Below are 144,179 nucleotides of genomic sequence, written 5' to 3' on the forward strand. Positions count from 1 at the left end.
TAAAGCCAAGCTGCTTGATTATGACTGATATAAGTCTCCAAGCAGAGCTTCATATTGGATTTAGTCTTTGTGGGATTTGATCTGTGTGTTGAGATCCAGCTCTTTAGGAATTTCATTGATGCTGGAATTCCAGGCTTTTCAAACTGAGCCCTGGTGTGGTAAAGCTAATGCTGACACTTGTACGCAGACAAGCAGTAGAGTAGTGTGTATAAAGCTTGGTCGGGGGAGGCTGGGTATCTCTCTGTCCTCCTCTTTGACATGACCAGTCTTTGTGAGGGGGAAAAAAAAAGCCCTTCCCTTGAAGGCCATATCCCTCCTCTCATAGTTCATGCTGCTTTAAGGGCACTGACTGGGCTGAGCGCTACCTCCCTAAAATACACCCTCCCCCTCGTTGTCCTAATCGGAGGGGTGGATCTATGTGTTTTGTTGCTTGTCAAAAACAATCACTCTTCGGGCCATTACAGTTGCTGCACGTCCTCCTTTAATTGGTGTAACGCACGGAGGAATGAAAGCGAGGGCGGCCCACAAAAGCCGGCTAGTGAATGAGAACCGACTCGCACTGAACTGCTCTTCAGGGCAAAAAAAGTTCAGAGTTGGCAGCTAACAAGGAGTTGTAGGGGGGTCTTTCATTCAGCGATATCACTGGCGAAACTGTCAGCAACCAACCTTAAAAATGTTTTTGCATCATGTTGGATAAAAGTTAACATTTTGTTTCTGTCATGTGTAATTAATAAAAAAAAGATAATGTTTCTGTCATGTGTAATTAATAAAAAAAGATAAATATTGCATGGCTATATCTAAATAGAGCTCTTAAAGGTGCACTATAAGTGATTTTTTCTTCTTTAAAAAAAGTTTGACAAATAAATGAATAGTATTTTATATATATATATTTTATATAAATATATACAGTGCCCTCCACAAATATTGGCACCCTTAGTAAATATGAGCAAAGGTGGCTGTGAAAAAAAATCTGCATTGTTTATCTTTTTGATCTTTCATTCAAAAAAATTCACAAAATTCTAACCTATTATTGAAGGAAAAGAATTGAAAATGGGGGGAAAAGCTCATTATGAAATAAATGTTTTTCTCCAATACATGTTTGCCACAATTATTGGCATCCCTAGAAATTCTTCTGAGTAAAATATCTCTGAAGTATATTCCCATTCACATTTTTTAGCACACCAGAGTGATCATGAACATGAAATTGTGCAGCCGTGACTTCCTGTTCCACAGGAGTACAAATATGTGTAAACACAAAGGCCAAATCCCCTTTATCATTCATCACAGTGAGAAAAAACAAATAATATAGTTCTGATGTGCAGCAAAAGATCGTTGAGCTTCACAAAATAGAAAATGGGAATAAGAAAAAAGCTAACGCATTGAAAATCCCCATTTCCACTATCAGGGAAATAATTAAGAAGTTTCAATCAACTAAAGATGTTCCAAATCTGCCTGGAAGAGGACGTGTGTCTAAATCGTCCTAATGCGTGGTGAGGAGGAAAGTTTGAGTGGCCAAAGACTCTTCAAGGATCACAGCTGAAGAATTGCAGAAATTAGTTGAGTCTTGAGTCTCAGAAAGCCTAAAAAAAATTATCAAACAACACCTACATCCCCACAAGTTGTTTGGGAGGGTTTCAATAAAAATCCTTCTTTGCACATCCAAAAACAAACTCCAGCATATTCAGTTGTCAGACAAGACTGAAACTTCAAGTGGGACCGGCTTCTGTGGTCAGATGAAACTAAAAAAAAAAGAGCTTTTTGGCAGCAAACCCACCAGATGGGTTTGGCGCACACATGGATTAAAAGTACCCCATGCCTACAGTTAAATATGCTGCTGGATCTTTAATGTCGTGGGCCTATTTTTCTGCTGGAGGTCCTGGACATCTTGTTCAGATACATGGCATGATGGATTCTATCAAATAGATAAAAATCAAAACCTGACCACTTCTGCTAGAAATCCAATAATGGGCAGTGGTTGGATCGTCCATCAGGACAATGAGCCAAAACAAACATCAAACACAAAAATGTCTCACTGAGTACAAAATGAAGCTTCTGCCATGGCCATCCCAGTTCCCTGACCTGAAACCTAAAGTAGGGTGACCATATGCACCATTCTCCCAGGACGTGTCCTGTCCAGGATTTCTAAATTGCCAAAAATGGCCCTTGCCTCTTTAATTGTGAAAGTGGTCATATCGATGTGCCCCCAGAACACTATTTACAAAAAGTAGGTCTGTGTGAGGTCTGTGCAAGCCACTGTTCTTATTGACATTCTTCATGCAATGCATTAAAATGTTGTCGTATTTGCAATGCTTTGACCTTTCTCTGTAGATCCAGCCTTCTTGCAAGCCACGATCGGTCGATTATGTATAATGCATGCTATTAGTCAACTCATCAGGCATTATAGAAGAAGACTCAGAGCTGTTATCTTGGGAAAAGGACATTGCAATAATTGGGTGCCAATAATTGTGGCCAACATGAACTGGAGAAAAACATTTATTTCATAATGAGCTTTTCCACCCATTTTCAATTATTTTCCTTCAATGAAAGGTTAGAATTTTATGAATTTTTTGAATGAAAGATCAAAAAGATAAACAATGCAGATTTATTTTCACAGCCGCCTTTGCTCATATTTACTAAGGGTGCCAATATTTGTGGAGGACACTGTATGTACTTATATTTATTTTAAAGGGATAGTTCACCCAAAAATGAAAATTTGATGTTTATCTGCTTACCCCCAGTGCATCCAAGATGCAGTTAAAAATCATAATTTGCATTCGACTGAAGAAAAAAAGTCACCTACATCTTGGATGCACTGGGGGTAAGCAGATAAACATCAAATTTTCATTTTTGGGTGAACTATCCCTTTAAATCATGCAGATGAGATATCGGTAGCCTAATAAAAGTGGCTTTATAATACATGAAGCAGGTCTCCTAATGGAGGCAGCCATTTTGAGATCAATACAACTCGCTTTATTAATCTCCATTATTGGACACTTTTTTATTATTGCAGATAGTACAATTACAATAAGGCAATACAAAATTATTGGACACTTTCATTTATAAAAAAAAATAAAAAATAATTGCTGACTTTTGCTTTTTGGTGCATCCAGGCCTGTAGGTATCAATATAAGTCCAAGACAACACAATGCAAATTATAAGTCTTAGACGCAACAAAAAACAACTGAGTGAACCTTTAAAACATTCTGTTAAAATGTCAATGCTGTTTAAGTCCACTTAGTAAGCACTCTAAACTGTTGTAACTAACTATTTTTCCCCACAGAAAGCTCACTCAACCGCCCCCTTCTTCTTCTTCGCTCGGCCTGTGCTGGAGGTTGTCAGTAGAGTTTTATATCCAGTTCGCTGGAGCTGAAAGAAGTCAGCATCGTGTCTTGTTATGAAACAAGACGTTCTTGCCTCCCGCTCCGGGTGAACGATTCCTGGGGTGACTTGCGTGGAGCGATGGCCTCGCCATGGCGCTCCACAGAGGCGACCAACAGTGAGGAAGTCAATGCGCCATTGTGTATCGAGCTCGTCGGCTACATGTTTGGTAATTATCCCGCCTGTTTGTTGGAGACTTGGATCTGTGAGCCAAGCGGGCCAACAGAGCACAACACCATCAACAAAGATTAACTTCTTCTGACATGTCTAGTTGAGGGAGACAACATCAAAACGTCATTGATTAGTGCTGCCAATCAGTTCTGCAACAGCAATTTAGTACATTTTTGGTAGTAAAACAGCAAAATCCACAATCTTTTCATGGGGTGCATAACAAAATCACAAATACTATGTGCTATTTGAGAAGTTATATTATTTAGAGAAAGTTTAGACATTAATTATTGAGTGGATGTTTCAACAATCTCAGAAAAAATATAGAAAATCCACCAACAAATAAGAATACTCTTCTTTAGAAATAAGTCTCTCAAATAAATCACCTATACAAAACTTGTTATATACACACACACACACAACAAAAATTTTAGGTTAAGTGTTTTACAAATAGCTCTAGTATTATGATCATTAATCATTGTGCTTTTTTTCAGCTAACATGGCATAAACCATGTCATCTAATGTTAGACTGAATATATATAGTAACCCATAAACACTCACAGGATACTTCATTACACCTGCTCAACTGTTTGTTACCACAAATATCTAATCAGCCAATCACATGGCAGCAACTCATTGCATTTCGGCTGATATACTGTCGAGATGATCTGCTGATATTCAAAATGTGAAGTTCAAGAAAGGTGATTTAAGTGACTTTGAACATGGCATGGTTGTTTGAGCCAGACAAGCTGGTCTGAGTATTTCAGAAACTGCTGATCTACTGGGTTTTTTTCCGCACAACCATCTCTGGGGTTTACAGAGAATGGTCCGAAAAGGAGAAAATATCCAGTGAGTGGCAGTTCTGTGAGCGAAAATGCCTTTTTGATCCCAGAGATGAGAGGAGAATGGTCAGTTTGAGGTGATGTAAAGGCAACAGTAACTCAAATAACCACTCGTTACAACCGAGATCTGCAGAAGAGCATCTCTGAATGCACAACAAGCAGATGGGCTACAGCAGCAGAAGACACACCGGTTGCCACTACTGTCATCTAAGAACAGGAAACTGAGGCTACTTTTGCATGGGTTCACCAAAATTAGACAATAGAAGATTGTAAAAACATTGCCTGATTAGTCTTGGTTTGTGCTATGATATGGTCAGAATTAACAACATGAAAGCATGGATCCATCCTGCCTGGTATCTTGTATTAATGGTGTTTAAACACTACAACCTTTTGCTGACCATGTCCATACCTTTCTTACTACAGTGTACCAATCTTCTGATGCAGGATAACGCACCATGTCACAAAGCTCAAATCATCTCAAACTGGTTTCTTGAACATGGCAATGAGTTCACGATACTCAAGTGGCCTCAACAGTCACCAGATCTCAATCCAATAGAGCACCTTATTTGGGATGTTGTGGAATGGGAGATGTGCATTCATGTGCAGTGTAGCCGAAAAATCTGCAGCAACTGTGTGATGCTGTCATGTCAAGACCAAAATCTCTGAAGAATGTTTCCAGCACCTTGTTGAATCTATGCTATGAAGATTTAAGGCAGTTCTGAAGGCAACCTTTACTAGCAAGTTGTATAAAGTGGCCGGCGAGCTATGTTACCCTTTTAATAGTAGCATTTACTTTGTTTCTAACTCGACAATTCTGGTCATTTATGGTCATTAGCTGGTCCAAACTGATCTAGATGATGGATCAGCTTGGACTGTCAGCGGTAGGGTTGTAACGGTATGAGATTTCCACGGTATGATAACCGTCTGAGTAAATATCATGGTTTCACGGTATCACGGTATACGGTATTAAAGAATTAATTTTTTTATTTATATCATCAATTAAAATGACCAATAAATTTATTAAAATGTTTGTTTTCTCTATTCAGATTTCAGTAATCAAAAACAACCAAACATTTAATAAATGATTATGGATTAGAACATGAACAACTTGTATTAATAATTAAAATTCAGAAATTCTGCCTTGACTAATTCTTCTGGCTTTTTTTTTTTAATACAAATATTATCAAAACGATGAAAATGAAATTAACTTTTTTTTTATTATTTTGAGAAGTACATTCTATTTAACAATCATAATAAATTTCAGTCAATTTCTTCGAGTTAAAAAGCGGTCTTTTATTTTGACGGGATGTTGTGAAGAGCTTTGAGTTTCAGTGTATTTGACAATGTTTTTTTCTCAAATAAAATGATGAAATGCTCATTAAGCGCTATCTCAGAGCAACCTTGGATATGTTTGTGTTCATGTCCTCTGATAACGAGACGGCAAACACTAAAAATCAAATAAGAGCGTCGCACATACTTGAGTAGGCTATGTAGTACAGGAAACGGCGCAGCTCATTCACGCGGACTGACACGCAAAACAAACAGATTTATACAGCCGTCTTTTTGCGCTATAAAATTCACAGACCCCGCCTAGACCATGTCACGATTTTATTTATTGTACAGCTCTGCTTTCGTTTTATTATTCCAACAAATCGCGCGTTTTTACCTGACATCGCTGCGTTATACTGTAACTGTACATTCCATTTTCATGACTGGATTCCGGGATTCCCTCTCCATCACGCATATCGACCTAAGCTATAAACGGAACATAGGCTACCTGCATCTACACGGATGGTGTTCTCGAATATAGGTGAACATGTTCGATGCGTTTCCTCCTTTTGCAGGTAGGCCTACTTTGCCCCCACGTTGTTTTTGGATATCTACACTCGAGGACAGCCCCGCGTTTGTTTTTCTATATCTACAGTATTCCCATAATGCAAATTGTAACTTATTTTTCAACGGGGCATAGAGATTAGAGATAGCAACTTCTGTCTCTGACATTGCTGTATGTGTGGAGCAAGTTTAGAGTGTAGTGAAGAAGAAAGTTGTTGTCTATGCGCAAGTGAAATTCTGCGTCTTATTTATTTATTTATTTATTTATTTATTTATTTTTACAATACCGTAAATAAGCAAATGTACACGATATGATAATCGTACGTGTTCATACCGTCATACCGGTATATCGTTACAACCCTAGTCAGCGGTTGGGGTTGAGATTGACCTGGAAGAACATTGATGAACCATGTTCCACCTTGACTGCCAGGCTGATATGAGTTTATTATTATTACACTATAAAAACAACCCAAGTTGGGTTGAAAATGGACAAACCCAGCGATTGGGTTGTTTTAACCCAACTGTTGGGTTAAATGTTTGCCCAACCTGCTGGGTAGTTTTATTTAACTCAACTATTGTTTGAAAATGACTATGGCTGACTTAAAATGAATCTAAAATGAAATTAAAATGTTCATTTATTAAACATATTAATAAATGTTAATTTTCCAGATATTTTGGGTTCATTTTAAGTAAGCAATACTGTCATTTTTAAACAATAGTTAAGTAAAACTACCCAGCAGGTTGGGCAAACATTTAACCCAACTGCTGGGTTTGTCCATTTTCAACCCAACTTGGGTTGTTTTTAACCCAGCATTTTTTAGAGTGTACAGCAGGGACATAGACCTAAATCTAATACCAATTTTGTTACTTTTTTTTTTTTAGTTTTAAAAAATGCTATATGGGGTTTAGGTTATTTTTTAGTTCTGCAGCAAACACAAATTCTATACATGCAAGACCAGCCCATATGACCCACTTGGAAAAAAACAGTGAATTATAACTATTCAAAAGTCTGTCATACAGAAATTATGTTAAATATTGTTGTGATAAATTTATGTTTGAGAGGGTTGAGAGTCATGACATCACTACAAACAACAACAATATTAAAAAAAAACTATAAAGTTTTATCACATATCCATTTCAGAGCCTATCAAAATTATTTTCCCACTTCATACTTTAAATAAAACAACTGTGCATTTCTTTTAAATGTCCAAATCTTAATAGTGTTTTTTATAGTTATTTTATAGGACCATTTATAGCATGCGAATTAGTGAGGTCCTGATATTCACGTTTAACGAGAAAGTTAGTTGTAATTAATTAGGCTGCAGGACTCTCTAAGCTATTTAGAAGCATATGTTCATTGAACATTGAGAGCGCGTTTCTCCTGTCCAAGGGCTATTCTCCTGTCCAGCTCTTCTCAGCTCACATTGCCTCTCAGAGGGCAGAATAGCCCAAGCCTTGATCCTCGTCAGTTGTCATCCCCAGTTCGGGCCACTTTGGCCGCTGCTAGTGGGGAAGTCAGGCCTAATCCCTGGAAGGAATCAGGGCAAAAGAAAAGCAACAATAACCAAGTCAACCGTAAAAAATGAAAGCGAAATCTCTATTATCAGCCCCAACATTTCCCAGCGATGCAGTGAAATCGGGCTGGTTTGTCATTCGAGTCAGACACCGGGGGGAGAATCTGGGGTCGCATTGGGTTCGTAGACTCACACGACGTTTAGAGAGCAATATTTCGGCGAAAGGGGGCCTCGCATTTGCAAAATCCCCCTCACATCCCGCCATAAGCATTAAATGCAGTCTGACTTTATGTTGTATAGGCAACGCAAAACAAGAAAAGAGGCACAGTTCTCGCATAAAAGAACGCGGTTTTGGGGGATTAGGGACGGCCCAAAGGATGGAGAATAACTTCTGCATAACTTTACAGCTCCTCTCTCTCCAGGTTTAGAGCTCACAGTCTTTAGTTAACCCTTAACTGGTCTCTGTATAGTCAGTCTCACGAATTAAGCCAATGTAAAGTTATTAAAGCGTGATTACCATGCAGATATACGGCATATAATGAGACCAAACCTATTTTTTTTTTTTTTTTTTTTTAGCCTGCATAAAATATTTAGCCTATATTTTATCAAGACAAATAATAATAAAAAAATAATCAATTGCCAACATCATTGCCATCAAATCCCCATTTAGGCCTAGCTGTGTAGCTGTATAGGCTAATCTAAAAGTTTTATTTGGATGCCAAATTTTTTAAACGCCTTAATTGGAATAACAAAATAATGAATCTCGGGTTAATGTCATCACGATCGCATCCCTCTGTGCAGGCACCATTTCCTTCACACATGATTGTGAGGATCAGATGACCCATGAAATCAATGTCTCTTGTAGTTTCTTAAAAAAAAAACTGCTTTTCGTTTTAAAAATTCATTAGGATAATCTTGAGCCACACACTTTTATCATTTTCAAAATTTAAGCCAAGTTATCCAGGCTCATCCCTTTGCTTAAGAGCTCTCCAGTCGATGAAGATGCTTCACTTAGGCAGCCTAATTAGTGATTTTTGTCCTCGCTCAATTGCCTCTGTCTCCGTTGTGCATTCAAATGAAGTCCTTAATGCACATTGTAGGCCTACTTGTATAAAAACCTGATTAGTTTCCTACTGATCAATAATCCGTATTTATTTCAGGGCATGTGAGGATTAAAAAAATAGATGTAACCTAGTTATTTTCACTGCAAACGTCCTTGGTATCACTATGATTTTGTGCTTGCAAACCGCTAAAATCAGCTGACTTGGGTGACTTGGATCATCCAATTTAAGGCTATCACAATAACAATGCTGCAGTAGTGGAGAGCTAATGCCACAATCCACGACATGAAACCTGCGAATTTACCCTCAGACATCAGCGCACGCAGTAGAATAGCCCTTAATGCGAGGCATTCTGAGTCCCCCATTTCCATCAGGCTCTCATGACTGCAGAATTGCCGCGGACTGCAAGTTATCAAGAGGCACTAATTTCACATTAAAGACCATTGACTGCAGTGGCTTGATTCGAGGGTTTGCGACAATTAACACAATCAGAATCGGAGCCCAGATCGTTTACCTTGACTCCGTAATTATTTTTTTGGCCGCGCGCGCTAACACATTGGCAAAATTGCACGCGGTGTCAAAAACCGAGAAGAGAGAGGATGCAGCGCGCGTTCTTATAAACCCACTGTCTCCAAACACACAGAGAGTAAAATAATGACACAAAAAAGAATACAGTTAGGGTGCTTAATTCAGATTTGTTGTTTTATCATGCGGACCTTTTAAAATTGATTCCTACACTCAAAAAAAAAAAAAAAAAAAAAAAAAAAAAAAAAAAAATGCTGGGTTAAAAACAACCCAAGTTGGGTTGTAAACAGACAAACCCAACGGTTGGGTTAAATGGTTGCCCGCCACGTGCTGAGCAGTTTTATTTAACCCAACTTAAAAATTACTTTATGGCTAGCTTAAAATTATTTCAAAATAGGTTGGAAATTAAAAATTAGACTCATAATTACTAGAGGCAACAATAATAATCAAAAGGTGGACATTTATTAATAAGCAATTTAATATATGTTTATTGTTTAGCCTAATTATTATTCATCAAAGTTATTAATACACTCTAAAAAATGCTGGTTTAAGAACAACCCAAGTTGGGTTAAATATGGACAAACCCAGTGGTTGGGTTAAATGTTTGCCCAATGTGCTGGGTAGTTTTATTTAACTCAACTATTGTTTAAAAATGACTATATGGCTGGCTTAAAATTAGCCCAAAATATGTTGGAAATTAAAAATCAGACACATAATTACTAGAGGCCACAATAATAATCAAAAGATGAACATTTATTAATAAGCAATTTAATAAATGTGTATTATTGAATTATTATTAATTAAACATATTAATAAATGTTATTTTCCAACCTATTTTGGGTTCATTTTAAGTGATCAATAAAGTAATTTTTAAACATTAGTTGAGTTAAATAAAACTACCCAGCAGGTTGGGTTTAAAATTCAACCCAACAGCTGGGTCAAAACAACCCAATCGCTGGGTTTGTCCATTTTTAACCCAACTTGGGTTGTTTTTAACCCAGCATTTTTTTTAGTGTACATTTTCATTTATTAAACATATTAATAAATGTTCCAACATATTTTGGGTTCATTGTAAGCAAGCAATACAGTACTTTTTAAACAATAGTTGAGTTAAAGGGTTAGTTCACCCAAAAATAAAAAAAAATTCTGTATTTATACTTACCCTCATGCCATTCCACACCCGTAAGACCTTTGTTAATCTTCGGATCGCAAATTAAGATATTTTTGTTGAAATCCGATGGCTCCGTGAGGCCTGCATAGAGAGCAATGACATTTCCTCTCTCAAGATCCATTAATGTACTAAAAACATATTTAAATAAGTGCATGTGAGTACAGTGGTTCAATATTAATATTATGTGAGGGTGAGTAATAAATGACATTATTTTCATTTTTGGGTGAACTAACCCTTTAAATAAAATTACCCAGCACGTTGCGGGCAAACATTTAACCCAACCACTGGGTTTGTCCATTTTCAACCCAACTTGGGTTGTTTTTAACCCAGTATTTTTTAGTGTATTAGTGGGTAATAATTAAAATAATGTGTGTATGACCAAAAACCAACGAAAAGTCCCAAATTGCGCCATATATTTTCCTAACTACTGAGAATTCAGTATAAGAATCCAAATAAGCTAAATACAGTAAATAAAAAGTAAAAATGTATATTTCATAAAACAAATGGGCATCACACATGTAGGCCTATGTCATGTTAATGGAAGAGGTATCACTGAACTAAATTTATTCAGCTCTTTCTGTAACAGGCTACTTGATTCAACTGTGAAATGGGAATCTAAATTAAAGCAAATAGTTTATTTTAAATAATAAACTGTACAGACACAAAACAACGGAAAATTGCTGAAACTCTACTTCTTTCAATTTCACCTGTCATTTAAAATCCCGTCCATCGCGAGATTACCCTAGTCATGTGACCAATACGTAGAAAGGGAAGAAAACAGGAAGCTGTGCGGAGTCTGGCAAAGCAACAGCGTTCTGTATTTGGAGTCAAAAAAGATATGGATTTGTTAACGAAATGTACATTTGTGGTATCATGCTTATTTGCAGGATGGATGATTACATTAATTACCGGTGCGAATTGTTTGGTTTACCCATCGGAAACGAGTGTCGATGGTGCAATAAAGCTTCCATCAGCAGTCATTCCTGTATCACAGGCAAGCCGTTTGGGATTCTTCTCCTCTCTTAGTCTTTCATCTACGTTTCCAGAAGACTTGGAAGTGAACGAGTATTGTATTGAACTGCTTCATATCTACGGTCAACGCTACGTGACTTACGCGAACTGTCTGGTGTCTTATGCACGACCTGTCAAAATCTGTCAGAACTGTTATACTTACTTCTACAATCTAAATGAAATCTATAACAATATATCATCTGACAAAGTAAGTGCTCATTGCAAGTTTTATTTCCTCTAATTGTCCTTCTATAACACTAAATGTGCCTTATAAATGGTTTGAAGGTTGTTTGACAGGATTCCTACCCGCTGGTCACATGCACTCATGTCTCGTGATTGTGTGTGTTCAGTGTGTTTCAACAAGCCTGACTCACATTGATTCCGGATTTTTTTGTTAACGTGCTTATTTTAAGTTATTTTAAAATAATTCAAGTCCATTTGAATAGTTACACATCATTATCATCTTCTTATTGCACCTTTTAAACTGAACAAGATGCCAGTACATATATTTTGATTAACACATATGCTGGTTTGTGGATATTTTTGTCATTGTACACACACTGTTATTATAAAATCAGTTATGGCCTGCAGATGTAGAAGTTAATGCTTAATAACTTATGTGATTATGTGTTTTTCTCATAGCTGGGCCCTGGAAATGTCAGTTGCCATGACAGTCTGATGCGTTCTGATAGGTTAATGTTGCTCTATACCCTCTACAACAAAATAGAGGAGATCTGGACATCAGCAGAATGCGAGCGTAAGTAACATAACCTGAAACATTGTAGGTTCAACTGAAACAGGCTTTTGGTTGGATCCTGCCCTTTACGCATGTTTCTTTCATTTTCAATGTTTAACTAAATTATATACTTATCACCACTTGCAATGTTAAAAAAAATAATTTTTGATTAATGTTATGATTTGTTTGTATTTAATTTTATTTATTAAAATTTTTAAAATTCAAATATTTTTCCCTCATTAGAATGTCTGACTGGAGATCCAGCGGCTCTCTCCAATGGTACTGTGAACTTCATGGCCACTCTTAATCAGTCACTCACCTGCTTTGAGCAATATCAGGTAATATCAAATGATGCACTTATATCGACATAAGCTCAGTTAAAACAAATCCTTGAGTTTGAGAGTATCCTGTTCTCTAAACAGACAAACCACTCAGAACTGTGCAAAGACTGCAAAGCCTCATACAAAAGGTTGAACGAGCTCTATGGTAGAATGGAGAAAAACCAAACACTCTGCATTGATATAGAAGACGCAGTAAGTACGCACTAATATACACAAACACAAAAACAGTCCAGAAGCTATTAGTAAATGAAGTTTTACAATGTGGAAGTTTGGGAGAAATGTGAAACGGCACCCTCTATAGCCCAACATCTGTACAACTAAAGTCTGGAATACACTACACTGTGTAGGCTACCCATTTTTGCCCCAGTTAGCAGTCTGGACAAATCAACGCTAATTGAGTCTGCACATATTGGGAAGTCAGAGTTGATGATTCCATCCAGTTGGAAGATATTGAACATGTTTGATATTTTGAGCTGATTTTAGAACACATGAAGACGTCAGATGCAAAAGCTTCTAAGTGCCGTCTGGAATTTTCTTCTAAAATGAGCATATTTATCAAGCTCATATGTTTGTTTTCAATTACTCACTTTAATGGCAATGAAAAAGACCTATTAATTGCCATTAAAGTGGAATTACTGAACCTAAACATACGAGCTTGATAAAAATGCTTAAGTTAGAAGAAAATTTCAGACGGCACTTAGAGTCTTTTGCATTTGAAGTCTTCACATGTGTTTTCATTTTTCAAGCCTCTCCTAGCAATGAAGTGAATGTTTCTGTAGCTGTGTGCCAATTCCTAGGCTGCATCCTTCGAAGTCTGCGAAGGTCGAACCGAGCGTTGTTAATTGGGATGGTCTAGCCTATGGAGGATTGCTCTTGTTGCCTAGCTACAGTGACAGCTGCCATTGATGAGTGCAAGTAACTTTTGTACTGTACTTTTTTGAAAGTTATATTAAACTGTCTGAAAACAAAACAGGGTTTACAACCTGACAAAAGGCCTGTACACACCAGGATGAATATCGCGCACGATTATCGCCGACGTTTAACGCCTTGTGACTAAACAAAGGGCGTCAATGTGAGTGTGCACACCAACGTGAAAAACGCGAGGCGTAAAAGCGTCATTTTTTAAAATGCCTCAGGTTCGTTTTTTTGGTTTGACGCTCCGCATTAAAAACTGGCAGTCCAATGTTCACATGCCTGGAGATGCTGAAGTTACAGTAAAACATGACTTGGTGGCGCTCAAGCACAAAACGGTGCTGCGAGCACACAGTGATACCAAGACATACCAAGATATATATAATGTGGCATTTTATATCTGCATTTTTATCTTCTTTAACTTTTTATCAATATCATAAATATGTCTATTTGCACTAACGTTAAGCACAAGCGCCACATGCTGTCAGGGAGTGAATTTGCACGTCCACTCTGTGCATCGCCAGTGAAAATCGCTTGGGTATGAACACAAAAAACGTCTCAAAAAAATGATAAACGCGTGCAATATTCGTCCCAGTGTGTACAGGCCTTAAATCTCTTCACCTTGGTCCATTTATGTACATAATAAAGAGTATAAACCAGAGGACTTCAACCCTGCTCCTGGGGACCCACTGACCTGCAGAGTTTAGCTCCAACCCTAATCAAACCGAAATCCAAAAACCAGTCAGTATCTGGTGTGACCACCATTTGCCTCACACAGTGCAACACATCTCCTTCACATAGAGTTGATCAGGTTGTTGATTGTGGCCTGTGGAATGTTGAATGTCCACTCCTCTTCAATGGCTGTGCGAAGTTGCTGGATATTGGCAGGAACTGGAACGCGCTGTTGTATACGCCGATCCAGAGCATCCCAAACATGCTCAATGGTTGACATGTCCGGTGAGTATGCTGGCCATGCAAGAACTGGGATGTTTTTCAGCTTCCAGGAATTGTGTACAGATCTTTGCAACACGGGGCCGTGCATTATCATGCTGCAACATGAGGTGATGGCCATGGATGAAAAAAAACTTGCGACATCTGTGGCATTGTACTGTGTGATAAAACTGCACATTTTAGAGTGGCTTTTTATTGTGGCCAGCCTAAGGCACACCTGTGCAATAATCATGCTGTCTAATCAGCATCTTGATATGCCACATCTGTGAGGTGGATGGATTATCTCGGCAAAGGAGAAGTGCTCACTAACACAGATTTAGACAGATTTGTGAACAATATTTGAGAGAAATAGGCCTTTTATGCACATAGAAAAAGTCTTAGATCTTTGAGTTCAGCTCATGAAAAATGGGGGCAAAAACAAAAGTGTTGCGTTTATAATTTTGTTCAGTGTAGTTAGTAAGTTGTTAAGTTTAGGTATTAGGTAGGATTTAATAGCCAATAAATAGGATGCATTTGTAGGTTGCATTCAAAGGAGCCTTCGAATTGGGACAGCCTTTATCGCGCCGCTGTGACGCATTTGGCCTATGAATGCAGCTTTCGAAGGATGCAGCCTCTGAATTGGGGCGCAGCTTGTGGGAGTTTTTGTTGTGTTTGGGACACCTTGAAAGTTTGGTAGTGTATGATGCCAAGTTTTCCTATGTAATAATTTACAAAGTCGGCAAATGTATAATACCTAGTGTTTTAAAATATGTTCAGATTTTAAAAGTCATGTAGAGTATTACAGCCTTCATAAACAGTAGCATTTCACTAGCAACTCCAAGGTCATAGGTTTGATTCCCATAAAAATGCATAATAAAATTCATTGTATTTTGCTCTGGATAAAATAGTCCAACGCTATCTCATGACCAATTCGTATGTATTTTACGAGGTGTCTAATTCGTACGACCTCATTCGTATGAATTCATATGATTTATCTAAACCCTAGTGACGGGTAGGTTTAGGGGTAGTTCATTTGTACGAATTCATACGAATTCAACTCGTAAAATATGTACGAGTTAGCAAAAAACATACGAATTCATACGAGTGAGGTTGTACATACGAATTGCCGTGAGATACGTTTGAATAGTCTGCCAAATTCAGTAATGTAATATAACACACTGATCCAACAAAGTAAAAAAAAATATATATATTTTTTTGGGGGACATTGTGATGCAGCCTTAATGGTAGCAGAAACAGATTGGAGCTATTAGAAATTGTGAAACCAATTACCTCACTTATTTCTCAGGTGAGTGTTTGTTTGTTTGCTTGGTTTTTATTGTATTTATGTGTTATTTGTATTTTTGTAATTGAGTTTTTGCCTCAGATGCTGACACGGAATTAAATAAAATTATACTATTACTACAATTTCTCAGATGAACATGACACGGCGGTTGTGGAGTAAAAACTATGGTTGCTCGGTCCCTCGGGAAGAGACGGTGGCTGTCATCGCAGTGTCCAGCTTCATGCTCTTCCTCCCCATCATCTTCTACTTAAGCAGCTTCCTGCACTCGGAACAAAAGAAACGCAAGCTCATACACCGTGAGTAACTTGCCTAGTCGTGCAAATTGTCTCTGCAGAACGTTCAAGGAAAAGGACAGAGGTGTTCGACAGTTTTACAGTCAATTACTTTCAGACAGTATTTGCCTCAGACATAGATCACTACTTGTAGCATCTTGTAGCACACAAACTGTGTTCTTAATGTTCTGAGCAATCTCCTGCATCTCCTGCCAGTCTGGTTTAATCTATTCCTTCATCTTGATCCACAGCCAAAAGAGCCAAGTCCAGCAGCAGCCTAATGAATATCCAAGACAAATTCAGCTGAGTGGAGATGAGGCAAGGAAGAGAGGGCACACATCTTTGGTTCACCTCTGCTGATAAACCAACAGACACTTTTAGCATGGATGGATGGGGTTCATGTCTTCTGATCATTCTCTTATTCTATTTAAGAAGGTTTTTTGTTTTGTTTTGCACTATTTGTCATTTGCACTACTAATTTAAATACGGCGCTTGTTTTTTTGTTTTTTTTTCTTGTTAAAAAAGATCATTTCTGCTTTTTTTCAGAGAGGATCAGTGAGCATTTCAATAATTACAAAGGATGTTGGTATTAAACTATTGTATTTAAGGTATGAAAGAGATGTGATCCCGAGAAGAGGGAGCTCTTTATCTTTTACATGATACTTATTATGCTGCATTTTTACTGCACTAAGAGAGAATGTTACATTTTATACTCTCTATTTTCCTAGGTAGTAACGAATGCGCACAAACACACACACACACACACACACACACACACACATATTACATGGCGATGGTACCACTTCTAGAAGCACTCCATGTGCATTAGAGAATGGTCTTGTAACAAATACTTTATTCAGGGTCAAAGGTGTATGCAGTGAGTAGAGGAGAAAAGTAAAGGATGGAAGAGGCAACATGAAGCCTTTTAGCTGGTCCATGTGCTTGTTTGATTTGCTTTTTATTTTACAATGAAGTTGCCATAGTCTTTACCTCATTGCATGGTTAGATACTGTCATTGAAATGTTTGATGAACACAGGAAACTAATTAATCTAAAGAGTTAGGCATGGAATAAGAAAGTTGAATTGATAATGATATTGATTTATTTCCTCAGCTCACATGTTGCCCATTGCTGAGAGCGTTATATGATGTAAAGTGAAAGCTATAAGAAAACCCCTTGCATACTTTTGCAGTTGAGAAATAGTTTTCAATCCACTGGTTTCCTCATACCTCTATTAAAATATGTTAATTGTGCTTAACTCCTAAAGCCTTCCTTGGTGGGATTGACAGGCTCGTTGTTTTCATGGTTACGTAGACTTTCCTTGGATTACAAAGCGCCTGTTTCCCCAGTCATTAGCAGCTAATCTAAATGTAGGATAAAGTTACTTGGCCGAATAATCGTAACAACACATCCGTTTAAGCTGCATTGGCTTTTTGGTCTTATGGAGCCGAGCCATTGCCTATCACACTGCCCGTTAAGCGCATTTTGCTTGATTTGTCCAATCATATGATCGTACAGGAAGATGTGGGGAAAAATAGCCTTTTCATACGCGCTCATGAGTGCAATGTCTAACAAGAATGACAGCTTTCATCCCTGCAATGCCATTATCCGTTAAGCATTGGTGAAAGTCATTATTCCTGACCTGACTGCCAAATGTAGCAACCCAGGCGAATTTTATGGCCACGTGTTCGACGAACTGACGCAAAAGCTGAAATACCTTTTGAGATGTGTGACCCTAGAGAGAATGGTGGACAATACAAGATTATCCCTCATCACGTTTTGCCCCCATAAGAATCAGAGCAGTGACTTTGGACCTTAAGCAATGAGCCTGTTAAGAAATAACCTTAAGCCTGAAACTCAGCAGGGGGGTTGAAATCTAACAAACACTGAATGTTGCTGCTGCGTTTTGTTTAAAAGTTGCCATTAGGATTTTGGATGACCTGTCATTATAAATGAAATCATTCTTGTCTGTTGATGATTGCTTTGTTTGTGCTCGTAAGAAGAATTTGTATACTAACAAAATGTCTTATATTTTCACCTTTTTGTAAAGCTGTCATTTTATTTTATTAATAAAAAGACATCATTCTAAATGTTTATTGTATATTTATTGTTCATATGTATAATTTACATAGCACAGCAATGTATGTAGTAATGTGAATCGAGTTCCTTATCACCCCTCTGGCTTGTTTCCAAGCACCATAATCTACTCCAAGGAGCTTTAATTGGAATTGACTAAGAAAATAATTCTTTGTTAATTCATTTGTGTGTGTGTGTGTGTGTGTGTGTGTGTGTGTGTGTGCATTTTTGAGACATATCAGGACACAAATTTGTATAATGACATGGGTATGACAAAGGTATTACAAGGTGAGGGTGACTTTACCCCATGTCCCCATTTTTCAAAAGGCTTATAAATCATACAGAATGAGTTTTTTTTTTGAGAAAGTAAAAATGTGCACAGTTTCCTGTGATGGGTAGGTTTAGGTGTAGGGCGATCGAAAATACAGTTTGTACAGTATAAAAACCATCACACCTATGGAATGTCCCCACAATTCACAAAAACAAACCTGTGTGTGTAAAATGTAATATGTAAAATGTTGATTCCATGTCTGTCACCCTCTGCATTTTAATTATTAAAATGTTTTTGAAAGAAATATGACATTGACAGTGGTAAGTCATCATAATGTGTTATTTTGTTTCTTGTTTGTTAAAATGAGTACAAATTAGATAAAATACTGCAAAACAACATTTAATTACATATAGGCCTACTGTAGGTCAAGTTTTATGTTGGACAAATAATCATCTGATGTTTTAGAACAAGAAAAAACATGCATGATTTCATCAACTAGCTGATAAAACCATTGTATAATAGTAATATCTACACAACTATTAGTACATAATAATTATATCTGGGATATAAGTGAAATATTGTGAATTTATCACAAATTAGGTTCACTTATCAAATTTGTGTCTCTGTCTGATTTGTATCTCTGGTTCCTTCATCTATATAAATCTGCTCTGTCTTCCATCACACATATAGAATTCTTATTTTGTTGAACTTGCAAACCTAACTGCCTGAAGAGCTCTCATGATTCTCATTTGCTCTGACATGCACTGTGAGCTGTAAGGTCTTATATAGACAGGTGTGTGGCTTTCCTAATCAAGTCCAATCAGTATAATCAAACACAGCTGGACTCAAATGAAGGTGTTGAGCCATCTCAAGGATGATCAGAAGAAATGGACAGCACCTGAGTTAAATATATGAGTGTCACAGCAAAGGGTCTGAATACTTAGGACCATGTGATATTTCCGTTTTTCTTTTTTAATAAATCTGCACAAATTTCTCAAAAATTCTGTGTTTTTCTGTCAATATGGGGTGCTGTGTGTACATTAATGAGGAAAAAAAATTAACTTAAATGATTTTAGCAAATGGCTGCAATATAACAAAGAGTGAAAAATTTAAGGGGGTCTGAATACTTTCCGTACCCACTGTAGCTAAAGCTGAATATGGTGCTTTGTTGAAGAAATATACCTGTATAATTAGAGACCTCTCACTTAAGAGCCAGCGTGTGTTACTGAATGAAAGGGGCCATTATGACCTCATAAGGGTCAAAGTCTGAAGATCATGGGATTATGGTATTATGATAGATTATATAGAATCACTTCATCACAGTGGTCATTTAGCACCGCCGATGGCTGCAGAGCTCTCCATTCTAGCCTCCGTTTGCCACTGATCATTCTTAAATGCTTCACCCCATTACAAAGGTCATATGAGAGGTCAGCTGGAGGAGACATCGCAGATGCTGATTGGTGTGTCAGAAACCTAAGGTGGATGACTTCTGTTCCCTGTAGCTTCTTTTAATAAGACAATGGGATCACAGTCGGCAAGGCTTACACAGACCCAGGGGGTCTGGCAGAATAAGAGCTTTTGAATAAGGGGCTATGGCATAAGGGCAGAAACATCTGACCCTGTTGGGCACCCTTGCCCACTCATCTCTGAGTACAGTGCATCACCCATCAGCTGGATAAGACGGCTATAAAGCCTCTTGAGGAAAATAATAGACAAGATTTCAGGGAGGCAATAGGTGGCCACTGTGGTGCATTCAAGGCTATTTCTAAAATGGGTAAGGCATCTGAATTGCTCAGTATAACGTAACAGAAAGCACAGAATAAAATAAATCATTTGTTCCACTTATAAGCCTATATATTCATATTCATGATGTTACGCACTGAACTCAAGATGCTAATATTTTTTTGCTAATGATTGTTTGCTCCTTAAATTTCGTATTCTTACTAAGCAATGTTACTTATATATTATCTTAAAACTTCTAAGAATCTACGAAAGAAAACTGCATTAAAATTAACAAAATATTCAGCAACAAGACGAGCCCTGCAAAAATATCACAGTAATATTAAACATTTCCACCCTGGCGAACTGTCTGATAGTAGCGACGCCACGTCTGATTGCTGAACGCCTAATAAATGTTTAGGGTCAATCTTTTACTTTTGGTTTCAAACGATTAGCCAACAAATGCATTGGGACCATGAACACAAATATTAAATATTATGAACATGATATTTATTTTACAATTACTACTAGTAATTGTAAAATAACTAAATATCTATTAATCCTAACAGTAAAAGTTTTGAAATAACCATGACCTTCATTGAGGCTATGTAATATATTTGGGCACGAAACAAAACTAATTCCTTAATTTCCATGCAACTTGTCATGGTTGATTTTTATAGAGATTTATGGCCTTATAGTGCATAACCTCCATGTAATAATGTGTAAATTAAGATGAGGGTTGTGACCTACACAATTACTCCCTGCATATTTAACTCCGTCTGATTAATGCAGGACGGTAAGAGCATCTCTCAAGTCTGAAGTAAGCAGTCTCATCACTGTAGCTCTTATTTGTTATTTTGTGCTGCCATCATCATTCAGGTCAATGGGATTGAAGAGGAAATGGCAAAGGTTATTGAGGAGGGTTTGAGCATGATCACTTCCTTTCGTTTTTACTCTGTCACACATATCAACACAGGCACACTTGATGTCTTTTGAAAATTATGTGGAATTTATTAACAGCTGAACCATATTTAAACCATAATGATTCTATCTACATAATATAGAGATGAATCATAAATCAGATTGTATTACTCTGGTGCCATCTATCGATGGAATGTGATTTTATTGAATTATAGATTGACACGAGATATGTTTTCTTCATGCCATCACTGCTGGAAAACACACACACACACACACACACACACACACACACACACACACACACACACACACACACACACACACACACACACACACACACACACACACACACACACACACACACATTAGGCCAGACTACGTCGGTTTGCTGGTTTTTAGGCTGGTCAGTTTATTGGTTTTGGCTGGTCACTCTCGGAGACCAGCATCTATTCTAAACTAGCAGAATGCCTTAAACCAGAAAACACTGCTAACTATCTTGGATTGATTTAAGATATGGTCAGACTAGCTGATTGGTTAGTCACAATAGTATCAAATGAAGAAAATGAATCACATTCCGAAGGAAAAGTTCTAAATCCATCAGGTATATCAATGACGTATTTGATGGATTTGCCATAAGAGGGCGACATTGTATCAGTAGCCGCGTTTCCACTATTGTGCCTGGCCAAAAGCGAGCGTGCTATTGCGTACCTGGTCCAGTCGCGTTTCCATTGTCACTCCCGGGGCTTGGTCGTGCCTCTCTTCGGTGCCTACGGGTTTTGGGCCCGTCGAATAGCTTGGTACAAAGCGGGCCAACTGGCTTGAGGTGTGAACAAAGGCGGAATTTATCTGAGGCAGGAGACGGTTCAGCACCGATGCTCATTTCCCATGTTTCCATATCAGGCTACTAGCTAACCTCAATATTTAAGACATAATAAGCAATTTTCAGTTTAAAACACACTTCCAGACACCAGCGAGTGTTTGAAATAATAAATAAATAAATTACTTTAAAAAAAAAGCTGAGGCCGGAAAGCATGGCGCTGGAAACATGTATTGCTTTTTTATTAGCAGACAGTTATGATGCTGAAGATTTCTTATTTTTCAAGAAAAATGCGACTCGCAAACGTCGGAAAGCCAGGTAAATAAAAAGTGTATTCTATATATTTGCTGATGTTGCTTCATTTAGTAAAGTAATTAATTATGCGCCTTTAATAATGCGCCATTTATTACAGCTTGCAACTGTTTGTTATATTCATTCTGTTTTCCAGCCTGTTGAAAATCCATCTCAATCTGGTAATGTTTCAAACCTGGTCGCTCTCCATTTGCTGGCTGACTTTCTACAATGTTCTAAAAAGCAGCTTGACTGCTGGTTGAGGATCACCAGCTAATGATGACCAGCAACCAAAAAGCTAATTAAAAAACTGATTAAAATTATTATTGATATTATTTATATCTCAACAGAATGAAGCTGAAAACTGAACAAAGTGATAATCTGCAAAGGTAAGATGAGCCACACAGAATTTGAATGAAAGAAAGTTGACGTCAAGACATCTTTATAATGAAATGTTAGATAAATGCTCTAACATTATTCTTTTTCAGAGAGAAAGAAAGAGAAGTATTCAATACCGTGCTGCAAAGCTTGACAATCAGCGAGTTTAAGAGTCACTTCCAGCTGACGCCAACTCAAACTGAGGTACATAAGTTAAAACTGTTCTTACTTCTTTTGCTAATCTCATTTGTATTTTGTAAACAAATTATTCTTTTCTTTTTGTGTTCGTAGGAGTTGGTACGGCTGCTGGCACCCTGTAAATGGACTGCCATTAGGCAAGAGGGATGGACAGTGTGGCATGCGGTGCTTGCTGCTCTATGGGCTCTTTCTACCCAAGAGTCGTATCACAGTGTGGCAAACCGCTTCCACATCACAGAATCACTCATTCGTGATCAGCTGGATGAATTCTGCACCCTTATTACCAGCAGTTTGACTAATGAAATTCACTGGCCTCAGGGGGAGGAAGCAGAAATGTCTGTGCTGGGGTTCTTTTCTACCGTAGGGTTACCAGATACTCTCTGTGTAGTAGGAACGGGTTCCATTCCTATTGAGAAGCCTACCGATGTGCCAGATCCAGAGGTATACAGAGATGCGGAGGGGTTGTATTATATAAAACTCATGGCTTTTTGCAACCACAAGGGTCGTTTTACCTATGTGACTGCAGAGCACCCTAGAAACTGGCATAACTCAAGAGTACTGTTGGCTACAGAGATTGGCAAGGCATTGCAGGAAGACCCCGTGGCTCTCCTACATGGCAAGCACATCATAGGTGATTCCACCTTCCCACTTTCAGAGCACTTCCTGACCCCGTTCCCTGATTACGGAACAGTCGGACAGAAAAAAGTAAGTTATAACAAGAAAGTGCAGTCATCTCTTGCAGTGGTGCAAGGCTCAATCCATACCCTGAGATCTCGTTTTCAAAGGCTCCGGTGTCTGCAGAACAATTCCAGTTGTCAAACTAGCATAGCTGTGAAGGCCTGCTGTATTTTATACAACACGTTCCTAGAAACGTATAATGTGCCAGTGGACTGCGTGGTAGATGACATATCCCAAAAACCTTTCCATGAACTACCATATGGACACTCTGGAAGCCTTGGTGGAATATCTAAAAGACAAGACATTGCAGCCTTACTTGGGCGAACCACTAAAAAAAGAAAATGTATGTTCAATTAGAAAATGATTTTCAGTTTTGCATATGATAATGGATGCAATAGGGTATGTTGAAATGTCTTACTTTAAATCGTAAGGTAAACAAGTCAAAAATCACAGTAATTTTTTGTTATATGCACTACTGTGTTGGAGCGATATGTCAAAATCGTTATATTTAATAAAAAAAATGTTTGTCTAATAAAACCGTATTCTTTTTTTAAGGGTCTAAAGTTTTTATCTGAAAATCATTCTTACATTATATAATGTATTTCGATTAAAGTTTTTAATAATAATAAAATGTTAAATAAAACAATCTGAGGTCCTTGGCTGAGAGTCTGTGTGAGGGGTCCTGTAAAGATTAAAAACCCTGATTTAAAGTTTTTATTGGCTTTCAAATTACAAAACGAAAGCGTGCTAAAACCTGGAAAAAATCTAAAAATGCAAACATACTACTACTATAACGCGCATGCGTAGAACACGTACACTACTAAAAAAGGACCGCAAGCAGCGAAGCGCATATAACATGCCACAATGTCTATGTTCATGTTGAGCGAAAAATACATTATGCTACCAACAGCTTCGAAGTACTGTAACATAAAATGCGTTTTTAAAAATACCCACCGAATTTAACATGATCGACTTAGGCGGGCAAAGTCTTAATAAAAATAATACGAACATCAGGGGACTTTTATTTTGAAAAAACAGGAGGAAGTGCGTGGATCTATGTTCCTCCCGCATATGTGTCTAGTCCTACTGTGGAGCGACTGATACGGCGGCAAGGAGGCAGCAAAAATCGGGGTTTAGTGCCGCTGCGAAATGGCGGGACAGCAGTTTCAGTACGACGACAGTGGCAACACTTTTTTCTATTTTCTCACGTCCTTTGTGGGACTAATAGTCATCCCAGCCACCTATTACCTCTGGCCCCGGGATCAGAATGCTGGTAAGGCCCCATATGCTAATGCACTACCAGCTAACCAGTTACCTGTCGCTTGCTGATCAGCCCTGATAACCAGATTGCATCCTCTGCGAGGAATGTTTGTTGACATTGTAGTATTTAATAAAACGAATGCCGAGGGTAAATCCAGGAATGACACCAAGGGCTCGCTAGATTGTTAATGTGTGGTTTTAGCAGCTGACCCGTACTCAAATCAAATAGACTAGGTTGTATATCTCCAGTATTTTTTTGAAGTGTCAGTAATGGATCATAATCCAGCAGATGCTTATAAATAAGGCTTTTCAGGTTTAATATCTATTTGAGCTTTGCTACCATCACACGTTAAATGTAGTGGTCATCTTTTTAATAGGCTTGTTTTCGTATGTCCTCGTTTGTTTACGTTGGTAAACACGTTGCTTAAAGATCAACTAATCTGATCTTATAATATAATGTAATGCATTTTTTATTCTTTCTTTTCCATCTGCATGGCAGTGCCACTCCCACAAATTTTCCAGCATGTGTTGTGAAATGTTTTTTTGTGATTTGTACTCTTTCATGAACTGCATACTTATCTTTTTTACATTTACATGGTGTTTACATGATTAACAGATAGATATGCTTTTAAGTAATTCACAACAATAAATACCGCTGTAATAATTGCAGACAATGGGATGTAGTTTCTGCAGGCTACATGGAAGACAATATAGAAATATAATGAGAGTTAAAAGTAACAAATAGAAATAAGATTAAATGCTTAAAGCGTTAGTTCACCCAAAAATGAATTCTGTCATTAATTACTCACCCTCACGTCATTCCAGACCCGTAAGACCTTCGTTCATCTTCAGAACACAAATTAAGATATTTTTGATGAAATCCGATGGCTCAGTGAGGCCTCCATTGCCAGCAAGATAATTAACGCTTTCAATGCCTAGAAAGCTACTAAAAACATATTTAAAACAGTTCATGTGAATACAATGGTTCAACAATAATGTTATGAAGCGACGAGAATACTTTTTGTGTGCCAAAAAAAAAGACTTTATTCAACAATATCTAGTGATGGGCGATTATAAAACACTGCTTCATGAAGCTTTACAAATATTTTGTTTCGATCAGTGGTTCAGAGCGCATATCAAACTGCCAAGTCACATGAACCATTGAAATTTTGAAACACTTATGATGTAACGAAGCCTCTTTTACGGAAATCACGTGACTTTCACGCTCCGAACCACTGATTTGAAGCAAAGCTTCATAAAGCAGTGTTTTGAAATCGCCTTTCACTCGATATTGTTGAATAGTCTTTTTTTTTTTTTTTTGGCACACAAAATGTATTCTCGTTGCTTCATAACATTAAGGTTGAACCACTGTGGTCACATGAACTGTTTTAAATATGTTTTAGTACCTTTCTAGGCCTTTGAAAGTGTAAATTAACTTGGTGTCAATGAAGGTCTCATTGAGCTATCGGTGAGACCGAAGGTGAACAAAGGTCTTACGGGTGTGGAATGACATGAGGATGAATAATTAATGACAGAATTTACATTTTTGGGTGAACTAACCTCTTTAAAGCGAAATACAAAAATGTAAATATATGCATTTGCATTTAAGAGTATAAACAGCTGTATAAACAGTGCAAGTGTTCAGCTGTGCAAACAAGTATGCAGTGTGTAAGTAACATTCTTTTTTTAATTGAATAAAAGTTCGTTAGTTTTGTAGTTTTTGCAGCGCATTAATGCTCAGTGATTTACTACCAGGCTGGAAACACTACAGCTTAATTATTTTTTTGTGCGCATGATATAAAACCCTAGATATTACTAAAGATGGGTTTATTGCACAAAAATCATTGTTTCTTGTTCATTTCTGTTATATAACAATAGCATTTTGCCACACTTTCAGGCAGCTTTTGTAATCTGGCTCTCAATGTAAGATGGACACAAAGGGTCACATTCAGATAAAAATATCAAATGCCATAAGTTTGCAATACAGCCCACTAACTAAAAAGTACCATAGTACTAACCATGCTTTTTGGGAGTATTAATACATTGTTTCTTGCACTTTTACTATAAATACTGTGATATATGAATATGGTAAGCATTCAGTACCATGAAATATATCAACGTACCATAGCATTATTATCAGTGTACAATGACAGAGTACTGTTTTGGTATGGGCTATATGTTTGTTTGCATGGTGAGTGAGAATTATATTGCACAGTTGTTTTTTTTCCTCATTATTGTCTATGTAAATTAATTCACAGAGCAGTTGCGGTTGAAGAGTTTACGTAGAGTTCATGGAAGATGTCTGTGGTATCGCCTTCGGCTTATGAAATCACAGCAGAGCGTCATTCCAACACTAAAGTAAGTGATTATGTTTGTGTGTAATTGGTGTGTTTCATGGAGTTTAGCTCATTTTGCTTGTCGTTTTGTAAGCATTTAATTTTTAACATGCATAGATTTTTATAATTGCAGTTGCTGCTTGTATATACTGTGCTTTGGGGAACATTTGCATTTGGACAACAGCATCTGTTTACGAATTATTACATTTGCCTTTATGCATGTTAAGTATATTAAAGAATATAGAAACCTATTATATATTAACATATTGGCCTGGTTTCACAGACAGGGCTTGGGTTAAGCCAGGATTAGGCCTATGTTTAATTAGGGCATTTAAGTAGCTTTTATAAACGTGCCTTAGAAAAAACACATTACTGGTGTGAATCATGAGACAAAACGTATGTCACTGATATATTTAAGATATGTCACGGCAAGTTGCTTTCAGATAAAACAGCTTAAACATGCATTTTAGTCTGGGAATACTTGGTTTAAGCCTTGTCTGTGAAACCTGGGGATTATATATTAAGTGCTTGGTATTCTGAAAACATTATTTTTTTATTATGAATCACCGAGAGGAAAGTGGTTATTTCATGGCTGTATAACTTTTTTGTAAGTATTAGTTTATTGATGAATGCTTGTTCAGGGGTCTTGTAGCAGATATCACACTATTTGATTTGATTTCTGAATTTTCAGACAGCAGTCGAGATCCATTTGATTATGATGGTCGAATTCAAATTTACTCATCTTGCATATTGCTGTGGCACCTCACACAGTGATCAAAATAGAAGAAATTATTAATTCTTCAGCAAAATAAGGACCTCAGTCACTTGCCAAAACTCTGCACCAACTATTTAAAGCACAAAGCTTGCATCAGATGCGTGGAGTTTTCAGACACATCCCGTCTTTCATGGTTTATTTCCGCTCTTTTGGCTATTTAGTCAACATTACATATACAGCTACTGTCTGTTTAATTGTAAATTGTGGTTACAAACTGAAATTCACTTCTGATTTTTCATTTTAGAAAAGCAGCCCTGTTGTTTGGGTGGGCAGTATTTCTTTTCCTGGCCTATAAGGTGTCTAAATTAGATCGAGAGTACCAGGAGTATAACCCCTATGAGGTCCTCAACTTGGACGCAGTAAGGACGACATTCTTGCTTTCTCTCTTGTTAATCTTCTTGTTTGTCATTTTAATCTCTAAACTGCTTCTTCTCAAGATTAATAGATCCATTATGTTTCTGTTTAGGGGGCATCTGTTGCTGAGATTAAGAAGCAGTACAGAGTTCTGTCTCTAAAACACCATCCTGATAAAGGTGGAGATGAGGCCATGTTCATGAAGCTTGCTAAAGCTTACTCAGCGTAAGACTGCTGCCGCCACACGTTTTATTCATAGTTGCCTTTTAAATTTAATGTCATGTTATTTATGGCTCCTTCAACTCATTTTTCTGTGTGAGTCTGTGTTTGTATTGCAGTGTGTTGTTATAGGTGCAGCACAACATAATTCATAAAAACTATTCATAAAAATGTCATCCACTGTGCCAGAATTAATCTTCTTGAAATACCCATGCTGCACCTTTCTATTACTTGTCAATATGGCACAGTATGGAATCATCAGGGTTTTTGAAATTGTTTTCCACCCTCATACTTTCTCACAGTTTGACTAATGAGGAATCACGGAAAAACTGGGAGACATATGGCAACCCTGATGGCCCAAGAGGTGACAATTTCTTTCATTTGTTAACTTGGTGATTGATCATTTAGTGGTTTACCTGTGCTGGAAAAAAAAACAAAACAAACAGACATCTAATTTTTATCTCTATTTAATTTCACTCTCGATCAGTGACGAGTTTTGGAATTGCTCTTCCTGCATGGATCGTTGACCAGAAAAATTCCATGCTGGTAAGTTCACCTACTATTTTTTTATTTTTATTTATTTATTTATTTTTTTGACCACGTTTTCCCCCAGTTTCACAGATAAGGTTTAAGCCTTAAAATGCATGTTTAAGCTGTATTAACTGAAAGCAACTTTTTGCATCTCTTAAAAATGTCAGTGCCATTGTTTTGTCTCGAGATGCACACCAGTAATGTTTTTTTTTTCTAGTGTACATTTATAAAAGCTGCTTAAATGTCCTAATTGAACTAAGGCCTAATCAAGGCTTAATCTAAGCCCTGTCTGTGAAACCAGGCCATTAAGTGTCAACTAAAAATTAGTTAAATGCTTCAAGAGTGCAATATCTGGCAAAACCTGTTTGCTTGTGCCTTTTACAGGTGCTGCTGGTCTATGGGTTGGCATTTATGGTCATCCTTCCTGTGGTTGTGGTAAGCTAGTCTTCTTGTGGCGATCAATAACTTAGACTTTATATTTAATAGAAAACATGTACACTACACTACTGTTCAAAAGTTAGAATGTGTTTGAAAGAAGTCTCTTATGCTCACCAGGGCTGCATGTATTTGATCAAAAATACAGTAGAAATAGTGATATTGTGAAATATTATTACAATTTTACCCTCTGGTGCTCTTCACATGTCTGTCAAAAACATTTTTTTTATTTCAATGAAATGAATGTACTATATTTTAGTTCAATAATGTTTTTTATTTAATATTTTGTATTTTTAGGGGATTTTTTTTTTGTATTAAATTATATTTACGTTGTAGTTATAATACATTTATTCACTTTTTGAGCATGGACCTGAAAATGAAGTTTCCAACTTAAAGGTGCCATAGAATGCTTTATCACAAGATGTAATATAAGTCAATGTCCCCTGAATATGTCTGTGAAGTTCCAGCTCAAAATACTCCATAGATTTTTTTTAATTGATTTTTTAAGTGCCTATTTTGGGGCATCATTATAAATTCGCTGATTCAGGCTGCGACCCCTTTAAATTCTCATGCTCCCCGCCCCGGAACTCGCGACTCTATAATACATTGCATAAACAAAGTTCACACAGCTAATATAACCTTCAAAATGGATCTTTACAAAGTGTTCGTCATGTAGCATACCCGATTATGTAAGTATAGTATTTATTTGGATGTTTACATTTGATTCTGAATGAGTTTGAGGCTGTGATCCGTGGCTAATGGGCTAATGCTACACTGTTGGAGAGATTTATAAAAAGAATGAAGTTGTGTTTATGAATTATACAGACTGCAAGTGTTTAATAATGAAAATAGCGACATGGCTCTGATCTCAGTGAATACAGTAAGAAACGATGGTAACTTTAACCAACATTAACAGTACATTAGCAGCATGCTAACAAAACATTTAGAAAGACAATTCACAAATATCACTAAAAATATCATGATATCATGGATCATGTCAGTTATTATCGCTCCATCTGCCATTTTTCGCTGTTGTCCTTGCTTGCTTACCTAGTCTGATGATTCAGCTGTGCACAGATCCAGACGTTAATACTGCCTGCCCTTTTCTAATGCCTTGAACATGGGCTGGCATATGCAAATATTGGGGGCATACATATTAATGATCCTGACTGTTACGCAACAGTCGGTGTTATGTTGAGATTCGCCTGTTCTTTGGAGGTCTTTTAAACAAATGAGATTTATATAAGAAGGAGGAAACAATGGAGTTTGAGACTCACTGTATGTCATTTCCATGTACTTAACTCTTGTTATTCAACTATGCCAAGATAAATTCAATTTTCAATTCTATGGCACCTTTAAACTGTCATAAATTGTTTAAACTTTTCGAATCATGACTATGATTTTTTTGTCTGTGTGTGTGTTCACATAGCAAGTGCCAAAACCTTTACCAAGTTTTGTACTATTCCGATGAAGTAAAAAAAAAAAAAAATGAAATGTAATTTTGGGGTCAAAAAATGGCCGAAGAGCACCAGAGAGTTAAAATAAGTGTTTTCTTTTTTAATATATTTTAAAATTTCGTTTATTCCTGTGATGACAAAGCTGAATTTTCAGCAGCCATCACTCCAGTCTTCAGTGTCACATGATCTTTTAAAACTCATTCTAATATCTAATTTAGTGCTCAAAAAACATTTCTTATTATTATCAATGTTGAAAATATTGTAAATGCCTTTTACTGAATAAAATATATCACTGACCCCTGGCCTAAACTTTTAAACAGTAGTGTTGGATCTTGTACAAGCATTCTGGAGACTGTAGTATAAAAACCATTTAATTGGTTTCCATTGATTCATATACTGATAAACCCTATAATAATGTGTGCGTTTGTGTTTAGGGCACATGGTGGTACCGTTCCATTCGGTACAGTGGTGATCAGATCCTGATCAACACAACACAGCTTTTTATGCACTTTATGTACAAAACGCCTACAATGAACATGAAACGTAAGTGCACACCTAGAAGGATGCAAGATCACCATTCAGAAAACTTCTTTTGTGAATTTGTTAGGGTAGTCAGACTGAGTTTCTCCTCTGTTTGACAGGATTGGTGATGGTTTTGACTGCAGCATTTGAGTTTGATCCTCGTAGTAACAAAGAGGCCATTATAAGACCAACAGACAACATAGAAGTTCCCCAGGTAAAATGTTTAAACATATATATATATATATATATATATAAATATGCATTTTGTGCCAAAGATTTAAAAGTGCTTAAAGAAGTGGCTTGTGGATAATGATTCATTTCTTATCCTAAATATAATGCTGGGTGCGTATTCCTTTTTGCAGTTGATTCGGGAGCTGGGGAACATTAATGTTAAGAAGAAGGAGCCTCCGTTCTGCTATCCCTACAGCCTGAAGGCTCGAGTCTTATTACTTACACACCTTGCCAGGATGGATGTTTCTGAGAACATAGAGGAGGGTAAGCATTCGCACACACCTCTCAACAATGTCACCTCAACATTTATGCCTGTAAGATAATACCACAACAACTACCTGTCTAATACAATTCATTACATTTATGCATTTGGCAGACGGTTGTATCCAAAAGCATTCAAGCTATACATTGCAAGTATGTGTGCTCCTTGGGAATCAAACCCATGACCTTGTCGTTGCTTATGCTATGCTCTGCTAGTTGAGCTACCTGAACTATATTCATGTTGAATTTGCAAATAATTTAGGGTTATTAATGTGAATTAATTGGCAGTTTTGTATCTTTTGCAGATCAAAGGTTTGTGGTGAAGAAGTGCCCTGCTTTACTACAGGAAATGATCAATGTTGGCTGTCAACTCACTATGATGGCAACAAGTAGAGGAGGTAACTTGAAAACAATGTTTTCAAATATTGACCAACTAAGGCTTAAAGGGTTAGTTCACCACAAAAATTAAATTTCTGTCATTAATTACTCACCCTCATGTTGTTCCATATCCATAAGACCTTGTTCATGGAACACAAATTAAGATATTTTTAATGAAAATCCGCAAGTTTTTAAAAAAAATGTTCCCCCCATAGATAGAAACGTGATTACCACATTCAAGGTCCTGAAAAGTATTCACCGTAAGACTGCATGGCTGCAGTGGTTCAACCTTAATGTTATGAAGTGACGAGAATACTACTTTATGTTGTAAACATAGATCAGCGCTTCCGTGTTCTACGTCAGAACGCCAATTCATTATTGGCCGGCACCTGCGTCAGCATCACATGCAGGTGTTGTGCTGCTCACGTCGTTCTGACGTAGAGCATGGAAGCGCTGAACTGTTTACAACATAAACAGCGTAGGAGAATGACTTTGGAGAGACAAAATTGTTGAATAAAGTCATTATTTTTGTTTTGTTTTTGCACACAAAACGTATTCTCGTCGCTTTATAACATTAAGGTTGAACCACTGCAGTCATGTGGACTCTTTTAACGATGTCTTTACTACTTTTCTAGACCTTGAATGTGGTAATTATGTTGCTTTCTAATGGGGATAAAAAACCTCTGATTTCATCAAAAATATCTTACTTTGTGTTTTGAAGATGAACAAAGGTTTTACAGGTGTGGAACAACATGAGGGTGGGTAATTAACAGAAATTTCAATTTTCAGTGAACTAACCCTTTAATTTTTCTGTTAATATATATACGTTATGGTTTCAAAAGTTTGGCTTCAGTATGATTTTGGATTTATTTTATTCAGCAAGAATACATTAAATTGATTAAAAATGACAGTAAAGACTAAATTATATATATAATTATATATATAAAAAAAACTATTTCAAATAAATGCCATTGTTTTGAACTTTCTATCCAAGAGCCCTAAAGAAAGGTATAATGGATTTAACAAAAATATCAAGCAGCACAACTGTTTTCAACATTACTTGAAATGCTGCTGAAAATTCAGCTTCGCCATCACAGGAATAAATTACATTTTAAAATGTAATAAAACAGAAAATAGTTATACTACAACATAGCAGTTTTTACTGTATTTTAATCAAAAAAGTGCAGCCTTGGTGAGCATAAGAGGCTTTTTTAAAAAACATTAAAAAGTCTTTCCAACCCCAAACTTTTGAGCACTAGTGTATGTATAATGTATCATACAACATTAAAATGTTTTTTTTTTTTTTTTTTGCTGGTCGATTTTATAGGCCTTCGGGCTCCCAGGCTGACGTCCATAGAGAACTGCATGAAGCTGTCTCAGATGGTGGTTCAAGGACTGCAGGAGGCAAAGTCTCCTCTGCTGCAGCTGCCCCATTTTGAAGAGGAGCACCTCCGATACTGCATCTCTAAAAAGGTACATCTTTCTCAAAAGGTGTTAAGGCATTCTTAATAAGTTTAACACAAACCACATGTTGCCATGCAAAAACTATGGTTTGAAAATATCTAAATATGGTTCCCCTCTCTCATTTTCAGTATAAGGTGCGGTCGTTGGAGGATCTGGTCAGTCTGAAGGACTCTGACAGGAGAAACATGCTGAGATTCCTTGGGGAAGAGAAGTATGATGAGGTCATGGCGGTCCTCGGGAGCTTCCCCTATATCAACATGGAAACCAAACTTCAAGGTGAGTTTAAGCAGCATTTGTATACTCATGCGTTCAATAAAAAACATTACATGTGATTTAAATGCTTTAACTCTGTTTCGTCATCCACAGTGTTGGATGATGAAGATAGCAATAACATCACAGCAGGATCCATTGTCACAGTTACAGTTACCCTGACAAGGAAGAGAATGTCTGTGAGTAGAACATTTAGGAGAATATCTCATAAGTCATCCAGATGTTTATTTGAATGTGTATAGTATAGTATCTTATTTGTGTGAAAGGTATGTATTATACTAGTTGACTATGAAACCTTGCAGTTGCAGCAGGCATCCACAAGAGGTCAATGCTGAGCTTGTTTTTTTGTTTTCATTTCAGCAAGACTATCATATCTGTTACCAAAAACATCATTATTTGAATCCTTTATGCACAACAACATTGTACTATTTGTATTTGTGTTTAGGAGATGTTCGAGAAAGAGGACAATGCGCATCTACCTACTACTGCTGAGGAAGCTAATTCAGAGGAGGTAGTAATGCTTTTAAGCTACACATTAATCAAACACAATATTATAATTATTTAAAAATGCATATTTACATCTTGTCTAAATGTCTGAAATTTTTAAAAATTATTATTTTGTAATTTGCAGCAAGTTGATGCCAAAAACAAAACAAAAGGTTGGCACAATAAGAATAAAGGAGCTAAAAAAGCTGCCAAGTCCAAAAAGAAGAAATTGACTAAGAAGAAACCAGTCCCCCAACAGCAAGCAAAGGGAGACAAGGCCAAACAGGCCAATGGCAACGTGGCAGGAAATGTAAGGAACCCAGAACCCTGTATAGTGGCACATTTTTACATTTTTTGGCTTTTGATGAAAATAACCTTCAGTTTTAGTCAACATACACTACCATTCAAAAGATTGAGGTCACTAAGTTTTATAAATAAATGAATACTTTTATTAATCATGAAACTGATGCATAAAAGTGACAGTAAAATTTGACTATTTGAAATAAATGCTGTTCTTTTAAAATTTCCATTCATCAAAGAATCCTGAAAAACTGATTTCATCACTTTTAATAATACGAAATGTTTCTTGAGCAGCAAATCAGCATATTAGAATGATTTCTGAAGGATCATGTGACTCAAGACTTGGAGTAATGGCTGCTGAAAATTCAGCTTTGCAATCACAGGAATAAATTATATTTTAAAATGTGTTAGAATAAAAAAAACTGTTCTATTTTAATATTTCACAATATAACTGTTTTTATTGTATTTTGTTTATCAAATAAGTGCAGCCTTGGTGAGCATAAGAGACTTCTTTCAAAAACATAATAAAATCATGCCAGCCCCAAACTTTTGAATGGTAGTGTATATACATGTCAATTGATTCATTTTAGTTTTACTATGATGCACGTTTTCTGTAATATTATTGACAGAAACAACAAATCTTTAATCCCATTGCATACGCTCATGTTTTCGTTCACAGGAAGTTGCTGCGTCAAAAGAGGAAGAGGACGATCTCTCTGATAAAGGCAGTGAATCAGATGAAGCAGAGGGAAATAAGGACTCGCCCAGCGAGAGAGATGAGGAGAGCGACAAGCAGAGTGACAATGAGTTGGACGAGATTGGCGGAGATGATGAGGAGGTGCGTGTCATATCCCTTTTCTGATGGTAGTTATTGCAGTGCAGCTTTCCATAACCAGCACGTGTTTTCCGTAGGAATGGGAGGCCCTACAACAGAGCATTCAGCGTCGTGAAAGGGCACTATTGGAGACCAAGTCTAAGGTCACACACCCTGTCTACAGCCTGTTCTTCCCTGAGGAGAAACAGGAGTGGTGGTGGCTCTACATCGCAGATAGGAAGGAGCAGACATTGGTGTCTATGCCCAATCATGTGTGCACACTCAAAGACACAGAGGAGGTGAGGCCACAGCCACTTGTTTGTGCTCTGTCACACCTTTTTTTTTTGTTGAGGAAAGTTGAAAGAGGTAAAAGAAAGGGTGAAATTGTGTTGCTCATTGTTTGGACAGTCATGAAGTTTTAGTGTATCCAGGTTTTCTGGGCCTAGAAGTGTTGTGAATTCTTTAAGTCATGGAAATTTGTAGAAAAAAATGAGCTCAGCTAGATTTTCCACTTGGGTAATAGTTGTGTGAAGTAAAATGTGCTCATTGTGATATTGTAGTATATCATCAATCATAGTGATATTTGATTTGTGAACAGGGTTATAAGGATAATTTATACACTATTATTTATATATATATATATATATATATCCTTATACACATATATATTATATATATTAATTATACCTTTTTTTTTTTATTTGCAATTTTTATTTTTAGTGCTTCTACTCTAACTTAATTTAAACTTATCTAATATATCTTTTTAATTTTATTTCAGATTTATTTTAATTAACCAAAATGTTTTTAAAGGTTTTAATTTTAGGTGACGATGTTTTTGAGTGAAGTGAATGGTTTAAAATGGTTAATTAGCGAATCAGTCTGAATCATAATGTTTTTTAAAAAATACTTTTCCATTTAATCATAAAATTCACTGGTCAAGGAAAGTCATTAGTGAAAGTGGAAACCCAAAAATCTCTTTATTGTTCTAATTGGTTGATAATCGTGACTGTAGGTTGTGTCATTCTGGGACTGTGCACTTCCATTTGGAGTGAAGATTTTTGGTCAATTAATTAGTGGGTTTTTTTTTTTTTTTTTTTGCAATTCTTACAATAGGAAAACAATGGCATTTATAACTGGAATACAAAATGGCAAAAACAAATCACTAAAATTAATTGCAAAATGGTGTGCTGCCCTTATAATATAATAAAATGGAAGAGTAATAGAATGAGTGAGTGTTTTACTGTGTGTGTGTGTGTGTGTGTGTGTGTGTGTGTGTGTGAGAGACTGGCTGAATGGTGCTAGCTGCAGAGTCTCCTGCACAGCAGTTTTCCCCATAGCCTGTTGCCAGGCAACCTCCATACTGCAGTCTCCGTCTGGTTATAGGACAGCCAGATGCCTGTCATAATTCTGTCTGACATAGTGAGTGCTTCCTCTCTGTGAGGAGCATGAGGATGCAAGGATGTAAACAAAAGTGTCATAAATCACCGTGTATCTCCCAATTACTCCTCCATATTATATTTTGCTGAGTTGTGTAAAGTGACCAATGATTATGTAAACTTCCTGTTTGCCTTAGGTTGAACTGAAATTCCCCGCTCCATCCAAAACCGGAAACTATCAATATTCTGTGATTCTAAAATCAGATTCATTCATGGGATTAGATAAAGTCAAGCCACTCAAGGTCAGTTTTTTTTTTTTTTGTTGTTGTTTTTTTTTCTTCTTTGGAAATGCTCTGTTGTATTTGTTAAATTATTTTTGTTAAATATGTTAAAATATTTTATGCAAAAATACACATCCTACTGTGGGATCTGTAAAATTTAAATTTGATTGATTTATTTTTTAAAAATAAGCCTCTTATACACACTAAAACTGCATTTATTTGATCAATAATACAGTGATATTGCAAAATATGATTACAATTTAATATAAATGCATTAATATTTAATTGAAATGTAATAATTAATATAAATATTAAATAATTTAATGTTTTCTATTTTAAATGTAATTTAATTGTATGATGGCAAAGCTGAATTTTCCACTCCGGTTTATCAATATATAAAGAATCTTTGTGGTCCTAATTTTGTTTCATTTTAGCTGGAGGTTCACGAGGCGAAGGCCATGTTGGATAACCACCCTCAGTGGGATATCCCAGAAACCGAGGAAGAGGAGGATGACCCAGAGGACAGTGATGGCATTGAGGAGTCTGAGGAAGATGAAGAAGACAACGACTAAACCAGTCATTTCATGCAAACTTGAGCACAGTTCATACACCCATGTGCCCACTCACACACACACACACACACACACATGCTCCCACACACCCACATAGCCTCAGACCATTGCCGTCTTCTGGAGGCAAACAGGAGACAAGGACGTTGACGCCCCATCTTCCTGTTTAAAATGCTCATGAATCACAAATGTGTCTGAACCGTTTATTTCACCAATCAAAATAAGACTGTTGGTTATCTTTCCCTGCGTTCATCCAGTCTTTATCGGTGGGCTGTCACATTGGTTATTTGTGGGGGTCCAGCTGTGTTTCAGATTCCTCTCCACTTGACGAAAAAGATGTCTGACCAACCAATGCGTCAGAAAAAATAAAAACCAGATTACCGCTGAAAAATCACACACCTCATGACTGTCATTTTTCAATGTCACCGTTTCTGCTTCAAGGGTGTTTTCTACCTTATCATTTTGTAGTTTTATGTAGTTTATTAGATATCAAATTTACCAGGTGTTTCCACTTCTACGAGGCTGTGTGAAATGTAATCTGGAGTGAGCACAAGGACGTGGTACGCTCAGGGCTTGAGCCGGAATTATGGGGGAAGGGGTTTTGCATCTCAAAAGTGTCATGAAGTGTGGAAATTCAGTACATTTATAAATCTCACCTATCTTCCAGCTTCTCGTCACAAGCGCAGGTTATCTCATCCTCACGAAAATGACTGCAGACATTCCACAGCCAGGTCTACTGTTAAGTCCTGATTTAACTGTTAATGTTGCTTCACTTACAACTATTTCTCCGCTGTGTCACAAATAAGCAGGTAGATGTCAGACTGATTTCTTGCCACATGGCCTAAGGTTTTTTTTTTTTTGTTTTTTTTTTTTTGAAAATTGAAATGTGAATTTTTGCCCTTTTATGTTTATCCCACTGACTTTTTGAACTGGAAACAGAAAATTCCTCACTGTTGCTGACTTCAGTTGTTACAAAGAGCCCATGTTTCTAGCATGAATGTACACAAGTACAGGCCTTTTCCCGTCAATCTGTTGGACATCATGCAGCGAAAGACCGTTAGGTGGAATTTAAACCAAAAAATTATCAAATGACTTCATGATTTTTGGTTTCCCATGGATCTGTATGCCTCAATTATAGGTAGTTTAGATTGATTTTTTTTATTTATATATAATTTTTACATTCCACTCTCATCTAATATAAATGCCTTATTCAATGTATAGAATTTTTAGTGGCCACAAATATTGCAAATGGTTTGTGATGCAAAAATATTAATATGAGTGATGGGGAAAAATTGAGGGTCAGTGATTTTCTGCAAGTTTTTCTTGTTTTGTTTTTGTGCGTGGAGGGATGCGACAGGGCTTAAAATAAAGGGTAGATTTCGCTTCTCTTTTTCTTTTTTTTTTTGGGATATGATTATTTTCGTTCCATTTAAATGTTATTTTGCACCAGTGGAAGGTCTGACAGCGTATTGGAAGTGCTGATTTTAGTGGTTGTGAAAATACTAGTCTGGTCCGTTTATTTATCAGTCAATGGGAGAGTTTATGCTGACTGATATGAAATTATTTGTAGAAATGCGTATGAAATGGTAATCTCTCCATTTATTGTTAATTTTCTTTCTTTTTTCTTTTTTTTTTTAAATGGTGAATTTATGACAGGAAATTGGATTTTCTTGTTTGTTCCCAATAGCTAATGTATGTATTTTATAGTTATATTTGGAAAATTGCAAAAATCAGTAGAAAATTATTTTACTTATCTCCCCTTGCATTTATTAGCATAAACACAGTGTGATCTTTCTTGACATAGGGAAAGTGTCATATTCTGGCTGCATGCAACTCACACATTCATAACCAATTTTATAAAATGATAAAGGTTTTACAGATAAATAGACATTTTAGTATTATTATAGCTCCAAAAAGATTGTAGCCTCAGAATTCATACTGTGACTGAAGCGCACAGATTATGAAAAAATAATGTCTCCACATACACACAGAGAAACTCACCGGCCAGAAAAAGGGGTGAATTGCCTAGTAAACAGTATCTGCCACTTTTGTTTACAAGAAAACTGTCATTGTAAATGGAAAATATATATTATTTGTATTTAAATAATTTCAAATAAAATAACTTTTTAAATGATTTTCTTTTTGATTACCCATGATTGAACAGCTTTGGGATGTTTTTTTCCCCTAAATCTGCATCATTCTTTGATGAATATGTGCTTTTATAGACTTGCTAGAACTTAGTAGACTGAGCTTTATTCATCTGAAGGTACTCTGAGGCCCTTTGAATTTTTTATGACATTTTCATAAACATTTTGAAGAAATATTGTACTTTAAAATGCTACAAATCCTGCGTTTTCTATATTGAGGGTCCTTGGTAGAGCTGAGAGTGGGGGTTCCAGGTCTGTAAAGTCTATACATCAGCATCCCGTTTATTTTCAAACACCCATTTTCTGCAACTTCTATATGAAACTCAGTCTACGCACACTGTCAAATTTTGAAATTTGGACTTTGAATTGAATCATTTACATTAAACGAGAACCAAATGCTCTTAAATGTCCCAACTTTTGTTGAATATTGAAAGCAGCATCTCAAAGTGTACCTTTTTTTTTATCCTGAGACTAAATAGGCTATGTTCCTGAATAATTTATATTCATCGACATTTTTATAAATATTTTTGCCGCTAAAAAGAATTTAATGTTTTAAATAAGTCACGTGTTAAGCTTAAAGTCAGAACTCCACGCGCTGACATGTCAACATTACAAAAAAATAATGTGGACAATAACTATATTCGCTCTTGAATAGATAGACCGTTACTATATTCGCTTCATGCTTTTGATATTTAAACTGATTTTCGTGATAATATAGGCTTTATGCTCATAAATGTGCCGTATTTTCCTCATTTTTCCACGTAACAGGCTATAACTGCCATGCTTTATAAGTGTATTTCAATCAGTTTTCGTCCCACTGACCTTGTGTGGCTTCCCGAACAGGTTGCGATACATATTCAATACCCAAATCCAACATATGAAAATCTTTCTCTTTTTTTCCCCCTTTCTGATTTTGAATAGCCTTGAGTAAATGACCACAAAAGAACAGTGACATTTTCAAAATATAAAATAAATAAATAATTAAATAAATAAAGACGTAGCCAATAATCTGCATGAAACAATAAATTAAACATAAGAAATTTGTGCAAGACTTTTTTTTTTTTTTTTTTTTTAATTATCTCAACAATCATCTTAACCAAATCATTTGAGTCCCTAAACACTGATTCATTTAATTAATTTTAAATACTACATTAGCTACCTGTACAGCTGAATGCGGGCAGAAAGGGTTGACGGCTGGTCGCTAAATTATGATTTAGCTTACAGTAATTCGAAAAGAAATTGCATTTAACTTATCAAATATATATATGTTGTATTTATGTTGGCCTATTTAAAAAAAAAACCCGAAACGGATAAATATAGGCTATAATTGACAGTTGTTGATGCAACACATTTTAATAAAATGACACTCAGTCTGCTGTATTTTCTTACTTATGAGTCTTTTGACGATATAAAAACAACTGTCATCAAATCTAAAGTTCAGAAACGTCGAGCATTGCTTTATTAGCGAAAATAACCGGATCGGAAACACTGTTTAAAATAGCTCGCAATCCTCCACGGAATTTCACAAACAGGCTTCATCTGGGTTCAAGTGGGTTTGTTCCAAAACCCAAGAACCGAAGAGAGATTTCCAGCTCCCCACACACACACACACACACACACATACACATGCAGTATTTATGCAATAGGTTTTGGGATACAGTCGGATATCCTGTGTGGGTGTTTTACTCTACATCGTTTTGCATACCTAGGCGAAATATATAAACGTTTCACCATACGCCCCCGTGCCTTGCCATTTAATTAGATCCCCGGGGTGCGGATCTGTTTGGCACCGTGTCTGCGTGCAAGCGAAACCGGCTGGGTTTTTTGCTCCCGGAGCCCTGGCCGCGGTCCTCGCGCGAATTCACTTCTGCACCGGCGGCGCGGGAAGAAAATCGAGCCCGCAGTCCAGCTGCTGCTGTTGGGGTAAAGTGTTCTGCAAGACTCGGACAGACGACAATCTAAGCGTTGCAGCCGCCGACAAGCAGAGGTAAATCATTTCGGCTTTTTCCAAGCGGATCTTTGCTCTTGTCAGTGTCATTCGAGACGCCAAGTTCATCGATGCAAATATGAAATGGTCACTGCAATGTCGTCTGACTGGTGATTAATTAACATTATAGACTGTAATTTTTGCAATAACTTACTGTTCATTACATATCTGTCTGTTAATAAGAGGATATTGAGGTAAGATTGCACGTATTGATGATATCACTGAGGTTGGTTGGCGTACAAACAGATTGTTCAAATGACGAATTTTTGCAACTTTGAATCTGCAGCATATCAAATTTATTTATTTATTTTCTTCTAGTAATACTAAGAAATATCGGCCTATTATAAAATACGTATTATATTTTACCTGAAGATTTGTTTTAATTACACCCACAGGAAAGAGAAGTCAAAGATGAGATGTCTTCAAGGTCTCAAATGTTTATCCTACAGCATTGAGATTAAATAGAGAAAAATGCTTAAGTCTCATGCTTTTCAGATTTTCTGAAGAGAAGAAATCTCACATGTGTCACCCTAAGTTTCAGAAGAGATCTCAGAACTGGCAAGATACTGCAATTAAAAGCCAGACATTCAAAGATTTCTCATCAAATTATATGTAAATTCTATGTCAACAAATGGTTATTTGTGTCTATTTTTATTTCTCCTAAAGATTTTTTGGGAAACATCTGAGGCGAAGTTGATACTTTAATGAAACATTACTGAGATCTCCGTTATCTAAGTCTCCTGATTTATGAAGAAGCAACCTCTGAGTAATAAACATTTCCTCTAGGTAGGGTTGTTTATGTGTTGTACTCCGCTGGGACAACCTATCTGCCCCACCTGTGCTGGCTCTTGTTTTGCTGGCAATTTCCCTTAAGTACTAAAGGCCTGCATTTCAGCCTAGTGAGATTTGTGAATAAGAAAGCTGATTATGGTTTGTTTTATTGCATTCAGGTACATTTTGCAGACAAAAATGGTTTGGTGTTTTGTCAGAGCCATTTGTGGACTTGATTTCTAACAGTCATCATTTTGGGATGATTATTAATCCCCCAGTAATGTTTTTTTTTAAAGAAAAAAAAAGCAACTTAAGGGATTAAACATGCCTCAAATGTCTCCTGTGAAGGTTTCTTTCCCCCTTGACACTGACACACACATACACAATGCATGGGTGTGTGTATTAACAGACCCTCAGGCACTGTGTCAGAGTGAATAAGTGGATACACACATTCTTTATTATTGAACCAAATAAGCCACTAGAGATGGACTGTGTGAAAGTGTGTTTGGTTACAAGGTTAGGAAAACACGCTGGCGTCACAGAGCACTTCAGGGTCATGCAAAAACAGCCCTGCCCTTTTATAGTTTATGGCATGTTCTATGTGAGGAAATACCACTGCATGACAGATAAATAATTTTCTGTTGACCTTGTGTTGAAGCATCAGAGATATCAGCAGGATGTTGTAGAGCGCCGCACATGGTACTCTAAAATTCACCCTTGTTCCTGGTCTGAAAATGGACCTGAAATAAGACTTGATTGTGGAGTAATTGGCCCAAAAGTGGCTAATCTTTTTTTTTGTGTGCCATAGACAGAGAGCCTTTCCAAGTGCTGATATGAGCTCGGCAATTTTCTGAAGTGATTCTTGAGAGTATGATTACGCTTGAGATTTAGCTGGGTGAAATTTCAGAACCTGAAGGTGATTTAGTTGATCCTCACCATGATCTCCCCTATTATTTACAAGACCTTCCCCACATCACTTGACCATTCACTATTACCATTGTTAGACCTTTCCTTGTTTCTGATTGCGCTATTTTTCCCATCTATCTTTTTTGCTTTTGTCCCATGGCTCCACCTCCTAGTTTTAACTGAGATTTTCAAGTATGTCTCCTAAACACAGTAAAGCTGAAGGAAGGTGTATTTGAATATTTCTCACTGAATGTCGTCCAGAATGAAATTCAGTCTTCTTGTTTTGATGACTCAGCCTAAGTCAGAGCTCCGCTCTCGTCACAGTCAGAAGGAAGAATTATTTGAGTTTTTGGGTTTTGTTGGGTGTGTTAAGGGTGTTAAAAGCTCTCACTATGTAGAATTTTTTTTCATTTCAAATGGTTTTGCATTTTGAATGCGTTTTTTGAGGTTCATTCAGTATGTTATGTGTGTTGAGATTACACAACCGTTCAAAAGTTCGGGGTCAGTTTTAATGTTTTTGAAAGAAGTCTCTTATGCTCACCAAGGCTGCATTTATTTGATCAAAAATACAGTAAAAACTGTAATATTGTGAAATATTATTACAATTTAGAATAACTGTTTTCTGTTTTAAAATACTTTACAATGTAATTTATTCCTGAAATGGCAAGTCTCCAGTCTTTAGTGTCACATGATCCTTCAGAAATCATGCTAATATGCTGTTTTGGTACTTTCATAAAACATTTCTTATTATTATCACAGCTGAAAACGGTTGTGCTGCTTAATATTTTTGTGAAACTGTGATACATTTTTTTTTTCCAGGATTCTTCAAAAGAAGTTCAAAAGAACAGCATTTATTTGAAATAGTTTTCATTGTCATTTTTGGTCAGTTAATGCATCCTTGCTATGGCCGATATTAGAATTCAATTCTATTTTGTCGAAATAAATAAAAAATAAAACATAAAAAATTGATCATGTAAATATTCAGGAATTTAAGCATCACCACATGATAATTTACAGTATGAAAAATGCATATTAATTTTGAGGTTTGATAAATATTACATTAAACAGTGCTAATATTAAACTATAGTGTTTTTAAAGATGAACATTAAGTGAGCATTAGATTGTGGCAGAGGTAATCTAAATAGGGGACTTAAGGCAAATTAATTAAAAAAAAAGTAAAATATCGGCCAATATTGTGTATCCCAACACGTTAACCTGTCAACATGTCAACCTTACGTGACCCCTCAATGTTTTTTTTAGGCCACTGGTTTGTCTAAAGTTTTAAACATTTGATTATCATGATTTTAAACATATTTCACATTATTTTACAAGTAAAAAAATTACTGAGTGCACCTTAGCGTTTTAACATTCCAGAATGATAATTGTGTTTGTGTAGCGAATGTGAATTAAGTCAGTCTGTATTTGTCCTGGACACGAGTGAATATTAATGTTTAAATTCTGAATGTGTCTGTGTCTCTGATTCCGTCTTTTGCTGCTGAAGTAATTTCTCAAGGGGAGACTAAGCCTCTCTCAGCCTACAGAGCACAAGGGCAAATACGAATAAATATGATAAAATATGGATGAATGCTAATAAAGCAGTGGCCAAGTGTGGCCCTCACTAAAAGGATTATCTGGAAGGGCAGACATTATTACAGGGTCAGCTGCCGGTCTGCCGTGAGAGCAAAGCATGCAAACTTCTGCATCCAGATTACTCATCTCGGTTTTATTTCTTATATAATAACTAAAAGGGGATGAGAGTTCAGGTTTGATTTTTTTTTTTTTTTTTTTGTGGTAGTGAAACCTAGCTCTCTTTTAAACTGATTTGTTGTGCTGAAGGCGAGGGAAGTATCAAATGTAATCCAGCTGTTAGGGTGTGATATGACTGGGTCTCATTACTCTCATTAAACTGAGTGGTTTATTATTAGTGATTAATTCAACCCCCTGGTAAACTGACTTACATCGCCCATCGGTCACTCTTTACAACCCTTTGTTACACTCGTTTTTTCCCTGGTAAGCTCACTCACAGAATATTCAAAGACCAGTGACCACATTGATTTGGTTGTTAAATTAAAATGAGTAATGGAGTTGCCAAAAAAAAAAAATCAAACAAATTGTAGGACTATTTTTCTCTGCACTCCATACACTGTTATGCACAATTTAAACATCCAACGACTTCAAACATGTAACATAGTGTAATACTCCATAAAATGTTGCAATCCTTGCCTGAATACCTTACAAATCTAGCAGTGATTTGACTTTTTCCATTTAGATGCACACTCTAATATCAAATGTTTCCTTTAGCAGGAAATCTAGACTTATGAAAGTATAATCAAAACCGTATGAGTTGGCAATGGAAAAGGGTTCATGATTCATTAAATTAACCCAATACCTTTGTTGAGGATTATGTTCGCGAATACATGTATCGAAAAAGCCACAAAGGCTACCAACCAGTAAAATATGAATTCATGAAAACTATAGGTTGGTTCACCTTGTGGTTCATTGTTGGACAGAATAACAGATTTCCTCTTATGACTGTAAAGAGATGACTCAAAGGATGCTTGGAATAGAAATGAAAAGACAGGAAGAGGGAGGGAGAGAAAGGGACTTTTAAATTTTTTTTTTTTTTTTGGTCTTGTGTGGTAAAAGTCATCTATTCTCCTCCAGTCTGGTTTTCCTAACAATAGCTTTACTGTTTGGCACAGTTGTCTAATTTGCATTTAATTTTTATAATGATTACTTTTATGTTCATCAGTAGAAGTCATTGTGATTTTTTTTTTTTTTAAAGCCAAATTCAACATCTGATTTTCATGATGCACATTTTGTTTTGACGCTGAGAGGGTTGGAAATGGTTTATTTGTGGTTATAAAGAACTGGAATCTGAGGACTGAAAGTAGTTTTTTAAGAAAAAAGTAATTCTATTGGTGATGCTTAAATTGATTGTCCTCCAAAAAATGAAAATTCTTTAATCATTTGCTCACCCTCATGTCATTACAAACCTGTATTTCTTTCTGCCGTCTGCTAAACACAAAAGAACATGTTTTGTAATAATGTTGGTATCCAAATATTTTTGGTTCCCATTGCCTTCTATTGTATTTAATGACCAAACAATAGAAGCCAATGGGAACTGAAGCTGTTTGTATACCAACATTCTTCAAAATATATCCTTTTACGTTACACAGAAGAAAGTCATAGAGAATTGGATTTTTTGGGTAAACTATACCTTTAAGTCAGGTTGGGTAGCAGGTACTTTAGGGGATGCATTCCTCTTTAGTTTCAGCGTCCTCCCTGTTAAATGGCCTTTGTTGCAGTTATCAATGTTTCTGAGAGAACTTAAAAATATGATCTTGAGATATAGGACTGACTTAGTGTGGTAAGTGATTTCATTCCACTGGGAAATGTAACTTTGCAGTGGAGAACCTCATGTAGATTACATGTGTAGTTTGTTCAATTTGAAATCCACAGTTTCCTGTAGTGGTGTGGGAGTGTATCCTGGTAAACCTTACATTGTGAGGACCAGATGCCCCCACAAAGATAGTAATACCAGAAATTTTTGACCTTGTGGGGAGTTTTTTTTTTTTTGGTCCCCATGTGGAAAACAGCCTATCATACTAAATTATGTTTTTTTTTTTTTTTAATGTAAAAATGCAGAAAGTTTTCTGTGAGGGTTGTGTTTAGGAAACCCAACATCTGTGTGTGTGTGATGTCCTGACCACTTTGGGTCATCTTTACTTTAAAGATGTATTGCATCACCACTCGGCAGAATAACAAGCATGCCCACCCAGTGAGTGGGTCAGAAATTGCTGCCAAGACATTTTCCTTTGCCAAAAAAAGTGCTTGGTCTGATTTTTTTTTTTTTATTGCACTGACAAAGATGCCTGGGAACCTCTAATGCAATGACTCCTTCAATAACCTGATTTCAGGTCAATGAAAACATTCCTTACACTTCAAAAGGTACTTGTACATGCTTTTATGTGTGTAACTAGAATTACAGTTTAAGTAATTAAGAGCTGCTGGAATTTGTTACCCAAGTCCAAGTGTGCCTCGGACATGGACTTTTGCTAGCCACTGTTTACATCTATTCAGGTCACTATCCAACTTTTTTCTTTTGATGTATCTCTTGAAGCTTGATGTTGCCCAGAATGTTTTTGGATCACATTGATTCAAATGCTTTTCTGTTGTGTGCATTTTCTTCCAAGCTAATGAGGTCTGTTTACTCCCTGAGCAAAACTGAAGAAGCACAACACTATATTCGCACCAAAAGCAAAGCGCAAAGGCACTTCTTTTAATGCAAAAAAAAAAAAAAAAAAAAAAAATCAATATATAACACACCCACCAAAAATCTCCTACATGTATAAATGCACATTAAACACTTTTACATTTTGTAAAGAATTACTTTTCATGATATCATTAGCTTTTGCTCTGCTTATTTTTTTCTTTTACCATATTTCTTTTTTTATTATTATTAAAATGACTTTTCATTGTACTCAGAGACAAGATTGCTCCACTGACAGATGTCTATCCAGACAAACCATATGCAGACACTTGTTAAGAAAAAATAGTTAAAGAATTAAAATTTCCTGATAATTTACTCACAAACATTTCATCCAAGATGTTCATGTCTTTCTTTCTTCAGTCAAAAAGAAATTAAGGTTTTTGATGAAAACATTCCAGATTTTTCTCCGTATAGTGGACTTCAATGGGGTTCAGTGGGTTGAAGGTCCAAATTGCAGTTTCGGTGCAGCTTCAAAGGGCTCTACATGATCCGAGACGAGGAATAAGGGTCTTATCTTGCGAAACGATTGGTCATTTTCTAAAAAAAAAAAAATTATATACTCTTTAACCAGAAATGCTCGTCTTGCACCGCAGAAATGTCATGTGTGACGGAGGCGGAAGTAGCGTGGGAGGGTGAAAAAATCCATCTCATTTTCTCCTCCAATTTCAAAATCGTCAGAGATTTTTTTTTGTAAAGGGCGTTTGGCTTAATCTTTGCACATTTGCTTTGTAGACACTGGATTGGTACATCCACCTATGTCATGCTTTGTAACATGATTATGTCATGCGTGGCAGATTGCAGAGCAGTGCAAGACAAGCATTTGTGGTTAAAAAGTATACAATTTTTTTAAAGAAAATTACCATTTCGCTAGATAAGACCCTTATTGGGATTGTCTGGGATTGTGTAGAGCCCTTTGAAGCTGCACTGAAACTGCAATTTGGACCTTCAACCCATTGAACCCCACTGGAGTCCACTATATGGAGAAAAATCCTGGAATATTTTCCTCAAAAACCTTAATTTTTCAACATCTTGAATGACATGGGGGTGAGAAAATTATCAGGAAATTTTCATTCAGAAGTGAACTAATCCTTTAAATAAAATAACATATTATTTAGATTTCAAATCTTCAAAGATTTGTAAATATAGACCTTTAAATTCCCAGTGTTAATATAATCAGTTTTATAATTAATGAGAATGAGATTCCAATGGCGTAGCCTGCTTTTTCCACTCTTCTCCTCAGAGAATGATGGAAGCCATTTAAAATATATTGGTCATTTTTCTTTACATTAGATGTTAGGCTACTTGTTACCTTAAAGGAAACAGTATAGATGTAGCTAAAAATGATTTCATGCACACTAGTCTAATGTTCTCAATTATGTATGTTTGTGTCTCCCAGTGTAATGTTTTGGTCGATGCGCGAGTCGCTGTGGGAATGAGACTGCGTGGCAGGGATTTGGAGGATTCCGCTGTCTCCTGGATACCAAGCGTCCTGGGTGTGCAGAGCGTCAGGCTCCGCCTTCGCCTTGATCGCCGTGACGACAGGGGGAGGGGCTTTTGGCAACTGGTTGACCTGGGAGAGGAAGCGCAGAGTGGGCAGCGGATACATGATAGGACACCTCCTACTTGTTCACAAAGTAAGACATTAATTCATTATAACTACAGTTCAAAGGCAGAATCCACAAACATATATAATCCATGCTTGATCCTGAATTGCCAAGCTGCTGTTTAAAATGATAAGAACTTTGTGGATGGCTAGGAGTTATATTAGCGTTTTAGTAGTTATTCTCCCTTATGATGCTGTTTACTCGCATCCTGTTCTTGATTGGAAAAAGGTCAGTTCTATATTGTATAAAATGCTATGCATACAGAGACCAGTTTGTATAATACCTTCATTAATAGGGATTTAGATGGTTCTCCAGCTGGTGAAAAGGACCACAAATATATGATTGGGTACAAGAGGGAAAAAGAATGAAAGACAGATAGAATGGAAGAGTGAGAAGATCCTCTGTTCATTACATTGGACCCTGGGATTCTGCGCTGCTTGGCTCCAAAAAGATTAATGGAGATTAATGTGTCATTCTTAATTATTGCAGTCCCTGTTCTCACGCTGTGTGAAGAAAGACAGATGTTCCTCCGCTTTTTATTATGTTTTTTGCTTTTTTTTGGGGTGAAATAGTATATAGTACTGTACTTGTCTAACACATACACTAATTTTTGGTGGTATTTATTTTTTAGATTTTGATCACATGGTCTTCAGTATCAGGTTTCCCTTGTCTGTTGCTATGGCAACTTGCCATGTATGAAGTAAATAACTTATTGCTGTTGTTTGTAAGGGGAAACACATCAATTTATTTTCTTTCTTTCTTCACAAAACCCCTCCTCTGTGCTGGGCGTTGGCTGGAGGACTTGACAAACAATGCTTGATTATGCTTCTTTTGTAATTTTGATTTGAGTTAGTAGGGGGGTGTGTGTGTGTGTGTGTGTGTGTGCACGTTTTTGTGACACATCAGGACACAAATTTGTATAATGACATGGGTATGACATAGGTATTATAAGGAGAGGGTGACTTATAAAGACATTACCCCATGTCCCCATTTTTCAAAAGGCTTCTAAATCAAACAGAATGAGTTTTTTTGAGAAAGTAAAAATGTTTCCTGTGATTTAGGTGGTTTAGGTGTTGGGTTGGTGTAGGGTGATAGAAAATACGGTTTGTACAGTATAAAAAACATTATGCCTATGGAATGTCCCCACAGTTCACAAAAACAAACGTGTGTGTGAGTTCACATTATATTGCATGTTTTGTGCATGTGTGCAATCAGTGGGAATGTTCCGGGCACGTGACTCTGAAACCAGAAATTGATGATCATTCTTTGCTTGGCTCACCTAGAGCTTTTGTTCCAGTGAAAGCAGCATTTTGTTGATATTTTGTGAACATTATAAAATGCTGTGACAATAGTCTCAAAAGAATAATGTGAAAATTGTGACAATAATGATAGATACTGTAAATAATGATAGAAAATCGTTTATTTCTAATGATCTTCTGGTACTTTTTTTCTGATTTCTCTGACATCATGCATGCCACATTTGTCACGGTGAATTAAAAAATGAAATTCCAAAACCTTTTAGACTAAGGTGTTGTACCATGCTGTCCAGCTTCCTCTCCTTCTCCTCCATTTACAGACACGTACATGAACGTACACTCACACAGTAGTTGTCCGTCATCTGCAGTGTTAATGGGTTTGAGATGATTGAGTCGCCACTAAAGATGAATCCATGACTTTAATTAACTTTTGATTTATTGGCTTCTGTATTCCAGGCATAATTAGAAATTAAATATAGTGATCAGCTGGATGGGTGAATGGCGCCCAGTTCTGCGGCAGGCTGTGAAATAGCTGTCTAAATGTGTTTCAGAGTGCAGTGTCCAATGGGACAACCGTGAGTGTCCCTTTTCTGAGGTTTATATTTCACTGGTTTTCAGCTGATGGGTTCCGGTAATATGCCAAATATAAATACAATATTTAATCTAGTGTTTATGCCAGGTGTTTGTAAATACAAAATTATCTTATGGAAAAAATAGTCTCATTTATTTCCTATCTAGCCTATGTCACATTAATTATTTCATTATGCAATAATGTGCAAATAATGTATTTTAATATTAAAGGGTTAGTTCACCCAAAAATTAAAATTCTGTTATTAATTACTCACTAGGGGTGTTACGGTACACGTATTTGTACCGAACGGTTCACGAGGCAAATTCCAAATAGAAGCGAGCATCCCTAAGTGAGCGTGCGTGCCGTATGTAGCCGTGTGGAATACACTTGGCAAAGGGAGCGGCGTAATTTCCTCATTATCTTCAGCTGGGATGTTCCCGTGACAATGCTGTTTTAACGGCAAAATTCTTTTTTTTTCTTTTTTCTTTTTTTTAACCCGTTGTAAATAAAAAACATACATTTTATATGTTAAAATGTTTTTAAAATATGCTATATAATATATAAAAATTAGTATATATAAAACTTTTAAAAATATAAATTGTATATTTATTTATGCCGGCGCTGCGTTGTCACTGGAACATCCCAGCTGAAGATAATGAGGAAATTACGCAGCTCCCTTTGCCAAGTGTATTCCAAACGGCTACATACTGTACGCACGTGCCCTGCTCACATAGGGATGATCACATAGGGTATAGGGATGATCACTTCCATTTGGAATTTGCCCCATGTACGAATACGTGTAGCGTTACACCCCTAAAACTCACCCTCATGTCATTAGCACAAATGAAGATCTCTTTAATGTCCCTTCATTGACAGCTTACGCAACTACCTCTTTCAAGGCTCAGAAAGGTAGTAAAGACATCATTAAAGTAATCCACGTGGCCCAAGTGGTTTAACCTCAATTTCATGAAGCGATACGAGTTCTTTGTTTTCCCAAAAAGCATAATTTACCACCTTTTTTACAAAATATTCATCTCCAACAGGCGTTCACGCAATGCCTGCTCTCAGGTTAACACAACATGCATGCATTGTGGTGCTCTTGTGAACTCGTTGGAGATTAATATTTTGTAAATGAAGCGGTCAATTGTTTTTATTTGCGTAAAGTACTTGTGTTGCTTCATAAAATTGAGGTTAAACTACTGGAGTCACATTGATGTCTTCTTTACTACCTTTCTTGGGCTTGAAAATGGTAGTTACGTAGGCTGTCAATGGAGGACAGAAAACCCTTAGATTTCATTAAAGGTGCCATCGAACGTTTTTTTACAAGATGTAATATAAGTCTAAGGTGTCCCCTGAATGTGTCTGTGAAGTTTCAGCTCAAATTTCCCCATAGATTTTTTTTTTTTATAATTTTTTTTTTAACTGCCTATTTTGGGGCATCATTAACTATGCACCGATTCAGGGGCTGCTGGCCCTTTAAATCTCATGCTCCCTGCCCATCGAGCTTGTGACTCTATAATACAGTGCATTTACAAAGTTCACACAGCTAATATAACCCTCAAATGGATCTTTACAAGATGTTCGTCATGTATGCTGCATGCATGCGTCGGATCATGCGAGTATAGTGTTTATTTGGGTGTTTATATTTGATTCTGAACGAGTTTGGTAGTACTCCGTGGCTAAAGTTAACATTACACACTGTTGGAGAGATTTATAAAGAATGAAGTTGTTTATGCATTATACAGACTGCAAGTGTTTAAAATTGAAAATAGTGACGGCTTTTGTCTTCGTGAATACAGTAAGAAATGATGGTAACTTTAACCACATTTAACACTACGTTAGCAACATGCTAACGAAACATTTATAAAGACAATTTACAGATATCACTAAAATATCATGATATCATGGATCATGTCAGTTATTATTGCTCCATCTGCCATTTTGCGCTGTTGTTATTGCTTGCTTATCTAGTCTGATGATTCAGCTCTGCACAGATCCACACGTTACTGGCTACCCTTGTCTAATGCCTTTCATAATGTTGGGAACATGAGCTGGCATATGCAAATATTGGGGCATACACCCCAACTGTTACGTGACAGTCTGTGTTATGTTGAGATTCGCCTGTTCTTCTGAGGTCTTTTAAACAAATGAGATTTATATAAGAAGGAGGAAACAATAGAGTTTGAAACTCAGTGTATGTCATTTCCATGTACTGAACTCTTGTTATTCAACTAAGCCAAGATAAATTCAATTTTTAATTCTAGGGCACCTTTAAAAAGATCTTAATTTGTGTTTTGTAGATAAATGAGTCCTACGGGTTTGGAATGACATGAGGGTGGGTAATTAATGACAGAATTTTCACTTTTGTGTGATATACAGTTTTGATGGAATGCTGGATCACTATTTAGTTTTAGTGTTAAATGTGGGTCCTAAGTCAAAACTAGTTGAACCACTGCTTCGATTTGTAAAGAGGCTTTGGTTTTGTGAATAATTTGTGTCAGGCTAGCTGGGTTTCTAGCACAGTTTCCATGAGTTTGCTCATTGTTTTTGGTTTGCATCCTCTTAGTGGCCAGTAAGACGGCTCCCTAGAAACCACTGTCTTTCAGCCATGGGAGCGGATGTGATTTCTGTGATAGCAGCTACAGCTCTGACTGCCAGCAAGACTCTTTAAATCCCGAAGATAACTTTCTTTCTTTCTTTCTTTCTTTCTTTCTTTCTTTCTTTCTTTCTTTCTTTCTTTCTTTCTTTCTTTCTTTCTTTCTTTCTTTCTTTCTTTCTTTCTTTCTTTCTTTCTTTCTTTCTTTCTTTCTTTCTTTCTACCTACATTGGAAAATGTGCTGTTGTCATAGCAACCCACATAGATTATTGATCTTGCTGATGACCCATTTGATTTTGTGTACATGTATTGTAGTTTGAACTTTGCTGGTGCTGTTGTTTCTGTGTTCACGTTTTCATCCATTTGTTGTGTTCAAAACATACGGCTCTTTGTGTTTTAAAGGGCTTGTGGGTAAATATACATGTAAATATTGAAAACATGTTGTTTTTGCACTGTGTTTGTTGCATCTTATAGGCTATTTATTTATTTAGCATTTTGAACATTCTGTGCAATTTTTTTAATGGTACACATGCCAACTATATTTTATGCATTTAACAGACATGCAATATAATCATCTTCTTCTTCTTCTAGTTTCATTTTCATTTAACAGAAAATATGGCATGGTGATGCTGAATTTGAACCATTTTTGTTCCAGTTCTGTTTGTTGGTGTGCATTTGACATTTGTGTGTGTGTGTGTGTGTGTGTGTGTGTGTGTGTGGTGGGACTTGAAAGACAATTGTCTTGACCTTCTGTTGACCTGGAAGCAGTTTATCACATGCAAGTATCCAAGTGGGAGGTCAAGGACAGGTCTGCTTGATGGACGCTAGAAGTCCCAGTTGTGGGGATGCTGCGGGTGTTTGTGTGACGGAAACAAGAAAGTGTACTTTCGTAGTGCTTGTAGTCTTAGTGTAGCAGCAAAGTGCTGATAGAAGGGGCCAAAATGTAATTTATTGCCTCCCTGCTCAATGGTTTAAACCTTTTATGTAAAGACTTTTCCTGAATCTTATTTCACTGTCCAGCTTACATAGTGTCTAATCTTTAGCTTGTGTATCTAACAACATTCTCCTGCACAGAGCAAGTCAGCGGATACATGACTACACTGTCTGTATACTCGCCAGCATGTGATAGTGTGAGTGTGTGTGGTACACGAGCCAGACCCCCCCCCCCCCCATCCGACTCAGGGAGTGTTACACATTCCCAGCGTTCTTCTGAGGGGGGTCGGAAGGGAAGGAGGAAGCCTCTTCCAGCTCTGTACAGTGCTAGGACTCAGTCTGTCAGAGCAGTGTTGGGATTATCCTGTAGTTCCAATCATAACTCCTTCAGTTATCAGGCCAAAATTGGGGGGCTTTATCCAACTGCACCTAGTGAAATCATCTGCTTGGTTTTGTCTGGTTGAATGTGTGCATGTGCGCTCCATGGTTAATGAAGCTATCTTCTCAATGACCTAGTGACAAGTGACTAGCACCACTGCTGATGAGTGAATGTTACGGCAAAGTAAAAACGTATGAAAAAAGTGCTCAGAAGCATTCAGACAGTGCTGTTATGTGCTGTTGGTTCAGTGTTTGTGTTGTTGATAATAGGCAAGTTTAATATTTCCTCTGGTTTGCCTTTCTATATATTGTAGCCTATATGGGTTTTCTGAAGTGATGTTTTTCATTTGCTCTTTTCTTGGATTTTATTGTGCTGTTTGTGTTATAAATTTTTCATAGTAGTCTTCTTACATCGAAACTGCAAAATGGTGGTAGGCCTTCTGTGATTCACAATAAAGCACCTGAATTTTAATAAAAGAGGTTAGAAAAAGTATTGTCCTCCAAGCTTTCATAAAGAGGTTATATTTAAAACTATGGAGTTTGAAGTCCTTTTGTATAAGATTATTAATTAATCTGAAAGGGACATTCAAGAGCTGGATATAGGCTAATATTTATTTATTTGATGATTATTTATTGTTTGTTAGCTCTTAAAACATAAACAAATATTTTGCATCATGAGTTCATAGCTTGTCAATGTCACTAAATAATATAACGCTACATTATTTAAGCTATTAAAATCTGTGCAAAATGTACTGATAATAACAAGGGACTGTAGAACTTTACATAATTAATTTTTTTATTATATAAAATATAATTTCAAACACATAAAGGTACTGTAGGTATACATATTTTTTTGTTGAATATGATAAAATGTTCCCAATTACAGGTTAATTCATGGTTTTTTTTAACAGTATTTTAGATTTCAATTGCATGTTATCTTAAAATATAATAAGATTATTTTTTACCTTATATAGTAAGGCAACTGTGGGCTAGTACTAACATTACATTTACAGTATATTAAAATTAGTTTTTTTTTTTTTTTTTGCAGTGTTGTTGCAGGGTTATTATGTTCATTGTGTCTGCAGAATACAGAAAAAAACTTTCCTTTCCAAATTATGTGACAGAACGCATGCATATTTTGCCATTTTTTTGAAGGTTTTTAAATGTTATATTAATGTCTCACTATTACTAGGCTACCAATTTGTTGTAGTTTAGCCTGTAGATTTAAACCTACAGGGAGAATCTTCAAAATCCGTTTTACACATTTAAAACGTTATTTTGTTTATTGCCCCAAACATTTAACTACTATAAAGGTTTTTTCGTTTTTTTCTTTTGTAAAACAAGTCGCCAGCTCTTTAAAATCATGTAGTTATTATGTAATTTATTAATTATACATATGCACTTAGTAATATTTCTTTTTAAATAAAAAGGAAATCGGAGAAAATAGCTGGTTACATCATAAATAATATTATTTAAAGCGGCTAACAAAATTCAGTCCATTAGCTTTTGGCAGTGGGCATTGCGTTTTGGGAGTCTTGGCTGCTCTAAACGCTGCTGTAGTGTAAATTATTCCGCAGGCTCTGCATCAGCATACGACTATGGCAAAGGGAGGATGTTAGGCGCCCAGTTGCCATGACGACAGAAAGGGGACGATGTAGCGACTGCGGAGCGCGCGGTGGTATCGAGAGCGCGCGGTGGAGGCTCTCAGGGCTGGCGGGGGTTTCAGAAGCGGCCGGTGTGTGAAGCGACAGAGGCACGGAAGCGCGTTTGATACGCTGTTCTTGACATTGCTGATAACGAATCCGCTCCAGAGCTGAGTGGTCGGTGAGTGTTCATACATTGAAAATATATTTGCGTGCCACTGATTTTGCGGTGAGATTAGGGGATAAGGAAGTCAGACCGCGCGCGCAGTGCAACACGGCTCGTAAACATGAACACGCACATGAGGAACGGTGCTCTATTTTTGACGCTCTATTTTTAATGGCGCGCTCTATCTCTCAGGCTGCTTTCTGAACGGTTTGCCGTGCACCGGTTCATAAATTCATCGGAATTAGAATGGATTTATGCAGCTCTGTAGGAAACACATCACAGTGCTTGAGAAATAGATTAATGTAATTACGCATGGCCTGGCAGATGCATGGGAGAGAGCGCAGGTGAGCGGAAATAATCTGTTTAGAAAGTGCATAGGAAAATAACTTGGAATTAGGGTCGTTCCTATTCATCTTGTAGACAAATAGTAATTATTAAACCAAGCAATTTCTTTATGTTTCAGCATAATATATCACATGACATGTTACCTGATGCTTTGGGCAAATAACTTTGTATTCTTACTATTCGTCATTTAGTCTTATGAATGTTTATCTGGAAAAGCAGATGTAGATTCATGTCTTTTTTTCTTATCATTTCTGCTTTTACAGCTGAGCTTCTAACTGTCTATTGTCTGTGCACACTACAGCGAATGCACTTCACGCATTGCATGGCATATTTACTGCTCCCCTTTAAAATTTAATATGAAAGTAGTGTGTTCTGTGTATTCAATTACAGAAGATTATAATGTAACATGATAGATATGAAATAACATTAAAATAAAGTAAAATGAACAATAATTAATCAACCTAATTTATTATTATTATTATTATGTTGTATTTATGAGATAAAAAATGTGTCTTACTAGTTTTTTTTTTTTTTTTTGTCTAAGAAATCATAATTAAATCCTAATAATTTAATTTCATCTTAAAAAGGTCTAGGTTCTACAGAGTTCCAGGGAATACTTAGTTAAAAAGGAAGGATGAGAGAGGAGGAGAGCAGGGGAAGCCGTCTGTCAGGGCTGATCTTGAGGCCAGGCGCCACAGCTGGAGGGGGAGGGGATGAGAGTGAATGAGGGCTGGGGGAGGGGGACTGACTGACTGACTGACTGAGAGAGAGAGAGAGAGAGAGAGAGAGAGAGTTGGAAGAGCACAGGATAGAGAAGATGCTTTTATGTGGCACAGTGTCTGTTTCTTTCACACTCTGCACAGTGTAAGCCACCTCACAGCTTCACCACCAAGCTTTTGTTCTTCAAATAATTCCTCAATTTAATTGAATTTCATATTTGTATGGTTTGAGAATGTTTTTTTTTTTTCTTCTGCTATTTATCCAATAAATATAAAAGTTCCTTTGTGTAATTATGGTCAGACTGTGTTATATTTTTTTGCATTGTTTATTTATTTATACTAGTGATGTTTCCAAGAACTGCAGCTAGTTTGCAACTTTTAGTGCTGTTATTTTTGCTTTCTCAAAATGAATATGTTAAAGCTGTAATTGACTGTAATTTGAATTCAGACAGTTTTGGTTTTGGTTGGTTTGGTGTTTATTTTTTGTGAATTAAGTTAAATGGAAATTGCAGGGTTCCCATGGTCATGGTAAACCTGTAAATATCAGGGAATCTTTCTAGACTAAATTTTTTTTTTGAAATTAATGTATTATTTCCTAATTATGCCCATTTCTAAACTATTTAGCAGCTATGATTACTATATTTTATTTTCTTGTTCTATTTTTATTTATTAATTGCTGTATTTTTGCTCAGTTCTAAATCTTCATCAGCTAAAATTGCTATACATAAGAAAGTAGTGGGCAATACAAGGTAACTACATGGGTTAAGGTTAGGTTTAGGGGTAGGTTCAGGGTAGGTACCTATTTACTAACCAGTTATTGTAATTACTGTAATAAGTATATAGTATGTGCGGAACAGGACTGTAAAATAAAATGCTGCCATTTTTTTTTTCTCTTACTATTTTTATTTATTAATTTGTATACTTCTGAATTTTCATCAGCTATAATTGCTATATTATATTTTTTTTTCTTTCAGATTACTAAAATTATCCAGTAATCACGAATGACTGACGAATGAAAAGTCATGGAAATTCATTGGTCGAAAGGTCTGGGAACCCACAATTTCTTACTGACTACACAGATTTGTGTGTGTGCGTGTTGTAATTGGTGGGTGCATTGGCGAGTTACATGATGAATTGATGGTTGGGAATTACAAAAGTTGTGGTTTGCGTCTTCGTTGCTGTTTATAACTTTGAATTATCCAATGAAACCCAAACCAGAAAGTTCACATGGTAGACATGTTGTACAATTGAAAGTATTTGTAAGGGCAATCTACATCACATGATGCAGTTGACAGTACACATGGCAGTATTTGATCATTTTTACTTTCAATCAAGAAAAATATTCAGCATATAGTATTAAGAATGATTAAATATCACTGTAAATGCAGTTGAACATTCTGACATTGACATTGTGTTATTTTCTCTCAGGTCTCATGAGTATTCCTGCTGCTGCTTCAGTTCAGTCAGGGGGTGGAGAGATGCAATCACCTGGGGCCATTAGCCCCTCCTTCCTCCCGCCCCCAAGTGGAAAAGTTCCAGGTCGCAAGAGGGGTCGCCCACCCCTGAAGAGGCACCCGGAATATCAGAGTCGCTACCCAGAATCCCTCCCACCCATTAAAGTGCCTAAGAAAAGAGGGAGGAAGCCTGGCTTTAAGGTCAGCAAATATCAGAGTGTTTGTGTGTTCATTTAAATATGAGCATGCATTTGTAGGCCACAAAGATAAGGCCTTTCCATTGTTCAAAAGTGTCTGCCAAATGTATAAATGTCATCAAGTGGTGCATTTGAATACATGCTGGTGCATGTGTAACACTTATTGTATGATTGTTTAGCTAGAGGAGCAGAATAATGTCTTGTGTGTGTTTGTATATAGGTAGGCCTATCTGATGTTGACTGTGTGAGAGAAGGAGGGGACAAGGTAGTTGTTCTTTGACTGATGTATCTGCAGTCTGCTGCTGCTGAGTTATTTTTAGCCGTGTGCCTGAGCACAAGCCTCATAATGTCTCTGCTGCTGATTTAAAGAGCTACACACGAGTGCATGTTAGCAGATTTGCAGTAAACATCCTTGCAAGGCTTTTAAATAAAAAAAGGCAAATTTGCTACCGGATGTATACTGATGAACCAAAACATTATGACCACCTTCCTAATATGCCGTTGGTCCTTCGCGTGCTGCCAAAACAGCGCCGACCTGCTGAAGCATGGACTCTGCAAGACTCCTGAAGGTGTCCTGTGGTATCTGGCACCAAGACGTTAGCAGCAGATCCTTCAAGTCCTGTAGGTTGCAAGGTGGAGCCGCCGTGGATCAAACTTGTTAGTCTAGCACATCCCACAGATGCTCATTTGAATTGAGCATTTGGAGGCCAGGGCAATACCTTGATCTCTTCATCATGTTCCTCAAACCATTCCTGAACAATGTGTGCATTATGGCAAGGTGCGTTATCCTGCTGAAAGAAGCCACTTCCACCAGGGAACATCAGTGCCATGAAGGGGTGTGCCTGGTCTGCAACAATATTTAGGTGTGGCACATGTCAAATGTACATCCACATGAATGGCCAGACCCAGGGTTTCCCAGCAGAACGTTGCCCAGAGCATCACACTCGTTCCACCAGCTTGTTGTCGTCCCACAGTGCATCCTGTTGCCATCACTTCTCAGGTGCATGTACACGGCTGTCCACTTGATGTAAAAGAAAACGGGACTCATTGGACCAGGTGACCTTCTTCCACTGCTCCAAGGTCCAGTTCTGATAGTCGGGTACCCATTGTTGGCGCTTTTGATGGTGAAAAGAGGTCATTATGGGTGCTCTGATTGCACTGTGTTGTGACATTCCTCCCATAACCATTAATATTTTGTGCCACAGTAGACCTTCTGTTGGCTCGGACCAGATGGGATAGTCTTTGTTGCTCTTGTGCACTGATGAGCCTTGGGCACCCAGCACCTTGTGGCCGGTTTGTGTTTGGTTCCTCCCCGGACCACTGCTGAGTGGGAGCAACCCACAAGCCTTGCTGTTTCAGAGATATTCTGACACAGTCGCCTTGCCATAACAATTTAGCCCTTGTCAAAGTCGCTCAGACCTTTATTCCTGCCCATTTCTCCTGCATCCAACACGTTGATTACGTGTTACATTTAATCTACCCAAACCATAATATGTGGCCCTGTTAGAAGATAACCAACGATATTTGCTTCATCTGTGTTTTGGCTCATCAGTACACACACACACACACACACTTTAATAAATAATAATATAAAAATTACATAGCATAAATATATATTTTATAAATATCTTTATATTTTTATTAATCAATTAGTATTCTCTAATATATGATAATATGATGATAATGATAATAATAATAAAATATGATATTTTTTTTCAGCTGAAGTCCCGCTTGATGACACCCCTGGCTATCTCTCCTCCCAGCAGCACCCCAGAACCAGACATGAGCTCAATCCCCCAGGACGCTGCTACTATCCCCCACTCAGCCACCCCACAGGTCCTCACAGGTAATGAAAACACACATCCGTAGACTACCAGTTTCACTGTCTGCAGTCTGAAGTGTTGCCATGCTGATCCCAGAAACAAGTAACCAGGTCTAACTATTAAAGGTGCTCTAAGCGATCCTGGGTGGAGTAACTTCCTGTTGACGTTCGAAGTGTTGTCAAACAAAACAGAGGCTAGCTAGACCCTCCCTCCCTCCTCCTCCTCCCCTCCGTGCTTCCAGAAACAGTCATGAACGCGCATTTTAAAATCATTCTTGTCGGTTATTGGCTGGAGCGTGTTTATTATGATTCGTGGTCCAGGCTGCACCAGTTTGTTTTTATTGCCGTTTTTGGAGCTTGTGGCGACTACAGAGACCGCGTTTTTTTACAGTGTGTTCAGGGGACAGGCAGCTAGCGGATAGTGAGGAGATGTTTGCTGTATGTGACAAAAAATGTTTTGGCCTAAAAACACGTAACATCGCTTAGAGCACCTTTAAGGGAATAATAAAACGTGAGCATTAGAAGAATCACTGTCCTCAGAGGAGTCACATTATGACTCAGTGCTGTCTCATTCTCTTTTTAGTGTTCCGTAGGGACTGTATCTCTACCCATATATCAGAATTATGATAACTGTTATTTTTTATCAAGAAGATATGATGAGATGTGTGCCTCAGGGGTGAGAAAAGACCAACAACACTGTACTTTATTAGAACAAGACTAGATATTTTTCTGTTATTTAAGACATCTATTCTAATTAAACTACAAAAATGTTTTGCGTGCTCATTCTCCATCTTTATCTAATCTTATGTTTGTGTGTGTGTGTGTGTGTGTATATATATATATATATATATATATATATATATATATATATATATATATATATATATATATATATATATATATATATAGAGAGAGAGAGAGAGAGAGAGAGAGAGAGAGTCCATATCAGTTGCATGTCTGTCATATTAAGCATGCAAAAATTGTTTTCAGTTGTGACGAGACTTCAATCATAGATCTGTCAGTCTGTGTGAACGTAGCCATTGAAGATTTCAATCTTTGGGGTATGTACTGCCCATTCAGTTTGGCAATAACATCCATGACTAGAAGGAAAGGGAACAGAAAGAAAAGAGTAGTTACATCTCTTATTTTAAAGGTTAATAGGTGTGAAAGTCTCAAGGGACAGTATTGAGGGACCTGACTGCTCTAGCCTTAGAAGCATTATCATCCAATTTATCTCTTCATTACAATGGAGACATCAGTTCTGTCTTGCTATATTGCCTTTTTAGTGGAATAAAAAAAAAAATCTTACTATTTAAAAAATATGAGTTCAGAATGAATTCTCATCACAACTACAATATGTGTAATTTCAGTTCTGCTTTTCAGAATGAATAGAGACTGCATCGCAATGCTGTTCAAGGTCTACTTTAAACATGAGAAGGTGTGACGGTATGGCTGAACTCAATCTTGAGTTCTCAAAGCTTAATCCGTTTGCTGTAGGGAGCAGTTGCTGAACAAGAGGCTTTTGTCTGCCCACAGGTTGCTAGACTTTAATTCTTTGTGCAGTGGAAAAGTCATGCTCTCTTTTGGTCCCTCTCCTATATTTCAAAAGCCATGTTCATTTTGTCCAGATTCATATGTTTGACACCAGCATTTTGTCTTTAATTCAAGAAAGATATTTGACAAAGCTTCTCAGTGCTCGCAAACCTGCGTTCCGATGTGAGTGATGTCTGTTGTGGGTGTTGAGGAGGTCATGACCTTAATGACCTGAGGTCATTGTTAACAGCTTTGGTGTTTTGTTTTATCTTGAAAACGTGCTTGTATGTGCATGCTTGCAATTAAATTATATTGCCTTTCCTGAATGTGCTACATTCTCTGTAAGCAAGTCAGTGATCTTGCTATCAGTTATCTATTATAAGGCTTTGTGTGTCATCTCACACACTTTCTGTTCATTGACTTTATCCTGTTACACATTCTAAAAAACACACACAGGTTACTTACTTCTTGTGATTATTTTATGGGAGTGTTTGTTTGTGTGGTGTGTCTGACTCCTGGTCATGGTGCTTCTAGATGACAGACGACGAAGGAAATCCCTCAGCATGGCAATCTGTCAGATTAAAGCATCCGCATGCTGCAGACGAGCCAGGGAAGTCAGTGGGGACAGATTGTGTGGGAGGAAGTGGGAGGGGGGCAAGTGATTGGTGGATTCCTACACACACTGCTCTCTCTCTCTCTATATTTTTCTTACTCTCTCTTTTTATTTCTGTTATATTCCTGTGGCAAAACGTACAAAGCCTGTATTGTTTTTGTTAAGATGATTCGTTCATGCTTATATTTTTCCTTATTTGTAAGTCACTTGGGATAAATAAATACATGGAAATGGAAATGGCTTGTTTTATTTGATTTAGGGTAATTAAAAAATGATTGGCTCTGGTTGGCTCATAAAATCACAGATGCTTTTTAGGTGTGATTTACAGTATGTGATCTAGTTTAAAGGCATTAATTTAAGAAGAGTAGCTGGTGTATATTTGTAATATCCTTTTTAGTTCTAAGTGGTAAGAGAATAAAAGCATGTCTATGTAAAGAGAGTATTTTTGGTACATGTTTATATCAGGTTTAATTTTAATTAATTATTCGTTTGCAACTACTGAAATGTACAAGACACTTGATTGTTCATGAGTGAAGAATTTTACAAGAGCAGAGATTTTTTTCTTTACTTCTATGTCGGTTCTCCTTTGTTGCCCTCTCTTCCTTTTATTGCTTGTCTCTTGGGTTCCATGACATGATGGATGTGAGTATTTTTTAGATCTGAAATTCAATTCTCCCTTCCTGACCTCTGGAAATGATCTATAAATGTGGTTTCAAATGTTTGAAGATTCCTCAACAAATATTTGAGGAAGATGTGTACTGTGTGCTTACTGTGTGTTGTACGATTACATGTAGGCATTGTCATTATATAGATCATGGTTTAATTTTGGATTATTATGGTGACGTGATGTTTATTTTGCTGCGTGTCCTTCTAAAGTTACTTATTGTTACACTTAATCAAACAGTATAAACTTACACAGTTAATGCAAAAACTATTAAAGCAAGAGCAGAACAAAAGCAAATTTCTCACCATAGAATTGCAATTACAGTAACTGCAATGTTGAACTTTGCTTTTTTCTAAGCTAATCAGACAATGGCCTTACCATGAACTGAAAAAAAAATGCAAATACAGTAGTACATATTGTGCTTATTCATTATAGGGCATGCAGATATTGCTAATTTCACACAGTTTGATGTTAAAATCTCTCTTTCTTTCTCTGTCCATCTTATTCCAGTGTGTATCTACGTGAATAAGCAGGTGAACACGGGTCCTAACCTGGACAGGCAGAAGGTGCTGCAGCTGCCGGATCACTTGGGTCCCGCCAGGCCCTCTGTGGTGTTGCAGCAGGCGGTACAGGGCTGCATTGACAGCGCGTTTCAACAGAAATCCGTCTTCACCTTGCTTACAGAGGGCTACGGAGGAGAAAAGATCTCAGGTTAATTTGCAAATGCGTGCCTCCATTCTAAATTCATCTGTGTTATATACTTTATATGTACTACCATATAAAGTTTGTACGATTTTTTTTAAATAAATACTTTTATTCTGCGAAGATGCATCAAATTGATCAAAATTCACATTAAAGACATTTAAGATTTCTATTTCAAATAAATGCTGTTCTTTTTAACGATATTCATTAAAGAAACCTGAATAAAATGTATCAGCGAATATATTAAGCAGCACAACTGTTTTGAACATTCTTAATAAGAAGAAATATTTCTTGAGCAGCAAATTAGCATATTAGAATGATTTCTGATGGATCATGTGACACTGAAGACTGGAGTAATGGCTGCTGAAAGTTCAGTTTTGCTGTCACAGGAATAAATTACATAGTAAAATATATTAAAATAAAAAAACTGTTTAATTTAATTAAATTGTGTACAAAGTAATGATCTAGTGCAAAGTTAGTGTTGGTTTATGGTTTATTTTCGGGCATTTTTAAATGTATTGTAAAGGTGTATGTATACAAGTGAGCACTGAGTAATATCAAAGACTATAGAATAACACAAGACGAGTCACTCGTATTGTTTTGAATGGGAGAAAGTGTAACGCTAAATATGGCGGAATAAGTCCCGCCTTCTAAATAGGAGCCAATCGCCGACTGGTAAAGTCATCGCGTCACTGCAGCAGCAGTTAGAAGCACCGGTTTCTATAGAAACAGTCAGACGCGCGCCTCTGAAACATGGCAAAGAGATGCGCATTTAGGTCTGCGCATGCGCATTAGCTTGATCCAGCCTAAAAAAAAAACAGTTTTTTGTCATGATTCGAGCTTTTGGATAAAACATTTATAAGACAGCTATTGTCAGATTTCATTGGTGATTTCAAATATGAAATGTAATCGTAAGGTTGGCGAACAGTTTTGGAGAATTTGATGTTTCCCCATTCAAAGAGATAGGGCATGATGCCCAGGATGCCCGAGAGGCGTTTCAAAGATGGCCGCCGAGTGAAATGACTTGTCTTAAAGGGACTTTGGTAATATTACTGAATTACATGTACTTGATGTATAATTATTTTGTGAAGCTACTTATATGTAAATGTGCAAATTCAATTAGTAGAAACATATAATTGACAGATATAACATCCAGATCAGATTAATCTGTCAGTATTTGGCCATTTTGAGATCATCATCATTGGCCAATTACTATGCCGATTGTCAGAATTTACATTTTTATTTTTGTAACAGTTAAATCTTTATCAGAGGATAATAACATTTTCTGTTTTCATGTTAAAATACTTATTCATAAATGTATTTATTTTTATATTAAGTTCAAAATGTAATCAACTCAAGATTTAAGTTTAAATTTAATTTCATCAATTGTAGTACATATTATTTAAAATGCTTATATACGGTTAGTATTAGCATCTGGAACATGTAATGCGGATAACACAGACACTTAAAAAAAAAAGTCTTCCTGTAATGATATTTACAACAATGTGCAATTTATTTGAATTTAAACACTCTTTCTTTCTCTTCATCAGCCACCTTTGATGGTAAACAGCATCTGTTGAGTTTGCCAGTGGTCAACAGTGTAGGTTATGTTCTGCGCTTCCTCAAGAAGTTGTGCCGAAGCCTGATGTGTGAGAACCTCTTCAGTGACCAGCCCATTGCTCCTTCATCGTCCCCCTCCTCCTCTTCCTCATTCCACACTGAAAAGCACTCAGACGGACAGCCCAAGTCAAGTGTGTGCTCATCAAGCTCTGTTATTCTACCCTTTTTTAAATACTAGAGCTGTATTTTCATCTATCTATATAGGCTGCACAGTTATGTTAAATTTTCTTGTTTTGGTTTCTTTTTGGTTTGGATGTTTTGTGATTTGGCTGTTTGATTGGATCTGCACTCGCTTCTGTTGCTGTCCAATTTGCCCTTCTGAACATGCAGAGGAGGCCTTTAGTGCAAGCTGAGATGTTTAAGTGGCAGTGAAAGGTTGAGTGCCTCTGTGAGTGGCCTGTGGTTTGAGTGTTTGAGTTCTGCTGGCTTCACCCCTCTCTCTCTCTCCCTCTCCCTCCCTCTCTTTCTCTATCTATCTCTGTCTCTCTTTTCCCCTGTGAATGTGGTTTGGGAGCTCTAGAGATTAGAGCATTAACTTCAGTATGACACAATATCACACTGCTCAGATGCACAGGCAAAGGTTGTGTTGTGACTTAATCCCATGTCAATGGTTAACGTGGTTAAGAGAGGAAAACCTCCTCTAGAGGGAGCCTACGTTATTCATCAACACTATGTACACTATATCAGGGTCTCCTTCAGACAGCTGTGTGTGCAGTGTCTACCTTTTTTATGTATTGAACAGTCAGTATAATGATATTTAAGTTTCAAAAACCTTAAGTCTACAAACATTTTGAGTCAGACATTAAAACTGTTCAGAGAGTCTGTTCAGTGAAGAATTCATCAGTCTGATTCAATCTCATAACTGTGCATTTATGTAATTAAAAAAACTGTCTCTTAAAGGTTTAGTTCACCCAAAAATGAAAATTATCCTATGATTTACTCACCCTCAAGCCATCCTAGGTGTATATGACTATCTTCTTTCAGATGACCGTGCGCATTCTGCGTATGGTCGTCCACCGGAAGCTAGTTATTTGAATTTATAAAGCTATAAATATGGATATTTTTCTTACAAAAACGCATCGCTTCACTTCAGAAGACCTTTATTAACCTCCTGGAGTTGTATGGATTATTTTTTTTATGGAGGTATGCATTATTTTTGGCTTCAAAACGCAGCCCCCCATTCACAACCATTATAAACCTTGGAGGACTAAGGAAATTTTTAAATATATCTCCGATTGTGTTCGTCTGAAAGAAGATAGTCATATACACCTAGGATGGCTTGAGGGTGAGTAAATCATGGGATCATTTTCATTTTTGGGTAAACTATCCCTTTAAGATTTGGTCTTTTGGGAATCGGACTACACTAGTCATTCTGTATGTTTGCGTTTGAATGCAGAAAAACAGAAAGATGTGTTTGCTTAGCATTTGCTGTGTATATGCTTATATATATAAAATTTAGTTTGGATAAACCCATGCAGACCAATCTGCACTCAAGAAACAATAATTATCCTGAGAAAAATGACATGCATGCTTTACATGCATTATTTTCCCTAAATTGCTTCTCTTTTTTGTTCAACAGACTCAATGGTGGATGATTACCATGGCGATTCAATTGACCCCAAGCGCTATTCTGTTGACCCCAGCGACTCTGCCTTTGGAGCAATGTCCTCACCGTACACGGCGAGTAAACCTACATATGGTTTTCGTTCTGGCCCCGCCTACTCTGGAGGCGTGTGCAGGCAGGCAGCCAGCCCCAGCACATTCCAGGAAGGAAACAGAAGTGGTAAGAAAACGGAAATTTCCACTTATTCGCTAAAGCAGCAATAGAGTTTCCTCACTACTTATAACCATGTTAATCAAATGAGAAGATGTATGTGAGAAGATACTAAGAAATAATAAAAACACTGAAAACTAAATGGTATATAAAGTACCAATAGTTCTCAAGCAGGTTGCCACGGGTTGTTTTTTTATGTCCACGGGTTGAAGCGACCCCAAAGAACATGATATTTAGCTCCTGGAATGCAAATTTTACCAGGGGAACCCCACCAAGCGGATTTTAATCCCCGGAACGTGAATAGCAATTTTTGAATAGCAATTGGGTGGGTTTTGTAGTGAAAATCTGGCAACCCAGGGGGCTGGAGCCCACTAGGGGGCCTCAATATGACTTAAAATTATTTAAACAACAAAAGATTTAGAAGAGTTAAAAGTGTGATTTCTAGACCAGGAAATGGTTTTCTAATTATGTCATGCACTAAAATATTTTATGGGGTAGAAACTGTGAGTAAACATATTTAGAAAAAAAAAAATCTGGAAAGTCATGGGGCCTTCAAAAATGGAGTCAAAAGGGTTTTGAGAACTATTTGTATGTACTGATTGACAACTAACTTCTGAGTATTTTTACTCCCTCTGCTAACATATTGCACATAAATTTGTCCAAAATTTGATGGCCATTTGTGTGCACTGGTTTTGCACCTGAAGTATTGCATATATGATATTTCTAGATTCAACCAAGAATATAATCCTGGCCTTGTCTGTATCTGGTTTCTGTCTGCCTAGCCTACAGCCCATCCCCAGAGGGAGGGGAGGCGAAGCCCCCACCCAGCAAGGATCCCTCCAGGTGGAGTGTTGATGAGGTGGTGTGGTTTATCAAAGATGCAGACCCTCAAGCACTGGGCCCTCACGTGGATCTCTTTAGAAAACATGTGAGTTTGACTGACACATTTATTTACAAGTGGCAAACAAACACCATGAGCTTGAACATGTTGTCAGAAAACAAATCTCTGTTTAGGTAAAGTTAGTTCAGACCCTGGATATGATCAGCTGTGTGCTTCACATTTCCAAGTTTTCAGAATCAATTTAAGTTCACATAATTGTTGATATAACCACCTGAGCTGAAAAGATTTCAAATCTTTGTACATTTGCTTATTTAAAACAGAACAAAGGCAAAAGTACAATTTAACTCTATCTAATGAAATCGAATTTTACTCTTCCAAATAGAGCAGCACAATTGGTCGATTTGAAATTGGAAACGTAATAAGACCTTGTGCGGTACTGAAGTGCAAAATAGGCTGTGATTTAATTAATTATGGAAATACGTCCATCTCAGTTGGTGTTCTGAGTTCGGTCGTTGTGTGGTTTATCATGTGAATTGTAATTGGAAAGCACTGCAGGTTCACTTTATCTTCACATTATGTAATTTGCCAAGTTTGCTACAAGTGAAGAAATAGAGGGGGAGATTATTATTATTATTATTATTATTATAATAGAAATAGAGATTATTATAATATTATCCAGGTGGAATGTGCAGTTCAAGTCAAAGTATGTGAGCCAAGTAGAGCAAAAGCATTCTGTTATCAACATTACTACTTCACTGCAAAGTTTATCAATATGTTTATTATGCTTCCTTTCTGTTCCGCTCACATACTATGTTTCTGCTATTATAATATTTGTTAAAATAAATAGAATGTAATTTTTGGGCCAGATTTTTGTGTAGGTGTGCTTCCAACTCATAGAATAATCTAATAACCTCAGTAGCTAAACACTGTAAATCATTGTTTCATGTGTACAGTAAGCATTATGTTGTGGACATTGTGATTACTTCTTCAGGAGATTGATGGGGATGCTCTTCTTCTCCTGAAGAGTGACATGATCATGAAGTACCTGGGACTCAAACTGGGCCCGGCTCTCAAGCTCTGCTACCACATCGACAAGCTAAAACAGAACAAGTTCTGACCGGTCTCCGCACCTTTTAAACACACAAACACACACACACAAACACAGATGGATTCACTCACAGTATTTACTCTCACTCTCATTTGTTGTAGTACAGGACATTTTTGTCCCCCATTCTTTGGCCATTCAAGGACAAGCACCAGAACATTTTTTTTTACTTGTGTGGTTTGTCTGCCTGTGTATTGGGACATTTCACTGACCAGAACATTTCCTTGTTTTTGGAAATTTTAAAGTGTTTTATTGATTACTTGATATTTGAACACTGCTCTAATCAAAAGGCAAGTCATCTCAGCTGCTTTCTGGGATTTGAGTTTTTTGTCCTCAAGCGAGAGTGCAGATGAATTTTATCTGTAAACCATGCTTCTTCAAATGGACGGAGCTGTAACAAACCTATTAGGTCACAGACAGGCTTTTTTACAAAGCCGTGGACTGTGACTAAAACCCTGTGAACTTCAGCCACCTGCTGGTGAAAAGGAGTCACTGCAACTCTGTGACACTTTACCACAGTTGTAACCAGGAACCATTCAGCTTTTTATTTTTTAGAGAGCTACTTTGAAGGCCTATAACCTGGGAGATCAGTTACTAACAGAATTCAGCATTGGGCTTTTGACTGAACAGATACAGTACGCACACAGTCTTGGCAGGGTACAAGTATGATGAACTGTTACACTTTGCAACCAGCAAATAACAGGCACAAATGCAACTCTATTCAGCAATGGACCAGTCGTGTCTTTGGAAAGCCACCCAGCCAACCAGAGTCAGAACAAAACAGGATACATTACAAAGAAGTTACTGCTACAATAAAACACTGCATTACAAACATAGTAATGCACACCAGGTGCTGTTTCTCAACCAGCAAGTCAAGTTGAACTAAAAACAACTAAACTGGTATTATTATACGTTTCATACTGTGGACCAAATACACTGCAATTCTCATCAGTCCCAAAATTTCTTGTTTTTCCCTCTTTTCAGAGCAGAGGCCTCATATTGGAAACTGCTCTGATACTTCACAAATGTCAGCTTGTGATTTACTTACAAAATATGTAGCACTATACAGTAAGGTTCAGTCGATTCAATACATTGGGTATCATGAACTAACATTTATCTAGGTTAATGATAATTTCTACATACTACTGTTCAAAATAAATTAATTATTTTATTCAGCAAGGATGCATTTAACAATAACAGTAAACTGATATTAACATTATTACAAAAAAAGTATATTTCATATAAAATAAATTAATTAAAATAAATTTGAGTAACTTTCTATTCATCAAAGAATCCTGAAAAAGGGTCATTGTTTCCGCAAAAATATTAAGCAGCACAACTGCTTTCAACATTGATAATAAAAAGAAATGTTTCTTGAATGCCAAATCAGCATTTAAGAATGATTTTTGAAGGATCATGTGATAAGACTGGAGTAATGATGCTGAAAATTCAGAGGAATAAATTACATATTAAAATGTATTAAAATAGAAAACGGTTATTTTAAATTGTAATCATTTTTCATAATATTACGGTTTTTACTATTATAATGCAACCTTGGTAAACATACCATTAACCTAGATTAATTAATGCTGTAAAAATGTTGTTTATTGTTAGTTAACGATACCCAATGCATTAACAAATGAAACATTATTGTAGCGTTGTCACAAATTTTGTAGACGTGTTTTAACCCATTTTTTAAGTTGTGTAAATTGTCTTGATTTCACTAACATTTGACAGTGTGGATTAGACGTGGATTTTCTTTCATAAATGTACAGTGTATACGTGAACGCAAGCTGAGGTACTTTAGAGGTACTTCTCTGATCTTATGTTATTTCAACTGCTACATTTTCAAACAATCACTACAGTTTGCTTTCATGTGTGAAAAATGTGTGAAAAGAGTAATTTTAGTCTCCTGAGGCATTTCAGGAAATTATTTTATTATTGTTATTATCATCCTTTTTTTATTACTGTTATTTTCCTCTTTTCCTCTTTATTTTGTGCACAAATGGCATTCATGGAATTCAATGGAATTACTGTATTGCTTTTCAGGTGAACTTAAAGGGATAGTTCATCAAAAATGAACCATTTGTTTACCCTCATGCCATTCCAAACATGTACTGTATGACTTACAATGAAAGTCAGTTCTGTTCCACACAAGAATTTGGAACGACATGCATGAGGGTGAGTAAACGATGACAGAATCTCCATTTTTGGATGAGCTATTCCTTTAAGTCTGCCCTGATGATGTCATACATCTCCCAAAGTGGATTACACCCAAGTGTACAACATTTCTGTATCCGCAATCATGTGTAAATATGATAATTTATGTCGTAGTCACAGATGAAATCTACAATTTAAAGAGCAAATGACATAAAACAGTTTAGATTCAATCATCTGATGAACACGTAGAGCTTTAACATGTAATCGGCTACCAGCTTTGCTGTGCTAGACTTCATTGTTGTACGATCTGCCTCTTAAAGCGACTGCTATGCTAACTTGAGCATCTGTACAGAATCATTGTCTATAATTTTGCATCAGGGAGGCTGTTTGAGTGTTCTGTTTTTTTCCTTTAAATCTTTTTTTTTTTTTCATGTAGCACTCGTTGTTCTGGGTAAAAGCTTTTTCGATGAAAAATGTGTAAGAGGAGAATCATAAAAAATGTTGGCACCAGAAAGTAATAAAGGGAATTAATCAGTGAGCTCTTAAATCTGGTGCTACATTAAGAGGTCAGGATTCTTTAGAAGTGAATCTACTGATTTGACTGAAGTAGAGTATTCAATTTTTTCATGAACCGTCTCTTGATTGGTCGGAAAAAGTATAAACAAAAGTCGTGTGATGTTTTTAACACAAAGACCCAAGATTATAGAAATACATTACCCATGTCTGATGTTCAAACTCTTGTATTAGCTTTAAAAGCAGACAGTTTTTTTGATTTCCACTCATGTACTCAAGCAGTGGGAATATCTTGTTAGTTTTAAAAGCCCTTTAACTGAGTAATAGCAGCACTGAGCTTTTAAACATGTTTGCAAGCACTCTTTTCTATGGCTGCACTTAACTAAATCCTACTTCATGTAGGAAGCTTTGACACTTTCATAACAATCTTTAATAATGTTTCGGACTGTTTATGACCTCACACAGATATTCTGCTGACATTGACAAGCTCCGATGGTCCTGGCTAGATATTACCAATGTTTGTGTCAGGAATATGAGTGGGCTTTTAGGGATAATCTACTCTTAAGTTCAGTTTTGGATCGTTTTGTGTGCGTTCATATGTCAGGTTTGCGTTTGCCTCCGCACCATGTCATTCCTTGTCATTTTTGATATAATGGAAAATGTAAGTGTACATTTATGAATGCTGCTCTTGATGATAGTCCCATTTAAGACTGTTTAAATTTGTCAGCTCACAAAATAGTTTTAATGGAAAAAGGGGGACTTCAACACGGACCATTCATGTTGGTGCTATAATATGACTGTGTATTTAACGAATAATGATTTTATGCATACGATTTTATGGTTGGTTTGCTTTATTTCTTCAGATAGGCTTCAGTGTTGTGAACTCTCGTGACTGACGACAGGCTCTGCATCGCGTGTCTGTTTGTGAGGTTAATATAGAGCATTATGAAAGAGTCAGAATAAAGCATTATGAACACCCTATAGTGAACTCTATGTATGTGTAAATCTATATGTGGCTATAGAGTGGTGCAGCGATGATTTTTCAATAGGCTTTTGAGTTATCACAGAAAATAAGATCTGTAATCAGCAAAAGTTTATGATACTTGCGTTTTGTCTATCAAGATAATTTTCACAAATGAACCCAAATTTGATGAATTTTGATGCCTAAATAGCTTCCGACAATTCTTTCAGTCTTTATTAAAAAACATTTTCCCTGAAAGTGTGAGCTATACTAGTTTGCAAGAGCACTGTTATAAACACAACATGGCTGTAGATGATAGCGCGTATATGTTTACCTGTTCGGCTGATGACGTTTAATGTTCCGACAACCTCTGTAGTCCCATTTATCAACTTGTTAGCAATTGCCTTTTTCTAGACACGTAAAAGCTTTAAAAAAAAATCACAAGTGGGGTATTACTGGTGTTTTTTGTTCTAGAATAAAATGTGAAAAAATCTTATATATTAAAAATATATTTCAGGCTTTTAACCTTTTTGTGGGTTTTGGCCTACAAAATACATCATCCCTGCAGCACTCTATATGGCTAAACTCTTAAAAATAAAGGGTCCACAAAGGGCTTTTCACAACAATGCCACAGAAGAACCATTTTGGTTTCCCTCAAAGATCCTTTCATTAAACAGGTCTTAAAATAACATTTTTTTCTTTGTGTGAAGAACATTTTAATAATATAGAGCCCTTTTGTGCAATGGAAAGGTTCCAAGGATATTAAAGGGGACCTATAATGCCCCTTTTACAAGATGTAATACAGTGGCATGAAAAAGTATGTAAACCCCTTGCAGAATCTGTGGAAATGAGAATTATTTTAATAAAATAAGAGGGATAATAAAAAAATGCATGTTATTTTTTGTTTAGTACTGTCCTGAGTAAGATATTTTACATAAAATATGTTTGCATTTAGTTCACAAAACAAAACAAGAGCTGAATTTATTAAAATAACCCCATTCATAAGTATGTGACCCATTGATGCTCAATACTGTGTGTGGTTACCTGATGATCCACGACTGTTTTTTTTGTTTTGTGATGGTTGTTCATGAGTCTCTTGTTTGTCCTGAGCAGTTAAACTGAGCTCTGTTCTTCAGAAAAATCCTCCAGCTCCTGCAGATTCATCAGTTTTCAAGCTTTTTTGCATATTTGAACCCTTTCCAGCAGTGACTGTATGATTTTGAGATTCATCTTTTCACACTGAGGACAATTGAGGGACTCAAACTCAACTATTAAAAAAGGTTCAAACATTCACTGATGCTCCAGAAGGAAACACGATGCATTAAAAGCCGAGGGGTGAAAACTTTTGAATTCAAATATCAAGGTAAATTGTACTTAATTTTTCTGTCAGGAAACATGCAAGTATCTTCTGTTGGTTCCGAAGGGTCGTACTAAATGAAAAAACAATGATATTTAAACAAAATAAGAAAAATTGTGACATCTTCATCCTGTTCAAAAGTTTTCACACCCCGACTCTTAATGCATCGTGTTTCCTTCTGGAGCATCAGTGAATGTTTGAACCTTTTTTAATAGTTGAGTTTGAGTCCGTCAGTTGTCCTCAGTGTGAAAACACAGATCTCAAAATCCTACAGTCACTGCTGGAAAGGGTTCAAATATGCAAAAATGCTTGAAAACTGATGAATCTGCAGGAGCTGGAGGATTTTTCTGAAGAACAGAGCTCAGTTTAACTGCTCAGGACAAACAAGAGACTCATGAACAACCATCACAAAACATAAAAACAGTCATGGATCATCAGGTAACCACACACAGTATTGAGAATCAGTGGTTCACATACTTATGAATGGGGTTATTTTAATAAATTCAGCTATTGTTTTGTCTTGTGATATAAATGCAAACATCTTTTATGTAAAATATCTTACCCAGGACAGTACTAAACAAAAAATAACATGCACTTTTTATTATCCCTCTTATTTTATTAAAATAATTCTCATTTTCACAGATTCTGCAAGGGGTTCACATACTTTTTCATGCCACTGTATAAGTCTCTGGTGTCTCCAGAATATGTCTGTGAAGTTTCAACTCAAAATACCCCTCAAATCATTTATTATAGCTTGTCAAATTCACCCTATTTTGGTGTGAGCAAAAACACACCATTTTGTGTGTGTACCTTTAAATGCAAATGAGCTGCTGCTCCCTGCCTGCTTTCCAGGAGAGGGCGGAGCTTTAACAGCTCACGCTTCAGTTGCTCAACAACAACAAACTGGAGTATCTCACGCAGCCAAAATGAGGATTGTCATTAACGGTGTTCAGCCTTACATTGTTCAAACCGGAGTCGGACACTGATGGAGAGACTCGGGAAGAAGTTACAACTTATACAATGCATCTGGACGTTTCTGAACGGTTAGTGGATACATTTATGTAGTTGCTGTGGAGTTGATTCAACTCATTGACTAGCATGTGCCATCATGTTAATCTTTTGTGCAAATCCAGCATTGAATTGAGCCTCGTTTGGGAAGCAGTCTGGCGTAAAATGACAGCATGGTAACAACACTCTTCACTACTTGTTGCACGTTCTTGGGGGCAGGGTTTATGTACATTTTAGGGAAAATGTGATGTCACTAACCCGGGAAGAAGCTTGTTGTAGTTCCCACCAGCTGTTTGTTGTAGTTTATTTTACAGGCTTCGTTGTACAACATAATTTTCTCATTTGTGACCATGGACCAGTCAAAACCAGTCATAAGTCGCACAGGTATATTTGTAGCAATAGCCAACGATACAATGTATGGGCAAAAAATTCTTTTTTGCCAAAAATCATTTGAATATTAAGTAAAGGTCATGTTCCATGAAGATATTTTGTAAGATGTTATTTTTGTGAGTGGATATGCATTGCTATGCTTAATTTGGACAACTTTAAAGGTGATTTTCTCAATTTTTTTTTTTTTTTTTGCACCCAAATAGTTGTATCTCGGGCAAAAATTGCCCTATCCTAACAAACCATATATAAATGAAAAGCTTATTTAATAAAAATCAGGTGATGTATAAGTCTCAATTTCAAGAAATTGACCCTTATGACTGGTTTTATGGTCCAGGGTCACATATACTGTGAAAATTTACAGTGTGTTCAAGGGAAAGCTCATTATCTCAGCCATCTAAGCTTGCCATCAACCGAGGCAAAGAAAAAGGAGCTATTTGTGATGTTCATGATAAAAAGAAAGGAAGGTATGAAGGGCAATACTTAAAAACAAGCTAATCTTAATCTTATATTAGGGAATACATGAGCAATTTATTTATTTAATATTTAACTTTTTTTTTTTAAAATATTTAAAAATATTTATTAAATGTTTAAAAAAGTACTTAAATGTAACAGTAAAAATAGATAATTTTTTATTTTTTAGTTTAGCATAAATTGATATTAAAAATGGTTCAATTTAAGAAAAAAGTGATATATATATTTATACTTTTATTTTTGAATTAATACATTGATTAGTGGCACTCCTAGTCCCCCGTATAACAACACTTCTGTTACACCTTGAAAATCAGTAATATAAATAAAACTGCCTATTATTATTACCTGTCCTGCTGTGCTGTGCTGACTGTCTTCTACATGTAGGTGGCACTATTGTGTCTTAAATGTTCTGTATTTAAAGCTATGACAAAACATGGGCTAATATATCATATTTCACTCCATCTCCTCAAAATGTATAAATTGACAAATGACACAAAAGTCCCCTTGTGTGTTTTGGAACTATATGTATAACTGAAAAAAGGTTAGTAAGTGTGGTAAACTAAATATTTGCAGTCAGATTTTGTGCAATTATTTTGCATAGAATTTAAAATCCATTCATACCTGATGATGATCAAATGAACAAATAGCTTTCAGCTACGGTTATATATATATATATATATATATATATATATATATATATATATATATATATATATATATATATATATATATATATATATATATATATATATATATATAATATACAGTCAAACCAAAATTTAAAGACACCTTGAACATTTCATTCATTATTTCAGTTTATTCACTTTAGTTTAAAAAAAATGGTAATAAAATATGACAAGACCTCAGTGTTAAACTGTCAAAAAAAAAAAAAATCTTAATTATGTCAGATATCACTTAAGCAAAACATGGTCAGGTCAAAGTGTCTGAATAATTTTTGGTTCCAAATTTTAAATCAATTTTACTGGTAGTCCACTGTATGAAAATTTTTGGGGTATAATATGTCACAGTTTACTTTATTTTGCTATCCTCACTTACATAAATGAACTATGGTGTCCTGCACCCACTAGTAAAAATATATCAAAAATGTCTGAATAATTTTTTGGTTTGACTGTATATGCTGTTTGCCTTCTCTGGCAGGACAGAGTATAATAGATAGGAGTTGATATTCACCGCATGTTTTCATGGCAGGGATGTTGTAACCTGAGTACTAGTAATGCACTATTGTTGTTATATTATTTCATTTTGTTTTTTATTATTTGTTTATTTTTAGAGGCTGTTATTTTGATGGCATCAAAGAGCATCCACGCACAAGAAAAAGATTACAAGAATCAGGGAGGACAGGTCAGGCTTGCTCTATTCTTTTTTTAAACCGGAGTGTCCTGAGAATACAGATGCAACTGAAATGAATGTCTATCGTGCTGAAGGGGAAGCACTCAAAAGCTTCTCAACATGCAACAGCCGCCCCCCCCCCCCCCCCCCCCCAAAAAAAACCCATGTGCCTCTGGCCAAGTGTTTCTGAACAGAAAAAACAAATATAGAGTCTAGAGATTCTGGAGAAGCTCTTAAATTAATGTTGAAAGATAAAACGTGCACCCCAAAGGCATGGAGAAAATCCATTTTTATAGAATATTGCAGAAAGAGTATATTCCCAATCCCACCACTGGAAATGTAAACATAACCTCACATACAATGAAGTACTATAATGTGAAAATCTCACGGCTATTCATGTATTTTATGAGGTGGCTAATTTGTACGAATTCGTACGATTTCATAAGTTTTTTTGCTAAATCGTTTGTATATTTTATGAGTTCCCAAATTTGTATGAATTCTTACGAATGATCTACCCCTAACCCCGTCTATCTATCTATCTATCTATCTATCTATCTATCTATCTATCTATCTATCTATCTATCTATCTATCTATCTATCTATCTATCTATCTATCTATCTATCGTTCTATCTATCTATCTATCGTTCTATCTATCTATCTATCTATCTATCGTTCTATCTATCTATCTATCTATCTATCTATCTATCTATCTATCTATCTATCTATCTATCTATCTATCTATCTATCTATCTATCTATCTATCTATCTATCTATCTATCTATCTATCTATCTATCTATCTATCTATCTATCTATCTATCTGTCGTTCTATCTGTCGTTCTATCTATCTATCGTTCTATCTATCTATCTATCGTTCTATCTATCTATCTATCGTTCTATCATTCTATCTATCTATCTATCTATCTATCTATCTATCTATCTATCTATCTATCTATCTATCTATCTATCTATCTATCTATCTATCTATCTGTCGTTCTATCTATCTATCTATCTATCTATCTATCTATCTATCTATCTATCTATCTATCTATCTATCTATCTATCTATCTATCTATCTATCTATCTGTCGTTCTATCTATCTATCTATCTATCTATCTATCTATCTATCTATCTATCTATCTATCTATCGTTCTATCGTTCTATCTATCTATCGTTCTATCTATCTATCGTTCTATCTATCGTTCTATCTATCTATCGTTCTATCTATCGTTCTATCTATCTATCGTTCTATCTATCGTTCTATCTATCGTTCTATCTATCTGTCGTTCTATCTATCTATCTATCTATCTGTCGTTCTATCTATCTATCGTTCTATCGTTCTATCTATCTATCTATCTATCTATCTATCTATCTATCTATCTATCTATCTATCGTTCTATCTATCGTTCTATCGTCCTATCGTTCTATCTATCTATCTATCTATCTATCTATCTATCTATCTATCTATCTATCTATCTATCTATCTATCTATCTATCTATCTATCGTTCTATCTATCTATCTATCTATCGTTCTATCTATCTATCCATCTATCTATCTATCTATCTATCTATCTATCTATCTATCTATCTATCTATCTATCTATCTATCTATCTATCGTTCTATCTATCGTTCTATCTATCTATCTATCGTTCTATCTATCGTTCTATCTATCTATCTATCTATCTATCTATCTATCTATCTATCTATCGTTCTATCTATCGTTCTATCTATCTATCTATCGTTCTATCTATCGTTCTATCTATCTATCGTTCTATCTATCTATCTATCGTTCTATCTATCGTTCTATCTATCTATCGTTCTATCTATCTATCTATCGATCTATCTATCTATCTATCTATCTATATCTATCGTTCTATCTATCTATCTATCGTTCTATCTATCTATCGTTCTATCGTTCTATCATTCTATCTCTCTATCTATTGTTCTATCTATCGTTCTATCTATCTATCTATCTATCTATCTATCTATCTATCGTTCTTTCAATCTATCTATCTATCGTTCTATCTATCTATCGTTCTATCGTTCTATCTATCTATATATCTATCTATCTATCTATCTATCGTTCTATCGTCCTATCGTTCTATCTATCTATCTATCTATCTATCTATCTATCGTTCTATCTATCTATCGTTCTATCTATCTATCTATCGTTCTATCTATCTATCTATCTATCTATCTATCTATCTATCTATCTATCTATCTATCTATCTATCTATCTATCTATCTATCTATCTATCTATCTATCTATCTATCGTTCTATCTATCGTTCTATCGTTCTATCTATCGTTCTATCTATCTATCGTTCTATCTATCTATCTATCGTTCTATCTATCTATCGTTCTATCTATCTATCGTTCTATCTATCTATCTATCTATCTATCTATCTATCTATCTATCTATCTATCTATCTATCTATCTATCGTTCTATCTATCTATTTATCTATCGTTCTATCTATCGTTCTATCTATCTATCTATCGTTCTATCTATCTATCTATCGTTCTATCTATCTATCTATCTATCTATCTATCTATCTATCTATCTATCTATCTATCTATCTATCTATCTATCTATCGTTCTATCTATCGTTCTATCTATCGTTCTATCTATCTGTCGTTCTATCTATCTGTCGTTCTATCTATCTATCTATCTGTCGTTCTATCTATCTATCATTCTATCGTTCTATCTATCGTTCTATCGTTCTATCTATCATTCTATCATTCTATCGTTCTATCGTTCTATCTATCTATCTATCTATCTATCTATCTATCTATCTATCTATCTATCTATCTATCTATCTATCTATCTATCTATCTATCTATCTATCTATCTATCTATCTATCTATCTATCTATCTATCTATCGTTCTATCTATCTATCTATCGTTCTATCTATCGTTCTATCTATCTATCTATCTATCTATCTATCTATCTATCTATCTATCGTTCTATCTATCTATCTATCGTTCTATCTATCGTTCTATCTATCTATCGTTCTATCTATCTATCTATCGTTCTATCTATCTATCTATCTATCTATCTATCTATCTATCTATCTATCTATCTATCTATCTATCTATATCTATCGTTCTATCTATCTATCTATCGTTCTATCTATCTATCGTTCTATCGTTCTATCATTCTATCTATCTATCGTTCTATCTATCTATCTATCGTTCTATCTATCTATCTATCTATCTATCTATCTATCTATCGTTCTATCTATCTATCTATCTTTCTATCTATCGTTCTATCTATCTATCGTTCTATCTATCTATCTATCGTTCTATCTATCTATCTATCTATCTATCTATCTATCTATCTATCTATCTATCTATCTATCTATCTATATCTATCGTTCTATCTATCTATCTATCGTTCTATCTATCTATCTATCGTTCTATCTATCGTTCTATCTATCTATCGTTCTATCTATCTATCTATCGTTCTATCTATCTATCTATCTATCTATCTATCTATCTATCTATCTATCTATCTATCTATCTATCTATCTATCTATCTATCTATCTATCTATATCTATCGTTCTATCTATCTATCTATCGTTCTATCTATCTATCGTTCTATCGTTCTATCATTCTATCTCTCTATCTATTGTTCTATCTATCGTTCTATCTATCTATCGTTCTATCTATCTATCGTTCTATCTATCTATCGTTCTATCGTTCTATCTATCGTTCTATCGTTCTATCTATCATTCTATCATTCTATCGTTCTATCGTTCGTTCTATCTATCTATCTATCTATCTATCTATCGTTCTATCGTCCTATCGTTCTATCTATCTATCTATCTATCTATCTATCTATCTATCTATCTATCTATCTATCTATCTATCTATCGTTCTATCGTTCTATCTATCTATCTATCGTTCTATCTATCTATCTATCTATCTATCTATCTATCTATCTATCTATCTATCGTTCTATCTATCGTTCTATCTATCTATCTATCGTTCTATCTATCTATCGTTCTTTCTATCTATCTATCTATCTATCTATCTATCTATCTATCTATCTATCTATCTATCTATCTATCTATCTATCTATCTATCTATCTATCTATCGTTCTATCTATCTATCTATCGTTCTATCTATCTATCGTTCTATCATTCTATCTCTCTATCTATTGTTCTATCTATCGTTCTATCTATCTATCTATCGTTCTATCATTCTATCATTCTATCTATCTATCTATCTATCTATCTATCTATCTATCTATCTATCTATCTATCTATCTATCTATCTATCTATCTATCTATCTATCTATCTATCTATCTATCTATCGTTCTATCTATCTATCGTTCTATCTATCTATCGTTCTATCTATCGTTCTATCTATCTGTCGTTCTATCTATCTATCTATCTGTCGTTCTATCTATCTATCGTTCTATCGTTCTATCTATCGTTCTATCGTTCTATCTATCATTCTATCATTCTATCGTTCTATCATTCGTTCTATCTATCTATCGTTCGTTCTATCTATCTATCTATCTATCTATCTATCTATCTATCTATCTATCTATCTATCTATCTATCTATCTATCTATCTATCGTTCTATCTATCGTTCTATCTATCGTTCTATCTATCGTCCTATCGTTCTATCTATCTATCTATCTATCTATCTATCTATCTATCTATCTATCTATCGTTCTATCTATCGTTCTATCTATCTATCTATCGTTCTATCTATCGTTCTATCTATCTATCTATCGTTCTATCTATCGTTCTATCGTTCTATCTATCGTTCTATCGTTCTATCTATCTATCTATCTATCTATCTATCTATCTATCTATCTATCTATCTATCTATCTATCTATCTATCTATCTATCTATCTATCTATCTATCTATCTATCTATCTGTCTGTCTATCTATCTATCTATCTATCTATCTATCTATCTATCTATCTATCTATCCAGCTATCGTTCTATCTATCTATCGTTCTATCTATCTATCGTTCTATCTATCTATCGTTCTATCTATCTATCTTTCTATCTATCTATCATCTAACATCAACATTTCTTTGTTCTAAATCTTTCAAAATCCTGAAACTTTTTATTTACAGGTTTAAATTATTTTTTAAATCCAGATAGTCAGTGAAGTTTCTGACTTTTGAACCTCAATGTATATTGTAACACATAAAAGAAAAGTCTTTAGGAAAACATGCCCATATACAGTGCAGGCTTCTTTAAAGAGTGCTGTATTCTTATCTGTCGACTCAAATGAGCTCATCTCAATGATGGCAAAGAGTCAGCAGACCGACTGAAGACGTGCCTCTCATGTACATACAGCTTATCTCTCTAGGACGAGAGATAAGCTGTACTTTGGCACAAATATGTCACATAAAGATCTTGAAACGTCTCCGTCTGCCTGGAATACCATAACGAGCTCTCATCTCCCTCTACACCATCCGTTTGGAGTTCATGTAGAATGCTTCTGGAGATGTTTTTAAATAGGGGGACAGCAGCAGATGAGAAAAGAGGAAGTAGCTTATTGGATTTGACAGACGGAGAGTGGGATATGTCGTGCCCTCCCTGTGGGTTCCTCTAAATCCTGTTTGAGTAATCATTTTATTCTGAAATAGTTTGTAAGACATCCCTTTTGCCTCAGGAAATAAAGATAGATCACTTTTATTTGCTGCTGCTTCATCATGTCTCTTTCTTTCTCTATGATTTACTCTCTCTCTCTTGCAACAACTGCAGAAGGACATGCAACAATGTGATATGAAAAAAAAGAAAGGCCCAGTTCAGGATGGAGGGATATCAGTACATGTACATGTATTTGTGTATGCACTATGCACACATATGTTTCCTTTCACCAAAGCCTTGCTTTTTGTTTTGGTGATTACATGCACCAAGGAACAAATGATGGAAACATAACTAAATCTAGACGTGATTACAGAGAAGATGACAGGCGAAGTGAGTGAGAAGGGGGCAGGGGAACTTCTGTGTGTCTGTTCCTTCAGATTTGGCATGAAACTGCGCCGTCTGTTGGGCTGAAATTATGATGTTACCAGGGTTTGACTGGCAGACTGACGGATGCACAATTCGCATCTTGAACATTAACATTACATTACAGCTGCTCCAGGCCTGATAGATACATCTACTCTTTCTGCACTCCCACACATTCACATGACTTGTCAGATTGAGCAGGAGAGCAAATTCTCTCACCGTTGGTACACAGGACCAGAAACCCAAAGGAATTGGGATCACATGGATGTGATAAGATACTTATGGTAGCTGTAAGGAAGACAAATGTGCAAAAATTGTACCTTTAGCTTTTCACTAAAGTCCTCAAATGTACATTTTTGTACCAAATCTGCCTCATACTTAATATATATTTTTTTGTCTATACAATAAAAGTCAATGGGGACCAGTGTTGGTTTGGACCCTATCGACTGTCTTTATTTGGATAAAAACATTCTTCAGAATACAACAGGAGGATAAGTAGAAAACAAAATGTTCAGTTTTGGGTGATCTGTATTTTTTAAAGTACTAATATGCACCCTTTAGTTCAGCTGACATTTATTTAAACAATTGCATTTGTATTTCATCAGCACACAGTTTAGATTTTCTAATTTAGTATTTTCATTTAGTTTTTATATTATAATTCAAGAATTATTTTCTTAAAGTCTTAATATCATATGCAATTTTGCTTATCAAGTAAATGCATATTTTTCCAAGAATGTAAATATATATGTACATATATGTATGTGTGTGTGTGTAATATATATATATATAAATAATAATAATAATAATATATAATATATATATATATATATATATATATATATATATATATATATATATATATATATATAAATATGGACTGTCCTCTGGTGGTCAGCAGTCTCCGAGTGGAAAAAAGCCATTGCAGAAGTAAAAAAATACAGATATTTAAAAAGCGCTTGAAAGTCTTCCAGCGAAGAATGTATTGCTACAATGTAAAATAAACAGAGAAATTAGATATTTCATCCATTTCTGGCTTCAACCCAGCATTAACAGTTTCTCTAAACTGCAGCTTTAATGTTGTATAGCGTATACTAGTTACACGTTATTTTTCCTGATTGAAACTTTGAGATTTTATATCTTGCAATTGCAGTATAATTGTATTTGTTGTTTTTTGGACACTATGTCTCGCATTTGCTTTAAAGTTACACTATGTAACTTTTTTGGTTCAAAATTAACAAAATTTAAACAATAAGTCAATATATATGCTTAATCCTTCTACCAAAATGTGTTTTTGTCTTACCCTGATTCACTATGGTAAGCCTATAACGTTATACAAACCAAAAACTGAGGTTTTGGGAATGTTAGATCAATGTTATAATAACGTTATACAAACCAAAAACTAATGTTCTGGGAACGTTAGATTAATGTTAGAATAATGTTATGAGAACGTTAGATAAACTTTAGAATAATGTTATACAAGCCAAAAACTAACGTTCTGGGAACGTTAGATTAATGTTAGAATAATGTTCTGGGAATGTTAGATTAATGTTAGTAAGTGTTTATATTTTAGATCAAGTGGCCCAGCGGGATGGTTTTTGCTGGAAATTGTGAGAGCTGAATGAATAATTTACAGGGGTTTTAATCTTACACAGTACCAGTAGCTACTTTAGCTGAGGGAAATTTCACTATACAGTAAGTAAACTGTAGCACGTTGTACACCCTCAAACTTGTGATTGTCAACTTTCTCTGTAGCCTCATCAATTCACTGCTATAGTACCTTAAATATACTGTAATAAAATTTGGCCAAATGTGCAGAGGATGCTGAATTTAATTTTACTGTAATTGACCGTATACTGTATTGTGGTGCATACCAAGTTCATCTACTGCCACATCAATTTACAATAGTACAATGAAAAAAAGAAAGAAAAAAAATCATTGCTGTATTTTACTGTATCTGTAAATTTATTTTTGTATAGTGTAGTAGGCACTGAGTTGCAAAAAAATTCCTGAATCCCAGTAAGCGGTATTTTTACATGAACTGATCTCACTAGTGTTCACTGGGCAGTGTAGTAGTGTGTATTTGTTAAGTTTTGTGTGTCATCTGAGGACAAAGTTTGAATTTGTCAGACAAAAATAAGTTTTTGACTAAAACATTTTATTTTGACCTGGAAGTTTGAGGTTTGTACAAGTTGGTGCATAGTTTTGAGATTGTGTTTATAGTTGTGAGAAAATGTTGAATTGTTTCATTTCAACTAGATTAAAAAGTTTGAAAGACAAATTTATGCTGGCTTGTCATAAAGCCAATTTAAAGTCTTGTTTAAAAAACATTAATAGTTTGGTCAGTTAGGCCAGAATATAGATATTCTGGGTGATTGCTAAAGTGTTGCTAGGTGGTTGCTAGACTCTTGCTGCAATTGCTGGGGTGTTGCTAGAGTATGTAGTTGATAGGCTGTTCTGGGTGAACACACACAGACATTCCCACCTCTTTAAATAACAAAAACTCAAAAATTGTTTGCAAAAAAAAAGGTTTTTGTTGTTCTTTAACTTACACTAAAACATGTGATTTATGCCATCGAAGTAACCTGTGTAATATTAATAAAACTGCTCATCTCCTTTAGTGATACAAGGTCAGACTCATTTTAAATCTGTTGATGTTTTTCATATAGTGCCTTTACTTGGTGCCATGATGGATATTGAAATCTTGTTATTTATTTTGGTAATGCAATGTTTGTGAACACAACTGTGTATGTCAGGCCATAAATCTCCAAAAACTATGCATGGGCGCTTGCTTTGGTGTTGCCACCCCTCATAGACCTCATGCCACCCCTTTGCCACCCTATAAATAATTTTCTAGATCCGCCCCTGGGTATTTGAAGTGTTGTAAAAGCGACACGAAGATGGAGTAAAGTAGTAAAGTATTTTATTGAACAGATAAATTTTTTTATTGAACAGATAAATTGCCATATGACGCTTTCTAACAGAGGTCATTGCAAAAGATTATCTGTCTTTCATTATGGTTGTTGTACTGTTGTGCTGGAATTTATTTTCAAGGAAGTCTAACAATGGATATAGCAGTAACAGGGAACATTTTCATAACTTAAAGAGAATGTTAACAAAACGTTCTGACAACAGCTGGGAACTTCTTCAGCTAGTCAGCTTGAGATCCATTCCATCTAAACTGGTTATTTCTTAAGCCTAGTAGTGAATATTTTATGAGCAGTAGAATAACCATATTCATCCACACAGTAACGATTCAAAGCACAATCAAAACATCGTTCTTCAGCAAAATCCATGAAGTTTTGTTTTTTTAACCACTAGAGGGCCAAAAGTTATATGGCGTATCTTCATTATAATGTGTTTTTTTTTTGTATTTAACCAGGATTGTATAAAGGCAATAGATGTCTTTACAACTTCTCTATTTTACTCATAACATCACTTGTACAGTTTTTTAAATGCATGTACTTGTTTGAACAAGAATGTTTCAAATGTATTTGTGTATATTAGATATTGACTACATTACGTTATGAAAATGATAGCACAGCGTTTCACTTCAGTCTCACTATAGCTGCAAAGGGAATAAAGTCTATCAGTGCAACAAGCATTAAAATATGACGTTGCCATCATTTCATCAAAAATATATGACATTTTAATACAATCTCTATAGAGGGGAAAGATTCAGCTGTGAGTTGTCATTATGTATATGCTCTGACTGTAAGCCACAGAGCAGCAGTTCAATAATGAAGTCTGCAAGGAATGTCCTACTACTGAGCGATAGTGCTGAAATCCTCCCGGAGACGAAGCGACGATCACACCGACAGCTTAGGTGAGATTCCCCATCTCCAGCTTAATTGAAATGCCAAAAAAGAGCTGTTCTACATGTGTGAGAATGACAGGTACAATTTTTCAGCCCCCAGTTTTTGCTTTTGTGCCTGTGGGATCGATGCTCAGTGGTGGTGGCTGAGGTAGGCCTCGTTTTATTCCCAAAAGCTGATCCCTGGGCTGGGAGTTTGGGATCTATGGATGAAATAACCCCTGTGAATTTCCAAGTCAAAGAATTAGCATTCTTGTTCTGTGGTCTGGGAGTTACTTAAAGGAAATTTACATTTGAGCTTAAAACACTGTGTTGGCTGTCAGCTTTTCAGCTTCGAATTTACATATGAAAAAGAGGACATTATCAGATGGTGTGCACTGCAGGGAAATTATATTAGTTGTGCTGTGCAGGGTAGTTTTCAGAAAGGTTGAGCTTGTCAAAATTTTTAGAAAAGTTGTGAAGTTAATTCTAGGTCATTCTATGAATTTGTTACTATATTTTCTCTCTTTTTTACTGGAAAACGAGGCTTAAATAATGATTAAAGTGCTTATGAAAGCTTCTGTAACTTGTGATTGTAATTCATGGCAATTTCCAATGAATGATAAAATGATTAAATTATTAAAAGTGATGTTCCACAGGATTCAGTTTTCAGTTCAGTTTGGTTTACTCAACAACATACACATTGTATATGCCAAGTTCAGTTGAGTCTATTTTACAAAAGGTCATATTAAATCATAACTGGACAATACATTCAGCATTATGTACTAGTTTGATATCAAAACACACCATTAAAGTTAAATTTCAGTCTTTGACTTAAAAGTACTCCGAGTACTTTGCCAGCTACGCAAGAAATATGGCCCCATTGTCCAAATGAAATTCATATGTATTTTATGCATAATAAAACTTCAAAAAGTTTCAGTGAGTGAGTTCAGGGAGTAAATGGTTTCTTAAAGTTCTAGCACTTTAATGCCAAGAAACGTAATGTTCCTGTAACTTTATTCCATTGTTGGTATGAAGTGGAGATTTAAGACATGATATTTTGATTGTACCGAGGTAACAACAGTAAAAAAAAAAAAAAAAAAAAATGTTTTGAGGTGCAAATAGATTGGCATGGGAGAAAGTTATACTGCTGTCAGAGAACAAAACAATTGATGATTAATTCCATTAGTATAATTTATGTTTATGACGTTATATAAACACTGTCTTGAGTTGACAACCATTGGCTGAGATGGAAATTGTAATATATTGCAATTAATAGCCAAAAGAATGTGTACACCTGAAAACCATACCCATGGTTGTTGAATATTTAAAGGATTAGTTAACTTTCAAATTAAAATTTCCTGATAATTCACTCACCCCCATGTCATCCAAGATGTTCATGTCTTTCTTTCTTCAGTCGAAAAGAAATTAAGGTTTTTGATGAGGATTTTTCTCCATATAGTGGACTTCAATGGCCTCCAAACGGTTGAAGGTCAAAATTACAGTTTCAGTGCAGCTTCAAAGCGTTCTACACGATCCCAGTCGAGAAATAAGGGTCTTATCTAGAGAAACCATCACTAATTTTCTAAAAAAAAAACCTAAAATTTTATACATTTTAACCATAAATTCTCATCTTGAACTAGCTCTCTTCTTCTTCTCTATTAGAATTCTGGCAGTGACACTGCTAAGTGTATTACTGCCCTCCACGGGTCAAAGTTTGAACAAAATTGTCATATACAATATACTACTGAACAATTTAGTTCAAACTTTGACCTGTGGAGGGCAGTAATACAATTAGCAGTGTCTACACTGCTGGAAATCTAATAGAGTAGAAGAAGAGAGCTAGTTCAAGATGAGCATTTATGGTTAAAATGTATAAAATTGTAATTATTTTTTAGAATTGTTTCTCTAGATAAGATTCTTATTCCTCGTCTGGGATCGTGTAGAACGCTTTGAATCTGCATTGAAACTGTAATTTTGACCTTCATTAAAGTCATTTATATGGAGAAAAATCCTGGAATGTTTTCATCAAAAACCTTAATTTCTTTTCGACTGAAGAGAGAAGGACATCTTGGATGACATGGGGGTGAGTAAATTATCATGAAATTTTAATTTGAAAGTGAACTAATCCTTTAATGTCAAAACCATGGGCATGAAGAGGAAAGTTGGTCCTCCATTTGCTGCTATAACAGCTTCCAGTTTCACATGGCTTGGCATTTACTTCTTTTCAGAGCATCACTGAGGTCAGGCATTGATGTTTCTTGATGGGTCTGGCTCACAGTTGACCACTCCAATTCATTGGTGTTCAGTGAGGTTTAGATGTGGTCTTCCATACCAGAACCAGTAAACCATTTCTTCAAGGACCCAGTTTCATTCACAGAAGAATAGAAAAGTTCCCCATTCTACTATAAATATTTGTTTAAGGAGACAGTATGCCTGATTTTTGCACCTGCTAGAGCTGAAATATAGCCAAACCCATTAATTAGATGGGGGTGTCCACATACTTTTGGCCATGTTAGATTTTCTAACGTGCCCGTTTTTTTTTGTTTTTTTTTTGGATATTGTGTGTGTGTGTATTGTGTCTGTGAATTGCCACAATGTCTTGCCATGGCTCATTCACTTCAGTGACTCACGACTGCCTGCCAAATGTCTCTCTGGAGCACCATTCCCCTTTACATGTGACCCTGCTAAATATCTTCACCTCTTCTCACAAATCTTTTGCAAAAAGACATGACACTTCAAAAGGATGCACACACACCCAATTGCTAGCGAGTGTGTGCACACACCTCAGAGGATCTGAGTAATCCATGCTACCAAATAGGCATTTGATGAGAAAATGTCTGGAGGAAGGAAGAATGCAGGTATATTTGGCTGCTCGGGAAGTCTGCGCCTTTGTGTACTTGAGAGAGAGAGGCCATAGGGCCAATAGGGCTTGTTTAAATCTCTTTTAGCACACTGGACGGTGTCAAACTGAGGTTAGAATTCAGCCTTTCTGCAGATTTGTGCAGAAAAAATGCTCTGACAGCTTAAAAGGCCCTTGATACGCAAGCTGTGAAAAATGTGCTATGCTGGCATACTAGCGGCTAGTAATGTGTGCTGTCTAGGTTGAGTGCTCACCATAACATAACACCTTTCCCATTGCTGTAAGTCTAACCCTACAGCTATAATCAGCTATGAAGGACAGTGATATCAGATGAACAATTTTGAGAGACAAGCATTTAGAACAGACTAGTTCAACTGTCTACTATAGTGCTATAGTGCTATCTATATATATATATATATATATATATATATATATATATATATATATATATATATATATATATATATATATATATATATATATATATATATATAATATAAACTACTGTTCAAAAGTTTGGGGTTTGTATGATTTAAAAAAAAAAAAAAACATCTTATGCTCATCAAGGCTGGATTAATTAGTAAAAACGGTAATATTCCAAATATTAGAAAACTTTAAATTTTAAATAACTATTTTCTCTTAGAATGTATTTTAAACTGTAATTTCCTGCGATGACAAAGCAGCATTTTCAGCAGCCAGTCTTCAGTGTCACAAGATCACATAAATTTTTATAAGCTGATTTGGTGCTCAAGAAACATTTCTTATTATTATCATCACATAGGGCTGTACAATAAATTGGAATTGATTTTTTTTTATATTGGATCCATGTAGCTCTTAAAGTGACTGGAGCCTAATAAATCTGCTGCAGTCATTATTGTTAAAAAGATAGATACCCAAAAATGAATGTTCTGTACATCATTTACATTTAGAATGTTTGTAACCAAGCAGATCTTGATTGACTACCATAGTGGGGAAAAAATAATACTATGGTATTCAATTGGGGGCGAAATCTGTTATTTTACATTTGATTACTTTATTCAATTTCGGTTGTAGGCTTACTAGGCTATTACTTATATGAATACCACTGTTAGTACATCTTCCTGAAAAACCTAAATCACTGTTTATTAAGGGCCTGTAACGCCACGCCAGCAGAGGGAGCCCTCGCCCGAATACTGACTGTGTGCCGCTCCCTCTGCTTCACCTGTCACTTCCTGTTTGTTGGACATTTAAGCATGGCATCCACCATTGTTACCTCGCGAAGTATTGCCAGCCTGTCTGCCTTACCGAGCGTTATTCCCATTGCCATTGTCTGCTTTCTTGTGTATGATCATTGCCTGTTCTTCCCGTTCTCTGTCTTTTGGATTGCCCTCTGTTCTGTTGCCTGGATTGGACTGCCTACCTGTGTATGTACCCCTGCCTGTTTAACGTTTCTGATTTACTGCTTGCTGTTCTGGATTTGTTTGCTGTGGATTTTATTAAAACACTGCACATGGATTCTAACGCCGCCTCAGCGTCCTTACAGGGCCCGAGCACCGATGGTGTGAGCTATTCTTCTTCTCCGAAATGAATCGCATTTTTGAGGGCCTAAACATGCTCGGAAACTCATGAAACTTTGCACACGCATCAGAAGTGGTGAAAATTTACTTCTCATATGGGTTTCAGAATTAGATGTGGCAAAATGGCTCGATAGTGCAAAGTTTCAATTAAGTGCCCTTCACGCTGCATTTCACATAGGATGAAATTTGGTAGACACATGTAATAGCCCAATACCTAAAAAAAGTCAGGAATTGAGATATTTAAATATATAATTTATTGCAGTTTTTGCCATTTCCAGATGTACTTTAATGAACTCCTCCTAGAGCTTTAACTAGATCAACATCATATTTGGTCAGTCTAATCTAAAGGCCTTGGCGATGTTAAATTGTGAAGATCTTGAGTTTTCACTGAAGGGTGAGTCTGTGGCGGCCTAACAATGTTTCATTGCATGCTTTCAATCACAATTAGTTATCAATTAGTGAAGGCGGGATAGGCAGAATCGCGCTGAACCACACAGACCAGAAGCCTCTCTCTCGCACGCGCTGTCTCTCTTTCTTGCGCGCGATCCCAGTTCTCTCAGACAGCACGCGATCAGTTCTCCTTGCGCCTGAATGGTCAAATGCACACATAGTTGTCAAAAATGTCCATTGTATGGAGTATCTCACGTAAATACAGTCAGTTATGGCTTTAAGTGAACATAAACATTTGGGTGAAAACAGGATATGTGTCAGTATCCATGGATTCGGTCTTAAAGGGACCGTAGCGTATATTTGTCATTAATGTTAATAAAACAACAAAATATGTTAAATAAATGTAAATAAACCTAGGCTACTGTATCTGAAAAACAAGTTTACTTAATTTTTTTTTTTATCTCTATAGTGTTTGTAAATTTCTTTTTATATAACAACAATTATATATATTAGCAATTATGCAATTTGAAGGTTATTGGACACTGTAAATGTTCTTTAAGTTTGTGACAAGCATATAAAAATGATTACTTTTTTCATTCGAGTAATAATAAAGAAACTGTTCTACATTCATTAGTCTCGCTGTTGTGCATGGAAAACTGCAACATCACCCAAAAAAAAAAAGAGAGAGAAAGAAATTATTAAATGTATATGCATCGGTATCGGCGAGTACTTGAAAAAAGTATCTGTACTCGTACTCGGTCTTTAAAAAATGGTATCGGTACATCCCTAATATATTGCCCTTTGCACACTGCAAATAACTCTGCTGGGCCTTTCTCTGTCTGTTTGAGTCATATCAGCCCACCCAACCCATTACCGATCAACAATCGGCTTGAAACAACTGCACTTTATCTTGGCAAGCGTCAAACATTCTCTATCAACTGCCTTAAACTCATCCTGCTCAGCCACCTCTTGTAGACAGTCATTCATCAACATCCTGTCTGACAGCCACATCTTATGAACACCAGTTAGCTCTCATCGCCCTCCCCAAATGGCCTATCTAACAGCGTCTCAGCTGTTAGACCCTCCAAACAGGGCAACTGCATTCTCATATCACATCTCTCCACACACCCACACATACACGCAGTCTGTGTAATGGGCTTGAGGAAACATACTGGGAACACTATCTGTGTGTTTGGAGACAAAGAGAGATGACAGCTCTGATAGTGAAAGAGAGAGAAAGAGAGAGAGAGAGTGACATGATGATGTAGAGTGAGAAAAAAGGATGTGGAGAGCCAGAAAACAGCATGGAAAATTCAAATTAAGAGAGGTGGCATGCTGTAGTGGAGAGATGGATAGCAACAAAGTGGTTGGGAGGAACGATATGGAAAATGATAAATACAATTTCACAAAAGAGAGAGGGAGAGACGGCATGAGTCCCAAGCTAAGCAGCATGCCAGCAGTGAGGGGTTTTTCAGATTGATTACCATGGGACACACAGAGCTCACTCTCACACTGTGAAATTACTGATTGGGCGTAATTGGAAGAGATTCTGGGTTAACAAAAAAACTAGCCTCAAATTGTGCTATACTCCTTGCTGTGCCCTCCCCGAAACATTTTACCTGGCAAAAAGGGACTTGTCGTGGAGTGGTTTTTAGCAGTGTGAGCTAGGCTAAACAGCCTCACGAAGCTTTGTGAGCCGTGAATGTGTAAAGGGCCAAATAAGTCTCACACTCTGTGAAAAGCAGAGTTTTTAACTTCAACCTGAGTGATCTTAGACGCTCAGTTATAGAAATGTGTGCCCCATTCACGTTATGCGAGTCCAAAACAGCCATTGCCCTTGGTTTTTTAGATAAAGCTTTACTTTTGGGCCAGAATCCTAATAGGCACTCCAGCCTAAGCATGCATTAGAATAATAATAATTTACATATATTTTTATGAGTAATTAAATGCTTAAACAAATTCTCTGTATCAGGAACATTAATTAAAATGCTTCACATAGCAGAAAAACTTTTAATAAGAGAGGTTGAATCGAAAGTGCATTTGCAGCCGAATAAAGTTCCAAGGAGAGGGAGGTCCAGTGCCGATCCCACACTTCTAGGGGCCTTAAGCAAAACAAAAAAAGTTTCACTGTCAACAAACAACATGTTGAATTCTTAATAAACATAAACAATACCATTAATGACAATGGTATTCTGTATGCAAGGTGCAATAAATTGCATTTTATGAAAAAAGTATATAAATATGTAAAGGAAAACCCTTTAAAAACACATTAAACTGCCAGTAAAAACAACTAAAATCCAAATTTTCGTTGACAGCTAAATAAATGCTTTATGAAAGTATCGCTCTGACACCATCTAGATGTCAGAAAAACTATAACGCACATCTGAAATGACAGAGAGCTTCGTTTAGGAGCCATATTGCCATATGTCAAGATGCATGTCATTATCTGCCACACTGCATGATGTCAGTCCAAATTAAATAAACATAAATCATTAAGTATTAGAAAAAAAGACATTTCTACATGACTCCACTAAAGTTGAATTCGCATTTATATTTGCATGTTATAAAAATGTTAACATAGTGATATGCTACTTAAAGTGCTCCATTATGCTTTTTTAAATATTACCTTTAATGCAATCTGTAATGTAGCTGTCTGTGAATGTAAACTATCCGCAAAATTGTGAAGCCGAAAGTGCACGATAAATTAAGTTATTGTCTTTCAAAAGAAAGAATCGACTCTGAACAGCCTAAACGAGTCATTAGGAATTCGAATCCCACTTCCCAAAGTATCCCAAAGTAACACATTTGCCTAATGATCGTGAACAATGTCTACTTTGACCCGTCCTCAAACGCTGTAGCTGGTTCGTGTTGCATACATGTCGAGAAGGCATATACATGTTATGCTCTGCAAAAGCAAATTTTCTTTGTAAACACTTCCAAAGGATGAGGATGTGACGAGTAAGTGGTTAAAATTACCACAGCGATACAACAGCAGAATAACATTTTCACGGTTGCGTCTCTGTCGTTATTACTGAAGCATCAGACGAGTCATTGAAAAATGTGGTGATGTGCAATGTATACAATGCGAAAATGAAAGCGTTTTTTGACCTTTGATAAATGTAAACCTGTTATGGGAGACCTCCAAAACAAAATTAAAAACCTTTAAAATAGCATAATAGGGGCACTTTAAATAATCTTTGAAAGCAAGGGTGCCCCCTGGTGGTTCGGGGGCATTACACACCTTGCGTAGTTTGCGTATAGGGAGGACTGTCATTAAGTACGTCCTTTGTGAGGGGCGATTGATTTCAGGTCTTTATTGGAGCAGGAGTGGATACTAAATCACTGCTAATTAATATGCTAAAACTTTCCCTCTAGCACTTATCTCTCACCCCAGCAGCCTGGGCTTAATTATTTAATTACTATAAGGAAAAACCCACCCTGGCGGGCAGTTTCGAAAGCAAGACAAAATAACCTTTTGAAAGCAGTGTGGTGTATCTTAAGAGTTATATCATTTAAGATTTTAATAAGATTATTTTTATTTACAAGAACGAATAATTAAGAACAAACTCTTATGGCCATCACAATAAAACATTATTAATGCATTTCATTAAAGGAAACCTGCACTTTAATTATTCAAATCACATTGTTTCTCACTATAACAATTCTTAGTACCATAATATTATTTTATTCATATCCTGGTTTCATTATTTGTTGTCATTTAAACTCAAAAAGTAGATTTTTTTCTGATTTATAATTTTATAAAGATGATGTGAAATACATTCTCCCATTCCAGGTTAATGTAGACAACTATAAATTGAAATCAGTGGCAATCAGGCCGACTATTCAGAAAAACCTGTTTGAAAATAGTCATTACCTTTGCAGTTCTGTTTGGTAAAAAGGGTGTCATTAAAGGGATAGTTCACCCAAAAATGAAAATTTGATGTTTATCTGCTTAGCCCCAGGGCATCCAAGATGTAGGTGACTTTGTTTCTTCAGTAGAACACAAATGATGATTTTTAACTCCAACCGTTGCCGTCTGTCAGTCTTATAATGCGAGTGAATGGTAACACAATTTAGTCAAAAAATATGCATAGACAAATCCAAATTAAACCCTGCGGCTCGTGACGACACATTGATGTCCTAAGACACAAAACGATCGGTTTGTGTGAGAAACCGAACATTATTTATATCATTTTTTCCCTCTAAAACACCACTATGTCCAACTGCATTCAGCATTCGCTTAGTGAGGTCTGTCAGAGCGCGATCAGACCTCACTAAGCGAATGCTGAACGCAGTTGGACATAGTGGTGTTTTAAAGGTAAAAATTATATAAATACTGTTCTGTTTCTCATACAAACCGAACGTTTCGTGTCTTAGGACATCAATGTGTCGTCACGAGCCGCAGGGTTTAATTTGGATTTGTCTATGCATATTTTCGACTCTTATAGATTGTGTTACCATTCACAAGCTTTATACGGCTGACAGACAGCAACGGTTCAAGTTAAAAATCATCATTTGTGTTCTACTGAAGAAACAAAGTCACCTACATCTTGGATGCCCTGGGGCTAAGCAGATAAACATCAAATTTTCATTTTTGGGTGAACTATCCCTTTAAGACATTTCACCTGTACAGCTTCCTGGAATAAAAATTATGATGCAATATGTTGGAATAGTACTGGTTTTGAGCTAATGTTTAGGATTTTCTATAGTTCTTGCTCTTTATCGATTCATGCATTTCATATGAAGGCATTTCATATGTTCAACAGGATAAAAGGATCTGTCAGGAGGTCCAACCTTCAGGGCACCTTTTAAAAGTGCTTTTCATATTGCTCCACTGCCATGCCAATCGCCTTATCTAACATTAGCAGCAGCTAGAGAAAGCAAAATCTGCAACTCAACCTTCAAGCATTTTATCACCTCAGAACATCAGGCCTCTCTCCTCAGCCTGTACCCGAGCAAGTACAAATAAATACATATAGCAAACTCTGAACATGCCTGTTTGTCTGTCAATGTCATTTGCACTTCAAAGTGTGAATGTAACCGGAGAGAGGGCGTCTCGTTGTCAAACATGTTTGGGCGAACCGTTTGTTTGCCCCGCGGTTGTCTCTCTTTGGTTTGCGTCTGGCTGTGGTTAAACCTGTAGCATTGATGCCGGCTTATCTCTGCCACTCAGAGACTTCTCTCTCTCTCTCTCTCCCTCTCTCTCTCTTTTCTCTCTCTCCAGAGATTGCCATAGAGGATGTGGAAGGCACACATGAAACTGACAGGATGTACTTCTCAAAGAAGGAGAGAGGGAAGAAAAAGAATAAAAGTAACTTAGAAATATTGAAAAAATATCTTTGATAGTAGTGTGTTAAACAAAAGGTACAGGTTTTTAACTAATATAGTACTTTATAATGACAACAAATGTAGAGACAGTGTGGAAATTTCTTAAAAGGATCAACTAAAACTAAATGCAAATTATATAATCATTTACTCAGTTTTATCTCAATCAAAACTTGTATGACTTTATTTTTCTCCTGTGGAACACAGTTTTAAAAACTTTTGCTCTTTTCCATGATGGTTTTGTATCCTTTTTTTTTGTTTTGTAGTTTGACATCAATAATGTGCATCCTGTCACTTTACATTACCTCGTCCTTGGCTCCACTTCTGCATCATCTCCTGTCACATTCTCATTTTCCTCTCCGTCTTCCCTCGACTTATGCCATGTTGCCTCAATCCCAGTTGGTAGCATTCCCAGTTGAAACACATCCAAATCAACTGGCAAACTCACCCCTTCACTCCTCCATCAGCTCCACTCTTTCCTTTTCTTGGTCTCTTCTTGTTTCTTGTCTCCAGCTATCAGTGTGAGGAAATAGCACATTTACAAGATTTGAAATAATATAGGTCAGAACATGTACAACAATAGTGATATTGCTAAAAGAAATATATTAATTCATGCTGCAATTTGGCATGTCAGTGAACACAGAAAGATTCTCTCCTTCATGTCAACAGTGAGAAGAAGCATGGATTAGTAAGAAAGAGACCTCTGATGAATAAGTGATAAGAAGTTAATAAAGAAAAAACTTTGGTAAATGTTGTTGGTATATAGAAGATATATTTTAATACATATTTTATTGTACTTTGAGGGTGTAATCAAAACTTTATGAGTTAGGAGCCATAGGTTAATTCCTTAAAATGTCCATTTAAACAGAGCTTGAAGAGAAAAAAAGTCTTTTTTTATTATTATTAAAAGAACGGTCCTATCGACCTTCAACTCATTGGAGGGATCAAACTTGATTTACTATAGAAATAAAAGTATTTTTTGCCAAAATGCCACTAGGTCAGTGTTGTTTTAATTAAATGAATCAAGAAATCTATAGTGTCTCTTTTCAAAAGAAAAAAACAAAGAAAATGAAGGGAAAGTGTAATATGAGAGGAAAGGAAAGAGAAGGCTCATTTGATCAATAACTCCCTGCCTTGAATTCAATCAGCAGGGATAAAAAGCAATTCTCCATATCGCCCAAAATAATACATCTCCATTACTCCGCACGAACTCCCATCATATCTGACCCTTCATTCTATCCACACCTCACACACTCGCTTTTTTTTCCATCTTTTTAATCTGCGCAGAGATACAGGAGAGGAGGGGTAGAGTTGATGGTTGATTGAGTCATGATAAATCAATCATCCCAAAATAACCCACATGCTTTTGGCACCTGTCATTTCATTTTCCTGACCCCAGAGCTGTTTTAGGGGAATATCGGTTTGATAACATTGCTTCAGAGATACAAGGATGTTGGCTGTAAAATGAAGGAAAGTGTGTACCCCCAAACATGTGCATGGTTATACAGTACATGTCTGTGTTATTGTTTCCCGAATGGAAGTTGCAGCAGCTGTCCATCACTCAAATGCATAATCAAGAAACCAACAGCAATAACAGCATGACACGTACAGTATTCCCTGTGAGCATGTCTCTGTCAAGAAAACTCCCATGATTCGCATACTCTCAAAATACGGATTCATGTTACAGAGACAGGTAGAAAATAACTGCGGGATATGAAAGCCCTGGAGGGAAGGTTTTGCTTATCTCTGCCTGTTTATAATTCATTCCATTCCAACAAACGTTATCTGTTTCTTATACCTTTAGATGCTTTTTAATAAGCTTTAAAAATAGAGTATCTTTGCACACTGGTTGGTGTTAGAAGGTGACAGGATATGTAGATTAAAAGCTTGCTGTATAAGCATAATGACTCACCTTTGCCAAATAAATAATAGCAAGGGAATAATGTTCCTTAAATAGGGAGCAAAGATTAAGTAAAAACATATTTTGGCATTTACATTTTAAGGAGTGCTGGAGTAAAGAATTTTAACTACATAATGTGACACTTGGCTCAGCTGCTTTTACAACAGCAGAGCTTTCCAGTAACAAGCTACTTTTTTTTAGCACAAAGTTTATTTTCTGAGTGTTTTTAATGATATGTTGAATTGTGCAAGCGACTTCACTTACAGAGCTGAAGTGATTAAAGTCCCCCAGTAGTCAATTATTTTATCCCTTAAAAATCATCTTTGATCACCAAAATTACATATTTAAAAAAACAAATTAAGTGAAAAAAATTTCTTCATGCCTTAAAATAGCTTGAATGTAACTCTACACCCTTGCCTCATTTAATATACACAGATAAATGAATATGCAAATTAGCCCCGCCTCCACTCGCTCATGCCAGTTCGGAGAGTATACTGTTGCTGACGAGCAATTTGTTGTTTGTGTTGTGGATATTTAAGAAGAATTACTTGCTTCGCTTCGTATATTCAGTTTAACAGCTGTGCAACTGAACTAATCTGACACTTAAATTGTGTTTTAAATTATGAATTGGTAAAACGCCTTTGCAAAACGGCCTGAATCCACTTGCATTTGTTTGGACTGCTCTCTCAGTGAATCACCTGAAGCGATTTCTCAGTAAAACAGACAGTATCTTGAGAATAAGCAGCCGTTTTCCTCTGTGAACATGCGCTTAAATGGATGTTTGACAATTTCGTTGCTTTTTGGAGTTCAGATTTAAAAAACATTCAGATGAAATCCTGCAGGCGCCCGTGCCTTCTCCATACATTAATTAAATGCACATCCTTGAATGAGCGCGGATTTCCAGCGTATTTACTTGAAGTAATCAGGTAGGCTAATATCTATGGTTTGATCCATTCCAGAGGCGGCCAAAATCAGTTCTCTCAGAACGTGGCGTGCGAGGACACACACTGACTGACATATGCACACGAATCACGGTCACACGCTCAGAGCAATATTGTTTTAGCTATGTTTTATAGTATTAAAATATGTCAAAGGACAAAAACATGAACTTTATTGGCTTTACTTCAAGTCAGCTGTCACTTTACTTTGGTGAGAGCCCCTATGCGCTCACACACTTGGCACAGCCCTTGCGACGGTTCTGTCATTAATTAATATGATTAGCCTTTTGCTTGACTACGTTATCAAACAGCTAATAATGTATTGCTAATGTTACACACACCATTCCTGTTCTTCATCTCAGAGTCAGACAGCTGCCTTCTAACAATCAGTATCCTTACAAACACTTTGAACAACTCAGAACGTCAGTGGAGAAAGGCATATAGTTCATCATAACATCGTAATAGACTCGCTATATTGATAAATCTACACAATTTTTCATATCAACAGAAAATATACTGGGATAACCTGGCTTCTCTCAAGACTTTCCTGCTTCAGAGCAGTCATAGTTAATGATATGCTAAAGCCTGCCGGCACGTTGTTGTGAATGGTTACAAGGTAGTCTGTAATGTCACAAACACCCACGATTTCAAACCGCGGGTTTTAGACTGTCTTTGGTTTACAGGCTGTGATCGGGGGAAAATCAGCGGGTGATCGGCGCTCGCCAATCTTTATATGTGAACTACTCAACGACACATCAAAGAGGCTCACTGACGCCAGACAAATATCTAGCATGCTAAATATCTGGAGCTGTCGGCCGACTCGATATCCTGTGGTGTCACTTGTTGCGACGCAACAGCCAATGAAATATACACTGTCGTCTATGGAAGCAGCAGGATGACGTGTTTTTGTAGGCCAACGGCGCACGGATTCCCTCGATCGAAGCCTATGCATTTTTCCCATAGACTCGCAAAAAATAAGCTCTGTGTTTAACAAAGGGTTATGACACTTACACATTTTGTCTATCAGGATAATCTTTACAAGTTAACACAACATTTATTTCAATTTCAATTTCAAATACTTTATTTATCCCCGAAGGGCAATTCACAAGGTCACGCAGAGTAACAAGCAATATACGTCAAAAACACAACACAGTAAATAAATAACACAATATACACAACATATGTGTATTCTATGATATGACATATAAACATCTAAGAATACATTTATACATTTTGAAGCCTAAATAAAGTCATCAGATACAAAAAGCTAACTATAAATGGACTACAGCACACCATGGTCATGGATCAACGTCACCACCACCAAGCTTCCTCAAACTTTATTTAAAAACATGCTCGCTGATTATGACCTGTGCTGTTATGAATACTTATCCACTTTTTAATGAGAAATGCTGTCCAAATGTCCTGTTTGTCATGATGACATCTAAAGTCCCCGCCAAAGAAAGTAGCCCCTTTTAGCAATTTTGTTTTTTAAGACACAATAAAGGTTTAAAAATCACAAGTGGGTTATAACTGGTGTGTTTTATGTCATAGATCAAAACGTGAAAAATTTAGAGGCTTTATTAACCACAGACCTTATTTCAGGCGATTTAGCAAAAACCCATCAAAAAAACCCATAGACTTTAGCGCGATGGAACCGGAAATCCTAAGATGCTAACTTGCTTCCGGGTTTTGCCTACAAAAACACGTCATCCCTGAGGTACTCTATAACAATCCATTCAAATAGCCTGTAATTTGCAGACGTTTATATAAAGCTCACCCTATTCTTCTCCCAGTTCACCAGCCACATGTATTTCAGTACAAATGGATGAATTCATGTGCTTTAGCCTATAAATCGGACTGACAGGACTCTCTGAACTAAAGGGCAAACAAACAAGGCGGCACCCATCTCGCGTTATAGATTAAGATCAAGATCATGATGTTGGTTTTTAAATAACAAAAGGTTCTCTTGCAAATATATGAGAATCGGGATATCAGATGATGGTGAGAAAAGCGATACATCTAGGGCACGTTCAAGCTCAAACCGGTACGCAACGTTTTGCTACGGTTTCCGGGTTGAACTACATGTTTCCTGTAGTTCAACCCGGTTTGACATACGTTTTCTCTTGTTTGGTGGGTCAAAAATGTCAGCCCAATCAGCAGCAAAATGTATATAAACCACGCAGTATTAAAGAGACAGCTCGCACAATGGGTCCATGTAAAGTTGTTTACAAATGTGTTCTCTTTAATTCTGGATGGCAAGGGCAGTAATTGTGACATCGAGCATATTTTGCAGTATTAAATTAAAGGCAGATTATTACCTCATCAGGCTCCAAAAAGTCTTCAAAAAGAACACAAAGAATGGCCTTCTCAGCTGCCATAGTTGCAACTCTTGTGTCATCAGAACAGGGTGTTCAACGCACCATCGTTTCCTTTTAAAAAATATTTTGCAACAGTGTGGCCGCGGTGTGTCATATGACAATTGTGGTGCGTCGTCATGGAAACAGTAAAGGAAACGTTCTAATGGTGGCCTTAACTCTGGGAGGTCAGCCAGAATATTTTAAACATATGTGTGAAAGTGTTCATTAAATTTTAATTAAATTTAATTCAAAATTTTAGCTAATTTCTTCCCAATGTCCATTTTCAAATAAAGTCATTGGGTGACAGAGTTGTTGTCAGCTCATGTAGTGTGTAACCTCCTGTTGCAGATCATTTATTTAGTGTCATGTATAACACCTGTTGTGGCAAACAAAATCATCCTGCTCTACTGCATAAGAGACAAACATGTCCAATTGTCTTTAAAGGTATTATTTCTTGCAAGAAAGGTCAGACAGGTCATACAGAAACACAAGTAGCTGCAGAGTGTAAAACAAAGAACGAAAGCTTCCCCTAACTTTTATATCTCTAACCTCCAAGGCCGAAGCCTCTATCATTTACCATATTAGGAACATCTCTTAGTGGCTGTAACTTTCCACACATTGTTAGCACAGACATGTTTTTAACATACATCTTGCATGTCCCCATACCATATCTTGCTCTTTCTATTTCTAACATCTATGTTAACACTATGTTAAACATTACCACTTAAGCCAGCATCATACCATGTTCCATAAGCATCATATTTCACAAGAATACAGGTAAAAATCACACACCACAACGACTTAAAGACTCCACAGCAAGCCATGTAGTCTGAACAGCACAGTGATCTGCCTGTAGTGTAAAATTGGCATTAGTCTTCAGTGCAGGATACAGTTTGCATTTGATGTTGTCACCCTAATTGTGATTGTTCATTCATTCAGAACACTCAATGCTTCCCCAACACTGCATTTAATCCATAGTAAGGATTTTACCCATAACAATTTACAAAAAGTTGTAGTCATGATTTATATTTCATACAGGGATTAAAAACAACCTCAACACCAATCAACCAGCATGATATCAGTAATATTCCCTTTCAATTTCAAAGTGATTAATCTCGTATGGGTACAAACGGCACTTACAGCATATAGCCTCTAGATATCACATTTATCACTCACTGACAGATGAGACTCTGGAATGTTGCAGAACAGCATTTTCCCCCTCTTACAGATTCTTTTTCATTTGACATGTTTATCTCTGCATATTGTGAATATTAGCTACAAGAATCAAAATAGCTCAGACCACCTTAGAAGCTTTATGAAGCATTGTGATTTAACACTTTAATGAAACCTTAAAGAAAACAAAACATTTGTTTGCTTGTCAATGCAGATTCAAATGATACTGTATTATAAAAACTGTACCATTTCTTTTTGTCAGTGTATGATAACGGAACTAAAATGATTCATTTCCAGATTTATTTTACTCCTTAACAACTGCTCTAAAACAGTTACCCTGCCCATCATACAGATGATGGCTCTCCAGCTCCTGCCAGCACTATGAACAGAGGGGTGTGACAAACTCTTTTAATTAGATTCCCAACCTCAATCCTCCAATGCTTAGCCAAAGACATGGAAAACAGACCATAATCTGACAGGCGTCTGGAGGCAGATGGAGAAATCCAGTCTTCCCTTTAGAGAAGCAGTGAGATGTGGCGCATTTCCCCTCTCTTCACACCCTATTACCCCTCTATCCCCTCCCAATCTCCCTGATGAGAATGGAGAGGGATCCAGGAAGGAATAGGACGTGTGGCTACGCGCAGTTCTTGTGGTCCATGAGCACCAAGGCAAAACCGCATTGTGCCAAGAAGGTTCTAATTCAATGGGCAGGAGACAGGCTGAAACATATACCTTCCGTCCACCTCACGGGGAAATAGCACATTTGGAATTCAATATAAACTCACATAACACTAACATCTATACTTATTAATAAAACATATAAATATATCCAGTTGGGGCTGGCCTGTCGGAGAAAGTTTTTAAGGCACTTTGTCTGGGGGGTTGATAGGCTGTGCTTGAGGGGGTTCCTGACATCTGGTGCTTGGGTATGTGAGCAATTGCTATAATGCACTCACTCCATTACCTTGCCACAGTGGACAAACGGGTAATGGGTTTCTTAAAGGTAAACCCTTCCTTCTCTCTGCCTTACCTGCAAAGCTAAATCGAAAACAGTTAGCGGCTCTGACATTAGTAAATCAGATTCGGACCATACATCTATACTTTTTAGAAGGGACGTCCATGTTAGTGTGACTTAGTGTGACCATTTGTTGCATTTCAAATGGAATTTTTTTTTCTTGTTTCAAAAGTAAATCTCACTATATTACGGAAGAGGATTAGGGCCAAGCAATAATAAAAAAATAAAACCATCTCGAGATTAAAGTTGTTAAATTTCGAGAAAAAAAACATTAAATTTCAAGAAAAAAGTTGAAATAAAATGTTGAGAATAAAAAAAATCGTAACATTTCGAGAAAAAGGTCGAGATAAAATGTTGAGAATAAACTCGATAAATTGCGAGAAAAAAGTCGTTAAATTACGAGAACAAACTCGTTAAATTTCAAGAAAAAAGTCGAGATAAAATGTTGAGAATATTCTCGTAATTTAACAACTTTTTTCTCATAATTTAATGAGTTTATTCTCGTAATTTAATGACTTTAAACTCATTAAATTACGAGAAAAAAGTCGCTAAATTACGAGAACAAACTCGTTAAATTACGAGAATAAATTCGTTAATTTAATGACTTTATTCTCAACATTTTATCTCGACTTTTTCTCCAAATTTAACATTTTTCTCATAATTTAACGAATTTGTTCTCGTAATTTAACGAGTTTTTTCTCGTAATTTAATGAGTTTATTCTCAACATTTTATCTCGACCTTTTTCTTTAAATTACGAGAATAAACTCGTTAAATTTCATGACTTTATTCTTAACATTTTATCTCGACTTTTTCTCGGAATTTAACGAGTTTATTCTCAACATTTTATCTCGACTTTTTTCTTGAAATTTAACGAGTTTTTTCTCATAATTTAATGACTTTATTCTCAACATTTCATCTTGACCTTTTTCTCGAAATTTAACGAGTTTTTTCTCATAATTTAATGAGTTTATTCTCAACATTTTATCTCAACCTTTTTCTCGAAATTTAACACGTTTTTTCTCGAAATTGAACAACTTTAATCTCGAGATGGTTTTATTTTTTTATTATTGCTTGGCCCTAATCCTCTTCCGTACTATATATTGCATCTTCATGTTCATGCTTAATTTTGCCTCTCAGGAAATGTTGATGTTGATTTTGATTAAAGAAGTTTTTTTTTTTTTTTTTTGCAGTCTGACGATAAAATCTTTGATATTGAGCTTCCCTGTATAAACACTTTCTCTCTTTTTTTCTTTCAACAGTTGTTAAATGTTTAAATACAATACCATTTCTGAGTGTCTTTCCTTCAAGCATCTTTGGTGAACAAATCTCTTGGATTTTTCTGTAACTGAAAGGCTTTCAAAAGGATATCAAATGTAGAAGCACTAACACCATTATATCTTTGTTCACACCTTTTCTTTTATATGCCAACATGGAATTCATTAATTCTTATCCAGTCTGGCTAGACATTCTGACATTTTATATTCTTCCTCTGAATATTTTTATTATAAAGAAAACAAAATCACTGATAACACCTATAGAGTTATTATATTTCTTCCCTTTAATCAAAAAAATGCTGACAGCAGAATTAAACTCAAATAAAAAGCATAGTAGCCATTACTATGCCTTTATATTTGTTTAGTATAAAACATTTGTTTTATATTTAAAGGACTGTGCATGTTTTGAAGTTAGACTATTATGTTTTTCTAAAACTAAAATGAATGATTAAACTCAAAATAAACAATTTAAATGAAATCCCTGAGAGTAGAACACTGTGATAACAGTGCAGAATCCTTCTATAGCATATTGGAGGAAATTAGAGTGTCAAACAACAAAATGGCTGCCACTGTGACAATCAACCATAAAGGGAAATTCAAAACGCGAACAAAAACACTAAAAAACTGAATTTAGTAACACTTGCTGTGTTAAACAGAGGATAACTGGTGTATCAGGAAAAATAGTACAGGAGTGCAGAGCGCAAATTTTACTTTAACCTGTCTAGCAGATATGAATCTTATATAACATAAATAGAAACATAATGAGTAGAATCAGGTGATGTGAGGTTATTTTGCAGTCATGTCTCCTTTAAGACTTAATAAAGAATGAATGATTCATTTTTTTTTTAACTTTATAAAGTGCTTTAGTACGCAAACATTTTGTTTCTCAAAGGTCAACCAAGTATGAGATAAAGTATAGAGAAGTTGATTGTTGTACTATGGCACTGGAAAGCCCACACTAGGCTACATCCAAATGGGAACAAATAAAAACACTAATTTTAGCTTAGAAGTGGAAAATTGTCTTTTGTCAGCAGGTGTAAAGGGTTATGATGCACTGAGACAGGGTGCTATTCTCTTATTATCCTTGGCAAGCATAAGAAACCTTTTAGATATTTAGTGTGTAGTTATTTTAACAGAGAGGTTTGCTTCAGATCAAATGGAATATTTATTATATTCTTACTGAGATTCAGTCATATTGATATTTTATGCTTTTTGTTATATCGAGCTAAACATGGTTCAAAATTAAATCACAAATGCTAATACAATTTGTATACAGTTGTATACAGATACATTAGTATTGCATAACCCAGCAATATTTTTAACAATAAAAGCATGCAGGTGGCAGATCTATTACTGTATTGGTCTCTGCTTGATATCAGAGAAAAACAGTTTAATGCATGTTGACAATAAAAGGTCACATCTTTTTCATCAGGTGCATTTTGTTTGCAGCATAACACTTACTTTGATGTTATCAATTTGACTGAAGTCAGTGTATCTTATGAGATATCAGGCTTGACGTCAAAGTATGAGTCATTTGACAAATAATATTCCTCACTGTAGTCAGCTATCATATAATCAAACAGTGGGCTGGGTTACCGGAAGCACAAAGTATACATAAATACCTACCGGTAATAGTAGGCTATTTTATTTTATTTTATTTTAGCTTATAGCTGGGAAAGAGTAGCTGGGAAACTGCGACCTCTGCTGACGACAGTAGAAACTCCAGGTAATGATGTGACTAATTCTGAAGATAAAAAAGAAAAGTCAATTCTTTGTGGTTCTTGTTGATGTAAGAGGTACTCAAGGAAAAAATTGACGGTGTTGTTATTCGTAAAATGTGTTGTAGTATTGTTCCACTTGGATAGATAAGATTAATTAATAGATAGAGGAGCAATTCCAGCACAAAACAACAGATGCATCAAACATAAAGTGCAACAAATGCCACTATGCATACAAGACAAAACCGTGTACACTGACAAGGCATGTGTGCAAAATACAAATGCATTTGCATTACAATTTAATGCAAAATGTGAGTGCATTAGCTGGTAATGCCATTGTGCCCTAGAATGAGAACACCTGTCAATGCAGTGCCATGTTATCACTCCTCATGGGGCTTACTGTCAAGTGTAATGTGTGGCCAAGGACGGTGGGGAGAGGAGGAGACAGTGTTGTATTGTCTGATAGCAGCAGGGAGGAAGGATCACCAGTAGTGCTTCTTACAGCATCATGGTAGAATAAGCTGGTGGCTAAAGGTGTTCCCAGATTATTATAGAGCTCATTATAGAAAGGTTGTGCAGACCTGTTCATTATGGACTCCACTGTTACCACCATCCTCTTCTCTGCTTCTGCCTCCAGTGGATTCTGGGTAATGATAACTGAGTACAAACTTGCTGAACAATTAGTTCAGGCATTCTTAGATACTTGAAATTGCCTCATCTGATATTGCAATAGTAAAGAAAAACAAACTGGACAGTGGATACATACTGCTACACATGGTGAAATACTCAGGTAATTTCAGAAGATACAGCTCCCTTTTTTTAATGGCATACCTGTTGTCCTCCACTTCATTAGTCCTATAAAATAATCTAAAATATTATATGTTATACATATTTATTTTTTATTTGTGCATATCAGAATGTAACATGTTGCTTTACTGTTTCTGTAGCTCAAAGGGTTTGAACATAAAAATGGCAGTACCAACAAAACAGCTGTTGATCTGCATTTGGAAAAGTAAATGATTCACACTGGCTGTACTGATAAAATGTATATGCTGAATGTACTGTAAACTGCTTTTGCTGTCAAATGAATAAATGTGAAGGTAAAATAGCACAGGCATCTTATCTAGTTTAAAATGAGAATGATAAGGTGAAGACTCAATTACCTGCCAATGAGTTAAACAGGTCAAAGACAGGGCAATCAATGAGCCAACATTGAGATCAGTGACAAGGTCATCTCTGAGGTAACTGATGAAGTCATTACTGAGAGTCACATGGTCTGAGAGTCATGAGAGTCTAAATACACATTAAGAATTGCAGAAATCTTGTGATATATTAATCAGTGCTTTATAACTACATAAAGTGCATATTTGTTAAATAGAATATTTATAAAAGAGATATGACTGCACACTCACTTGCAAATATTTTACTTTATTATACCAAACTTCTTGCCGAAACGATGGTATAATAAAGTAAAATATTTGCAAGCATATCGGCCACCATATCGGTATTGCCCGATATATGTTCATTTTTAATGTAAAAAATTTGGCCAAACTATTAAAACTGATAAATAATGGATTATTTCCTTCAGCTGAGACACTTCAGATGCACACTGTCCACCCTGATGGTTTTGAATTGCTTGAAATATGATTTAAATCACTTCAAAAAGGAAAATACAATTAAGTGTCACGTGCAGCGCAAGTCTGTCATATAAGCTACATAAAATTATAATGAGAACATTATAATTGTGTGCTTGGGACATGGCTTTGAATGATGAAAGTTTTGTTTTTGTAATCGGGCTCTTTCAAAAGTTATATTAAAAAAATTAGATTTAGATTTATCGGCCAATATATACGGTTATCGGCTTTCAAATATAAAGATTTATATTTCATATCGGTGCATCCCTATTTGCAAATGAGTGTGCTGGCATATCTCTTTTACAAAGATTTGCTATATTTGACCTGCACCTCAGATGGTGTGCGTTTGCCTAAGTGTTTTTTTTTTTTTTTTAAATGATTCGCATAGTTATTGAAAAGTTGAAATTTGTGACAGCTAACCTTTTTCATTTATGCAACTATAACATTTCAGAATGTGTAGGAATGCTTTCTCTCTCTCTCTTTCTCTCTCTCTATATATAAAAGATCTGACTAAGATGAATATTGGAACACAATAAAAAAAAAATACATCAAGGCGTAGTCATACATTTATATCACTTGAATTTGTTTGTATCGATTATTTTTTGTACTAAAATGTCTTAAAAATGTAAAAGTTTCTGTTTAATGAAGCTTTCCAATGAAGTTGTTAACAACTGATGCCCCCACTGTGAAGACAACTTACAAGATATACACCCATGCTATGATCATACTGACTCACAATAGCAATACAATACTGAGTGTTCTAAAATGTTAAAGATGCTTGAGAAAGAAAACCAATATACTGTAAAGGGAATACACCAGGAGTCCTCAATGAACCCATTATTCTCCTCTGCCCTTTGCTTTCTGGGCTGAATTGACAGACAAGACTCTCAGCTCACACCATCTCTCTTTCTAGGGGTCACATATCTGCGGTCAACCCCTGGCTTATAAAGTCATAATAAATCAGCAGGCTTAAGACAACACTATTCCATATTATAAATTCTGAAAGTGACTATCGGCATGTGCTTCTATTTTCACTTATTTTTAGGATGTGTAGAGTCTTTTTTAGGTTTCATTCATTCACTGTGGAACTCGGATGGATTTTCTATCCCTGTGTTATGAATTAAAAGGATATGTTGTTTGTCCGAGTGTGCATGCTGACCTTGAAGTATCACAGTGTTTCTATGGTTTTAAAAGGATATTCTGCTAATGTGTGTGTGGGGAAGATTCCACAATCCTTGAGATTGTTTTCAAGTGACACGCAGTTCAAAAACATGTTTTTTTTCAAGTGTCACACTGATTGCTACAGTATATTCTGTGTGAGACATCTTTCTTTTTTAACAGCATCTGTTATCTTGCTCTTTTTTTTTTGTGGAAAAATCCATTTTTTGCCCCTATTGTTGTTGTGTGCTTTGCGCCAAATTTTTCTCTTTTATATAATTATGCTTTAACGGTATATTGTGGTCTTTGGAGAAAAAACAAAGCAAGACAGTTTTACCCTTTGAAACCATGGGGTGGAATTACACAGATGAGTTATCAAAGCTAAATATTAGTCTACTGTTAAAGGGCAAATCACAGAATAAAAATTAAACAGCTTTCTTACTTTTGAATAGGTCAGTGGTTGAATGATGTGAAAGGAATCACCTATACAACAGCTGTTAAGCAGATTGTTTCTTGTGAATTATATTATATATTATATATTGACCATTAAGGAAATATCATTACTATTATCATATACTATTATTACATTAATATTATTGTGGTGTACTATAATCTAATCTTCCTTTGCATAAAATGTACTTTCACTGCTGCTCTCAATTCACAGATCTAACAAATGACAGATCCACAACTTCTGAGGGCAGAAAGTGAAAGTTGTGACAAAATATTAGATATTTATATTTGCATATAAATACAAAATGTGCTGGTACAATAACCTCATTGCATTGTGTAAAATGTGTGTTTTTCAGGGTCTTATATGTATTCCCATTGAGGGGAAGCAGTTCAGAACTAAATGTCCTCATAATTTGGGACTTTCCATAGACATAATGATTTTTATACTGTTCAAACTGTATATTCTATCCGCCTACCACAACACATTTGCCAGGAAGTTTCCTGTATGCCTAAAAACCTTGATTAGCTGGTTCAGGTGTTTATTTGGGGTTGGAGCTAAAGTCTGCAGAACAGTGGCCCTCCAGGAGTAGTATTGGACACCCCTGCCCTAACCCTAAACCTACCCATAACAGAAAACTTTCTGCATTTTACATTTTAAAATACCATCATTCTGTATGATTTATATGCTGTTTTCCTCATGGGGACCAAAAAATGTCCCTACAAGGACAAGGATTTCGGATATAGGTATCTCTGTGGGGACGTTTTGTCCCCATAACTTAAGGTATACCTGAACCACACATACACAGAGAGAGAGAGAGAGAGAGAGAGAGAGTGTACAGGGAAGGTCCAAAAGCAGGCTTATTTCTGAAGTTCAAATGTTCTTTCTACATTCACCATAAACCAGCACCCATTTTCCTCTCCACTTTGGTCAGAAATTTTAAATGCTGTTAAGTCACGTCCATGGTGAGTGAAGCACAGCGAAAGTGCTCTCATGGTTGTTGAATATTAGTCAATTTTTATAGAATAGTGCAGTCATCACACAGTGAATGAGGTCTTGCAGAGGGTCATTTAAAAGTTCTAGCTCTCATTTTGAAACTTTGGATTCCTCCTTTAAAGTCTTACTCACACAGTCTCACCTCCGCTCTTTCACAAACAATGTTCATTTCTTAAACAGGTAATGCTGAATTATTTCTCTCAGTTATATCAAGGACCTTTGGAGGACCTGTCTAGAGACAGATCAATAGAACAAGAAAAAGAGTAGGATTCTTTTGAATTTGTAATGTCCCTGAATAACAAATAGCCCTCAAAACAGATGTATTTGTTGAGATGTGGCCCTGAGTGGGGAATCTTTTTTTTTTTTTTAATAAATAAACCTAAATACCAAAAGATGCCATATTAGAGCCATATTGAACAATTTCTGATTGAATGAACAGGGTGACAGTTTCAAACTCGAACAGGTAAATTTATAATAAATACAACTAAAACCCTTATTTATGTCGAAAACATAAGACAGTACAGGGACTCAAATCGATGAATCATTTTTGTGAATCTTTTCAATTACATGAACCATACAAATTATCTGATTCACTAAAATGACTCGTCATGTGCAACACTTCTCCAGGAGAGGATGTTTAAGATGAACCAATGTATTTCGGAATACAGCGAAAAAAGATGTTGCTAATTCCCTCTGCCAAGATTCTAAAAACAAAATATAGCATTTAACTGTATTTAATGTATGACTTAGCGCCAGACAGTCAGAAATCTAGAAAGAAAGTGAGGCATGGGGGGAGGCATCTCGACTTCAGAATGGGCTCCCCAGACACGAACATCAGTTCCCCAGGTGACCGCCCCATCACACGGCCTGAAGGCAAGATGGTATCAGAAGGAGGTGAATCACCTAAGGAAGCGAAGCACCTCAACAAGGCGTCAGGTCTGGCATTTTTGGAGTCCGGCCTAAAAAACAAGATGAAGTCGAAATGCAAGAACAATGTCCAATGGGCTTTTCTAGCATTCAGTTGTTTAGCAGACCGAATGTACTCATGGTCAGTCCACACTACAAAAGGAATGGTCGTCCCCTCCAATCAATGACGGCACTCCTTCAGAGCCAGACGCACCAACATCAGCTCTCAATTACAATGTCCTAATTTTGCTCTCTGGGAGACAAACGGTGTGAGTAATAAGCACAGGGGTATAGCTTATCATCAAGAGGGTATATTTGAGAAAGAACTTCTCCGATTCCTCTGAGACATCAACCTCCACCACAAACTGCTGTGCCGGATCAGGTGTAATTAAAACAATATTCATATTGTTAGAACGATATCAGATATTTCTCCATGGCCGCCCATTCAGGAGTAGACAAGGAGAGAGGCCTGGCAGGAAATTGAGCATCGCACAATCATAAGCGCAATGGGGCGGAAGAGAGGCAGCTCGAGACCTACTGAAGAGTGTGCGCAGATTGAGGTATAAGACAGGAACTTTGGATAGGTAAATCTCCTCCTCCTGCAACAGAGAAGAAAAATAAACAGGAGACAGGGCAGACACAAGACAATGAGCATAACAATAAAGACACAGAATTATCTGCCCAGTTAATGTGGGGACCCTGCAGAGAAAGCTAGGGATGGCCAAAAACTATGGGAGCGGGAAGAGACATAAAAATAAAAAATTCCAACTCCTCCTTGTGATTGCCTGACATAATGGCACTCACCGGGCCAGTTATGGCAGAGATGGTCATGATTTGGTGCCCATCCAGTGAGTGAACTGAGATGGGGAGATAAAAGTACAGGATGAGAAGACCCATTTCTCATCAATTAAGTTCCCCTCTGTTCTCGAGTCAATGAGCGAAGAACACTTAAAAGAGTCATCATTTCAGAATACAGTCACAGGAGGTAGTATGCGTGAGCCCTGGGATGGGGAGACTGAGATACCTTTTGCCAGGACTCCCCTGGTTACAGATGAGCGCAGACTTTTACTGGACGAGATGAAACCAGGTGACCTTGACCGGCACAGTAAAGACCTTCATTTAAATGATGATGCCAGCGCCTTAGGATTCCATAGTAGGCACCAGGGTCCTAAACTCGATGGCATATTCCGCCACTGAGTGCTTGCCTTGTTCAAGAGCCGCCTACAGCCTCAAGGCTACCTTGCTAAATACAGAACAATAAGACACTTTAATCATTTCTGCCATGAAAAGTCGGATATTCAAAACAGCACCTGATTGGGATTCCCACACAGCAGCTCCCCAGTCACAAGCACATCCAGTCAGCAGAGAAATGATGTAACCACTTTAGATCTCTCTGATGCATAGCTTTGTGGCAGGAGTGAAAATACAACTTCATGTTGACTAATAAAAGATCGACAAATGTTAGGCTCACCTTCATTTTTCACTCGAGGCTCATGAGCCGGTTGGCGCTGATGGCGCAAACTCTGGTTCAAAGCGCTGAATCTGTTTGAATTGACTCGCTGTAAGGCACTCCAGTCTGATTCGTATTCACCAAATCCTCTTCATGACGGCCCATCATGACACCCTGAAGCTCCATAGCTGATCGTAGGAGACATTCCTCCGCTGGGTCCATGTTTGGCCAGTGTGTGGTGTCAGAAATCTGGAAGGAAGGACCCAAGAGCAGAGAAATGCTTAATTTGCTTTATTGACAGGCAAAACAATGCAAGCCGCTTGGCTCAGAACCATCTCATGGAGAAGCAAAAGGAAAGTCAGGCAGTCCAAGTAGGAGTCAAATAAGTAACCAAATCCAGAACACGAGGCAAGAAGCGAACTCAAACGGGTGAGTGGTCAACGAGGCATAGACTGGATCCCAAGACAGAAGGCAGAGACCAAAAGCCGGTCGAGCGCAGGTAGAGATCACAACGAACAACAGTCCAATAAAGCTAACGGTACCAGCAGAAGATCCAGACTACAGAATTAGGGACTAGGCAGGAAGTCAGCACCTGGTAAGCAGTCCAAGACTGGTGTGTACTGGAGGGGAGAACAGGCAACCGCAACACTAACTGGGCAGAGGAGAAAAATGTAAGCAAACGGCAAGCTTGGCAAAATAGACTAGACAGAATAAGGCTAGTGATCCTAAAGTAACGCAGAACACACTGCCAAAAAAAAAAACAGAAGAGAGGAGCTTAAGAAGGAGAGAAAATGTGAGATATAGAGAAATAGCTAAGCGTGATCGCAATCAGCATGGCCGCTCGTTAGCGCTCACCTGTTTCTCTTGTAGAAAGACAGAAACAAAAACAAAAAGAATGGAAACAAGAGAAGGGATAAAACCCGAGTTCTGACACAGACCAGGTTATATTTCGCAAACTCATTGCAAGCCTAATGCAGTCAATGATTTATATGATCTAGTGTAGGCTTAAGCCAAAAGTATACTTCATTTTTTACACGTACGAAATTTCGTTACCAGAATACATGTGTACTGTACACTCGCCACCTGAATTTTGTAATCGCACGTATTTTGGTCGCACATGCGCATTGAATTTGTTGTATTTGTATCTATTGAAGTTGTTCCACAAGTCATAGCAGTCTCTGGTATTTTGTTATTGTTGTTCCGTCTCTGTTTAGTTTATCTACTGTGAAACAACGGCATGGGTCAGTGCTGCCACCTTGTGGAACAACTGATTAGTGCAAAACAAATTCAGTGCGCATGTGCGACCAGCATGGAAAAAGTTAAAAAATGGGTACTATTCTTGTGACTAAATTTGATTCACACATTCACACATACTTGCGGACCCCCATGTACCCCCAAAATGCTCTGGAGTAAATGCACATATAAACCTACCCCAACATTTAAACTAGCTGAAATAGTCTGTGATGTGGCACATCAAAATATTGAATCTAGAGCAAAGTAGCCACCGCCTTTCAAGTGTCTTTGGTCAGCCAGGCGCACAAACTCAATTTAGAGGTAATGATTACTTTATTGACAAGCCTGTGGCTTGCTCACTGTGGTATTGGAAACCAAGCCTCTCTGCAGCTCCAGCTATGAAAGGAGAAGTTAAAGATAGACAGAGATGAGCAGAACATGGAAAATAAATCATCCTTTCAGTAGACGAGCTGTGTGGTGAATTTGTCAGCCATTTGTTTTCAAAAAAGCAATTGCTTTTCTACAGAGACAAATATGGACATCCTGTTTGTATGTGAGAACACACATTAAATATATTATAGCTACATCATGATTTATCACAATGATTCATTATAAATGAGAGTAGGGCAATATTTGAAAATATACAATTGGCTTTTTACTGCACACCTAATATTTGGTGTGATTTTGCAATAGAACAAACTGTACATTTGAACGAAATAGTATGTCGCCTCCAGTAAACAACTTTCGTAAACCTCTTTGTATTACTCGTTAAAATATAACAATTACAATATCTTTAAATAAAATATGCGGTGTTTGTAATTGTCATGCTTATGTGCAGTGTGAAAAAAAATGGTCACCAATCACACTAAAACACTTCTAAAATGTGTCAACTTGAAATTAGATGGTGATCTATAATTCTTTTCCTTTTATGGAGCATGCAGAAGTGATTATTTAATATTCATCATTTCCAGTGTTTATCTTTTGTGTTGCTGTGCAGTCTGTCTACATTATTCATCCTCTCATGAAATTGAAATTGCTGACTACTGTTATGACATTCTACACATAAGACTACTCCCTTCTTCTCTTTCCTTTTGTCTTTGTCCTTTTCCTTGAGAAAGAGGTCTGTTAAAGTGGCCGAAAGAAAATTATTACTAATTCTTTAGTCTCAAGCTTTTGAAATCTCACTTTTTAGTGTTGTAGCTTTTGCTTGACGCCTTAGCAGCTGTAAATCCCAGATTGGTGTGGAATCAAAAGAGAAAACTATTTACCCCAAGGTCTTTGAAGAACCATATCTGAGTCTTACCAGAGAGTTTGACAACATTAATTAGAGAGTACTGATGTGTTTTTGTACTTATATTTTTCAATATGCATTTGTCTTGAATTTGTAATTTGTCTTGATAATCAATTTATATTTCACAAATATCAATGAACATATTGAAGTGAATATAGCTATATATTATATAACTGTCAAACAATCACATCGTTTGAAGGACCAAGGACCTTTTTTTGCTCAGCAGCCACATTATCTCAGCATGCCAAAGCAAAGCAACATGCTAATGCTAATCAAGAAAAGCAGTGGGATTAATCCTGTCACAATGAGTCTTAAATGAAAGAAAGATGGAAAAAAATTAAAAAACAAAGACATAGAGGGAGGAGAGGGAAAGGTAACTGATGTTGTGTTCCCTCTTGAATATTTGATAACATCTGTTTGTTGTGTTCAAGTAGGCTGTAGCTATTGTTCTCCTAGTCTAATCAGTATTGTAGGCGTCACAGGAAGGTAATTGTGATTGAGAGAGTCTGAGTGGGTTTGTGTCACTAGGCTGCTCAAAGCTACATGGGTCGCTCACATCTGATTTGCATAACTGTGTTTTAATCAAGTTTATAATTGGCAGCTGCTTTTGCCCCCTGAACTGTAAAATAAATGCAATCTTTTGGAGAGTGATGGAGGGAGATTTTTTGGGAGTGGAGGGAAATGAAGGGTAATGCGTGTTTATAAATCTGTCTACATTTACTATGCATTGTTTTGCACCGCAGGTACCGCAGGCAGCACACCTGCGTAAATGGAATAATAATGATGCACATGATTGTGCGCTAAATGCAGCCACAGCTCCCACAAGGGTAGTAACGGGGAGGAGAAGATGACTGACGGCAGACATGGTGGAGTTCTGCCTGCATTTTAACTGTCTTAGTTAAGGATTAGAACACCACCCAAGGGCTGTCACTACCTGATTAAGCTGGCGGGTAACAAAATAATCTTAAAATAGCTTGGTGAGAACGTGCATTGAGATTTAGCATTAGTGTATGTTTTTTTCCGGTCCTGGGTTGCGTTGAAGAATAAACTCTTCTGCCTTAATGTGTATGTGTGTGTGTGTGTGTGTGTGTGTGTGTGTGTGAATTTATTTAAAGAGATATAAAGTACCTCATCTAAAATCAGCAGCTATATTATAACATTTCATCAGTAGGCTTCATAGAGCTCAGAAAAGAAATGAAATGTTTGTATACCATTCAAAAGTTTGGGGTCGGTTAGATTTTTTCAATGTTTTGAAAAAAACTTATGTTCAACAAGGCTGCATTTACTTGATGAAAAAAAAGTAAAGATGGTCTCTCTTTTCTATTCATTAAAAAAATCAAAAACTGGTCTGAATGATTTGTTCCCTGACTGAATGATACTAAGAGCTCATTGAAAGGATGATTATCAAAAAATTCTCTTACACACAACCAATGATTAATTCATAAAAGTTTTATGATACATACATTCCAGTTTCCGTTCATTGTAAATGCTTGGAAAACAGTGACCACGCTGTAAAACCCGATAAGTTCAGAATACTCCGTTTTTGTAGACACCAATTTCCTAAAAAAAAATTTAAACTAAACTAAAACTCGTTGTTGATGATTTTGTCATAATACAGACTCAGAGGCCTTATTCACTGATCTCTGAATGTTGTATTTCTTTCTTGTTGTAGTTCTATAATAACCGTTATTCACCTCCATAACGATGACTTCAAACTTTATTATTTTCTATAAAACACCAACGCAGAGTGACATTAACAGAACGTTCCCACACGGTCCTTTGTTGGTCATTAAATAACATTCCCGATATGAGTTGAGCGGGACGTTCTATTTTGGTTATTTTATGGTTTCACGAGAACATTACAAAGAGGACATTTGGGAAGTTATAAGAATGTCCAATAGTAAAACTCCCCTAAACATTCCCAGAACATCCTGAATGTTCTCTGAAGGTCCACCAAATAACGTCCCCAACCCTTAAAAGAACTCCACATCGTGACCGTCTCTGAACGTTCTAAGAACGTTACTAGACAACGTCCTTAACACCAGTGGGGACGTTCTGAGAATGTTCTGGGAATGTAAAATTTCTAGTGGGGATAACCTGTCACCTAGTAACGTTCAGAGACGGTCACATCCAAAATAGAACGTCCCCCTAAACTCATATCGGGAACGTTATTAAATGACCAACAGAGGACCATGTGGGAACGTTCTGTTAATGTTTCAAATATCCTCTTTGTAATGTTCTTTTTTGACCATAAAATAAGCAAAATGGAACGTCCCCCTAAAGTCATATAAGGAACCTTGAACTGCAGCACTTTCATAACCAAAAGAGGATGTTTTAGGAACGTCCCGAATGTTTCGTCACACAATCTTTATAAGCTAGTAGTACTGTTTGGGTTTACAGTGTAGTACAAGATTCCATGGAAGCAATGAAAATCAGACAGGTTTGAATCAAGGGTGAGTGAATCATTAATGAATTTTCATTTTTGAGTGAACTATCCCTTTAAGAGAACAGTCTAGAGAATTGTTGTACACAGACAGTTGACTTCAGGAAATGGTCAAATCCCACAAACATTACCAGTGTGTGAATGTGTAGATGCTGTTGATAAATTCAGGTCCATTTCCTGAAGAATTCTCTGAGCAGGCTCTCTGTGATAGAATAAGTACCCCACAGCTTAAGCCCTGACCTTGTGATAACACAGACAATATATCTCCTTCCTCCTGTGTCTCTCTCCATTCATCTATGTCTCCCATCGTTTGTCATTAGCTCTCTGCCTTTTTATATCATTCTCTGTCTATTTCTCACTCTGTTTTCCTATCTTTCATGCTGTGTGCATGCTGTTTCTCTCTTTCTCATGTAACCTCGGAGCTAAGGCCTTGGTCAGACCTCTGTGCACAGCTGTCTCTCTCTGACTGAACACATTATACGCTCTATAACCTCTCTAAGCTACTTTTTCATTCTGCAGCTCTGCTACAATTTACTGTAACTCATGTATGATATTAGCTATGAAGACCTAAGGACATGCAATTTTTATAATCACTGTGGGACATTGTTTTGCAGTGAAGCTTACAATGTTTTGCCAGTGGGGTCAAAACTCTTTTAAGTGGAACAGACTACAGTGAACTTTTGAACAGAATGTTTGAGCTGAATTTTAATCACTATCATCCCATTGAAGGGAAGAGAATAATATAGAATACTGTTCTGTCATTAACGAATAACTACACAGGAACAAATAAGTTACTGCTATTAATTAAAGGGTTAGTTCACCCAAATATGACATTTCTGTCATTAATTATTCACCCTCATGTTGTTCCACAATCGTAAGACCTTCGTTCATCTTCGGAACACAAATTACGATATTTTTGATAAAATCCTAGAGGTTTTTTTTATCCTCCATTGAAATTACCACTTTCGTTTTCCAGAAAAATTGTAAAAACATCAATAAAATAGTTGATGTGACTACAGTGGTTCAACCTCAATGTTATGAAGCGACGAGAATACTTTTTGTGCGCAAAAACAAAACAAAAATAACCCACGTTTCACTTTAGAATACTGTTCCAAATAATTAGTAATTTCTTCTGAAGGATTTGGTAATACTTGCGTCATCACTAGGGTTACCATGACCTTCACTTTAGAATTAATTATATATTATACATTACAACAGTAGTTCTTGGTAGTCCTCTGGGAGGTAATTTCTTGTTAGTTAATAGCAGTTACTAGAATGTTAATATTGCGTTACTCATTTGTTCCTATGTAGTTATTAATTATTGAAGGAACAGTATTCTAAAGTGTTATAGAACCTTAACTGTCCAAAGCCCGGTGCACAAAGTACAATTTGTCAGTCCTTTAAAATTGTTTATTTTCAGATATGTACAATGAGCCAAAGCAAGACATACCATGTCCATTTTATGTCAGATAGAATATACACCTTTATAGAGACCTGGTAGTGCTGACTGGGCATTTTCCATCATCATTTGCATCACTTTGTGGCATGCAACATTGAAGTAGTACCGCACAAACCCATGCATGCCCTTTGTTGTCGGAGACTAGTAGTCATCATAAAGTAATTAAGTTTCACTGTTGATTTTGCCCTACAATGAAATCTTTTACAATTCCATTATTTCTCAGAGGGAAAAAAGATTCATATTCAGTACAAGCACTAATGAAATCTCCAATCCATGTAGGTCAATGGCAATGATAAATGTGACCCTGGACCACAAAACCAATCATAAGGGTCAATTTTTTGAAATTGAGATTTATACATCATCTGAACCCTAAATAAATACGTTTTTCATTTGTTAGGATATGACAATAATTGACCGAGATACAACTATTTGAAAATCTGGAATCTGAGGGTGCAAAAAAATCAAAATATTGAGAAAATCATTTTTGATATAATTACGGTAGGAAATTTACAAAATATCTTCATGGAACATTATCTTTACTTAATATCCAAATTATTCATTCATCATTTTGACCCATAATGTATTGTTGGCTATTGCTACAAATATACCCGTGCGACTTATGACTGATTTTGTGGTCCAGGTTCACAAATAGCTAAAAAAAAAAAAAAAAAAAAATGAAGTAAACTATAAAAAATTATGTTATGCTCTTATTTTGAGTCGGAAGTCGCAAAGTTGCAATGAAAAAAAAAAACGATTTTAAGCAACTGTTTATTTGATTTATAATTGTTTTGTTTTACTTTAAAAAATCAAAACTGATATTAAAATTCTGATAACACTTTAGAATAAAGTTTGATTTATTAACATTATTTAATGCGTTAACTAACATGAACTAACAATGAGCAATTCATTTGTTACAATATTCATTAATCTTTGTTAATTAAAATACAGCTGTTCATATTGTTCATGTTAGTTCACAGTGCATTAACTAATGTTAACAAATACATTTGATTTTAATAAATGCTGTAGAAGTATTGTTAATTCTTATTTCATGTTGTTAACTAATGAAACCTTACTGTAAAGTGTTACCATTGGTTTATGGAATACTGCAGTATTTTTATAAATGATTTGTCCATGCACATAATTATTCATGTGCCCTCATATTCTTTAATCAAAATAACTTCCCATCCTTCTTGCAGTGACATCTCTTCTCTGATGATGCGTTTACTGGCATGAGGGCGAGACAGTCTTTCACTGCAACAGCAAATACGATCCAATCAATTCCGGATAGACAAAATCAAGTCCCGCCCAACATTTTTTTCTAGTTCAAGAAGCCGTTTCTCTCAGATATACATTACAAGAAAAGAAACAAGAAACTTCTGTTTCATACCAACTTTTTTAATACAGAATTCAAACAATAAATGTCAATCTCAAGAGTTTTTGTCAATAAATAATTCCTTGGTGCGTGATGTTGATGATTAAGTTATTTTACTTATTCAGATATGGTACTTGGTGATGTTTTCAGTTTGCATCATTAATAAGTGACAAAGTTGTAATGTGCTTTCTAACTTCCAGAGAACAAAGGCAGTGAGAATATTCTCAAAGTGTACTCAAAGTTAAACAATTGTTTAATGTCTCCAGAAACCAGATACAGAGAAACAGTCTGAAAACAGGCAGGCCAATGACATTTCAGAGCATGACGGGGCGCAGAATGTGCCAAAAGCACAAATAACAGATGTCACGTCACTGATTTTTTAATGTGGCCAAGAAATATGCAACAAAGCCATACATATGCAAGCACAATCTGGCAACACAGTAGATGAGACATCCCTCCCTATGCAGACCTGACACACAGGATGACAAGGCCCATCTCTTTTCATTTAGATTTTGTTTTTAGCTTCATAAATTGCATTAGGCACTGCATCTCTCAGTACAGTGCGTCGCTCTTATTAATGACTCAAGCCAAGAGCAGGGAGGCTGTCTTCTGATTCGCTGTCTCCTTGAGGCACGACGCCCAAAGAGCAGGCAAAGCAAATTAATTGGATGAGCAGAAATGCAGACAGTGGAAAATTGGAGCTCTCGATCTCGTAATGCATTCATCATTTCTTTTTCTTGTTTTTGTGCCACTGTTGGACGCTCACTGGTTCTTAACAGTATTCTCACTGCAGCCTGCTTACAATTGCATTTCAATTTGTCTTCATATGGACGTTGTTGCTTTTACATTCAAGGTTGCATTTAAACTATTGATGACAATGGAACTCCTCAGATATAAAACAGACAGCACTCATTTTCATTTCCAAGTATTCAATAATGTGTAAACATATATATATATATATATATATATATATATATATATATATATATATATATATATATATATATATATATGAGAGAGAGAGAGAGAGAAAGAGAGAGAGTTATGAGGTTATATTATGTTAAATACTTTATATGGTTATATTTTATGGAATACTGCAGTATTTATTATAAATGGTTTATCCATGCATATCATTATTCATGTGCCCTCATATTCTTTAATCAACATAACTGTAGAGACATCTCTTCTCTTCTCTGATGATGTGTTTACTGGCGCGAGGGCGGGACAACCTGTCACTCACATGAGATCACAGCAACAGCAAACCACAATCCAATCAATTCCCGATAGACTAGGGTGACCATATTTCTCATGGTGGAATCCGGGACAGGTGAGCAAGGGGTGGGCAATATGACTTTTTAATTTGTAATATGAGAAATTTTTATTTCAAAATAATTATTGTTATATCTAAAGAAGAAATTTACAAATAATACAACAAATACAATAGAGATACAAATTAAATAAACTTGTTTTTCAGATACAGTAGGTTTATTTACCATGTATACATTTATTTAACATATTTTGTTGTTTGATTAATAATGACAAACAAATATTTAATTCGGCTACTGTCTCTTTAAGACAGAATTCATGGATGTAATATACTGACACATATTCGGTTTTCACCGACCTGTTTACGTCCACTTAAGCCATAACCGACTGTATTTACATGAGAAACTCCACACTATGAACATTTTGGCAACTATGTCATTTGACAATTCAGGCGCAATGAGAACTCATTGCGTGCTGTTTGAGAGAACTGGATTGCGCGCAAGGAAAGATCGCGCGAGAGAGCGCTTCTGGTGCAGGGGCGGAGCCAGGGGTGGCCGCTCACAACTGCTGTTTCGTTGACAAGAATTGCGTTCATTTAAACGCAGAGCCGTCTCTTTAAGACCACAAAAAACGGGAGACTTTTCAGACGCGCACTCTAACTTCGCCTCAGCGCCAGGCGCAAGTCAAACGCGCCCGGAAATGATACAGGTGCCGAATGAGCTTCAGTAGAACAACAGTGAACGGCAAACATTATATATAGCTTACGTAAATTTTTCTTAACTGGTGGGTTGCAAGACCACGTACTTTTCAATCACGCGAAAATATGGCGCGCTGTATATTACTCACTACAAATAAAGCGCAAAAGAAACTACGAGCATTCGTAGTTCTGTCGTCTATTAAGTCATGAAATAACCAAAAAGGCAATTAAAGCTGCGTTAAAACTGTGCATGCATGTGTGTAGGCCTATTTGATATATATATGCGTCACATGTCTCTGGACTAAAATATTCTGCTATGTGAGATCACAATATAAGGCACAAGCTGATATGTAATTTTTTAATGCATAAATAAATGGGATAACTGTGCATTTGTACTAGAAGATGCTAATTTTGCATTCATTTATAAAGTACAAACAAAAATGTATCACATTTAAATGCATAATTAATTTTACATTCTAGCATTTGCTGTTGTCGACTTCTGCATCTATTTAATAGGAATTCAAAAGAGAACACTTTTTTTTTCTTCTTTGTAGGCCTACTAAGTTTAATTTAGGTATGATAAAACTAATGCAATTATTTATTTTGACAATATAGGAAGTTAAACATTTAGTGTTTACATAAATTCAATGAAGGTTGAATAATCTTTGAACTACAGTATGTAGTTATCTGCATGTCTCATCCATTGAGATGCAACAATTGAGAACAAGCTTTTGGGGGTTTTGAGAACCAGAACTGACTTAACAAGTTGAAATTTAGTTATAGTTTGAGCCCCTTTATTAATATGCCTGCAAGGAATGACTAAAAAAAAAAAAAGAAAAGAAAAGAAAAAAAAGGTCAAATTCACTCAGCATTCCAGGATCTAATTCACTATCTCAATTACAATTATGTGGCTACAAACTAACTGCATTCAGTTGTGTTGTTGGACAATTCCAGTAGCTACATTATGTTCAGACTCATTTTTATGTTGAAATAATGAATATTTCTGGTTGCTGGCCCCTGCCTGGCCACCTCTATAAAAAAATCCTGGCTCCGTCACTGTTCTGGTGTGCGTCATTCAGCGTGATTCCGCCTATCCTGCCTTCACTAACGGAAAGTTAATCTATAACAAATTGTGATTGGATGGTAATTTTGTTTTACGACGAATCTGATTATCGACTACTACTACTCCTCGTTCTATCAGTCATAATGAAATTTTGGGAAAGATAAAAACATGATTTTTTTCTTAACTAGCCAGGACACTAAAAATAGACCTGAAATACGGAACTGTCACAGAAAAAACAGGACACTCTGGTCACCCTGAGATAGACAAATTAAGTCCCGCCCTACATTTTTTTCTAGTTTGAGAAGCCATTTCTCTCAGATATACATCACAGGGAAGAAAAGACTATTGCGACTTCTGTTTCATACTGACTTTAAATGCTTTTACACTCTTAAATTTGATACCTATTTACTGAAAATTGTCATCTCTCATTCAATATTAATGAAAAAGCATTTAGTAATACATAGTAAGATGTGCCGTATATGTAGGCATACCTGTGTGAAAGACTCTAAGCATCAAACAAAGCCTCTGGTGTGCTATAAGTCTTATACTTCTCATAAACTCCTTGGGTTCTTGTACCAGCTGACTGTGTGCTATAACAACAGCCTGACTGGGGCAAATTGGCTTTTCAATAATGTGCAGTAGCTCACCTCTGGCATTTAAGCTGGTCTCCTTCAAGCTGCCACAGACGTGGGTCATCTGTATCCAGCATGAGAACATACAATATTTAAAACACACTCAAGCTTGCCTGAGTATAATGACACACAGATAAATGGGGCTATGGAAGTATATATAGGCCTCAGAAAGAATTTTGAATAGATTGCGCTGAAAGCGACCATGAGAAGTATGTGTGATTCCATAGGCGTCCTTGTAGCCATTGTCATTTTCTTCGCACTTATCTTTTGTTTGAAGTGCAAACATACAAAATGAATTTTAGGCATGTTTTTCTTTCTAAAAATCCCCCACTGGAAAATTCTCTTTATTATCCTCATAGAAATTGATGAATTTGTTTATCCCTAAGCACACCGGTATATGACGCCTTGCCGAGTTTATCTGCCATTTGCATCATATGAAACATGCTTAAAATGACGAGTACTTAAGTATTTTTAACTTGTCAAGTCAACTGATGTGTTAGCAGATGATTAATGATACTCTTCCAGTACCATTTTATTGGTCATGGTCTTTTTTCTCTTGCAAGATAGACGCATTCATCATTGCTGAAATCATTAACTATTATAATGGGTCACTCTCAGCAACAATCTCATGTTGTATCAGGCTACTTCAATGTAATCATATAACCACTACAGAATTGAATATCCTCTTTGACAGATACTGTAGCCTAACAAGCTTAGCTTGATTTGACTGATGGAGAACACAGCAGAGCAAATGCAGAAATGCAAATTCATTACTTAGTGCAAATAAAGGGAATCTGCTAAATGAAATCAATAAAGGGGAAGCGATATGATCATTATCAAGGGTAAATAAAGGGGACATGAATGTGCCGTAATGGTTCTGCGTCTGAATAGAGAACAACAGACAGATTGTGCCTCTATCTGAGCTGTTGTCAGGATAATTACAAACTTCCTTTTGCCCACTGAGGCTTAGCACAAGTCCTCCTGACGTGCATTTCTCTCTTCCAGTGTCTCTCCATGACAGAGCGCTCTCATCTCTCATTCTGTTTTCATTCTGCCTGCCTCCTTTTTCATCAGCAGCATCAATTTATTATTAGATAAACAAAAACAGTCATTACATTACGTTCAAGGATCTGTTGGGATGATTGTTCAATTGAAAGTTGAAATATTATTGTAATCAATGGCAATTCATTGAGGAATTGCAATACAATCAGAAGCATTTTGAGTAGAAAAGCAAAATTATTGTATTTACACATACTTTGTTCTTACAGCAAATCATACAGCAGAGAAAGAAATGCCACTCCATGCTGCTTTTCTTGACTGATCAACACACATGCACACACACACACAATTACACACTTTGACAATGTTGGCAAGCTAACAACTTAAATTTCTTTTTGCTTGAAAAGGCTCATCATCATATTAATGGTTGAACAGATAAAATATGCCATATATTCTGCTGAGGTCTAAATTCCCAATGCTGAGTATTCAAACAGAGAGAAATTACAAAAAGAAAATCTCAGTTTTTCATTACATGTTTTTTTTCCTGATTCTTTTCAAATTCGCTATTCACTCCTCTGACACGCAGTAATATATCCGAGGCAAGTGCTGAATACAAATCAACTTTTTCTTCTGTGAAATATGATAATCTGTAAATTAGTAATAATTGGAACTGAGAAAATGTGGGCTGCTAAATGACTTGTCTAAACCATATGTGCATTAACAGAAAGAAGCACATTGACTTCACCTTAACCTAATATTCACATGCACACACGCACAAACACACACACCGGGCCCATCTGTACCACAGATAGGGTATTAAAAGATGGAAAATAAAATGAACATCTAACTGAATATTTAATTTAAATATTGTCAGAATGCCTTCATATGAAGGAGATCCCATTTCTCCCAGTATGCTGTCTTAAATTTTGATGGACTTGGCACACTTTTGCATGTGAGAGATTTCCATGTGCTAAATTGTGTGTGTGCACGCACGCACGCACACACACACACGCACACACACAAACACATGCTTTTTTTCTTGTGCACTACGTGACTGGTGATGGAATCAGCACTTGCCATGTAAATGGCCCTTTATCAGGAAAATATGCCATTTATACCTGAAATCTTCAGGATTTTTTAATCATTTGATATGAAAAGGTTACTGCTGAACTTCCAAGAAATCATATTTTCCCACCTGTTGTCAAAAGTACCAGGACCATAACCAGCATATATACAGTACAATACGTGCAAAAATTGTAGCTTTAGGGGTGCAACAGCTTGTCCCAAATATACAAATACAAATATTTCTCTTATCTACCCCTAGAAGTTGCATATTGGTACTTTAGAGTAGTAATATGGACCCTTAAGGTACTACTATCAACTATTTTGGAGTAAATATGGTACAAAGTAGTTTCTTTTAAAGGCACTGCCTCAGTGATAAGATGTAATTGTGCTAAAGGTACACTTTTTGCACATTATTTCTGAGTGTATATTGGGGGACCATCACAGTTTCACCCAATATATATATATATATATATATATATATATATATATATATATATATATATATATATATATATATATATATATATATATATATATATATATATATATATATATATATATATATATATATATATATATATATATAAGAAATAAATATTAATCACTCATTTATTCAAATCTGTTTATAATGCCAACCCTGTAACATTAAAAATATGTAATTGAATGTTACAGGACTGAGGGCATTGCAAAAAAAAAGGCTTATTAGCAAATATCATCACATCATATTTATAAGTAATGTTACACTGTAAAAAAAATCCCAGTAAAATTTACGGTAAAAAACAGCAGCTGTGGTTGCCAGAACTTTACCGTGAAAAATACAGTAGCAACGTAAAAAAAAAATCTGTTAAATTTACGGTAAAATAACGTATTTCATTAACTGATATAATGTTCATTTACCAACCTAATGAAGTACTAATATCTGTTTTGTACCTTTATAATACACTGACAGTCACCAAACACAGTGGTGATAAGAGTCACATGATGAATCAAAGTTCATCACAAGCAGATTTTCCACAAGCTGAGAAGGACAACACTAACATATAGAAGGTGCAAACAGTGTCATTCACACACACACTAGTCACCATCATGGTAACATGCATGAAATTTTAAAAATGCAATAAACATTAATTTAACATATTAATTTTAACAACATAAACATAAAACCCTAATGTACATAACTGATTAGAAAAAAATGAGAAAAACTAAGAAGAAACAGAGTTATTTCAACGAAAATATATCAAATGTGAAGTGTCACGCAGGGAATTGTGGGAATGTCAATTTACGTTTTTTCACTGTAAATTTTACAATGAATTGTTATTATTCACTTCCAAAAACTGTGAATTTAATGGTATTTTACCGTAAAATTACATTAAATGTACCGTTAGATCTAGTACAGTTATTCACCATATATAGTATGGAAACTTTCTGTAAACCAATTGACAGTTTTTCACTGCAGCATTTTTACAGTCTTTTACTGTTAAAATCACGGTCATTTTTTACAGTGTATAATGTTTTTTTCCTTTTTCAAACAGAAGCAAGTTTGGTAACACTTTATTTCCATATTCGACTTTAGACATTCTACTAACAATAAGTAACTTTGCAACTACATGTCAACATTTGGTTATTAGACAGTCTGCTTAATATCTGCTAACACTTTATTTTGATGCTCCCCAGCAGACATTTAAACTTTGCAAGAACATGTCAACTTATTCTACTAACCCGAACCCTGACATAACCCTAACCTAACAGTCTACTAATACTCTAATGAGAGTTAGTTGACATGTAGTCGCAAGTTAACAAGCATTAATTATTTATAGTAGGCTATCGAAATAAAGTGTTGCCAAACTTTCTTCTGTTTGAAAGAGAAAAAAAAAAACATTATAACATTACTTCCAAATATGAGTCAGAAAGATAAAATTCATTAAAATGTATTGGTGATGAATGAGGACATGCTGACAGCTCAAATCAAATTATCATTTTATTTGAACATTTCTTCCACCTTTCTTTCTTAATCTATCAGCTGAGAGTTAAATATATCCAATAATGTGACTAAGTTCACTACTGTTAATTACTTGAGTAGTGTAATTTCTGATTCAACCAAATTATACACCTTTTTGAAAGATCAACTCTGACAGGAAAGGTAAAATGGTTCTTTGTATCTTTCCTTATAAAACAAATTAGCTGATGTTAAGGAGGTAATGATTATGTACTGAAAAAAACATGAACAGTTGTCCATGCAAGTATTTTTTAGAAGATTAAGAAGTATAGAAGATGGATAGCTGGATGTATTATATTTTGCTGATGCAAATACTGGTATAAAACGTATCTCACGCTCACTGAGGGGAAGCTAAACAAATGTTTGAATAATAAAGCTTTATGAGCAGTATAATGCAATACTTTACACATAATACAGCAGAGATTGTATTATCAAGCATCATCTCAATATGAATTTTTGTTGCCAACATATAATTTCATATCAATTCATTCAAAGCAATATTGCGCTTATGTAATCTTAAAAGCATCAAATATGAGTTTCCATCAAAATGAAACTGGGAGCTAATCTAACTAAACTGTAATCTTAGATTCATTCTGATAAATATCTCTTGCAGTTGGAAGTCAGCTTATGGATAGTTTCCTGACAGGCATCTTTTCACCCAAATAGAAGTGGATTCAATACCCCTGGCAACATATTCTTTGAAAAGGACTGATTAAATGTCAGCAATTTGAGTTAGCCATTTAACTGCATTGCTTTGTCTGTTTTGTCCCAGTTAATCATGTTTTCCACCCCAGAAATCACCAATAGCCTGCTACGAGTTACTGATAAAAAGAATGGCAAAGGAAGAGGAAAATATTCAAATGAAAATGGCCTTCTGCTATTGAGGGTTCAACAGGCCATATTCAAATAAAGACCTTCTAATTACTATGACGTTTTAATCTGTTATTATCTTTCATGTCCCATTTCACAATAACTGTAGCAGTGCTTTAGTGAATTAGCAGTTTATAAATATGTAATTTATGTTCTAAGAAGATGTAGAAGCAGGATGATACTGGAGGAAAGTAAAGGTATTTGTTGACTGAGTGTATAATACATGCAAGGCACACTTAACATGTGGCTTAGTGCTGGCACAGTAGATTAAGACTTAAAACTGAAGCTTGATTTCACTTCGAGCAGTTCTCTTAATTAGAGCAGCATGTCATTGAACTGAAAAAAAATTACATTTTCATAAACAAACTGCGACACTCTAATTTGAATTGCAGAGATTGTTCTAGTGATTTGGATTGTTCTGTATCACACATTAACTCAATAAAAGGATGCTGAATGTTATCACACTTGGCATTCTAGAGTCAATATGTTTTCTTTTTAACTAGTCAATTTTAAAATCTGATTACAGTAATTTAATTCATTTCATACTACGGTGCTGCTGAATGCTGAATGACTGGTTGATCAACGTTCTAAGGTGTGCAAGTATTTTCAGGGAAACGCACGGCTAAAGTAGTTCTAGCAGGTCTTGACCGCATTACAGTTCCATATCACTTCGCCAAATGATTTCAGTTATTTCAAAAGGCCCTTACAGCCTATAACAGCAAAAGAACCAAAACCCACAACGACACCGACCAAGAAAAGAAATATAGTAAACTATAGGATGAAAACGACAAATTAGTGTCATGTTTTTTTTTCACAAAATACATTTGATTGTGTCCTGAAAGCGCATCCTCTCTCTCTCTCTCTCTCTCTCTCTCTCTCTCTCTCAAACGTACAAACGCACTGTATAACGTTAGTATGGACATTAATTCTGATGAATTAATCAGTAAAATGACTCACCAGCGAGGTAATAACTGTACGATTCTTGATGTAGATAAACGTATAGTTTCGTTTCGCTGAGACAGTGCTGCCGTGAGAGAGGCACAGACACTCAGGTAGTATTCACATATGCTCTCTCTCTCTCTCTCTGCGTTAATAACTGTATCAACGGTATTGTTCTGCTCTCAAGGCTCAAGCCTCCGTTACTATTTCTGAAATGACTTTTTGGAATTGACCCTTCGCAAAGACCCGCCCCTCTTAGTTACTGCTGCTTTGTTCGACAAGCCATGGCGCTGTCATGCCACACACAGTGAAAAATACATCGCGGAGTAAAGAGGACACTGACAACACATCGACAGACAAGACAGAGCTAGGTTACTAATGATATTAAGCAAAGTCCCAGCTTTCAAATTGTTTCAAATTGTTCGAAATTCGAACAATAAGAACCGTTTTGTGGCTCTTTAATGTGTTGTGACAGAGTGCTGTAGTGCCTCAGCTCAAGCGGCTTGTGAAAAGATCATCTCTTCCTACTAGTTCATCAAATAAACATGAATGAACATGAGAAAAAAATGTTGTTTAAAGCGCAGAAAGACGTAAATACAAACCATTTTTCAAGTTCAAGTCCACCGAGGTTAAAGGGATAGTTCACCCAAAAATGAAAATTTGATGTTTATCTGCTTACCCCCAGTGCATCCAAGATGTAGGTGACTTTTTTTCTTCAGTCGAACGCAAATTATGATTTTTAACTGCAACCGCTGCCGTCTGTCAGTCAAATAATAGCAGTAGATGGGAACTTCAACTATAACAGTAAATAAAACTTGCTTAGACAAATCAAAATTAAAACCTGCGGCTCGTGACAACACATTAACGTCCTAAGACACGAAACAATCGGTTTGTGCGAGAAACCGAACATTATTTATATAATTTTTACCTCTAATACACCACTATGTCCAATTTCGTTCAGCTTCCTGTTAGTGAGGTCAAAAAACGCGTTGTGATGACGGAAGTGATGTCTCGCCCATATACTTCAATGAGCGCGAGACATCACTTCAGTTGTCAGAGCGAGAGCAGACCTCACTAACCGGAAGTTGAACGAAGTTGGACATAGTGGTGTATTAGAGGTAAAAAAATATATAAATACTGTTCGGTTTCTTGCACAAACCGTTCGTTTCGTGTCTTAGGACATCAATGTGCCGTCACGAGCCGCAGGGTTTAATTTGGATTTGTCTATGGAAGTTTTTTCGACTCTTATTGTTCAAGTTCCCAATCACTGCTATTATTTGACTGACAGACAGCAGCGGTTGCAGTTAAAAATCATAATTTGAGTTCGACTGAAGAAAAAAAGTCCTCTACATCTTGGATGCACTGGGGGTAAGCAGATAAACATCAAATTTTCATTTTTGGGTGAACTATCCCTTTAATCTTCTAACTCCTGACTGCTTTGTCTGACAAAATGGCGGATTTGGCATTATGATTGGTTAGATTGCTTGTCAATCAAACTCCCAGCAAAGGGTCAATAGGTTGTTTGCACATGACGTCACAGCAGCAGCGCGAATGAGTCTGGAGGGCAGGGAGTGATGTTTCTATATAGGAATCCTATCAAAAACTCTAAAAATTGCATGTTTTGCGTCGTTTATGGTTGCTAAATAGATAAAATCGAGAACCCAGAAGGTGTTTATATCGTTTACATAACTTATACCATTTTTTATAACTTATTTCGTTTTTACATTTTAAAAGTTGTCGGCTTTTATATTGTTTTGCGTCTGCTGATACTTAACGTATGAATATGGATACTTGCTTACCTTTTTGACTTGGTTAAATATTCACATTCTTCATGCTATTGTTTGCAGGGAGGAAAAGATATTTTATCCTATTTAATTATAATTTGGTATTTTCACTTCAGTTTTGTAGTTTTCTGTTCACAATGTTGATCTGGTTACCATGAGAACAGTGTCACGCGCTGCTGCTTCAGCCATCCTATGGTAGAAAATGTCCAAATAAAATAAATGTGTTCAACAAGCTGACCGAAGTCGATCCATTTATTTGTTGGAAACGTGTAAATGTAACTAGTTTAAATGTTCTTTTTGTAAATATTCACTTTCCCATATGACCACGGAGGAGAATCGGAGGGTCACGTTCAGGACACAGACACGCTGTATTTTTGTATTTATTTCGACAAATGACAACCAAAATCAAACCCATAGAAGCTCGTGAACAGTTTTGAAGTGGCTGTGTGCAAGTTATAATCATTCACAAGCCGAGTGATCATACTCTAAAACATAATGTTAATTATTACACAAAAACCAAATACAAAACTCAGCAAAGTATGTGATTATTTTGAGTGAAAGGCAGTTTATTTAGTGACATTATTACATTTGCTAGTCATCTTCCCTCACCTTCTCAACCAAGGCTTTTCCCCATCTCTTCCATTCTAATTTTCACTGCTTGACCTCCACCGGAATTTTGCGCGTCACCAGAACCACGTGATTGCAAACAATCTATTAGCAATGGAGGCTTGGGATGAAATACGTAAGAAATTAGTCCCACACACAAGAGTGTTTTAAGAACAAAAACCTGACAAATGTCTTGAAATACACCATCGAAACAGTGTGGTAACCGTAGTATACACGGAATAATTGACTCTGGGCCTTTAAATTCTTAGAAAATAATGAACACCCGAGGATACTCCGCTTCGCGTCGTGGCTGCATTACCACCTTGAGTGTGCATTATTTTCTAAGAATTTAACGGCCCGGAGTCAATTATTCCTTATGTGACTGTCATCATACACTGACATATTTATTGGGGGAAATTATTTCATTCTGGAATGCAACAACAATTATTGTAAAAAGATGTATTTTACAGGTGCACTCTAGGTGTCGCCCGGTGGTGATATTACCAAGTACAACATGTTCCTGGATCAACATCTTTGTTGGTCCTGAAACAACATTCCAATCAACCAACCAGATTGGAAGGACAAGTGTAGAGTCTATGGCAAGTTTAAGCTTACAACCAGGGTTTGGTGCTTCTACATCAGTGTTATTCACCTATCATTTCCCTCTGATTTTTGGGATGTTATGGGTAGGTTTAGGTTTAGGTTTAGGGGTGGGGATAGGTTTAGGACTAAATTTTCAGACAGGAATGTTGTTCCAGGATCAACAACATACATTAACCCAGGAACATCTTCACAAAATCATGGTGACTGTCTGCCAGTCTACCATGAGAAGGGGTAATTTTGTGTGGTGGTGAGAAATTAGTTTATTTTCTGTTGTTTGAAAGTCATACAGCCTGAATTTACATGTGGGCATGTCAAGAGTTTCTTTGTCATCTTCACTCCACTCTTTGCTTCAGAAAAGGCACTTAAAGGCAGTGCCTTTTAATATTCACAATGGTTAGACACTTAAGGTGTCAAAAAAAAAAAAAAATAACATAAAAAAATACCTAGGACTGACCATTTGGTGTTGAGAAGCAAGAAAGTGAGTGAGAGAAAGAGAGAGAGACCAAAAGAAAGGAATTTCTTTTCGTACGATTTGTCTAAACCCCAGTAACGGGTAGGTTTAGGGGCAGGGTTAGGTAATTCGTATGAATTCATACGGATTTGTCAACTCGTAAAATACGTACAATTTAGCAAAAAACGTATGAATTCATACGAATAGCCACCTCGTAAAATATGTACGAATTGCCGTGAGATCAGGTTGGAACATCACAAAGTAATATATTTGATAAGTGACCTAGACATACTGCAGAATTCATGTCATTCTTTGTTTTACATTTTTTTAAATCCCCCCCAAAAGAAAGAAACATTACATGTTGAGATTTCTGGACCTTGCTGTATCTCTCAATGTTCCTGTTCATTAAAAACCATTATCTTTCCACATCTTATAAATCACAATGAAAAAAAAAAAAACAAATCTACAGAAACACTGTCATTCCATGTCATATATGAATGAATACTAGATTTCCCTTGGCAATTTTATGTTAATACATCAACTAAAAAATGCTGAGTATATAAGTTTTGTATGCAGCCAGCTGTCATACAGTACATGCAACTCAAACTCTCTCTAACATACAAAGACCCTCATTCCCCTCCAACACACATTTACATGAAATTAAACTGTTAATTTGTCGGCTCCACAAGAGGAAAAAAAGCTTATTTCCTTTTCCAGTCCTGAACTTGCAGGATAGGGTATGAATTAACTGCACAGCGACAAGCAGAATATGTTATGAGCCAACTTTAATAGGGAATATGGGGTTACGGTGCTGTGAAATTGCGTAAGCTTCCAGTTTATAAAAATGTTCTCCGTCTGATAAACCCTGCAAGCATTCCAAATAACATATTGGACATTAACTGCTTTTAGAGATTGTGGACATTTTGACACATTATCCACTCTGGCGATAGCGGAAAAAAGCATGACCAGATCAGATGTTTAAATTCATGTCTTGCCTAACGTTGCTCAAGTATAGAGAGGCATGACTTCTTGTCTCTTTCCAGGCACAGCAGATAGCAATGTGAGTTTGAAACTTGTTAAAGCCTGGAGGTGAACCCCTGGTTCAGTTTGTCTAATCTAATTTCCTGTCACACCAGAACAGCATGTAAAGAGAAACACGGGAAGCAATAAATTATAGGAATGGTACTACTATTCTAGCAGTGTTACAATACTTTGCATGTAAATAATGTAGGTAGGGCAGTAGTATTGCTACTGCATAGCAAATCCATAAACTACAAACAAGATTTAAAGGTGCCCTAGATTGTTTTTTTTACAAGATGTAATATAAGTCCTAGATGTCCCCTGAATGTGTCTGTGAAGTTTCAGCTCAAAATACCCCATAGATTTACCCCATTTTAATTAATTTTTTTAACTGCCTATTTTTGGGCATCATTAACTATGCACTGATTTTTTTCAGCACGGCCCCTTTAAGAGATGCGCTTCCTCTGCCCCACGAGCTTTCGACTATATTACAGTGCATTTACAAAGTTCACACAGCTAATATAACCCTCAAATGGATCTTTACAAGAAGTTCGTCATGCATGCTGTATGCATGCTTCGAATTATGTGAGTAAAGTATTTATTTAGATGGTTACGTTTGATTCTGTATGAGTTTGAGGCTGTGCTCTGTGGCTAAAGTTAACATTACACACTGTTGGAGAGATTTATAAAGAAGTTATAAAAGAAAGAAGAAAGTTGTTTATGAATTATACAGACTGCAAGTGTTTAAAAATGAAAATAGCAACGACTCTCGTCTCCGTGAATACAGTAAGAAATGATGGTAACTTTAACCACATTTAACAGTACATTAGCAACAAGCTAATGAAACATTTAGAAAGACAATTTACAAATATCACTAAAAATATCATGATATCATGGATCATGTCAGTTATTATTGCTCCATCTGCCATTTTTCTCTGTTGTTCTTGCTTGCTTACCTTGTCTGTGCACAGATCCAGCCGTTAATACTGCCTTTCCTTGTCTAATGCGTCGAATGGGCTGGTATTATGCAAATATTGGGGTCATACATATTAATTATCCCGACTGTTACGTAACAGTCGGTGTTATGCTGAGATCCAAGTGTTTTCCGGAAGTCTTTTAAACAAATCAGATTTACATAAGGAGTAGGAAACAATGGGGTTTGAAACTCAATGTATGTCTTTTCCATGTACTGAACTCTTGTTATTCATCTATGCCGAGATAAATTCAAATTCTGATTCTTGGGCACCTTTAAAAAAAAAAAAAAGGCTGAAATTTCACATTCTGAGAAATAAGGATGGAAAATCCTGTTATAAATGTCTTCTGTCAAAAAGCCAGCAACTGCAGTTATCTTGCACCTACGGAGTAGTGCACTGAATACGTGCAAGAAAACTTTCCAGATTTTCCCTTGAGTTTGATGTGGAGGGCTTACGAGGTAAACCTAGTCCTACCTGCGATCTGTTTGCAAAGCTTCACCACAACCCACTTTAAAGTTCCTCTTCCATAAGTTTGCCTGAACCTGAATACTTTAAAATATACTTTAATATTACATGCAATGTGTGCAAGAAATAACCGATCACACAGAACACATTCAGTGTTTTATAAAAGATAATGACAGCTGCTATATACCCAAGGCACTTGTTTGAGCCTGTGAATTTTATTTGTACAGGTCTGACACAGCTTACATTCACCTAGATCCCTGAAAGTGTGATAAAAATACCAAATATGAACAGAAGCAAAAATCTTTGGTTGGAAGGAGTGTCAAAGCATTGAAAATAACAAACTTCTTTATCTGATAAGCAATGCCTGATACATAAGTTTACCTGTACATAAAAGTTAGAATCACAGGCTTGATATTAGTTCAATGGTACAAATGTGTTTCTGATACTGACATGTTCAAAAAGTTAAAGCTGCAGTCCATAACATTTATTTGGTTAAAAATGATCCAAAATCAATTTTTGAGCAAGTACATAACCAGCCAGTGTTCAAAACTATCTCCTTACCTTAGCCCAATTCACAATGATAAGCTTTTAATAATGTTTTAAAATAAAATCTGTACTGGTGGATTTCCGCGGGAAATTCGAGATCGCATCCGTTCGTCTTTGTGTCATTGTGTCACGTATGTTTACATGAAGAAGTCCCAGCTAGGCTATATGGCAGGTGGCGGATCATTTATAGCCTTTTCTCACAGCAGCTGCAATAATTAAACTTATAATTTTGATGCCGGATTAGGGATGCTCATTTCGGTTAAATTTCTCGACCGACAACCGACGCTCGTTATCCGATTATTAACCGTTAACTGATAAGATTATAATATTGTATAGCCTATATGATGATAATATGACATATATATGACATTAAATAAAAAATACAATTGACGAGTGTCTGTGTCTTCCACGGGTTTATTTTAACATGTAAACAGCAGCATAGAACAGATAAACAACAGAACCTGGATTCACAATATCAAATTGTTTCTGACAACAGAAAAAAATAATTTAAATAAAAGGCATAAAATAATAGGCCTACACTAAATATTTTTCACTTAAATGTTTAACAAATTAAGATGACAAAACAAAAACACGGTGAATCCATTGAAGCTTTGAACAACCGGTATTTTAGACATTTTTTCCGTCAAATAAAAATAGCAGGCCTATCTCAAGGATTGTTATTTATGACCACGGACGGTGCACATGTGCATACCGAGCGTCTTTCCGCGCTCATGGGCAAAGGAGTTTCTTTGAAAGGCTCGCGCACGAGACTGAGCGGAATGCGGGAAATGATATGGCCCTAAATTGTAATGGACTGGAGGTCACGGTTCACATCGAGAGAAATGGGGCGGGGGCACCGCGATGCGACCGCCAAAGGAACTTTCACTTTCGTGATCAAAGTGGGTCCGTGTACGTTTTGATAGTTTGTTTTCCAATTTGAAATGAAATACGCAGAAACGAGAAAACGGTCGTTTCCCGTTTTTTCGTTTGTTAAAAAAAAAAAAAAACGGAAAAACGAGATTTTGACTCGATTTTCGTTTTTTCGGGTCATGGATAGAAAACGGAAACACGACTTCAAAACTCGTTTTCCACATGTGGGCGGTCATTACACGCCCCTTTCAGCCGATTGGTCTATCAAATCTCAGCCAATGGCGTCATCTTCAGTTCGTTCAACAAAATAAGTCCTCTGCCGCTATATCAGTAGGTAGATGTCATAAATTGGCTTTCGTCTGTGCAACCTAACGCGTAGTTTTGCAAATATGTTTGCACAGATAAAAAAAGTTTAAAAAACCTACAGTAAATTTAATTAAGTCTGTTTTTAAGCTGTCATTGTGTTTTTAAAATGTAAAATGTAAATGCCTCTACATCTGTTACCAAGCGCGTGACATCCTTTGGGCTACTATATACTATATACTATATAGGTATACCACCAATCAATAGGCTATACATAATGATAGACTATTTTCTATTATAGATCAGTGGCTACTGCACTCATTTCTATTCTTTTTTTTTTTTATTTTTTTTTTCTTATTTGAATGTTTTGTTTACATTTTATACATTTAAATTCAAACATTTAGCAGATGCATTCCTTGCAGTAGACTATGCAGTCATATTAGATAATAGGCTATCCACTAGGTGGCAACACCTAATAACGGTATCACCATCGGTGGGCTTTTTAGTTTTTCTTAGCTTATAAATGCTGATTTTATCTCTTAAATTAAACACTTTTATGAACACAGTGAACATTATTATATATCACAGTTTACTTGCTATCCTCACTTTTTCTGTCTTTCCTTCGCTTTTGAATGAATTAGCTATAAATGGCCCTGAACATTCGACTTTCAATTTCGATTTAACGGCTATTGGCGATTCTGCGTCAATTGCTTTAGTGGACAACAGCAAAACAAAAACTCTCGTATATTAAACATAGAACTTTTATTATCTTTGTAATTATTTTATTATCTTTTATCATCGTTGTAATTATTTTATTTTGTAAGATTAGCCTATATTAAATTAGAATTAAACGAAATTTGATAAATGTCTGTGAATCATTAAAAAATCCCAGGGGTTTAGTTTTAGCCTACATGAACAAATAGCAGAATAAACAACAGAACATGAGGATTCATCATCATCATGCACCTGCAGCGCTTGAATGGAGAACAAAGGATTCAATTATATAAAAGGAATTAATAGCGTATGTCTATGCGCGAAATTTATTTCACTTAAGTAACATATTACCAAAATGAAAGGGGAAAAAAATGCGACAATATGAGTGTCGGTTCATTTTTGAGAAGTTCACAGAAAGGAAACCGAGACGGCACAACATTTCTTTGTTTATTTTACGAGCAATGTTTTGTTTTTATTTTTTTTTTATATAAATGCAGGAATGAATAGGCTAATTGTTAAATAATCATTTAACAAGTGATATAATCATGTATCATTATTGATTATCTAAAAAGTGGAAAATTCAATATTTAAAGCAGGGCTGGGATCTAAAAATATATATCTGTATTTAATTTTTTTTTTTTTTTTTTTTTTTAATTCACATTCTGCCCAAGATTGTCCTAGAAACAATGTTCATATTAAAGGCTATAAAAACCAAACATGAATGTAACTGTGTACTATATGATATATTATGTGCAAAAAAGGGGTCAAATCACATTAGGCCTAGGCTATATTCTAATATTCTAACTTTACAATCTAAAAACAAAATGTTTTTTAAAGCAGAAGTTAATTACACTAAACTAAAAATGAACAGACTAATTATTATTATGTTGATTACCCTATTAACAGTCACTTTACACAGTTACTGCTATTGTACAAATACACTGTTGTATTTTAGAAATTCTACATATGGCATAATTATGTTCGCCAACAAAAACAAATTTTCAACAACAAATATTTTTAGCAAAATGTATTTGACTCAGATTGAACTCCGTATGTTTGGCGTGCATACTCGCGGCGGCGCTCGTTCACGGAAGTTTGTGCTTGCTGAAGGCTCGTCCACGCCTGGCTGCAAAATGGAAATATTTTCTCGACTTTCTAACATTTGCAGATGGAGAATATACCTGTGAAATGTAAACATGCACTGAGGAAATTATTGGATGTCACTTCAGCTTAAAAAAATATTATTAATGGCGGTATGTTAGTTTGCACCAATCGCCGCGCAAGTTAAGGTTACGTATGATGACGAAAGCACGTTAGTGCTAGCCCTCCCGGAACCCATAGAGAATGCATTGCAGTGCCTGCAGTTCGAAAAAAAAGTTATTTGAATGGAAGTCTATGGGAGCACTCGGGGCAAATCTCGACCAGGCTGAAATCGCCCAAAAAGAGGCGGTACTCCACAGAGCGTGACTCGACGCTGATTGGACTATATCCAGAGCATGATCCAGAGCCAGAACATACAGCCTAGCAGTGACAGCTAGGGTAACTCTGTGGTTGAATGTGATTGAAAAATCCGTCCCTTTCTCACTTCCCTAATGAAGAAACCGCCCCTGGTTTTTATTGTGAGTGTACAAAAATAATAGGCCTATTTAACCCTTCACAGATTCGAATGGTGTTACATATATTTGACCATAAATGTATGGTATATAGAGTATTTTAAGCTGTTTCCGCTTTTAGGATAAGAAAATTCAAGTGAACGCGTCGGCGCCTCACGCGCAACATCAGTTTTAGTAATTTGACATCACAGCCTGTAACTGTTAAAATAACATACATTCAACCAAATACATAAAAAGTTATACTGCTCATTTTAAGTAGTCTGTGTAGCCTACAATAAAAGCGTTTAAATGATAAAAATAGTTTAGCCTCCAAATTGTGAATATTGAAACATTTGGATTTGTGTCAAATTAGAGAGGTAGTTATAACGCCGGATTCTGTTTCAATTCAGCTTTAAATTAATTCGTTTTGGCTTAACATTTATATTATTTTTGTCATAACTAAAATAGCTATATAGCTGTAATTTTGATCTTTAATGTTTGATCTTTACATATTCCCTCAATCATATAACCAAAGGGTTATTAACATTAGCCTATATTCAGCAGGCAATGTATATAAAATAAATAAATAAAGAGAGATGAGCTATTGTTCGTTTTTCAAAATTGCTTACACTACTTAGGCTATTTATTGTGATTTATTCTATTTATTCAAAATAGAATAAAATAAAAACTGTATTTTATTTTATTTATTATTATTTTTTTTTTTTTTTAAATCTGTGCTTTTCATCCGCTCCTCTGTGTGGGTAGTGCAGTTTCACCATGCATATTAAACTACAAACAGCATTACAATCTGTGTGCTGATTAACATTTCTGAAATAAATATTTCTGTGAAATACGCGTTAGGTTGCACAGAAGAAAGCCAATTGAAGATGACGTCACTGGCTCAGATTTGATTGACCAATCGGCTGAAAGGGGTGTGTAATGGCCGCCCACATGTGGAAAACGAGTTTTGAAGTCGTGTTTCCGTTTTCTATCCGTGACCCAAAAAAACGTAAATCGAGTCAAAATCTCGTTTTTCCGTTTTTTTTTAACAAATGAAAAAACGGGAAACGACCGTTTTCTCGTTTCTGCGTATTTCATTTCAAATTGGAAAACAAACTATCAAAACGTACACGGACCAAAGTGCATGCCACTGATAAGCTTTGTAAATGCAGTAGTACAGTAGCTATACACATACCAATTATACGCGCAGGTCTCCTCGTGCGTCCTCCCCACTGTGTCGCCGGTCGAGGCAATAATTTTCGTTTCGCTTTTAGATATCTCTTTTATAGATGCCATCAATGCTTTTAACTTTCTAGATGTAATTACCGAACTCAAAACAGTCCATAAACTACAAATCCTCACGAAAACTTCAGTCAAGGCAGCTCTCGCGTGAATCTGAGAGATCAGCCTCTTACCTTAAAGTGTCAAATTTCTCGGTTTCTGAATGGACGGTTTTGCTTGATTGACAAACGCTAACGTTCGGCCACGATTTATATAGCATCGACCTGTCCTAAAACGTTAGCACGCTGTGATAGATTGCTTGGAGATCGCGT

The 144,179-nt window shown here is 36.2% G+C and overlaps 4 protein-coding genes across 10 annotated transcripts; all 4 read left to right on the forward strand.

Annotated features, from left to right (window-relative positions):
• Positions 1-11,268: 11,268 nt before the first annotated feature.
• On the forward strand, positions 11,269-18,603 carry ostm1 (osteoclastogenesis associated transmembrane protein 1). Its single transcript, XM_067384027.1, has 6 exons — positions 11,269-11,711; positions 12,146-12,260; positions 12,483-12,577; positions 12,662-12,772; positions 15,856-16,021; positions 16,249-18,603. The coding sequence occupies exons 1-6, from the start codon at positions 11,331-11,333 to the stop codon at positions 16,302-16,304; spliced, it is 924 nt and encodes a 307-aa protein (XP_067240128.1). The 5' UTR covers positions 11,269-11,330; the 3' UTR covers positions 16,305-18,603.
• A 3,202-nt stretch (positions 18,604-21,805) lies between these two features.
• On the forward strand, positions 21,806-23,787 carry si:ch73-257c13.2 (uncharacterized). Of its 2 annotated transcripts, none has more exons than XM_067383080.1 (4): positions 21,806-22,118; positions 22,249-22,480; positions 22,580-22,673; positions 22,761-23,787. In XM_067383080.1, exons 2-4 carry the CDS (start codon positions 22,443-22,445, stop codon positions 23,700-23,702), a joined length of 1,074 nt encoding a protein of 357 aa, XP_067239181.1. In that variant the 5' UTR covers positions 21,806-22,118; positions 22,249-22,442; the 3' UTR covers positions 23,703-23,787. The 2 variants fall into 2 exon arrangements, with proteins under 2 accessions (XP_067239181.1, XP_067239180.1); XM_067383079.1 differs by having other exon boundaries at positions 22,442-22,480.
• Positions 23,788-24,409: 622 nt separating this feature from the next.
• On the forward strand, positions 24,410-39,806 carry sec63 (SEC63 homolog, protein translocation regulator). Its single transcript, XM_067384028.1, has 20 exons — positions 24,410-24,618; positions 26,864-26,963; positions 27,961-28,075; positions 28,183-28,295; positions 28,592-28,653; positions 28,777-28,835; positions 29,205-29,255; positions 31,147-31,255; positions 31,354-31,448; positions 31,597-31,729; positions 32,032-32,124; positions 33,432-33,577; positions 33,697-33,844; positions 33,935-34,017; positions 34,284-34,349; positions 34,470-34,634; positions 35,304-35,462; positions 35,537-35,737; positions 37,012-37,116; positions 37,530-39,806. The coding sequence occupies exons 1-20, from the start codon at positions 24,495-24,497 to the stop codon at positions 37,665-37,667; spliced, it is 2,265 nt and encodes a 754-aa protein (XP_067240129.1). The 5' UTR covers positions 24,410-24,494; the 3' UTR covers positions 37,668-39,806.
• Positions 39,807-41,537: 1,731 nt separating this feature from the next.
• On the forward strand, positions 41,538-74,695 carry scml4 (Scm polycomb group protein like 4). 6 transcript variants are annotated; one of them, XM_067383082.1, is made up of 10 exons: positions 41,538-41,798; positions 49,145-49,382; positions 59,388-59,614; positions 59,831-59,875; positions 61,330-61,456; positions 64,753-64,953; positions 66,495-66,695; positions 68,144-68,347; positions 69,121-69,266; positions 70,171-74,695. In XM_067383082.1, exons 2-10 carry the CDS (start codon positions 49,181-49,183, stop codon positions 70,294-70,296), a joined length of 1,479 nt encoding a protein of 492 aa, XP_067239183.1. In that variant the 5' UTR covers positions 41,538-41,798; positions 49,145-49,180; the 3' UTR covers positions 70,297-74,695. The 6 variants fall into 6 exon arrangements, with proteins under 6 accessions (XP_067239183.1, XP_067239184.1, XP_067239185.1 ...); XM_067383084.1 differs by lacking the exon at positions 41,538-41,798 and adding an exon at positions 58,934-59,003 and having other exon boundaries at positions 49,259-49,382; XM_067383085.1 differs by lacking the exons at positions 41,538-41,798; positions 49,145-49,382 and adding exons at positions 56,790-56,910; positions 58,934-59,003.
• Positions 74,696-144,179: the final 69,484 nt, after the last annotated feature.

Source organism: Chanodichthys erythropterus, chromosome 4 (genome assembly GCF_024489055.1).
Source record: "Chanodichthys erythropterus isolate Z2021 chromosome 4, ASM2448905v1, whole genome shotgun sequence".
NCBI classification, from domain to species: Eukaryota; Metazoa; Chordata; class Actinopteri; order Cypriniformes; family Xenocyprididae; genus Chanodichthys; species Chanodichthys erythropterus.

Excerpts from the sequence above, each read along its gene's own strand:
- ostm1 (XM_067384027.1), top strand. The coding sequence starts at position 11,331 with ATGGATTTGTTAACGAAATGTACATTTGTGGTATCATGCTTATTTGCA. Across the intron at positions 12,261-12,482 it reads GACATCAGCAGAATGCGAGC|AATGTCTGACTGGAGATCCA; the intron begins GTAAGTAACATA and ends TTCCCTCATTAG. Across the intron at positions 16,022-16,248 it reads GAAACGCAAGCTCATACACC|CCAAAAGAGCCAAGTCCAGC; the intron begins GTGAGTAACTTG and ends CTTGATCCACAG.
- si:ch73-257c13.2 (XM_067383079.1), top strand. The coding sequence starts at position 22,015 with ATGGCGCTGGAAACATGTATTGCTTTTTTATTAGCAGACAGTTATGAT. Across the intron at positions 22,481-22,579 it reads CAAAGTGATAATCTGCAAAG|AGAGAAAGAAAGAGAAGTAT; the intron begins GTAAGATGAGCC and ends ATTCTTTTTCAG. Across the intron at positions 22,674-22,760 it reads TGACGCCAACTCAAACTGAG|GAGTTGGTACGGCTGCTGGC; the intron begins GTACATAAGTTA and ends TTGTGTTCGTAG.
- sec63 (XM_067384028.1), top strand. The coding sequence starts at position 24,495 with ATGGCGGGACAGCAGTTTCAGTACGACGACAGTGGCAACACTTTTTTC. Across the intron at positions 24,619-26,863 it reads GCCCCGGGATCAGAATGCTG|AGCAGTTGCGGTTGAAGAGT; the intron begins GTAAGGCCCCAT and ends ATTAATTCACAG. Across the intron at positions 26,964-27,960 it reads AGCGTCATTCCAACACTAAA|AAAAGCAGCCCTGTTGTTTG; the intron begins GTAAGTGATTAT and ends TTTTCATTTTAG.
- scml4 (XM_067383082.1), top strand. The coding sequence starts at position 49,181 with ATGAGACTGCGTGGCAGGGATTTGGAGGATTCCGCTGTCTCCTGGATA. Across the intron at positions 59,876-61,329 it reads TGAGAGAAGGAGGGGACAAG|CTGAAGTCCCGCTTGATGAC; the intron begins GTAGTTGTTCTT and ends ATTTTTTTTCAG. Across the intron at positions 66,696-68,143 it reads AGACGGACAGCCCAAGTCAA|ACTCAATGGTGGATGATTAC; the intron begins GTGTGTGCTCAT and ends TTTGTTCAACAG.